The sequence below is a fragment of the Melospiza georgiana genome, chromosome 32, assembly GCF_028018845.1.
Source record: "Melospiza georgiana isolate bMelGeo1 chromosome 32, bMelGeo1.pri, whole genome shotgun sequence".
Lineage (NCBI taxonomy): Eukaryota > Metazoa > Chordata > Aves > Passeriformes > Passerellidae > Melospiza > Melospiza georgiana.
Window position 1 is genome coordinate 486,334 of NC_080461.1, and position 140,543 is coordinate 626,876.

At 58.1% G+C, this 140,543-nt stretch overlaps 4 protein-coding genes across 4 annotated transcripts; 2 read left to right on the forward strand and 2 right to left on the reverse strand.

Moving 5' to 3' along the window:
- Nucleotides 1-10,740: 10,740 nt before the first annotated feature.
- Nucleotides 10,741-36,763, reverse strand: MAP2K7 (mitogen-activated protein kinase kinase 7). The gene is made up of 11 exons (XM_058042610.1): nucleotides 36,640-36,763; nucleotides 25,030-25,165; nucleotides 23,375-23,441; nucleotides 21,871-21,984; nucleotides 21,059-21,178; nucleotides 20,385-20,492; nucleotides 18,108-18,287; nucleotides 15,343-15,423; nucleotides 14,390-14,532; nucleotides 12,952-12,997; nucleotides 10,741-11,045 (listed from the first exon to the last, which is right to left on the reverse strand). Exons 1-11 carry the CDS (start codon nucleotides 36,761-36,763, stop codon nucleotides 10,911-10,913), a joined length of 1,254 nt encoding a protein of 417 aa, XP_057898593.1. The 3' UTR covers nucleotides 10,741-10,910.
- Nucleotides 36,764-38,034: 1,271 nt separating this feature from the next.
- SAMD1 (sterile alpha motif domain containing 1) lies at nucleotides 38,035-45,067 on the reverse strand. The gene is made up of 6 exons (XM_058042583.1): nucleotides 44,698-45,067; nucleotides 44,534-44,628; nucleotides 42,669-42,951; nucleotides 41,712-41,805; nucleotides 40,181-40,292; nucleotides 38,035-39,188 (listed from the first exon to the last, which is right to left on the reverse strand). The coding sequence occupies exons 1-6, from the start codon at nucleotides 45,062-45,064 to the stop codon at nucleotides 39,024-39,026; spliced, it is 1,116 nt and encodes a 371-aa protein (XP_057898566.1). The 5' UTR covers nucleotides 45,065-45,067; the 3' UTR covers nucleotides 38,035-39,023.
- A 1,320-nt stretch (nucleotides 45,068-46,387) lies between these two features.
- On the forward strand, nucleotides 46,388-50,409 carry LOC131094983 (uncharacterized). Its single transcript, XM_058042584.1, has 7 exons — nucleotides 46,388-46,936; nucleotides 46,977-47,200; nucleotides 47,241-47,322; nucleotides 47,362-47,482; nucleotides 47,585-47,774; nucleotides 49,927-50,053; nucleotides 50,369-50,409. The coding sequence occupies exons 1-7, from the start codon at nucleotides 46,627-46,629 to the stop codon at nucleotides 50,407-50,409; spliced, it is 1,095 nt and encodes a 364-aa protein (XP_057898567.1). The 5' UTR covers nucleotides 46,388-46,626.
- A 3,411-nt stretch (nucleotides 50,410-53,820) lies between these two features.
- Nucleotides 53,821-113,440, forward strand: ADGRL1 (adhesion G protein-coupled receptor L1). The gene is made up of 26 exons (XM_058042585.1): nucleotides 53,821-53,836; nucleotides 56,258-56,427; nucleotides 62,685-62,898; nucleotides 65,233-65,342; nucleotides 71,849-71,863; nucleotides 78,559-79,356; nucleotides 81,111-81,258; nucleotides 81,311-81,549; nucleotides 82,078-82,181; nucleotides 83,801-83,986; nucleotides 87,462-87,500; nucleotides 88,860-89,043; nucleotides 91,254-91,376; nucleotides 93,344-93,549; nucleotides 94,837-95,007; nucleotides 95,785-95,994; nucleotides 97,724-97,944; nucleotides 99,455-99,521; nucleotides 100,366-100,457; nucleotides 102,283-102,451; nucleotides 104,544-104,672; nucleotides 108,827-108,923; nucleotides 110,435-110,554; nucleotides 111,176-111,193; nucleotides 112,873-113,111; nucleotides 113,162-113,440. Exons 2-26 carry the CDS (start codon nucleotides 56,307-56,309, stop codon nucleotides 113,438-113,440), a joined length of 4,299 nt encoding a protein of 1,432 aa, XP_057898568.1. The 5' UTR covers nucleotides 53,821-53,836; nucleotides 56,258-56,306.
- The last annotated feature ends 27,103 nt before the right edge of the window (nucleotides 113,441-140,543 follow it).

Here is a 140,543-nt window from a genome sequence, read left to right on the forward strand (position 1 = left end):
ATCCCACCCCCATTATTCCACCACAGTCCCACTGTTATCCCATTATCCCATTATCCTCGTTGTCCCATTGCTATCCCGTTATCCCTTTATCCCCGTTATCCCACTGCCATCCTGATGGCATCCCGCTGTTATCCCATCCCTGCTATCCCATCCCTGTTATCCCCATTATCCCACTCCTGTTATCCCACCCCTGTCATGCCACCACGGTCCCGCTGTTATCCCATTCCTGTTATCCCATTATCCTCGTTATCCCATTGCTACCCCATTGTCCCATTATCTCATCCCTGCCCCGTTATCCCATCCCCATTATTCCTTCCCCATTATCCTGTTATCCCCGTTATCCCACTGCGGTCCCGCTGTTATCCCATCCCCATTATCCTGTTATCCCACTGCTATCCCATTATCCCATCGCTGCCCTGTTTTCCCATCGCTATCCTGCCATTATCCCGTTATCCCACACCCGTTTTCCCACTGCTATCCTGTTATTCCATCGCTGTCCCGTTATCCCATCCTCGTTATTCCATTGCTATCCTGTTATCCCATTATCCCATCCCTGTCCCGTTATCCCATCCCCGTTATCCCATCCCTGTTATCCTGTTATCCCCGTTATCCCACCCCCATTATTCCACCACAGTCCTGCTGTTATCCCATTATCCCATTATTCCATCCCCGTTATCCCCATTATCCCACCCCCATTATCCCACCACAGTCCCGCTGGTATCCCATCCCCATTATCCCGTTATCCCATTGCTCTCACATTATCCCATCGCTGTTCCGTTATCCCATCGCTATCCTGCCATTATCCCGTTATCCCACACCCGTTTTCCCACTGCTATCCTGTTATTTCATCGCTGTCCCGTTATCCCATCCTCGTTATTCCATTGCTATCCTGTTATCCCATTATTCCATCCCTGTCCCGTTATCCCATCCCCATTATCCTGTTATCCCCGTTATCCCACCCCCATTATCCCACCACAGTCCTGCTGTTATCCCATCCCCATTATCCCATCCCTGTTATCCTGTTATCCCCGTTATCCCACCCCCATTATTCCACCACAGTCCCACTGTTATCCCATTATCCCATTATCCTCGTTGTCCCATTGCTATCCCGTTATCCCTTTATCCCCGTTATCCCACTGCCATCCTGATGGCATCCCGCTGTTATCCCATCCCTGCTATCCCATCCCTGTTATCCCCATTATCCCACTCCTGTTATCCCACCCCTGTCATGCCACCACGGTCCCGCTGTTATCCCATTCCTGTTATCCCATTATCCTCGTTATCCCATTGCTACCCCATTGTCCCATTATCTCATCCCTGCCCCGTTATCCCATCCCCATTATTCCTTCCCCATTATCCTGTTATCCCCGTTATCCCACTGCGGTCCCGCTGTTATCCCATCCCCATTATCCTGTTATCCCACTGCTATCCCATTATCCCATCGCTGCCCTGTTTTCCCATCGCTATCCTGCCATTATCCCGTTATCCCACACCCGTTTTCCCACTGCTATCCTGTTATTCCATCGCTGTCCCGTTATCCCATCCTCGTTATTCCATTGCTATCCTGTTATCCCATTATCCCATCCCTGTCCCGTTATCCCATCCCCGTTATCCCATCCCTGTTATCCTGTTATCCCCGTTATCCCACCCCCATTATTCCACCACAGTCCTGCTGTTATCCCATTATCCCATTATTCCATCCCCGTTATCCCCATTATCCCACCCCCATTATCCCACCACAGTCCCGCTGGTATCCCATCCCCATTATCCCGTTATCCCATTGCTCTCACATTATCCCATCGCTGTTCCGTTATCCCATCGCTATCCTGCCATTATCCCGTTATCCCACACCCGTTTTCCCACTGCTATCCTGTTATTTCATCGCTGTCCCGTTATCCCATCCTCGTTATTCCATTGCTATCCTGTTATCCCATTATTCCATCCCTGTCCCGTTATCCCATCCCCATTATCCTGTTATCCCCGTTATCCCACCCCCATTATCCCACCACAGTCCTGCTGTTATCCCATCCCCATTATCCCGTCCCTGTTACCCTGTTATCCCCGTTATCCCACCCCCATTATTCCACCACAGTCCCACTGTTATCCCATCCCCATTATCCCGTTATCCCATTGCTCTCCCATTATCCCATCGCTGTTCCATTATCCCATCCCTGTCCCATTATCCCATCCCCATTATTCCATCCTCGTTTACCTACTATCCCCGTTATCCTACCCCCATTATCCCACCACAGTCCCACTGTTATCCCATTATCCCATTATCCTCGTTGTCCCATTGCTATCCCATTATCCCGTTATCCCTTTATCCCCGTTATCCCACTGCCATCCTGATGGCATCCCGCTGTTATCCCATCCCTGCTATCCCATCCCTGTTATCCCCATTATCCCATTCCTGTTATCCCACGCCTGTCATGCCACCACGGTCCCGCTGTTATCCCATTCCCGTTATCCCATTATCCTCGTTATCCCATTGCTACCCCATTGTTCCATTATCTCATCCCTGCCCCGTTATCCCATCCCCATTATCCCATCCCCATTATCCTGTTATCCCCGTTATCCCACCCCCATTATCCCACCACAGTCCTGCTGTTATCCCATCCCCATTATCCCGTTATCCCACTGCTATCCCATTATCCCATCGCTGCCCTGTTTTCCCATCGCTATCCTGCCATTATCCCGTTATCCCACACCCGTTTTCCCACTGCTATCCTGTTATTCCATCGCTGTCCCGTTATCCCATCCTCGTTATTCCATTGCTATCCTGTTATCCCATTATCCCATCACTGTCCCGTTATCCCATCCCCGTTATCCCATCCCTGTTATCCTGTTATCCCCGTTATCCCACCCCCATTATTCCACCACAGTCCTGCTGTTATCCCATCCCCATTATCCCATCCCCGTTATCCCCATTATCCCCATTATCCCATCCCCCGTTATCCCCATTATCCCACCCCCATTATCCCACCACAGTCCCACTCTTATCCCATTCCCATTATCCTGTTATCCCACTGCTATTCCCTTATCCCATTATCCCATCCCTGTCCCGTTATCCCACTGCGGTCCCGCTGTTATCCCATCCCCATTATCCCGTTATCCCACTGCTCTCCCATTATCCCATCGCTGTCCTGTTTTCCCATCGCTGTCCTGTTTTCCCATCGCTATCCTGCCATTATCCCATTATCGCACACCCGTTTTTCCACTGTTATCCTGTTATTCCATCGCTGTCCCGTTATCCCATCCTCGTTATTCCATTGCTATCCTGTTATCCCATTATCCCATCACTGTCCCGTTATCCCATCCCCGTTATCCCATCCCTGTTATCCTGTTATCCCCGTTATCCCACCCCCATTATCCCACTCTCATTATCCCGTTATCCCACTGCTATCACGTTATCCCAGTCCCATTATCCCATCACTGTCCTGTTATCCCATCCCCATTATCCCGTTATCCCCGTTATCCCACACCATTATCTCATTTTCGTTATCCCGTATCCCACTGCTATCCCATTATCCCAGTCCCATTATCCCGTTATTCTATCGCTATCCTGTTATCCCACTCCTGCTATCCCACCCCCGCTATCCCACCCCTGTTATCCCACTCCAGTTATCCCAATTCTATCCCGTTATCCCCCTGCTATCCTGTTATCCCACTCCTGTTATCCCGTTATCTCACTGCTATTCCATTATCCCGTTGTCCCATCACTGTCCCGTTATGCCGTCTCCGTTATCCCAACCCTATTATCCCATTGCTGTCCCGTTATCCCATTCCCGTTATCCCATTCCCGTTATTCCAGTCCTGTTATACCGTTATTCCATTATCCTGTTATCCCATCCCTGTTATCCCGTTATCCCACTCCCGTTATCCCACTCCCATTATCCCACTCCCGTTATCCCACTGCTATCCCATGATCCCGTTATCCCGTTATCCCCATCCAGCGGCGCCGCTGCTGGGCCGGTACCGTGGGCAGCCCGGGCGGGGTCCCGGTCCCGGTGCTGGTGCCGGTGCCGGTGTCGGTGCCGCGGTGGCGGCAGAGGCTCAGGCGGCAGTGCAGGAACTGCAGCGGCTCCGGGAACCGCGCCGGGAGCACGAACGAGCCCCGGAGGCGCCGCCGCGCCCGCCCCGCGCCGCAGCCGCCCCGCAGCACCACGAGCGGCCGCGGCACCGGGGCCGGACCCCGCGGCGGGACCGGCGACGAGCGCGGGGACACGAAACAGCGGCGGAGCGAGAAACCGAGCCCGGGGGGAGCGCGGGACAGCGACACCTGCGGGGACACCGACACGGACAGAGGGGTCACAGAGGGGACAGCGACACCTGCGGGGACACCGACACGGACAGAGGGGTCACAGAGGGGACAGCGACACCTGCGGGGACACCGACACGGACAGAGGGGTCACAGAGGGGACAGCGACACCTGCGGGGACACCGACAGGGGGTCATGGGGACAGCGACACCGGGACAGCGACACCTGCGGGGACACCGACACCGACAGAGGGTCATGGGGACAGCGACACCGGGACAGGGACACCTGCGGGGACACCGACACCGACAGAGGGTCATGGGGACAGCGACACCGGGACAGGGACACCTGCGGGGACAGGGGACAGGGGGGTCACGGGGGGACAGCGACACCGGGACTGGGACAAAGGGGTGGTCACGGTGGGGGGGTGACACCTGGACAGGGACAGGGACGGAGGGACAGAGCGGGGGTCACAGGGGGGACACGGCGGGGGACACACGGGGGTGATGGGGATCGGGACACCCCCGTTCCCCCCTCACCTGCACAGACACGCCCCCGTGTCCCCGTGTTCCACTCTCGTGTCCCCTCACCTGTCCCTGTCCCTCACCTGCAGGAACACACGTCCCCTCACCTGTTCCCCGTGTCCCCTGTCCCTCTGTCCCCTCCCCTGTGTCCTTTCTGTCCCCCGTGTCCCCTCACCTGCGGGAACACAGTCCCCTTCGTGTCTCACCTGTCCCCGTGTCCCCTCACCAGCAGGAACAGGCGTCCCCTGTCCCTGTCCCCGTGTCCCCTCTGTGTCCCCTCACCTGCAGGAACACGGTCCCCCCGGTGTCCCCATTGTCCCCCATTGTCCCCCATGTCCCCATTGTCCCCATGTCCCTCACCTGCAGGAACACGGTCCCCACCGTGTCCCCATTGTCCCCATGTCCCCTCACCTGCAGGAACACGGTCCCCCCCGGTGTCCCCATTGTCCCCATGTCCCTCACCTGCAGGAACACGGTCCCCACGGTGTCCCCATTGTCCCCATGTCCCCTCACCTGCAGGAACACGGTCCCCCCGGTGTCCCCATTGTCCCCATGTCCCTCACCTGCAGGAACACGGTCCCCCCGGTGTCCCCATTGTCCCCCATGTCCCCGTTGTCCCCATGTCCCTCACCTGCAGGAACACGCGTCCCCCCGCGGGCACCGCTCTCGGTCCCGGGGCCGCTCCGAACTCGGGGGAGGCGGCGACGTCCAGGCGGAGCCGGGGGGGCCGGGGGGGGCACCGGGGCTGGGGGGCGGAGTCAGCGCGGGCCCCGCCCCCAGCGAGGCCAGTGCCATCCCAGTGCCATCCCAGTGCCGTCAACCAGTGACATCCCAGTGCCATCCCAGTGACCCCCAGTGCCACCAATGACATCCCAGTGACATCAGTGCCACCGACCAGTGGCATCCCATGACCCCCAGTGCCACCAGTGCCACCAGTGCCACCAACCAGTGACCCCCAGTAACCCCCATAGACCCCCAGTGCTCCCAGTTCCCTCCCAGTGCTGCTCCTCGACTCCTCCCAGTGCTCCCACCTTCAACCCAGTAACCCCCAGTGCTCCCCTGTGACCCTCCCAGTGCTCCCAGTCCCCCCCAGTTCCCCCCAGTGCCCTCCCAGTCCCCCCCAGTTCCCCCCAGTGCCCTCCCAGTCACCCCCAGTTCCAGTTTCCCCCCAGTGCTCCCCTGTGACCCTCCCAGTGTTCCCAGTCACCCCCAGTTCCTCCCAGTGCTCCCAGTCACCCCCAGTTCCCCCCAGTGCTCCCAGTGCCCCCCAGTTCCTCCCAGTGCTCCCAGTCACCCCCAGATCCTCCCAGTGCCCTCCCAGTCACCCCCCAGTTCCTCCCAGTGCCCTCCCAGTCACCCTCAGTTCCAGTTTCCCCCTCAGTGCTCCCCTGTGACCCTCCCAGTGTTCCCAGTCACCCCCAGTTCCCCCCAGTGCTCCCAGTGCCCCCCAGTTCCTCCCAGTGCTCCCAGTCACCCCCAGATCCTCCCAGTGCCCTCCCAGTCACCCCCCAGTTCCTCCCAGTGCCCTCCCAGTCACCCCCCAGTTCCTCCCAGTGCCCTCCCAGTCACCCTCAGTTCCAGTTTCCCCCTCAGTGCTCCCCTGTGACCCTCCCAGTGCTCCCAGTCACCCCCAGTTCCCTCCAGTGCTCCCAGTGCCCTCCCAGTTCCCCCCAGTTCTCCCCCAGTTTCCCCAGTTCCCCCAGTTCCCCCCAGTTTCCACAGTTCCCCCCAGTGCTCCCAGTTCCCCCCAGTTCCCCCCAGTTCCCCCAGTGCCGCACTCACCCCGGGCCGGTTCCCGCTGCAGCGCGGCCTGGGGGGTCCCGGGGGGGCCATTGGGGGTCCCGCGGTGGGGGCGGGGTCTCCCCACGGCCAGCCCGGGGGGGGCCCTGGGGGCGGGGACAGCTCTGGGGGTCCCCTCGAGGCCACCCGAGATCCTCCCCTGACACCCAGGACCCCCCCGTGCCCTGGGTACCCCAAAGTCCCCCTGGGACCCCCAATGTCCCCCCAGGACCCTCCTGTCCCCCCCAGTGTCCCCCAGTGTCCCCCTCAGTGTCCCCTCCGGGTCCCCCAATGTCCCCCCCGGGACTCCCAATGTCCCCCCCCGGACCCTCCTGTCCCCCCCAGTGTCTCCCCAGGACCCTCCTGTCCCCCACAATGTCCCCTCTTGTCCCTCCCTGTCCCTCCCATGTCCCCTCTGTCCCCCCCTGTCCCCATCATGCCCCCATGTCCCCTCCCTGTCCCCTCTGTCCCCCCCACCTGCGGGCCCCCCCTCGGGCAGGAGGAAGATGAGGATGAGGACGGGGAGGGCGCGGGGGGCGCCCGGTGGCGCTGCCATCCCGTCCCCGCTGTCCCCAGGGTGCCCCCGCTGTCCCCAAGGTGTCCCCAAGGTGTCCCCGCTGTCCCGCCCACGCCGGGGGGATGTCCCCGCTGTCCCCGCGTCCCCTCCCCCCCCCGTCGCCCTGGTGACACCCTTGGGCCGCGGCGACGTCGCGGGGGTGGCACCCGAGTGCCCCCGCGTGTCCCTGAGGTGCCACCGGTGTCCCCGACGTGTCACCAGTGCCACCGAGGTGCCACCAGTGTCCCCACCCCGATGTCCCCAGTGCCCTCCCCGGCCCCTCCCCGGTGTCACCTGGACCCTCCAGCTGTCCCCGCTGTCCCCCCGTGTCCCCAACCCCGAGGTCTCTGCCACCCTCCTGTGCCCGTGTCCCTGCCGTGTCACTGGTGTCCCCTGTGCCATCCCTTCCTGTGTCCCCAATGTCACTCGTGTCCCTCCCCTGTCCCCAACCCTGATGTCCCCAAGGTCCACCTGTGCCACCTCCATCCGTGTCCCTGTCCCCTCTGTCCCCATCCCAATGTCACCCCGTCCCCAACACCCCACCTCTCGTGTCCCCAATGTCCCCTCTCTCGTGCCCCCAATGTCCCCTCTCTCATGTCCCCAATGTCCCCTCTCTCATGTCCCCAATGTCTCATCTCCTGTGTCCCCAATGTCCCATCTCCTGTTCCCAACGTCCCCACCCTCCACTTTCCCATTCCAGCCCTCAGTGTCCCCATGTCCATCTCAGTGTCCCCATCCCCTTTGCCAATGTCCCCCTGTGCTTCCCCATGTCCCCCCTCCCCATCCCAGTGTCCCCAATGTCCCCATCCCAGTGTCCCCATCCCAATGTCCCCATCCCAGTGTCCCCGTGTCCCCATCCCAATGTCCCCATGTCCCCATCCCAGTGTCCCCATCCCAATGTCCCCGTGTCCCCATCCCAGCGTTCCCAATGTCCAGTGTCCCCGTCTCCCAATGCCCCCCCATATTTCCCCATGTCCCCTCTCCCACGTCCATCCCAATGTCCCCATGTCCCCATCCCAGTGTCCCCAATGTCCCCCCTCCCCACCCCAGTGTCCCCATCTCCCAATGTCCCCCCATATTTCCCCATGTCCTCACTGTCCCATGTCCATCCCAATGTCACTGTGTCCCCATCCCAGTGTCCCCAATGTCTGCCAGTGTCCCTCCTCCCCATCCCAATGTCCCCAAGTGTCCCCAAGGTCCCCCCTCCCCATCGCAATGTCCCCATCTCCCAATGTCCCTCGTATTTCCCCATGTCCCCACTGTCCCATGTCCATCCTAGTGTCCCCAATGTCCCCCAGTGTCCCCAATGTCCCCGTCTCCCAATGTCCCCAGTGTCCTCAATGTCCCATGTCCATCCCAATGTCCCCAGTGTCCCCAATGTCCCAATTTCCCCGTGTCCCCCCTCCCCATCCCAGCGTCCCCAGTGTCCCCAATGTCATCTCCCAATGTCTCCCCGTATTTCCCCGTGTCCCCACTGTCTCATGTCCATCCCAGTGTCCCCAATGTCCCCCAGTGTCCCCATCCCAGTGTCCCCAATGTCCCCCAGTGTCCCCAGAGCCTGACGCCGACGCGGCCCCTCGGGTTCCACATGCGCATTTATAATAATAATAATTAATAATAATAATTAATAATAATAATTAATAATAATAATTAATGAGGGTGAGGGGGGGCGGCGCCGCCCGCGCCCCCAATGCACTAAAACTGCACCTGCTGGCCTTGGGGACAGCGAGGACACGGCGGGGACACGGCCCAGCCCTGATTGTCACCGTGCCACCACCACGGCCCCGCCACCGGGGCCACCCCGGGCCGTGTCCCCAGGGTCACATCCCTGGGCTGTGTCCCCAGGGTCACATCCTTGGTGTCACATCTCCGGTGTCACATCATGGTGTCACAGTCCTGGGCCGTGTCCCCAGTGTCACATCGCGGTGTCACATCCTTGGTGTCACATCCTGGTGTCACATTGTGGTGTCCCCAATGTCACACCCTTGGTGTCACATCGCGGTGTCACATCCCCAGACCGTGTCCCTGGTGTCACATCCTTGGTGTCACATCCTGGTGTCACATCGTGGTGTCACATCCCGGGACTGGGCCCTGTGATGTCATGTCAGTGACATGTCCGTGTTCCCAGGTCACCACTCCGTGTCCTTCAGTGCCGTGTCCCCATTGTCACAGCCCGGGGACATCTCTGTCCCGTGCCATCCCCCTGTCACAGCCTGGGGATGTCTCTGTCCTGCGTCACTTCCCGGTGCCAACCTGGTGCCACCTCTGTCCCTGTGTCACTTCCTGATGCCATCCCTGTGCCACATCCTGGTGCCATCTCTGTCTTGTGTCCTGTGCCACATCCTGGTGCCATCTCTGTCCTGTGTCATTTCCCGGTGCCATCCTGGTGCCACTCCTGTGTCCCCGTGTCACTTCCTGGTGCCACCTCCGTCCTGTGCCATCCTGGTGCCATTCCTGTGTCCATTCCCAGTGCCACTTCTGTCCTGTGCCATCCCGATGCCATCTCTGTTCTGTGTCCCCGTGTCACGTTCCAGTGCCATGCCCATGTCACGTGCTGGTGCCATCCCTGTGTCATGTTCCAGTGCCATCCTCGTGTCACATCCCGGTGCCATCTCTGTGCCATCCTTCCGTGTCCCCTCGCTGTCCCTCGCTGTCACATCCCCGTGCTGGCTCTCCACGCTGTCCCCTGTGCCACGTTCCTGCGCCATCTCCGTGTCCCCGAGTGCCATCTCCGTGCCACGTCCCCACATGCTGGTGCCACCTCCGTGTCCCCTCAATGTCCCCTTGGGGCCGAGTGTCACATCCCCAGGCCCCGGCGTCACACCCGTGTCACATCCCCTGGCCGTGTCCGTGTCCCTGGGCCACCTCCCAGAGTGTCACCTCCAAGTGCCACCTCTGAGTGCCACATCCCAGAGTGTCACCTCTGAGTGTCACCTCTGAGTGCCACCTCCCAGGGTCACCTCCCAGATGTCACTTCTGAGTGCCACCTCCAAGTGTCACATCCCAGAGTGTCACCTCTGAGTGTCACCTCTGAGTTCCACATCCCAGTGTCACCTTCCAGAGTGTCACCTCCGAGTGCCACCTCCCAGTGTCACCTCCGAGTGTCACATCCCAGAGTGTCACACCATCGGTGCCACCTCCCCGTCCTGTCCCCAGCCCTGTCCCCACACGGGACCCTGTGGGAAACTGAGGCACGGCCAGGGGGACACAGAGGGGACAGGGCTGTCCCCTGGCCTCGGGGAGGTGGGGACAGTGGGAGGGGAGAGCTGGCAAGGCAGGGACACGCTGGGGACACGCTGGGGACACTCCAGGACAGGCCAGGGCTGTGGTGGCCATGGAAGTGTCACTGTCACGCTGAGGGTCACAGGGGGGTGACACATGGGGGTGACACAGGCGTCACCACCCCCAGTGGGTGTCACAGGTGTCCCTGTCCCAAGGCTGTCCCTGGTGTGTCACAGGGAATGTCCCAGCTGTCCTCGGTGTCCCAGGGCTGTCCCTGTCCCCAGAGGTGGCCCAGCTATCCCAGGGCTGTCCCAGGGGATGTCCCAAGGGTGCCCCCGGTGTCCCCTGCTGGGTGTGGTGGCACCGGGCAGTGTCCCAGGGGATGTTCCGGTGTCCCAGGGCTGTCCCAGGGCTGTCCCCGGTGTCCCTGGTGCTCCCTGCCAGGCGTGGCGGCACCAGGCAGTGTCCCAGGGCTGTCCCTGTCCTCGGAGGTGTCCCGGCTGTCCCCGGTGTCCCAGGGGATGTCCCGGTGTCCCCGGTGTCCCCTGCCGGGCGTGGCGGCGCCGGGCGGGCGCTACCTGGTGAAGAAGGGCAGGTGGTGGCCCAGGCCACCCCCCGGGCGCGGGGACTCTGTCCGGGCCATCACGTCCTTGAACCAGGTGGCCACGTCCACCTCGAGCGTCTCGTAGCGCTTGATGAAGGTGTGCTCCTGTGGGGACAGCAGGGACATGGGGACATCGGGGACACCGGGGACATGGGGACACCAGGGACAGCAGGGACATGGGGACACCGGGGACAGCAGGGACAGCGGGGACATGGGGGACAGCGGGGACATGGGGACACCGGGGACAGCGGGGACATGGGGGACAGCAGGGACAGCGGGGACATGGGGGACAGCGGGGACATGGGGACACCGGGGACAGCGGGGACATGGGGGACAGCAGGGACAGCGGGGACATGGGGGACAGCAGGGACAGCGGGGACATGGGGGACAGCAGGGACACCAGGGACATGGGGACACCGGGGACACCAGGGACAGCAGGGACATGGGGACACCGGGGACACCAGGGACAGCAGGGACATGGGGACATGGGGGACAGCAGGGGACATTGGGAACATTAGGGACATGGGGGACAGCAGGGGACACAGGGATGTCAGGGATAGCAGAGGACATCAGGACACTGGGGACATTGGGGACAGCAGGACCGTGGGGGACATAGGGACAGCAGGGATGACATCAGGAGACATCAGGGACATGGGGGACAGCAGGGATGTGGGGACATTGGGGACAGCAGGGGACATTGGGGACATGGGGACATCAGGAGACAGTGGGGACAGCAGGGACATTTGGGACATGGGGACATTGGGGACAGCAGAGATATAGGGACATAGGGCATAGCAGAGGACATCAGGGACAGTGGGGACACAGGGGACAGCAGGGGACACTGGGGACACCAGGGGACATTGGGAACATTAGGGACATGGGGACATTGGGGACAGCAGGGATGACATCAGGAGACATCAGGGACACGGGGGACAGCAGGGATGTGGGGACATCAGGGATAGCAGGGACAGTGGGGGACATTGGGGACAGCAGGATGTGGGGACATTGGGGACAGCAGGGACATGAGGACACTGAGGATATGAGCACAAGGGGACCACGCTGGACATGGAGGACAAAGCTTGGGGACACGGGGACAGAGCACCGAGGGTGAGGGCTTGGGGACAGAGTGGGGACAGGGACACGGATGTGGCCTTGGGGACACGGGGACACAGGCACAGGGGACAGACACAGGGACACAGCTGCAGACACACAGGGGAGGTGACAGGGACTTGGGGACCCCCAGGGACGGTGACATCGTGCAAATGCCCCACAGGTGACACACAGGGCCCTTGGGGACACAGGGGACGGGGGACAGGTGCGATAAGGGACAGGTATGATAAGGGACAGGTGTGACAGGGGACAGGGGAAGAGACAGATGTGATGGGACAGGTGACAGGTGTGGCAGGTGAGGCACTGACAATGCCAGGTAACAGCTGTGACAGGTGTGACACTGACAGGTGGGACAGGTGACAGTGACAGACTGCAGGTGTGACAGTGACAACCGACAGGTAACAGGTGCGACAGTGACAGGTGTGACAGGTGATGGTGAGAGTGACAGATGACAAGTGTGACAGTAACAAGCAAAGAGGCAACAAGTGTGACAATGACAGGTGTGACAATGCCAGGTGACAGTGACAGGTGCCAGGTGTGACAATGACAAGTGACAGTGACAGGTGTGACAATGACAGTGACAGGTGACAATGACAGGTGTGACAATGACAGGTACCAGGTGTGACAATGACAATGACAGGTGACAGGTGTGACAATGACAGTGCCAGGTGACAATGACAGGTGTGACAATGACAGGTGTGACAGTGCCAGGTGCGACAGTGCCAGGTGACAATGACAGGTGCGACAATGACAGGTGTGACAGTGCCAGGTGACAATGACAGGTGTGACAGTGCCAGGTGACAATGACAGGTGTGACAGTGACGGGTGACAGGTGTGACAATGACAGGTGTGACAATGACAGGTGTGACAGTGCCAGGTGACAATGACAGGTGCCACTCACCAGTAACTTGTTGTACTTTGGTCTCTTCCTGTGGTCCTTGGTGAGGCTGGGGGAGGGGACGGGGGGTGAGCGCCTTTGGGGACCCTTGGGACACGTCCCCATGTCCCCCCATGTCCCCCTGTCCCCAGTGTCCCCCACCTGTCCCAGACGAAGGCCTGGAGCCCCCCAGAGGAGTGGGGGTGGCACCCTGGGGACTCCTGGGGCTCTGTCCCTCCCATGTTCCCCGTGTCCCCATGTCCAACCCACGTCCCCATGTCCCCCATGTGTCCCCATGTCCCGCCATGTCCCCGTGTCCCCAACAGTCACGGACAAACACCTGGAAGTCCCCAGAGCATCTTGGGGACCCTCCTTGTCCCCAGTGTGTCCCCATGTCTCTATGTGTCCCCTGTGTGTCCCCTTGTCCCCCATGTCCTCTGTGTGTCCCCACATGTCCCCATGGTATCCCCCATATCCCCATGTCCCTCATGTCTCCAGGTCACCTGTGTCCCTCATGTCCCTTGTGTCCCCACATCCCACGTCCCCATGTCCCTCTGTGCCCCCCATGTCTCTGCATCCCCCCCATGTCCTCTGTGTGTCCCCCCCCGTCCCCCATGTCGCCATGTCGCTGTCCCCAGTGTGTCCCCTTGTCCCATGTCCCCCCCATGTCCTCTGTGTGTCCCCTGTGTGTCCCCATGTCCCTCATGTCCCCCATGCCCCATGTCCCCTGTGTGTCCCCCGTCCCCCATGTCGCCACGTCCCTGTGTCCCCTGTGTGTCCCCTTGTCCCGTGTCCCCTGTGTGTCCCCTTGTCCCCCATGTCCCCACGTCCCCCCCATGTCCTCCGTGTCCCCATGTTCCCTGTGTCCTCCTGTGTCCCCCACTTCCACATGTCCTGTGTGCCGTGTGTGTCCCCATGTTCCCTGTGTGTCCCCACGTGTCCCCCATGACCCCAGTGTGTCCCCATGTCCCTGTGTGTCCCCATGTCCCCACATCCCCCCCATGTCCTCTGTGTCCCCTGTGTGTCCCCCTCATGTCCCCAGTGTCCCTCATGTCTCAATGTCCCCCATGTCCTCTGTGTGTTCCCATGTCCCCACTGTCCCACATGTCACCCATGTCCCCCATGTCCCCATGTCCTCCCTGTCCCCTGTATCCCCATGGTATCCCCCATGTCCTCATGTCCCTGTGTGTCCCCATGTCCTGTGTCCCCACCCTGTCCCCCTATGCCCCCCACGTCTCTGTGTCCCCCCATGTCCGCCTGTTCCCCATGACCCTGTATGTCCCCCATGTCCTGTGTCCCCCCCATGTCCCCATGTCCCTGTGTGTCCCCTGTGTCCTGTGTCTCCCCCATGTCCCTGTATGTCCCCCATGTCCCGTGTCCCCACCACATCCCTGTGTATCCCCACGTCCCTGTGTGTCCCCATGTCCACCCCTGTCCCCCCCGCTGTCCCTGCTGTCCCCACCAGTCTCGGACGAAGGCCTGGAAGTCCCCGGAGAATCCCATGGCCGGGGGCAGCAGGGGGGGATCCTCCTGCAGCACCTTGGTCAGCACCTCGAAATCCGTCTTGCAGTTCTGGTACGGGAACTGCCCCGTGGCCAGCTCCACCTGGGGACAGGTGGGACAGGTGTGACACAGGTGTGACACAGGTGTAACACAGGTGTGACACACACAGGGACAGCAGTGCTGGTACGGGAACTGCCCCGTGGCCAGCTCCACCTGCGGGGGGACAGGTGTGACACAGGTGTGACACAGGTGTGACGCAGTGCTGGTACGGGAACTGCCCCGTGGCCAGCTCCACTTGGGGACAGGTGTGACAGGTGTCACACACACACACACATACACACACACACACACACACACACACACACACACACACACACGTGTGACAGCTGTGCCAAGGACAGGTGCCAGGTGTGACACACACACAGGTGTCACAGGTATGACAGGTGTGCCAGGGACAGGTGCCAGGTGTGACACACACCCAGGTGTCACAGGTATGACAGGTGTGCCAGGAACAGGTGACACATGTGGCACTGCAGGACTGAGGTGGCACTGTGGGGACACACTGGGGACCCAGAGGTGGTCGGGGCCAGCCTGGGGACACTGAGGGGGTCAGGGACACTTTGGGGACAGCTGGGTGATGTTTAGGGACTCTGGGTGGCATTTGGGGACACTTTAGGGACCCTGGGTGACACTAGGGACACTCTAGGGGCCCTGAGTGACATTGGGGGATGCTGGGGACACTCCGGGTGATGTCTGGGGCGCTTTAGGGACCCTGTGTGACACTGGGGACACCCCAGTGAAACTCTGGTGACCCTTTGGGGCCAGCACTCACCAGGGAGATGCCGAGGGACGCTGGGTGACCCTGTGTGACCCTGGGGACACTGTGGGGACACGGTGGGGACAGTGACTCACCAGGGAGATGCCGAGGCTCCAGACGTCGGCGCGGATGTCGTAGTCGGGCTTGGTGGGGTCGGGGGGGTCGATGCGCTCGGGCTGGGGGAGGGGCAGCGTTGGGGGCACGAGGGGAGGGGCAGGGCCCCAGAACCCCAAAACCCCAAACATGGGAGCCCCCAAAGACCCAAAACTGGGAACCCCAAAACCCCAAACATGGGAGCCCCCAAAGACCCAAAACTGGGAACCCCAAAACCCCAAACATGGGAGCCTCCAAAGACCCAAAACTGGGAACCCCAAAACCCCAAACATGGGAATCCCCAAAGACCCAAAACCCCAAACTCAAACATGGGAACTCCCAAAGATCCAAAACTGGGAACCCAAAACCCCAAACATGGGAGCCCCCAAAGACCCAAAACTGGGAACCCCAAAACCCCAAACATGGGAATCCCCAAAGACCCAAAACTGGGAACCCCAAAACCCCAAACATGGGAATCCCCAAAGACCCAAAACCCCAAACCCAAACATGGGAACTCCCAAAGATCCAAAACTGGGAACCCCAAAACCCCAAACATGGGAATCCCCAAAGACCCAAAACCCCAACCCCAAACATGGGAACTCCCAAAGACCCAAAACTGGGAACCCCAAAACCCCAAACATGGGAATCCCCAAAGACCCAAAACTGGGAACCCCAAAACCCCAAACATGGGAATCCCCAAAGACCCAAAACTGGGAACCCCAAAACCCCAAACATGGGAATCCCCAAAGACCCAAAACCCCAAACCCAAACATGGGAACTCCCAAAGATCCAAAACTGGGAACCCCAAAACCCCAAACATGGGAGCCCCCAAAGACCCAAAACCCCAGACCCAAACATGGGAACTCCCAAAGATCCAAAACTGGGAACCCCTGAAACCTCAAACCCCAAACTTGGGAACCCCCAAACCTGGAAACCTGCAAACCCCAAACCTGAGGAACCCCAAAAACACCCAGAACCCCAAACCTGGGAACCCCTGAGACCCCAAACCCCAAACCTGGGAACCCCAAACACCCAGAACCCCAAACCCCAAATCTGGGAACCCCCAAACCTGAGGAAGCCCCAAACCCCCAGAACCCCAAACCTGGGAACCTCTGAGACCCCAAACCCCAAACCTGGGAACCCCCAAACACCCAGTGCCCCAAACCTGGGAACCCCAAACCCAAGAACACAGAACCTCAATCCTGGGAACCCCCAAACACCCAGAACCCCAAACCCCAAATCTGGGAACTCCCAAACCCGGGGAAGCCCCAAACCCCCAGAACCCCAAACCTGGGAACCTGCAACCTCCCAACCTGGGGAACCCCTAAACACTGAGAACCCCAAACCTGGGAACTCCCAAAGACCCAAACCTGGCAACACCAAAACCCCAAACACGGGAACCCCCAAGCACCCAGAACCCCAGACCTGGGGGGATCCCCAAATCCCAAACCCAAGGGGATCCCCAACACCCCCAAACCCGAGGGGATCCCCAACACCCCCAAACCTGAGCCGGGGTGCAGCCCCCACAATCCTGGGGACCCAACACCCCCTGATCCCCCCCAGAGGCCACTCTGGGGATGGGGCACGTCCTCAGTGTCCCCAATGTCCCCAACATTCCCCCAATGTCCCCAATGTTCCCAATGTCCCCAACATTCCCCCAATGTCCCCAGTGTCCCCAACATTCCCCCAATGTCCCCAGTGTCCCCAATGTCCCCAACATTCCCCCAATGTCCCCAGTGCTCCTAATGTCCCCTCAGTGTCCCCAGTGCTGCCCCACAATGTCCCCATGTCTCCCACATCCCCAATGTCTCCGTTGTCTCCAGTGTCCCCATGCCCCCTATCTGCCCCACGTGCCCAATGTCCCAAAGGATGTCCCAGGGGATGTCCCCAATGTCCCCGTGTCCCCTCACCGCCATGTAGGCCGCACATCTCGCACTCTGAGGGCTGTCCCCTATGTCCCAGGGGATGTCCCCAATGTCCCAGAGGATGTCCCCAATGTCCCAGGGGATGTCCCCATGTCCCCTCACTGCCATGTAGGCCTCACAGCCCACACTCTGGGCCATGTCCCCATGTCCCAGGGGATGTCCCCAGTGTCCCTAACCTTGTCCCCGTGTCCAGTCACCACCATGTAGGCCGCACAGCCCGCGCTCCAGGGGCTGTCCCTACGTCCCCGAGGACGTAGTGTCCCCAAGGATGTCCCCAGTGTCCCCGAGGATGTCCCCAGTGCCCCCTCACAGCCATGTAGGCCGCGCAGCCCGCGCTCTGGGGGCTGTCCCCGTGTCCCCAATGTCCCAAAGGATGTCCCAGGGTTGTCCCCGTGTCCGCAATGTCCCCTCACCGCCATGTAGGCCGCGCAGCCCGTGCTCTGGGGGCTGTCCCCGTGTCCCCAATGTCCCCTCACCGCCATGTAGGCCGCACAGCCCGCGCTCCAGGGGCTGTCCCTATGTCCCCAGTGTCCCCGAGGATGTCCCCAGTGTCCCCTCACAGCCATGTAGGCCGCGCAGCCCGCGCTCTGGGGGCTGTCCCCGTGTCCCCAATGTCCCAAAGGATGTCTCAGGGTTGTCCCCATGTCCCCTCACCGCCATGTAGGCTGCGCAGCCCGCGCTCTGAGGGATGTCCCCAATGTCCCTAACCCTGTCCCCATGTCCCCAATGTCCCCTCACCGCCATGTAGGCCGCGCAGCCCGCGCTTTGGGGGATGTCCCTATGTCCCCAATGTCCCAAAGGATGTCCCAGGGGCTGTCCCCATGTCCCCAATGTCCCCTCACCGCCATGTAGGCCGCACAGCCCGCGCTCCGGGTCTTGGCCTTGGAGTCCACCAGGCGGCCACTGATGCCGAAGTCGCAGAGTTTGATCTGGCCCCGCTCGTCCAGCAGGATGTTGGAGGGTTTGACATCCCTGTGGATCACACCATGCTTCTCCTTCAGGTACAGCAGCGCCTTCACGATCTGCAGGAACAGTGTCACCTCTGTGTCACCTCTGTGTCACCCTGTGTCACCCTGTGTCACCTCTGTGCCACCGTCACCCTGCCCGTCCCCAATGTCCCCTGTGGATCACGCCGTGCTTCTCCTTCAGGTACAGCAGCGCCTTCACCATCTGCAGGGACAGTGTCACCTCTGTGTCACCTCTGTGTCACCCTGTGTCACCTCTGTGCCACCGTCACCCTGCCCAGAACACCCTGACTGTCCCCAATGTCCCCCGTGGATCACCCCGTGCTTCTCCTTCAGGTACAGCAGCGCCTTCACCATCTGTGGGACAGGGATTGTCCCCAGTGTCACCTCTGTGTCATCTCTATGCCACCTCTGTGCCAGCGTCGCTCTGCTGTCACTGTCACCTCTGTGCCACCATCACACTGCTCACTGTCACTGTCACCCTGCCCACTGGGGATGAGGGTGCTGAATCCTGGGGACGCCCTGCCTGCCCCCAATGTCCCCAGTGTCCCTCACCATCACCACCATCTTGCCCAGCATGCCAGGACCCCTCTGCCTGTCCCCAGTGTCCCCAACGTCCCAACTGTCCCCAGTGCCACTCACTGTCACTGTCACCCTCCCCAGAACCCCAGAGCCACCCTGTGTGTCCTCCATGTCCCCAGTGCTCCCAGTATCCCCAAGGCTCCACATGTCCCCAGTGTCCTTGGTTTCCCAATGTCCCCAGTGTCCCCATTGTCCCAAATCTCACCAATGTCCCCAATGCTCCAGGTGTCCCCAGTGTCCCCCTGTCCCCAGTGTCTCTAATCCCCCCCGATGACCCCAATGTCCCCAGTGTCCCTGCTGTCACTCACTGCCACTGTCATCTTGCCCAGAACCCCAGAGCCACCCTGTGTGTCCCCCCTGTCCTCAGTGTCCCCAATCTCCCCAGATGTCCCTGCTGTACCCCACTGTCCCCCTCAATGTCCCCAGTGTCACTCACTGCCACCGTCATCTTGCCCAGAGCCACCCTGCATGTTCCCAGTGTCCCCACATCCCCAGTGTCACTCACTGCCACCGTCATCTTGCCCAGAGCCACCCTGCATGTTCCCAGTGTCCCCATGTCCCCTCAATGTCCCCAGTGTCACTTACTGCTGCTGTCATCTTGCCCGGAGCCACCCTGCATGTTCCCAGTGTCCCCATGTCCCCAGTGTCACTCACTGCCACTGTCATCTTTTTAGAGCCACCCTGCATGTTCCCAGTGTCCCCACGTCCCCTCTGTCCCCCTCAATGTCCCCAGTGTCACTCACTGCCACTGTCATCTTGCCCAGAGCCACCCTGCATGTTCCCAGTGTCCCCACGTCCCCTCTGTCCCCCTCAATGTCCCCAGCGTCACTCACTGCCGCTGTCATCTTGCCCGGAGCCACCCTGCATGTTCCCAGTGTCCCCATGTCCCCTCAATGTCCCCAGTGTCACTTACTGCCGCTGTCATCTTGCCCGGAGCCACCCTGCATGTTCCCAGTGTCCCCATGTCCCCAGTGTCACTCACTGCCACCGTCATCTTGCCCAGAGCCACCCTGCATGTTCCCAGTGTCCCTGCTGTCCCCCTCTGTCCCCCTCAATGTCCCCAGTGTCACTCACTGCCACCGTCATCTTGCCCAGAGCCACCCTGCATGTTCCCAGTGTCCCTGCTGTCCCCTTCTGTCCCCCTCAATGTCCCCAGTGTCACTCACTGCCACTGTCACCTTGCCCAGAGCCACCCTGCATGTTCCCAGTGTCCCCACGTCCCCAGTGTCCCCAGTGTCACTCACTGCCACCGTCATCTTGCCCAGAGCCACCCTGCATGTTCCCAGTGTCCCCATGTCCCCTCAATGTCCCCAGTGTCACTTACTGCTGCTGTCATCTTGCCCGGAGCCACCCTGCATGTTCCCAGAGTCCCCACGTCCCCTCTGTCCCCCAGTGTCACTCACTGCCACTGTCATCTTGCCCAGAGCCACCCTGCATGTTCCCAGTGTCCCCATGTCCCCTCAATGTCCCCAGTGTCACTCACTGCCACCGTCATCTTGCCCGGAGCCACCCCGCATGTTCCCAGTGTCCCCACATCCCCTCTGTCCCCTCAATGTCCCCAGTGTCACTCACTGCCACCGTCATCTTGCCCAGGATGCGCTCGGGGATGGGGCCCTGGATTCTCTTCTTGAGTTTCTCGGCGCAGGTGCCCATGAGCTCCATGGCGATGAACACGTCGGTCTGGGGGAGCGGAAACGGGAATGGGGGGGACTGGGAGGGCACTGGGGGGGACTGGGGGGGACTGGGAGCACTGGGAGGGCACTGGGAGTGAACTGGGGGCACCGGGAGGGACTGGGGGGCACTGGGTGTGCTGGGAGCACTGGGAGGCACTGGGTGCACTGGGAGGGCACTGGGGGGGCACTGGGAGTGAACTGGGGGCACCGGGAGGGCACTGGGGGGGACTGGGAGCAGTGGGAGGGCACTGGGAGTGAACTGGGGGCACTGGGTGTGCTGGGAGCATTGAGTGTACTGGGAGGGACTGGGCGTACTGGGGGGCACTCCAGACCCCCCCAGCCCTCCAGGTGCCCCCAGGTGATCACGGTGGTGATGAAGGTGCCGAAGCACTGCACGATGTAGGGGACGCACGGGATGCAGGGGTACCCACGGGCCCCAGGTGTGCCCAGGTGTGCCCAGGTGTGTTCACGTTGGTGATGAAGGTGCCGAAGCACTGCACGATGTAGGGGACGCACGGGATGCAGGGGTACCCACGGGCCCCAGGTGTGCCCAGGTGCCCCAGGTGTGCTCACGTTGGTGATGAAGGTGCCGAAGCACTGCACGATGTAGGGGCAGTCGTGGCTCTTGAGCACCACGTCCAGGTCCATCAGGATGCGCTTGTTCTCCTCACGGTTCCCCGAGCGCCGCATTTGCTGCAGGGGGGACGGGGGGACAGGGGTCACCAGGGGCCACAGGTGTCCCCCAGGTGTCCCCACAGTGTCCCTAGGTGTCCCAGGTGTGTCCCCAGCTGTCCCCCAAGTGTCCCCAGGTGTCCCAGTTGTGTCCCAAGTCTCCCCCAGGTGTGTCCCAGGTGTCCCCCACATATTCCAGGTGTCCCAGATGTCCCCAGGTGTCCCTCAGCTGTCCCAGGTGTCCCCGCAGTGTCCCCAGGTGTGTCCCAGATGTGTCCCAGATCTCCCCCAGCTGTCCCCAGGTGTCCCCCAGCTGTCCCCAGGCGTCCCCAGGTGTTCCCTAGGTGTCCCCAGGTATGTCCCCAGGTGTCCCTGCGGTGTCCCAGAGGGGTCCCAGGTGTCACGGGGGGTCACAGGTATCACTGAGGGGGGTCCCAGGTGTCCCCCAGGCATCCCCATAGTGTCCCAGGTATCCCCAGGTCTCCCAGGTGTCCCCCACAGTGTCCTGAGGTGTCCCAGGTGTCCTCCAGGTGTCCTCGCAGTGTCCCAGGCGCGTCTCAGGTGTCCCCATGCTGTCCCAGGTGTGTCCCCAGGTGTCCCTGCAGTGTCCCAGGTGTCCCCCAGGTATCCCAGGTGTCCCCCAGGTGTCCCCCAGGTGTCCCTGCAGTGTCCCAGGTGTTCCCCAGGTGTCCCCCAGGTGTCCCCATGCACACCTTGACGGCGATGACGTGCCCAGTCTTGCGGAATCGCATCTTCCACACCTGCCCGCAGGTGCCGCTGCCGATCTCGCCCAGGTTCTCCAGGTCATTGATCTCAGCCTGGTACCGCTGGGGGGGGGCAGGGGGGGTTAGGGGGCACCTGGGACAGCCCCAACCTCACCTGGGGCCCACGGACAGGTGAACCCCCCTCAAACCTCACCTGGGGCCCACGGACAGGTGAACCCCCCTCAAACCTCACCTGGGGCCCACGGACAGGTGAACCCCCCTCAAACCTCACCTGGGGCCCACGGACAGGTAACTCCTCCAATGGACAGGAAACCCCCCTCAATCCTCACCTGTGCCCCCCAGAGCCAGGTAACCCCTCCCACAGCCAGGTAACCCCTCCCACAGCCAGGTAACCCCTCCCACAGCCAGGTAACCCCTCCATCCTCACCTGTGCCCCCCAAAGTCAGGGAACCTCCTCCCATCTTTATCTGGGCCCCTAGAGCCAGGTAACCCTGCCAGTCCTCAGCTGTGCCCCCTCACGGCCAGGTAACCCTTCCACAGCCAGGTCACCCCTTGCATGGACAGGTAAACCCCCTGCACCCTCACCTGGGGCCCCACAGCCACGCAGCCCCTCCCACCAGCCAGGTAATCCCCCGTCAAACCTCACCTGGGCTCCCATGGCCAGGTAACCCCCCTGACCCTCACCTGGGCCCCCATGGCCAGGTAACCCCCCCTGACCCTCACCTGGGGCCCACGGACAGGTAACCCCCCCTGACCCTCACCTGGGCTCCCATGGCCAGGTAACCCCCCCTGACCCTCACCTGGGCCCCCATGGCCAGGTAACCCCCCTGACCCTCACCTGGGCTCCCATGGCCAGGTAACCCCCCTTGACCCTCACCTGGGCCCCCATGGACAGGTAGCCCTTCCCCCATGGCCAGGTAAACCCCCCCATCCTCACCTGTGTCGCCCAGAGCCAGAGCCAGGTAACCCCTCCCATGGCCAGGTAACCCCTCCCATGGCCAGGTAACCCCCCTCAATCCACACCTGCGTCCCCCAGAGCAAGGTAACCACTCCCACCCTCACCTGTGCGCCCCATGGCCAGGGAACCCCCCAAAGTCAGGTAACGGCCCCTCGCCATCCTCACCTGGGCCCCTCACCACGCCCACCTGTCCCCCCCATACTCACCTGTCCCCCCCTCAGCCTCACCTGTCCCCCCACATCCAGGTACCCCCTGACTCACCTGTCCCCAATGGACAGGTAACCCCCTCACTCTCACCTGTCCCCCAATAGTCAGGTACCCCCTGACTCACCTGTCCCCCCCATGCTCACCTGTTCCCCCCTCACTCTCACCCGTCCCCCCACATCCAGGTACCCCCTGACTCACCTGTCCCCCCTCACTCTCACCTGTTCCCCCCTCATTCTCACCTGGCCCCCACATCCAGGTACCCCCATGCTCACCTGTCCCCCCATGCTCACCTGTCCCCCCATGCTCACCTGTCCCCCCCATGCTCACCTGTCCCCCCACGGTCAGGTACCCCGTCTGTTTCATGATCTCCTGCAGCTTCTGGTCGATCTCAATGCTATGGAGGCAACGGGAGAGTTCAGCCAATCAGCTCAGGGCACAGGGAGAGCCCGGCCAATCAGCTGAGGGTAACGGGAGAGCTCAGCCAATCACCACAGGGCACTTGGAAAGCCTAGCCAATCAGGTCAGGGCATGGGGAGAGCCTGGCCAATCAGCACACACGGAATCACAGCTCTGGCCAATCGCAGGACAGGAAACCCCGCCTGCCAAGCCAATCAGCACCCAGTGGGCTCTCACACTCCTGGCCAATGGGCACACAGCTCTCCTGCCCACCAGGCCAATCAGCAACTGGGATCCTCTGAACCACCAACCAATCAGCAACTGCAAACCCTGCTCCAGCCAATCACTGCTCAAAATCACTCTGAAGCTCTGGCCAATGAGAACATGCCACTCCCCAGGCTCTGGCCAATCAGGGCCTACACGCCCTCAGAGCAGCAGCCAATCAGCACCACAGGCTCCTGAACGTCCAACCAATCACTACGCGAATCCTCCTGCCCAGCCAATCAGAACACACGGCCCCTTGGATCTCTGGCCAATCAGAGCGCAGGATCTCCCTGGAATGTCTGGCCAATCACCACCTGCAGACTCCTGCCCACCCAGCAAATCAGCACAAGCCTCCTGCTCGGCCAATCAGCTCACGTTATCACCCTAGAATTCTATCCAATAAGAGCATGGAAAACTCCCTGATCTCTGGCCAATCATGGCACAGGATCTCTCAGAATCTCTGGCCAATCAGAGCACAGGATCCCCCAAAGCCTCTGGGCAATGAGGACACGTGACAAACTCCTTGCCAATCAGAGTACATGATCCTCTGTCGGCCAATCAGAGCACAGGATCTCTCCAGAACTCTGGCCAATCAGAGCACAGGATCTCCACAGACCTCTAGCCAATCAGGATGCGTGACCCTCCTCTGGCAAATGTGAGCCTGCTGGCCAATCAGGGCACAGGATTCCCCTGGACTTCTGTTCAATCAAGCTTTGGTTCTGCTGGACTACTGGCCAATCAGAACAGGGGACCTCCACTAACCTCTGACCAATCACAACACAGGACCTCCCTACACCTCTGGCCAATCAGAGCACAGGACCTCTCCCAATCTCTGACCAATCAGAGCATAGGATCTCCTAGTGCCTCTGGCCAATCAGCACTCAGGCTCTCCCCAATGGGCCAATCAGCACCCAGGCTCTGGCCAGTCAGCACCCAGGCTCTGGCCAATCAGCCAATCAGCTTCCAGGCACTTCTCCATTGCCCAATCAGCTTCCAGGCTCTCCCAAATCAGCCAATCAGCTTCCAGGCTCTCCCCCACTGGCCAATCAGGATCCAGATTCTCCCCAACCAGCCAATCAGCTTCCAGGCTCTCCCCAATCACCACCCAGGCTCTCCCCCATTGGCCAATCAGCACCCAAGGGGCGAATCAGAATCCAGGCTCTCCCCAAGCTCCCCAATCAGCCAATCAGCACCCAAGGTCTCCCAAATCAGCCAATCAGCTTCCAGTCTCTCCCCCATCAGCTTCCAGGCTCTCCTCAACCAGCCAATCAGCTCCCAGGCTGTCCCCGTCAGCCAATGAGGGCCCGGGGGCGTGTCCTCACCTCTCGAGGCTGCGTGGCACCAGGAACGGGGGCGGGGGCAGCCCCAGCATCTGCCGGGGCCGGGGGGGGGGCGCGGGCTGGGGGCTCTCGGGGGGACCCCCCCGGCCCCCCTCGCTCACCAGGGGCAGCTGCAGGGCTGGGGGGGAGAGCAGAGAGTCAGGGACCCCAAAATGGGGGGAGAAACCCAAAAATGGGGGGAGAAACCTGAAAATGGGGGGAGAAACCAAAAATGGGGGGAGAAACCCAAAATGTGGAGAGAACCCCAAAATGGGGAGAGAACCCAAAAATGGGGGGAGAAACCCAGAAACGGGGAGAGAATCCTAAAAATGGGGGGAGAAACCAAAAATGGGGGGAGAAACCCAAAAACGGGGAGAGAAACCTGAAAATGGGGGGAGAAACCTAAAACAGGGGGGAAAACCCAAACCCCAAAACGGGGAGAGAACCCAAAAATGGGGAGAGAACCCAAAACTGGGGGGAGAAACCCAAAACAGGGGGAAGAAACCCCAAAACGGGGAGAGAATCCTAAAAATAGGGAGAGAAACCAAAAATGGGGGGAGAAACCCAAAAATGGGGGGAGAAACCCAAAACAGGAGGAAGAAACCCCAAAACGGGGAGAGAATCCTAAAAATGGGGAGAGAAACCAAAAATGGGGGGAGAAACCCAAAAATGGGGGGAGAAACCCAAAACAGGGGGGAAAACCCAAACCCCAAAACGGGGAGAGAACCCAAAAATGGGGGGAGAAACCCAAAATGGGGAGAGAACCCCAAAAATCAGGGGAGAAACCCCAGAAATGAGGAGAGAATCCTAAAAATGGGGAGAGAAACCAAAAATGGGGGGAGAAACCCCAAAAAATGGGGGGAGAATCCCAAAAATAGGGAAAGAAACCCAAAAAACAGGGAGGGAACAACAGAAATGGGGGGAGAAACCCAAAAATGGTGAAACCTCAGAAACGGGGAGAGAAGCCCCAAAAATGGGAAGACAATCCTAAAATATGGACAGAGAACCCCAAAAACGGGGAGGGAACACCAGAAATGGGGGGAGAACCCAAAAATGGGCAGGGGATGCAAAAAAATGGGGAAAGAACCCCAAAAATGTGGAGAAGTCCAGAAATGGGGGGAGAACCCAAAAAATGGGGAGAGAAACCTGAAAATGGGGAGAGACAGAACCCCAAAACGGGGCACAGAACCCCAAAAATTGAGAGTCAAAAAAAAAAGGGGGAAAAACTTCAAAAATGGGGAGAGAGAGCCCCAAAACAGAGAATCCAAACAAAGGGGAAATATTATCAAAAATGGAGAGGGAACACCATAAATGGAGAAACCAAAAGAGGGAAGAGAATCCAAACATGGACAAAAACCTCAAAAATGGAAAACTCAAAAAAGGAACAGACACCTAAAAAACCTCCAAACAGAACCCCAAAAACGGAGAACCCTAAAAATGGGGAGAGAACTCCAAAGATGGGGAGACACAGAACCCCAAAATTCAGAGAGAAAACTCTAAAAATGCAGGGGAGGACCCAATAATAGGGAGAAAAATCCAAACGTGGGGAGAGAACCCCAAAAATGGGGAGAGAACTCCATAAATATGGGGAGACACAGCAGGGACCCCAAAATCCATGTGAGTGGAAAGAGAATGTGCTCAGGAACCCCAAAACTGGAATGGGGCAGACAAAAAAAAAATCAGGAACCCCAAAACTTGGAAGAAAAAACATCAGGACCCCAAAATAGGGGGAGAAAATTGTCAAACCCCAAAAACTGGAGAGGGGGAAAGGTCGGAACCCCAAAAACTGGGGGGGCACAGAGAGCCCCAAATTTTCCCCTTTTTCTCCTCTTTTTGCAGTTTCCTGCCCCATTTCCCAAGCTCTTGCCCCATTTTCCCCTCCCAGCCCCATTTTCCCACAATCCCCCCCAATTTTTCCTCATTTCCCCCATTCCTGCCCCATTTTCCTTCATTTTTTCCTTTCATTTTTTTCCCATTTTCCCCAATTTTCCCCATTCTTGCCTCATTTTTCCCATTCCCATCCCATCTCCCTCTTCCCACCATTTCCCCGTTCCCAGCTCCCCCTCCTGCCCCATTTCTCCCAATTCCCATTTTTCCCCATTTCCCCTCAATTTCCTCCCCATTTTCCTCCATTCCCCCATTTTTACCCATTCTCATCTTTTTTCTCTCCATTTTCCTCCATTTCCACCAAATTTTCCCCAAAGTTTTCCCCAATTTTCTCACCCATTCTTCTCAATATTTCCCCATTTCCCCTCACTTCTCCCAATTTTCCTTTTCCCCATTTTACCCCATTTCCCCCAATTTTCCCCCCATTTTCCCCTCCTTTCCCCATTCTCCCCCATTTCCCCATTTTTTTTCCCAATTTCCTCCCTACTTTTTCCAAATTCCCCCGTCTTTCCCCATTTCCTTCTGATTTCCCCACATTTTCCCCCAGTTTTTACCATTTTCCCCCTATTTCCCCATATTTCCCCCCAGTTTTTCCCAATTTCCTCCCCATTTCCCACATTTCCCCCATTTCTGTCTTTTCCCCATTCCCACATTTTCCCCCAATTTTCCTCCATTTTTTTCCAGAATTTTTCCATATTTTCCCCCTTGTTTTTCTTCCCATTTTTTCATATTTTTTCCGCATTTTCTCCCATTTCCCCCAATTTTCCACCCACTTTCTCCCATTTCTCTGACTTTTCTGCAATTTTTGCCTCATGTCCCCATTTTACCCCATTGCCCCCATTGTTCCCCATTTTCCCCAATTTTTGCAAATTTTTCTGATTTCCCCCATTTTTCCCCCCATTCCTCCCTCATTTTTCCTGATTTTCCCCATTTTCCCCCCAATTTTCCCATCTTCCCCCCATTTTTTCCATTTCCCCCAGAGTTTTTCATTTTTTCCCCATTTTCTCCCCCATTTTTTGCAATTTCCCCCTGATTCCCCCTGGTTTTCTCCCAATTTCCCCCCAGTTTTTCCAAATTTTCCCCCATTTTCTCTCAAATTCTTCCCATTTTCCCATTTCCTCCCCAATTTTCGCCCATTCCCCCCCCCCCATTTTTCCTGGTTTTCCCATTTCCCCCCCAATTTCCTCCCAGTTTTTCCCAATTTCCCCCCAATTTCTCCCCCATTTTCCCAATTTCCCCCAATTTTCCTGTTTCCCCCCCAGTTTTTCCAAATTTTTCCCCATTTGCTCCCCAATTTTTCCCGTCCCCCCCCGATTTCCCCCAATTTTCCCATTTCCCCCCCATTTTCCCATTTTCCACCCATTTTCCCATTTCTCCTCAATTTTCTCAATCTCCTCCCCAATTTTCCCCCATTTCCCCCCCATTTTCTCCCGGTTTTCCCCCCATTTTTCCCATTTCTCCCCCAATTTCCCCCAATTTTTCCCAATTTCCTCCCAGTTTTTCCCAATTTCCCCCCCATTTTCCCAATTTCCCCCAATTTCCCTGTTTCCCCCCCAACTTTCCCCCAGTTTTTCCAAATTTTTCCCCATTTGCTCCCCAATTTTTCCCATTTCCTCCCCATTTTCTCCTCAATTTTCTCCATTTCCTCCCCAATTTTCCCCCATTTCCACCCCCCCAATTTTTCCTTATTTTCCCATTTCCCCCCCACTTGATCCCATTTTTCCCAATTTCCCCCCAATTCCCTCTGCCTTTCCCCCCATTCCCCCCCATTCTTCCCCCAAATTTCCTTCCCATTTCCCCCCAATTTTTCCCCATTTTTCCAAATTTTTCTCCATTTTCTCCCCATTTTTTCCCATTTTCCCCCATTTCCACGCAATTTTCCCGTTTTCTCTCCATTTTCCCCAATCCCCTCACCCCAGTTTTCTTGTTCCCCCCCAATTCCCCCACATTTTTCCCATTTCCCCCCACCTCCCCCTGGTTTTCCCCCCTTGTTTCCCCCAAATTCCCCCTGATTTTCCACCCCTTTTTCCCATTTCCCCCCGTTTTACCCCACTTTTCTCCCAATTTCTCCCCATTTTCCCCCATTTCCTTCCAATTTCCCCCATTTTCCTCCCAGGTTTTCCAGTTTTTTCCCCCACTTCTCCCTGGTTTCCCCCCCATTTTCCCCATTTCCCCCCCAATTCCCAATGGTTTTCCCCTAATTTCCCCCCATTTCCCCATTTTTTTCCCCCATTTTTCCTGGTTTTCCCCATTTCCCCCAATTTCCCCCCATTTTCCCTTTTTCTCCCCCCCCCGCCCCAATTTTCCATCATTTCCCTCCAAGTTTTTCTACATTTTTCTCAGTTTCTCCCCAATTTTTCCCATTTCCACCCCCATTTTTCCCATTTCCCCCATTCCCTGGTTTTTCCCCCATTTTCCCCCCAATTTTCCCATTCCCCCCCCCTCAATTTTCCATATTTCTCCCCATTTTCCCCGTTCCCCCCCATTTCCGCAATGGTCCGTTCCGGCCGCATGCTGCAGGGGCCGGGGGGGTCACTCCATGCCACAGCCGGGGGGGGGAGGGGACACAGGGGGACATTCCGGGCGGGGAGGGGTTAAATGGGGGGAGAGGTCAAGATGCTGCAAGGGGGAAACTGAGGCACAAGGGGGGGTGAAATGGGGAGGGGTCCCCATTTTGGGAAGGGGTAAAGCTGCCACAAAGGGGAAACTGAGGCACGGGGGGAGGGGTTAAAAGGGGAGGGGTTAAATGGGGGGAGGGGCCAAGATGCATCAAAGGGGAAACTGAGGCAGAGGGGGAGGGGCTGGGTGGGGGAGGGGCCAAGATGCTGCAAAAGGGAAACTGAGGCACGGGAGGGAAGGGGTTAAATGGGGAGGGGTTAAAAGGGGGGAGGGGCCAAGATGCTGCAAAGGGGAAACTGAGGCACGGGGGGAGGGGTTAAAAGGGGAGGGGTTCAATGGGGGAGGGGCCAATATGCTCCAAAAGGGAAACTGAGGCACAGGGGGAGGGGTTAAAAGGGGAGGGGCCAAGATGCTGCAAAGGGGAAACTGAGGCACGGGGGGAGGGGTTAAAAGGGGAGGGGTTCAAAGGGGGAGGGGCCAATATGCTCCAAAAGGGAAACTGAGGCACGGGGGGAGGGGTTAAAAGGGGGAGGGGCCAAGATGCTGCAAAGGGAAACTGAGGCACGGGGGGAGGGGTTAAAAGGGGAGGGGTTAAAAGGGGGAGGGGCCAAGATGCTGCAAAGGGAAACTGAGGCACGGGGGGAGGGGTTAAAAGGGGAGGGGTTCAATGGGGGAGGGGCCAATATGCTCCAAAAGGGAAACTGAGGCACAGGGGGAGGGGTTAAAAGGGGAGGGGCCAAGATGCTCCAAAGGGGAAACTGAGGCACGGGGGGAGGGGTTAAAAGGGGGGAGGGGTTAAAAGGGGGAGGGGCCAAGATGCTGCAAAGGGAAACTGAGGCACGGGGGGAGGGGTTAAAAGGGGAGGGGTTAAATGGGGGGAGGGGCCAAGATGCTCCAAAGGGAAACTGAGGCACGGGGGAGGGCCTGGGTGGGGGAGGGGCGGTACCTGCTCGCTGGGACGGAGCGGGGGCGGGGCTAAGGGTGATGACGATGACTGGAGATGGGGGAGGGGCAGCGGGGGGAAAATAATAAAGAAATAATCAAAAAATAATAATAAAGTAATTAAAAAAAAAAAGAAATCAAAAACAAAACAGAAGAAAAAAAGAGAAAAAATTAAAAAGGGAGGGATTGGGGTGGGGGAATTAAACTGGGGCAGGAATGAATGAAATTGGGGGAAATAAATAAAATTTGGGGCAAAAATTAATTTAAATTGGGGGAAATGAATAAAATTTGGGGCAAAATTAATTTAAATTGGGGGAAAATAAAGTTAAATTGGAGAGGGAAATTAATTTAAATTGAAAAGCAAGGAATTCATTTAAATTGGGGAAATAAATTTGGAGCAGAAATTAATTTAAATTGGGGGAAATAAATAAAATTTGGGGCAAAAATTAATTTAAATTGGGGGAAATAAAGTTAAATTGGAGGGGAAAATTAATTTTAATTGGGGGAATAAATTTAAATTGGGTGGTAAAAAATGGATTTAAATTGGGGGAAATAAATAAAATTTGGGGCAAAATTAATTTAAATTGGTGGAAATAAATAAAATTTGGGGCAAAAATTAATTTAAATTGGGGGAAAATAAAGTTAAATTGGACGAGGAAATTAATTTTAATTGGGGGAATTAATTTAAATTGAAAGGCAGGAATTCATTGAAATTGGGGAAATAAATTTGGAGCAGAAATGAAGTTAAATTGGGGGAAATTAATTTAAATTGGGTGGTAATAATAGATTTAAATTGAGGGAAATAAATAAAATTTGGGGCAAAAATTAATTTAAATTGGGGGAAAATGAAGTTAGATTGGAGGGGAAATGAATTTTAATTGGAGGAATTAATTTAAATTGAAAAGCAGGAATTCATTGAAATTGGGGAAATAAATTGGGGCAGAAATGAATTTAAATTGGGGAAAATGAAGATAAATTGGATGGGAAAATAAATTTAAATTGAGGGAATTCATTTCAATTGGGCAGAATAAATTATTTTAAATTAGGGGGAATAAATTTGGGGCAGAAACGGATTTAAGTTGGGGAGATAATTTAAATTTGGGGGCAAAAATGAATTTAAATTGGGAGAATGAAGTTAAATTGGGGAGGAGAAATGAATTTAAAATAGAAATAAAATTGAGAGGGAGGAATTAATTTAAATTAGGGGAAATAAATTGGGGGCAGAAATTAATTTAAATTGGGGAAATAAATAAAATTTGGGGCAAAATTGAATTTAAATTGGGGGAAAATAAAGTTAAATTGGAGGGGGAAATTAATATTAATTGGGGGGAATTAATTTAAATTGAAAAGCAGGAATTCATTTAAATTGGGGAAATAAATTTGGAGCAGAAATGAAGTTAAATTGGGGGAAATTAATTTAAATTGGGTGGCAATAATGGATTTAAATTGGGGGAAAAAAATAAAATTTGGGGCAAGAACGAATTTAAATTGGGGGGGAAAATGAAGTTAAATTGTGGGGGAAAATTAATTTAAATTGGGGAAATCATTTAAATTGGGGAGCAAAAATGAATTTAAATTAGGGGAAATAAATTGGGGCAGAAATGAATTTAAATTGGGGAAATTAATTTAAATAAATGAATTAAAATTGGGGGGAATAAACTTAAAATGGGGCAGAAATAAAGTTAAAATGGGGAGAAGAAATTAATTTAAATTGGGGGAAATAAATAAAATTTGGGGTAAAAATTAATTTAAATTGGGAGAAAATAAAGTTAAATTGGAGAGGGAAATGAATTTTAATTGGGGGAAATTAATTTAAATTGGGGAAATCATTTAAATTGGGGAGAAAAAATGAATTTTAATTAGGGGAAATAAATTGGGGCAGAAATGAATTTAAATGGGGGACATGAAGTTAAGTTGGAGAGCAAAAATTAATTTAAAATGGGGAAAATGAACTTAAATTAAGGGGCAGAAATTAAATTAAATTGGGGGCAGAAATGAAGATAAATTGGAGGAATTAATTTATATTAGAGAGCAGAAATTCATTTAAATCGGGGGAAATAAATTGGGGGCAGGAATTCATTGAAATGGGAGGAAATTCAGTTAAATTGGAGGAGAAAAATAATTGAAATTAGGGGAATTAATTTAAATTGGGGAAATTAATTTAAATTGGAGAGAAGAAAATGCAAATTGGGGATATAAATTGGGGCAGAAATGAATTTAAATTGAGGGAAATGAAGTTAAATTGGATGGGAAAATAAATTTAAATTGGGGGAATTAAGTTAAATTGTAGAGCAGAAATTAATTTAAATTGGAGAAAATAAATTAATTTAAATTGGGGGAATAAATTGGGGGCAGAAATGGATTTCAATTGGGGAAATTAATTTAAATAAATGAATTAAAATTGGGGGGAATAAACTTTAAATGGGGCAGAAATAAAGTTAAATTGGGGGGAAGAAATTAATTTAAATTGGGGGAAATAAAATTTGGGGCAAAAACTAATTTAAATTGGGGGAAAATAAAGTTAAATTGGAGAGGGAAATTAATTTTAATTGGGGGAAATTAATTTAAATTGGGAGAAAAAAACTTAAATTGAAACTTAAGCAAACATTAATTTAAATTGGGGGGAAATTAAATTAAATGGGGGCAGAACAATTTGAATTGAGGGCAGAAATAGAAATGGATTTAAATTGGAATAAAATTAATTTAAATAAATTTTAAAATGGATTTAAATTGGGAAAATTTATTAAATTGGGAGAATTCATTAAATTGGGGGGATGAGCTTTAATTGAAATGAAATTAAATTGGGGGGGAATTCATTAAATTGGGGGATGAGCTTTAATTGAAATGAAATTAAATTGGAAAAATTTATTAAATTGGGAGAATTCATTAAATTGGGGGATGAGCTTTAACTGAAATTAAATTAAATTGGGGGGAATTTATTAAATTGGGGGAATTCATTAAATTGGGGGGAATTTATTAAATTGGGGGAATTCATTAAATTGGGGGATGAGCTTTAACTGAAATTAAATTAAATTGGGGGAAAATGAAATTGAGCTGAAGTTGGAGGAACAGGAATGAAAATGAACTTCAATTGGGGAAGACAGAAATATAAATGAAATTTAAATGGAATTAAAATGAAATTTAAATGAAATTTAAATGGAATTAAAATGAAATTTAAATGAAATTTAAATGAAATTTAAATGGAATTAAATTGGGAAGGCGACAGAGATGAAACTGCGGGGGCAGGAGCGAAACTGAGAGGGAAAATCAATTTGGGGGTGAGGAAATGGATTCAAATTGGGGAAAATCAAATTAAACTGGGGAAAATAATCAAATTAAATTTGGGTAAAAACCAAATTAAATTGGGGAAAATAATCAAATGAAATTGGGGAGTTCAGGGGCAGAATTTGGGGAGACAAATTTAAATTTTGGGATCAAAATGAGCTGAAATTTGGAAAGGGGGAGGGGAAAGGGAATGGGGGGGGGCTGCTGCCCCCAGCCTGGGAAATACCAAAAAATTCTCAAAAATTCCCCAAAAAATCCCAAAAATTCCCCAAAAAATTCCCAAAAATTCCCCAAAATCTGCAGGGAATGGTCCTGGGAGGTCCAGGGATCCTCGAGGTGACAACGGGGGGAAACCCCAAAAATCCCATTCCAAACATCCCCCACAGAGAACCCCCAAAAAACCCCCAAAAAACCCCCAAAATCCTTCCCAACCCCCTAAACCAGCCAGGACTGCCCCAAAATGTCCCGAAACTGGTCCCAAACTGCCCCCAAATACCCCAAAACTGCCCCAAACATCCCAAAAATATCCCTAAACTGCCCCAAAATGTCCCAAATAGCCCAAAACTGCCCCCAAATATCCCTAAATTGCCTCCAAATACACCAAAACTGCCCCAAAATGGCCCCAAACTGCCCCAAAATGGCCCCAAAATGCCCCAAAATGCCCCAAGTGCCCCTAAGGTGGCTCAAAATGCCCCTAAATTGCCCCAAACATCCCAAAATGTCCCAAAACTGCCTTAAATTGCCCCAGAATGGCCCCAAAGATCCCCAAACATCCCAAAACAGCCCTGAAATGGCCCAAAACTGCCCCAAAATGTCCCTAAACTGTCCTTGAAGTGCCCCAAATGTCCCCAAACTGCCCCAAAATGCCACAAATACCCCAAAACTGCCCAAAAATATCCCTAAATTGCCCCCAAATACACCAAAACTGCCCCAAAATGTCCCAGATACCCCAAAACTGTCCCAAAATGTCCCTAAACTGTCCCTCAAGTGCCCCAAACATCCCCAAATGTCCCTAAACTGCCCCAAAATGTCCCTAAAGTGCCCCAAACATCTCAAAGTGGCCCCAAAATGACCCCAAACTGCCCCAAGATGTCCTTAAACTGCACCCAAATACCCCCAAACTGGCCCAAAACTGCCCCAAAATGTCCCTGAACCGTCCTAAAACAGCCCCAAACGGCCCCAAATACCCCAAACCTGCCCCAAAATGTCCCAAACGTCCCAAACTTTCCCTGACCTGCCCTAAAATGGTCCCAAACTGCCCCAAAATGAGCCCAAAACTGCCCCAAATGCCCCTAAGGTGGCCCAAAATGTCCCTAAATTGCCCCAAACATCCCAAAATGTCCCAAAACTGCCTTAAATTGCCCCAAAATGTCCCTAAAGTGCCCCAAACATCCCAAAACAGCCCTGAAATGGCCCAAATACCCCAAAACTGCCCCAAAATGTCCCTAAAGTGCCCTAAAAGGACCCCAAACATCCCAAAATGGCCCCAAAATGTCCCTAAACAGCCCCAGAACTGCCCCAAATCCCCCGAAACTGCCCCCAAATGTCCCTAAAGGGCCCTAAACTGTCCCTGAAGTGGCCCCAGAGATCCCAAAATGTCCCTGAAATGGCCCAAAATGTCCCAAATACCCCAAAACTGCCCCATAATGTCCCTAAACTGCCCCAAAATGTCCCAAAACTGCCCCAAAATGGCCCTAAAGTGCCCCCAAATACCCCAAAACTGCCCTAAAATGGCCCCAAAACTGCCCCAAAATCCCCCAAAACTGCCCCAAAATATCCCCAAACCTGCCCCAAACACCCCAAATCTACCCCAAAACCCCAGAACTACCCCCAAAATGCTCTTAAACTGCCCCAAACACCCCAAAGCTGCCCCTGAGGAGCCAGAACTGCCCCAAAATGTCCCAGACCTGCCCCAAACACCCCAAATTTGCCCCCAAACCTCCAAAGTTGCCCCAAACACCCCAAATCTACCCCAAAACCCCAGAACTACCCCAAAATGCTCCCAAACACCCCAAAATTGTCCCTGGGGAGCCAGAACTGCCCCAAAATGTCCCAAACCTGCCCCAAACACCTCAAATCTACCCCAAAATCCCCAAACTACCCCAAAATGCTCCTAAACTGCCTCAAACACCCCAAAACTGCCCCAAAACGTCCCCAAACCTGCCCCAAACACTCCAAACCTGCCCCAAACAGCCCAAATTTACCCCAAGCACCCCAAATTTACCCCAAGCACCCCAAAATGTCCCAAACCTGCCTCAACCACCCCAAAACTGCCCCAGTACCCCAGAACTACCCCAAAATGTCCCAAACTGCCCCAAACATCCCAAATTCGCCCCAAAGCTGCCCCGGATACCCCAAAAATGTCCCAAACTTGCCCCAAACATCCCAAATTTGTCCCAAACCTGCCCGGACACCCCAAAAATGTCCCAAACTTGCCCCAAACATCCCAAATTTGTCCCAAACCTGCCCGGACACCCCAAAAATGTCCCAAACTGCCCCAAACATCCCAAATTTGTCCCAAACCTGTCCCGGACACCCCAAAAATGTCCCAAACTGCCCCAAACATCCCAAATTTGTCCCAAACACCCCACACCTGCCCCAGACTCCCCAGAATGTCCCAGACTTGCCCCAAACACCCCAAATCTACCCCAAAACCCCAGAACTGTCCCAAAATGCTCCCAAACCACCCCCAAATGCCCCGAACTCCCCAAATTTACCCCAAGCACCCCAAAGCTGCCCCGGCCCCCCCATCCCCGCTCCCCTCCCCCCCCCCCCCAGCCCCGCTCTCCCCTCACGGCCCCGCTCCCCCTCCCCCCCCCAGCGCGGCCTCCGCCCCGCCCCCCCCGCGCCGCTCCCGCCGCCCCCCCCGGCCCCGCTCACTGGGGCGGGCGCGGGCGGGGCCGATGTCGAGGTTGAGGTCGATTCTCCGCCGCGCCTCGCGGTTCTCCTGCTTCAGCTTCGCCTCCAGCCGCGACAGCTTCTGCTCCAGCGAGGACGCCGCCATCTTCCCCCCCCCGCGTGGCGCATGCGCGGGGCCGCGGGGGGGCGGGGCTTGGAGCCACCGCCGTACGGAGGGAGGGAGCAGAGGGCGCCGCCATCTTCCCGCTGGGATGGGTAATGCGCATGCGCAAAGCGCCGTGTTGTGAATTCTGGGTCACACCGGTTGCCGTAGGGAGAAAACGCGGGGTGGGCGCCTCCATATTCGCCCCTGTGAGCGTTATTGCGCATGCGTGGAGTGACGGGAGGTCGTTATGTGCCTCAGCAGCTGCTGTAGATGAGGGAGAGCTGAAGGGAGGACAAGGAGGGGTTTGGGTTCCTTTGGCCGCTGTGGAAACGCGGGATGAGGGGCTGGAGCGAGGGCACGGCGGCTTTTTCGCCACTCTGGCCGCCGTACGGAAATAGGGAACACGGATGCCGCCTTCACCGGGGAACTACTATCGCGCATGCGCACAGCAGATGAAGTTTGGGCCTCTCCCGCCGCCGTAGAGAGGCGGCATACGGACTTTGTTTGGCTCCTTTGGAGGGGCGCAATCCCATATAAACGTTTATGGGGCCTCCCGGGCATGTGGGAGGAGCTGGGGCCTGTTTGGGGGTCCTGTGGGTCGGAAGAGCCGTGGGGAGCCCGAGGATGTTTCAGAGCGGCCCGAAGCACATTGGGAGCATTGGGCCATTTGTGGCTTTGGCGGCGTCTGAGGCAGTTTAAGCTGGTTGTGCAGCAGTTACTGCTCCTTAGCGAAGCCTGAGGCTGTTCTGGGGCTGTTTGAGGGCATTTTAGGGGAGCTGAGGCCGCTCGGGGCAGCTTAGGGGAGCTGAAGGTTTTCTGGGAATGTTAGAGGGCATTTTAGGGTATCTGGACCTGTTCTGGGGCTGTTTGGGGCAGTTTAGGGGAGCGGAGGCCGTATTTGCGGCTTGTTTATGGAGCGCGGCTTTTGGGCCCTGCCGGCCGCCGTAGGGGACGGGTTATCTCCAGCTGCTGGAGAGCGCATGCGCAGATGAGGGCGCTATGGAGTACAGGTGCGGTCCCAGAGCGCCCCCTGGCGGGCGGGAGGACCCGCGCATGCGCAGTACCCTCCCCTCACTGGGGGTTCCCGAGACCCCCAACTGCCCCCCCCCCCTTCCCCTTTTGGGGGGGCTCAAAGGCGGGAGCACCCTCCGAAATAGGGGTACCCCCCCCAAAAGCCCCAAACCCCGAGATTTTGTGTTGATTTTATTTCATTTTTCCGTTTTTATTTAAAAAATCCAAAACGAGCCAGGCCCGAGGAAGGGGGGGGGGCACAGACTGCGGGGGGGTTTGGGGGGGCTCCCCCCCCTCGTGGCCAAGGGCTGGGGGGACCGCACCCCAATTTGGGGGGGGGAGCTGGGGAAGGTTAAAACATCTCCGGGCAGAGCCCCCCAACCCCCTCCCCCCGCGGTAAAAACCCCCCCGAGAAATGGGGGATCCCCTAAAAAGGGGGCTCCCTCAAGGAGGGCTGAGCCCGCCCCCAGAGGGACCCCCAAAAACAGGGGTGACCCCACAAGGAGCGGGGTGTCCCCACCCCCACTGTGCCCCAGAGAGAGGGGACCCCCAAAAGAGAGGGGTGACCCCCCCCCCCCCAAAAGAGAGGAGATCCCCAAAAGAGAGAGGTGACCCCCCCTAAAAGAGGGGTGACCCCTTCAGAGTGTGGGATCCCCCCTAAAGAGGGGAACCTCCCCAAAAGAGAAGGGAGGACCCCTCTAAAGAGAAGTGACCCCCCCAAAAGAGGGGTCCCCAAGGAGAAGCCCCCCAAAAGAGGGGGTGGACCCCCCCAAAGGAGAAATGGCCCCCTAAAGAGAAGCTCCCCCGATCACAGGTGAGCCCTCCCAAAGAAGGGTGCCCCCCAAAAGAGAGACCCCACCGAGAGGGGTGGGACCCCCCGAAACAGAGATGAGACTCCCTCAGAGCGAGGTGGGACCCCTCAAATGAGAGCAGGACCCCCCCGATTAGAGGTGGGACCCTAAAGAGAGGCAAGGCCACCCTAAATAGGAATGGGACCCTCCCAAAGAGCGGTGGGACCCCCCAGAAAGGTGTGGGAGCCCCCAAAGAGAGGTGGGCACCCCAAAGACAAGTGGGGCTCCCCAAAAACGGGGTGAGACCCCCCCGAGGCTCACCCACTCCCCAAAGTCTCAGTGTGCAGCAGCGGGGGAGGGAGGAGCCCTCCCGGATCCCGGGCTGTCCCCGCGGGTCTGGGGGTGTCCTCCCGGTTTGGGGGTGTCCCTGGGGGTCCCCCCGTGTCCCCGGGGGTCTCTCAGGCCGGGAAGGGCTCCGGGGGGGGCTCCTCGTCCTGGAAGTGGCTGCGCTGCAGCAGCTTCACGTGGTACTCATAGATCTTGAGCGCGGGGCCCAGGCGGATGGAGAGGCCCGTGAGCACATCAGCCCTCTGCATCAGCAGCAGCGACTTGCCATCGATCTCCTGGGGACATTGGGGACAGTGAGGGACATGGGGACATTGGGGACATTGGGGACAGTCACAGGGATAGGGCACACCCAGGGACACAGAGCCCCATGAGCACATCAGCCCTCTGCATCAGCAGCAGCGACTTGCCATCGATCTCCTGGGGACATTGGGGACAGTGAGGGACATGGGGACATTGGGGACATTGGGGACAGTGAGGGACATTGGGGACATTGGGTACAGTCACAGGGACAGGGCACACCCAGGGACACAGAGCCCTGTGAGCACATCAGCCCTCTGCATCAGCAGCAGCGACTTGCCATCGATCTCCTGGGGACATGGGGACACTGGGGACAGTCACAGGGACAGGGAACAGCCAGGGGGACAGGGACAGCCATGGGGACAGGGACGGCCATGGGGACGGCCATGGGGACAGCCAGAGGGACAGAGACGGCCATGGGGACAGAAGCTGGAGCAGCCCCAGGCAATGGAGGAGGGTGGGGTGAGGATCTGTGGGGGAAATGGGGTTTGGGGACACCTGCAGGGACACGGGGACACCCGGGGGACAGGGGGGACATCTCAGGGAGAAGGGGGACACAGGGACAGTGGGGACACCCAGGGTTGACCCTGGGGGACAGCGATGGACAGGGACCTATGGGGAGGGGTGGGGACCAATGGGGAAATACAGGGGACACCTTGGGGACACTCCCAGGGACAGAGGGGACACCCCTAGGGACAGCCCCAGGGACAGAGGGGACACCAGGGGACAGCCCCAGGGACAGAGGGGACACACTGGGGACACCTTGGGGACAGTCCCAGGGACAGAGGGGTCACCCAGGGGACACCCCTAGGGACAGTCCCAGAGACAGAGGGGACACCGCAAGGGCAGCAGGAGGGGGCAGAGTGGTCCCAGAGGGAGGAGACCATTCTTGGGGACGCTGTGGTGATGAGGGAGCCCTGGGGACACTGAGGGGACACTGTGGGGACAGAGGGGACAGGGGTGGCCCCACCTGCTCCTGGAAGGCCCCGGCCTGCTCGGGGAACCCGGCCTCGGTGAAATACTCGACCACGTCCCGCACCGACCACTCCACCGGGTCCACGGCCTTGTCCTTGCGCCCGGGCCTGGGGACAGGGACAGCGTCAGGGACAGTGGGGACAGTGTGGGGACAGACAGACATGGACACAGGGACAGCGTCAGGGACAGTGGGGACAGTGTGGGGACACAGGGACAGCGTCAGGGACAGTGGGGACAGTGTGGGGACACAGGGACAGTGTCAGGGACAGTGTCAGGGACAGTGGGGACAGTGTGGGGACACATGGACACAGGGACAGTGTCAGGGACAGTGGGGACAGTGTGGGGACACAGGGACAGTGTCAGGGACAGTGGGGACAGTGTGGGGACACATGGACACAGGGACAGCGTGGGGACACACAGACATGGTCAATAGGACAGGGTCAGGGGACAGTGGGGACACAGACATGGACACAGAGACAGCGTCATGGGGACAGCGTGGGGACACACAGACATGGACATGGGGACAGGGACAGCATCAGAGGACAGTGGGGACAGTGTGGGGACACATGGACACAGGGACAGCGTGGAGACACACAGACATGGTCACTGGGACAGTGTCACGGGGACAGTGTGGGGACACACAGACATGGTCACTGGGACATGGGGACAGTGTCACGGGGACAGTGTGGGGACACCCAGATACAGTCACTGGGACACAGGGACAGCGGGACACCATGGGGACACACAGACACAGTCACTGGGATGGGGACACCATGGGGACATGGTCACTGGGACATGGGGACAGTGTCACAAAGATAACGTGGGGACACACAGACACAGTCACTGGGATGGGGACACCATGGGGACATGGTCACTGGGACACTGGCAGGGACAAGGGGACACCAGGACACTGGGGCAGGGGACACTGTGGGGACAGGGTCACAGCAACAGGGGGGCAACACAGGGACATGGTGACAGGGACAGGGGACATCCAGGGGGACATGGGGACAGCAGGACACTGGGTAGGACACAAGGGACACTGGGTGGCACACAGGTGACACCGAGGGACACAAGGGACACTGGGTGGCACACAGTGACACCGAGGGACACAAGGGACACTGGGTGGCACACAGGTGACACAGAGGGACACAAGGGACACTGGGTGGCACACAGTGACACCGAGGGACACAAGGGACACTGGGTGGCACACAGGTGACACAGAGGGACACAAGGGACACTGGGTGGCACACAGTGGCCCCGAGGGACACAAGGGACACTGGGTGGCACACGGGTGTCCCAGAGGGACACAAGGGACACTGGGTGGCACACAGTGACACCGAGGGACACAAGGGACACTGGGTGGCACACAGGTGACACAGAGGGACACAAGGGACACTGGGTGGCACACAGTGGCCCCGAGGGACACAAGGGACACTGGGTGGCACACAGTGACACCGAGGGACACAAGGGACAGTGGGTGGCACACAGTGGCCCCAAGGGACAAGGGCAGCCCGTCCCTGACTCACGTGCAGCTGAATGGAGCTCCCTCAGCAGCCTGGGGGCCCGGCCGGCCTGGGGACAGCGGCACCGAGGGCTCGGCCCCTGCCAGCGCTGGGGACACTGCGGGGACACCAACAGGGACACCCACGGTCACCAGGGACAGCCAGAGGGACCCCAGTGACCCCCAGGACCGAGTGACCCCAGCACTCCCTGACCCCACAGCCCAGAGTGACCCCACACCTGAACTGCCCCCAGCACCCCCCAACCGACACAGCCGTACCCCCAAACTGCCCCCAACCTGCCCTCAGCACCCCCAAAACTGCCCCCATTGCCCCCAAACTGCCCCCATCGCCCCCAAACCTGCCCTCAGCACCCCCAAAACTGCCCCCCAACACTCCCAAAACTTACATACCCCTATCCCCAAACTGCCCCATTGCCCCCAAACATGCCCTCAGCACCCCCAAACTTAAACCCCCCCTACCCTCAAACTGCCCCTAAACCTGCCCTCAGTACCCCCAAAACTGCCCTCATCCCCCCAAACTGCCCCTATCACCCTCAAACTGCCCCCATTGCCCCTAAACCTGCCCTCAGTACCCCCAAAACTTACACACCCCTACCCCCAAACTTACACACACCTACCCCCAAACTGCCCCATCACCCCCAAAACTGCGCCCAGCACCCCCAAAACTGCCCCTATCACCCCCAAACTGCCCCCATTGCCCCAAACTTACACACCCCTACCCCCAAACTGCCCCCATCGCCCCCAAAACTGCCCCCCAGCACCCCCAAAATTAAACTACCATTGCCCCCAAACTGCCCCATCACCCCCAAAACTGCGCCCATCACCCCCAAAACTGCCCCTATCACCCCCAAACCGCCATTGCCCCAAACTTAAACACCCCTACCCCCAGCACCCCCAAGCCCCGTGCCCTCCAAAGGCCCCCAGCACCCCCAACCCCGTGCCCCCCAAAGCCCCCCAGCACCTGCTCTGTCGGGCTGCCCGAAGGCCCCCTCCTTTTTCAGGGGGGCCATGTGCTGGCAGCCGCCCTCCCCCGGGGCACAGGCCTTGGCCTGGGGGGGGCGCTCGGGGGGCGGCTGCCCCGGGGGGCGCAGGGGGGGCCCCCCCCGGCCCTCCCCGTTCAGCTGCCGGGGCGGCCCCGCGTCCTCCGAGGCCTCCGAGCCCGTCCCGTCCTCGTCGTCTTCGTCCTCATCCTCCTCCTCTTCCTCCTCCTCCCGCGCCGAGGCCTCGCTGCTGCTGCAGGGGGGCTGGGGGTCCCCAAAACCGTGAGCATCACCCCAAAGGGAACCCCAGGAGCTGAGAACCGCCCCCCGAAAATCTACAGCCCCCCAAAAAATGTACGGCCCTGACACCAAAATCCACAGCCCCCACCACAACAGGGGCTCCAAAGCTGTTCCTGACTCCCCCACAGTGTGACGCTGTACCCCCAAAAATTCAGAATACCCTCAGTCCTGAAAGTCAGCCTCCCAATCCAGGACACCCCCAAAAATGAACCCCCAAGTCCTGCAGGTTTCCCCTCACTCAAACCCAGGATCCATCAATTCCACACCCCACCCCCAGAACTGTCACCCCAGCATTGTCATTGCCCCCCTGGGGTTCCCCCAACATCCCAGTCCCCATCCTCATCCAGTCCTGGCTCTTGGTGACCCCAAAACCCCCTTAGGTCCCCACTGTTACCTCAGGTCCCCTAAATCCCCCCTGTCCCTGTCCCCCAAGTCCTCTTGGGGGACCCCAACATCCCCTTGAGATCTCTGCTGTCCCCTCAGGCCCCCAATCCCCTCAGAGGTCCCCTAAAGGGACCTGTGTCCCCTCCCCACCAGGTCCCCTCCACCTTGTGTCCCCCCTCTGTCCCCACCAACCCTCCAGGGGTCCCCAGTGCCTCCTCACCACCCCTGCCCCTCAGGGTCACCCCCCCAGAGCACCCCAGTCCCCTCCATGCCCTCAGGGTCCCCTCAGCCCTCCCGGCTCCCCCTCACGACCCCTTCCCCAGTGTCCCCTCAGGGCCCCACTCACAGAGCCCCCCGTTCCCTCCTCACGACCCCCGGGCCCCACATGTCCCCCACCTTTTCTGCTCTCCCCTCACGATCCTCACACCCTCAGGATCCCCTCAGGCCTCCCGCGTGCTCCTTCACGACCCCCGGGCCCCCTGCTCCTCTGAGCCCCCCGAGCCCCCCGGCCCTTCCCGCGTTCCCCCTCACGGCCCTCGCACCCCTCAGGGTCCCCCCAGACCATCCCCCGTCCCCGGACCCTCCTCTTCCCCTCATCGCTCCCCCCCCTTCCCGCGCTCCCCCTCACGACCCCCGGGCCCCTCCCCAGTGTCCCCTCAGGGCCCCCCGCTCCCTTCGGCCCCTCACGGGCAGCAACTCCCGGTGCCCCCTCACGACCCCCGCACCCCTCAGTCCCTCAGCGCTCCCCTCCCTCCGATGCCCCCTCAGCCCCCCGGTGCCCCCTCACGACCCCGGCACCCCTCAGTCCTTCATCACTCCCCTCCCTCCGATGCCCCCTCAGGGTCCCCTCAGCCCCCGGTGCCCCCTCACGTCTCCCGCACCCCCATTCCCCTCAGCCCCTCATCGCTCCCCCCTTCCCGCGCTCCTCCTCCCGACTCCCGCTTCCCTCCCCGCCAGTGCCCCCTCACGACCCCCGCCCCGCCAGCCCCTCATGACTCCCTTCGATGCCCTCTCGGGGTCCCCTCAGCCCCCGGTGCCCCCTCACGACCCCCATTCCTGCCAGCCCCTCACGGCTCCCCCCCGCTTCCCGCGTTCACCCTCACAATGCGCGGGTCCCCGCTCCCGTCAGCCTCCCGCCGCTCCCCTCACGCCCCCTCCTCACCTTCCGCGCCCTCCCCGCGGCCGCTCTCCCGCGCTCCCCGCGGGCCGTGGCGATGGCGCCCAGCCGGGTGCGCTCGGGCCGGGCCCCGCCGCCCCCTCCGCCGCCGCCGCCCGCCCCGGGGGCCGCCCCGGCCGCCCCCCCGCCGCCGCCGGGCGCGGCCGAGCCCTGGAGGCGGCCGCGGGTGAGGCGGCCGTCGCCGCCGAGCAGCCGCGCGGTGTCGCGGAGGCTGACGGGCGGCGGGCGGCGGGCGGGCGGCGGCGGGCGGCGCGGCGGCTGCACGCGGGCGGCGTTGCGGTACGAGATGCTGCCCTTGTAGGAGACGCGGAGCACGGCGCGCTGCTGGATCAGCTTCTCCAGCTCGGCACGGGTGCGCTCGGGCTCGGGGCCGTGCCGCCGCCGCACCATGCGGCAGATGCGCTCCAGGTCCGGCCGCGCCTTGCGCGAACGCAGCGAGTCGATGGTGTCCAGGATCCACTCCTGGTACCGCGGGGCCTGCTCGGGGCCCGGCGGCGGCGGCGGCGGCACCGCCATGGCCCCCCCCGCGGCACCGCCGGCCCCCCCCTTCCCGCGCCCCTTCCTCCTCCTCCTCCTCCTCCTCCTCCTCCGCCCCCGCCCCGCCCGCGCGCGCCCGCTCGGAGGAGGAGCCGCGGCCGCCGCGCGCGCGCGCCTCGGGGTGGAGCCGCCCCGCGCGGCCGCGCCCCCGGAAAGCCACGCCCACAACGGCACTCAAACCACGCCCAACAGAGCTAAGCCACGCCTACCTCAGGGGAAACAGCGCCCATTTCCAGAGCCCCGCCCCCTCTGGCATTAAGCCACGCCCATCAGTTTAAGACACGCCCAGGTAGAAAAGACCACGCCCCTTCCGGAGAGGCCACGCCTATAGCCGGGGCCACGCCCACCGCTGGGACCCCCCCGGGCCCCGAAAATGGGGACCCCCAATTGCAAGGACCCCGGAACCCATGGAGCTCCCCCCGAACCAATGGGGTCACCCCAAATCCATGAGGTCATCGCGATCCCATGGGGTCACCCCAAACCCACGGAGCCCCCTCAAACCCATGGAGTCACCCCAAACCCACGGAGCCCCCTCAAACCCATGGGGTCACCCCAAACTCATGGAGCCCCCTCAAACCCATGGGGTCACCCCGATCCCATGGGGTCCCCCCCCAAACCCATGGGGTCCCCCCCCAAACCCATGGGGTCACCCCAAACCCACAAAGTCACCCCAAACCCACGAGGTCACCCCAAACCCACAAGTCAGCCCAATTCCAGGGCCCCCCAAAGTCATGAACACCCCAAACCAATGGGGTCACCCCAAACCCACAAGGTCACCCCAAACCCATGGGGTCCCCTCCCAAACCCATTGGGGTCACCCCCAAACCCATGGTGGCCCCCAAACCCATGTGTCACCGCAATTCCAGGCCCCCCAACGTCATGGACACCCCAAAACCATGGGGTCACCCCCAAACTCATGACGTCACTCCAAACTCATGGAGCCCCCCGAAATCCATTGGGGTCACCCCCAAACCCACAAAGTCACCCCAAACCCACGAGGTCACCCCAAAACCATGGAGCCCCCCCAAACCCACAGGGTCACCCTAAACCCACAGAACCCCCCCCAACTCATGGACACCCCAAAGCCATGGGGTCACCCCAAAACCATGGGGTCCCCCACATACCCATGGGGTCACCCCAAACCTGTGGAGCCCCCCCCAAACCCACGGGTCACCCCAATTCCAGGGCCCCCCAAAGTCAAGGACCCCCCAAACCCATGGAGCCGCCCCAAGCCTATGGGAACCCCCACTTTGGGAGCACCCCAAAATTCCCAAACCCTTCGGATTTTCCCCCAAACTTTATTGATTTGTCCCAAACTCGTTTACAACGAAGCCTTGGGGGGTTGGGGCCCCCTCAGGGGATTTTGGGGACCCCCTCCCGGTTTTGGGGACCCCCATTTGGGGACAAAGGGGGGGGGGGCTTCCATCTGGGGGGGTTAAAACAGGGGAGTCACTGCCCTGGGACACCCCAAAACCCCAAAAGGAGGGGTCACAGCCCTGGGGACCCCAAACACCACCCAGGGACACCCCAAAACCCCAAAAATGGGGGGTCACAGCTCTGCGAACCCCAAAACCCCTAAAACAGGGGGTGACAGCCCTGGGAGAACCCCAAAAGTGGGGCCACGACCAGGGACACCCCAAAACCCCAAACACGGGGGTCCCGAACCCCCTCGGGTTCAGGTGCACTTCAGGTATCTCCAGGTTTGGGGGTTCAGGCTTTATGGGGTGTTTGATAGGATTTTGGGGTGCAGCTGTGCATTTTGGGGTGCAGCTGCGCATTTTGGGGTCCAGGTGCACATTTTGGGGTCCAGCTGTGCAGTTTTGGGGTCCAGCTGTGCATTTTGGGGTCCAGGTGCACATTTTGGGGTTCAGGTGTGCATTTCAGGGTCCAGCTGTGCAGTTTTGGGGTCCAGGTGCACATTTGGGGTCCAGCTGCGTATTTTGGGGTCCAGGTGCGCATTTTGGGGTCCAGCTGTGCAGTTTTGGGGTTCAGGTGCGCAGTTTTGGGGTCCAGCTGTGCATTTTGGGGTCCAGCTGTGCAGTTTTGGGGTCCAGCTGTGCATTTTGGGGTGCAGCTGTGCAGTTTTGGTGTCCAGGCGCACATTTCGGGGTCCAGGTGTGCATTTTGGGGTCCAGCTGTGCATTTTGGGGTCCAGCTGTGCAGTTTTGGGGTCCAGGTGTGCATTTTGGGGTTCAGGTGTGCATTTCAGGGTCCAGCTGTGCAGTTTTGGGGTCCAGGTGCACATTTGGGGTCCAGCTGCGTATTTTGGGGTCCAGGTGCGCATTTCAGGGTCCAGCTGTGCAGTTTTGGGGTCCAGGTGCACATTTGGGGTCCAGCTGCGTATTTTGGGGTCCAGGTGCGCATTTTGGGGTCCAGCTGTGCAGTTTTGGGGTTCAGGTGCGCAGTTTTGGGGTCCAGCTGTGCATTTTGGGGTCCAGCTGTGCAGTTTTGGGGTCCAGCTGTGCATTTTGGGGTCCAGGTGCACATTTCAGGGTCCAGCTGTGCATTTTGGGGTCCAGCTGTGCAGTTTGGGGTCCAGGTGCGCATTTTGGGGTCCAGCTGTGCATTTTGGGGTGCAGCTGTGCAGTTTTGGGGTCCAGCTGTGCAGTTTTGGGGTCCAGCTGTGCAGTTTGGTGCTCTGGGGTCAGGTCCTGGCAGGTCCTTGAAGCTCAGCACGATCTGGGGGGGGGCAGAAAAATCCTCAAAATCTCCCAAAACCTCCCCAAATCCCCCCTGGGAACCCCCCAAAAAAAACCCAGAGACCCCAAAACCCCTCAGGGACCGCAAAATCTTCATAGACCCCAAAAACCCCTCAGGGACCCCCAAAATTCCCCAAGGAACCCCCAGGACCCCTGGGGACACCCCTGGGGGGGCAGGGGACACCTCAGGGACCCCCAAGGGGACAAGGGGACACATTGGGTACACCCAGCCCAGGTGGGGGGAGGTGACACACTGGGGGGACAGGGATGGCCCTGGGGACCACCCTGGGGACAATGGGGACACCTGGGGACAATGGGGACAATGGGGACACCTGGGGGCAATGGGGACAATGGGGACACCTGGGGGCAGTGGGGACAATGGGGACAATGGGGACACCTGGTGGCAGTGGGGACAATGGGGACACTTGGGGGCAATGGGGACACCTGGGGACAGGGACTCCTGTGTGACACCTGGGGACACCTGGGGACATCAATGTCCCCAGACCCGATGCCACCAGTGTCCCCTCCCAGCCCTGCATTCCCAGTCCCCTCCTCTGTCACCTCCCCGTGCTGCGGTTGTCCCCCCATGTCCCCCCGTGTGTCCCTGATGTCTCCCCTGTGTGTCCCTGATGTCACCCCCGTGTCCCCAATGTCCCCTCCTGTGTCTTTGATGTCCCCATGTGTCCCCCTGTTTCACCTTCTGCCTGTCCAGCACCCTCATGGCAAAGTGTCCCCTCTGTCCCTTCTGTCCCTGTGTCCCCCTGTCCCCACTGTCCCCTCTGTCCCTGTCCCATTGTCCCCTGTCCCCCTGTCTCCTGTGTCCCCTCCTGTCCCTGTGTCCTCTCTGTCCCTTCTGTCCCTGTCCCTCTGTCCCTGCGTCCCCCTGTCCCTATGTCCCCATGTCCCCCATCCCTGTCCCCATGTCCCTGTCCCCGTGTCCTCCGTGTCCCCTCCTGTCCCCATGTCCCCCCGTCCTTGTGTCCCCTGTCCTTGTGTCCCCTGTGTCCCTCCGTCCCTGTCCCTCTGTCCCCCTGTCCCTGTGTCCCTCCATCCCCTGTCCCCAGCTGAGTGACCCCGTGCCCCGAGCTGGTCCCGCTTTGGGGACCCCAAAACCACCGGGGGGACCCCAAAACCACCGGGAGGGACAAGGACAGCACCGGACAGGTGTCCTTGGGGACATCGAGGGGACAGGGGGACGTGGGAGTGTCCCCAAGGGACATGGGACACCTCAGAGGAACAGGGGACACCCCGAAGGGGGCAAGGGACACCCCAAAAGGCGACAAGGGACACCTTAAAGGGGGCAAGGGACACCTTAAAGGGGACAGGGGACACCCCAAATGGACAGGGGACACCCCGAAGGGGGCAAGGGACACCCCAAAAGGCGACAAGGGACACCTTAAAGGGGACAGGGGACACCCCAAAAGGGACAGGGGATCCCCCAAATGGACAGGGGACACCTCGAAGTGACAGGGGACACCCCAAAGGAACAGGGACACCTGAAAGGGGACAGGGGACACCCCAAAAGGGGACAGGGGACACCCCAAAAGGGACAGGGGACATCCCAAAGTGACAGGGGACACCCCAAAGGAACAGGGACACCTGAAAGGGGACAGGGGACACCCCAAAAGGGGGCAGGGGATATCCCAGAGAGACAGAGGATACTCCAAAGGGGACAGGGACACCGCAAAGGGACAGGGGACACCGCAAGTGGACACGCACCCGCTCCAGGGGACGTGGGACACCCCAAAACACAGAGACCCCCCAGGGCAGACTGGGGACCCCCCAGAGGGACCCCGAGGAACGGGAGGGGACAGGGGGGACCCCGAAAGGGCCCGAGGCCACCCCACATCCCCCGGCCGCCCCTCACCGTGTCCGGAGCTGCCGCCGGCCGCTGTCCCCGGGGCTCCCAGCCGGACCAGTGGGACCAGCGAGCCCGGATCGGGGAAACTGAGGCAGGAGCAACCCCCTCCCCCTCAGGGACCCCAAAAGGGACTCGGGGGGACAAGGAGGGACCTTGGAGGTGTCCCTGTGCCCCCCCCCCCCAATCAGGGCGCACTCCTGGGGGTCTCTCCCTGGTTTTGGGGCGCCCCCGGGCCGGGCTGGTCCCGCGGGGGCTCCCCCCGGGCCTGGCCCCCCCCGTAGCGGAGGAGGCGCCCCAAAAGCAGCGCCCAGAGCAGGGCCTGCACCCACAGCTGGAACGGGGGGTCCCAGCCCCAGCCGGGCCCCCCGGGGCACATCGCTGTCCCCGAGTGTCCCCCCCGGTGTCCCGGTACCGCCCGTGCCCCCCGGCTTTGTCCCCGAACCCCCGGGAACGGGGAAGGGCAGAGCCTGGCCCGGCCACGCCCCCCGCCCCCCCCCCATCCATCCCGGGGGCACCGGGAGCGCCCCCCCTTCCCTCCCCTGGGACCACGCCCTGCCGGGCCACGCCTCTTTCCTCAAACCACGCCCTCATCACCATGACAACAGCTCGTTGGCACCGCCCCTCTATTCAGTCGCGCCCCCATCACCATGGCAACTGACCACGCCCCCCTCCCGGGGGCGTGCCCGATCCCATGGCAACCCCGCGCGCCCTCTGTCGCTATAGCAACGCCAGCGCCGCGCCCTTACCGAGGCCACGCCCACTAACGGGACACGCCCCTTATTTCATATTAAACAACCATGCCACGCCCCCTCCTAAGGCTACGCCCCCAACCAGTGCCATGGCAACGCCCGCTCCCTTCCCAGGACCCGCCCACTGGGGAGGGGGTGATACCCTCGGGGGGGAATAAGGGGACCCCCAGACCCTGCCCAGCCCCCCCCGCTGCCCAGCGCCCCCCGGTTCGCCCAGCGGGGCGCGGGACCCCCGGTGCCGGTGCCTCCGGAGCCCCCGGGCCCGCTCCCGCCGCTCACCGCTCTCTCCGCCTCCCGGTGCCCCTTGGTCTCTGCCGCTCTGTCCCCCGCTGGCCCCGGTCCCCCTCCCGCTCTGTTTTCCTGCCGACCCCCGATCCCGCTCCCGCCGCTCACCGCTCTCAGGCTCCCCCGGGGCCCAAGCCCCGGTGCCCCGGTACCCCGCTCACCCTCTCCAGCCCCGTTGCCTGCACTCCGCTACCCCGATGTCCCGATATCCGGGAGTTCTGCTCTCCGGCTTTCCCCGGTACCCGCTCTCCCGATATCCCGCTGTCTATCCCGGTGCCTATCCCGGTGCCTATCCCGGTATCTATCCCGGGGCCTGTCCCGATATTCCGGAGTGCATGGCGCTGTGTATCCCGGTCTCTATCCCGATATCCCGCTGTCCATCGCGGTCTCTATCGCGACATCCCGGTACTCCCTCACCTTTCTCCCGCTCCCTCCGTCTTCCCCCTCACGGTCCCGGCGCTCCCGCGGGCCGCGCCCACTTCCCGCTCCCGCCGCTCATTGGCGCCGCCCGGCCCTCGCTTCCCATTGGCCAGCGCGCCCCCGAGACCCACCCACCGGCGTCCCATTGGCCAGCGCGCCCCCGAGTCCCACTCCTTCTGCTCCCCATTGGTCGGCGCTGCCGTCAGTCCGGAGATCGCCCCGGCCCTGCCCCGTTCATTAAACTCGAGCCCGCCGAGAGGCGGGGCCTCGGGCAGGGGGCGGGGCCTAGCGGGATTGACATGTCATGGGCGAGGTTTGTTTGGAGGGGCGGGACATCCGTGATTGACAGGGGATGGGCGGGGCTTGTTCAGAGGGGCGGGAAAGCTGTGATTGACAGGAGAAGGGCGGGGCTGGGCAGGCTAAGGGCGTGGCTTTCACTCAGCCTCGTGCCCTGCACGAGGGCTCCTTTATTAACCTCTTAATTAAGCTAATGAGGCCCTCAATAAGCACTACTCAGTCCTCCGTGTCAATTAATGCACCTTCTTTCCTATCCCTGCACAATTAACAAGCTCCAGTTCAATTACCCCAGCTCATTAGCATATGCTAATATATGGCTGATGACAGCGATTAGCAGGGCTCGTGCTGCTCTTAATTATTCATTAGCTGGGATGGGCCTGCCTGTTAATTAACTTAAAGAGCCTCACGTCATAACCCACAGCTCATTAACCTTCCTCATTAATGCTCCCCCTTATTAAGACTCCTCCCTAAAGCTCACCCCACTGACACCTCCTTCATTAACACCCCTTATTAGCACCCTCCCTCATTAACTCCCCAATCATTGAAGCTCTGGCTCACTCCTGCCCCGCCTATCTTCATTAACGCCCCTAATTAGCAGCGCTGCTCATTAACACTCATCCCTTATCAAGCCCACTTACCACATTAGCTTGCCTTGCCCTCATTAACACCCCTCATTAACGCTCCTCATTGCTGCCCCTCACTACTACCCCTCATTAATGCTCCTAATTAATACCCCTCATTATCGTCTCTCATTAATACTCCTCATTAACGCTCCTTATTAATGCTCCTCATTACCACCCCTCATTAATGCCCTCTCATTAACACCCCTCATTATCATCCCTCATATGTACCCCTCATTACCGCCCCGCATTAACGCCTCTCATTAATGCCCCTCACCTAATACCCCTCATTTCTGCCCCTCATTAACACCCATCAGTAACACTCCTCATTACCGCCCCTCATTAACACCCCTCATTACCACCCACTCATTAACGCCCCTTATTAACACCCCTATTAATGCCCCTCATTAATGCCCCTCATTAACTCTCCGTTCATTAACACTCCTCATTACCGCCCCCTCATTAACACCCATTCATTAACACCTCTCAGTAACACCCCCGCATTAACGCCCCTCATTAACGCCCATTCATTAATGCCCCTCATTAACGCCCCTCGGTGCTGCAATCCCTGCAGTGGCCACGGGGGGCGGGAGTGGTGTAGGGGATGGGGGAGGGGTCCCCACAGTCCCGGCCATGACCCTGGGGGGAAGGGGTGGGGCAGGGAGGGGGAGGGGCGGTGACCACGAGGGGACAGTGGCAGTCCCCAGGTGGGGGAGGGGTCACTGCAGTCCTGGAGGCGACCGGGAGGGGGCGGTGCTGGGGTGGGGCATAGATGGGGGAGGGGTGGGGGATGGGGAGGGGTCCCTGCAGTTCCGGCCGTGACCAGGAGGGGGCAGTGATGGATGGGTGGGGGATGGGGAGGGGTCCCCGCAGTCCAGGCCATGACCCTGGGGGCAGGGGGCGGGGTGAGGGGGAGGGGCAGTCACCACGAGGGGACAGGGGCGGTCCCAGGGTGGGGGAGGGGTCGCTGCAGTCCCGGCCGTGACCAGGAGGGGGCAGTGATGGATTGGGTGGGGGATGGGGAGGGGTCCCCGCAGTCCTGGCGGTGACCAGGAGGGGGCAGCGATGAACGGATTCCGGGATGGGGAGGGGTCGCTGCAGTTCCGGTGATGACCAGGGGAGGGCGGTGTTGGGGTGGGGGTGGGTGGGGGTTGAGGAAGGGTCCCTGCAGTTCCGGCGGTGATTGGGAGGGGGTGGTGGTGGGGGGGGCCATAGATGGGGCATGGGTGATGGATGGCGTGGGGGATGGGGAGGGGTCGCTGCAGTTCCAGGGCTGGCCATGGGCGGCGCTGTCAGGGTGGGGGATGGGGAAGGGTTGGTGCAGTTCCAGCGATGACCTGGAGGGGGTGGTGTGGGGGTGGGGCATAGATGGGGGGATGGCTGGGGGATGGGGAGGGTCCCTACAGTCCTGGAGGTGACCAGGAGGGGGCAGGGCTTGGGTGAGATGGGGGATGGGGAGGGGTCTCTGCAGTTCCGGCAGTGACCAGGAGGGGCTCTCGGACTGGGAGGGGTCTCTGAAGTTCCGGCAGTGACCGGGAGGGGCGCTCGGATTGGGAGGGGTCTCTGCAGTTCCGGCGGTGACCGGGAGGGGCGCTCGGATTGGGAGGGGTCTCTGCAGTTCCGGCGGCTGCCGCAGGGGGCAGTGCTGGGTGGGGGAGGGATCTCTGCAGTTCCGGCGGCGGCCGCGGGCGGCGCTGCCGGGCCGGGAGGGGCGGGCGGGGGTCCCGCAGTTCCGGCGGCCGCCGTAGGGGGGAGCCCGCGGGCGCGGGGTGGTGCGGGGGGGGTCGCGCCGCGATCGCCGCATGGAGCTGAACCCGCAGGTACGGGGGGGGTCCGGGGGCGCCGTTTGGGTCTGGGGGAGCGGCCCCCGGGGCGGGGGGGGGATGGGGGGGCCGGGGGGAGCCGCCCCCGCAGGTGCGGAGGGGCCGGGGGGGCGCTGGGAAATGGGGAGGGGATGAGAAAGGAGTGTCGGTAAAATGGGGGGTTGGAATGGGGGGGATTGAATGGGGGGGGGTCGCGTGAATCTGGGGTGGGTCCCGCGAAAATGAGGGGGGGGGGTCTTGGGAACTGGGGGGTCCCGAGGCGCGGGGGAGGGGCCGTGAAAAGAGGGGGGCTGGGAAAACGGGGGGAGGGTGAGCGCTGTCCCGGGGGGCCGGGGGTGACATTTGGGGGGGGGGGAGCAGGGCGGGGGCCGCGGATAAAGGGGGGGGTGGGGAACAGGGCGGGGGCCGGGAATTGAGGGGGGTGGGCGCTGAAAAGGGGGGTGCGGCCCCTCCCGACCCCCCCTCATCTGGGACCCTCCTGGGGGGACGCGGTTCGTTCCCCCCCCCCCGGGGAACTGAGGCGGGGGGGGAGGGGGGTGGGGACCCCCCAAGTATTTTGGGGGAGGGGCTGGGGGGGGTCCGCCCCCGCCTCAGTTTCCCCAAGGGGGGGTGGAATTGGGGGGGGGGGGGTTGGGTGGGGGGGGGGGCCGATGTCGCGCGCGGAGCATTCTGGGATGGCGCTGCGCCCCCCCCCCCCCCCCATCATTCTGGGTGGGGGGGGTGTGATGGGGGGATTCTCCCACAATGCACGTCGGCGCCGTCGCCCCTGGCAACCCGGGACTGAGCTTCCCACAATGCACCGCGGCCGCATCGGCCCCTGCGCGGGGTGAGGGGGGGCCGGGGGGGTCCCGGGGGGGGGGTGTGCGGGGGCGGATGATGGATAATCGATAATCGATAATCGGCTCTGACCCCCCCCAGGGGGCCACGGATTGGGGCCGGGGGGAGGCTCTGATCCCGGCGGGATTTGGGGGGAGCAGATGGTCCGGGGAGGGGAGGGGGGACAGAACGTCAGGGCCCCCCCGGATCTGGGGGGAGCTGGACCTCCCTGGATGGGGGTGAGGGGCAGGCGCCCGGCTGGGGGGGGGGGGGTTGGTGCTGGGGGGGGGGGGGGGCGGAATTTGGGGGGGGCTCGGATCCCCTCAATTCGGGGGGGCACAGATGGGGGGGCGGACAGCGCGGTGCCCCCTCCCCCCCATTAACTCACCCCCTCATTAATTCACCCCCTCATTAATTCACCCCCTCATTAGTTCACGTCCACATTAATTCCCCCCCATTTATTCAGCCCCTCATTAATTCATCCCCTCAATAATTTCACCCCACTCATTAATTCACCCTCCAATTTATTTAACCCCCTCATTAATTTACCCCACAATTAATTTAACCCCCCCTCATTAATTGAACCGCCCCCCATTAGTTCCGGCCCCCTCATTAATTCACCCCCTCATAAATGACCCCCCCATTAATTTAACCCCTTATTATTCCCCCCCATTATTTCCCCACTCAATAATTACCCTCACATTAATTTAACCCCTCATTAATTTCACCCCCTCATTAATTCACCTGCCAATTTATTTAACCCCCTCATTAATTTACCCCACAGTTAATTTAACCCCCCTCATTAATTGAACTGCCCCCATTCGTTCATCTCCCCTCATTAATCCACCCCCGCATAAATGACCCCCCAATAATTTAACCCCTTATTAATTCACCCCATTGCTTATACCCCTCAATAATTACCCCTAAAATAATTTAACCCCTCATAAGTTACCCCAATAATTGATTGTCCCCCATTAATTCACCCCCTCATTAATTCACCCCCTCAATAATTTCACCGTCTCATTAATTCACCCCCCAATTTATTTAAGCCCCCGCAATAATTCCCCCCCCATTAATTTAACCCCTTATTAATTCACCCCATTTCTTACTCCCCTCAATAATTACCCCCACATTATTTTAACCCCCTCATTAATTTCCCCCCTCATTAATTACCCCCACATTAATTTAACCCCTTGTTAATTCACCCCCATTATTTTCCCACTCAGTAATTATCCTCACATTAATTTAACCCATCATTATTTCCCCCCTCATAATTTCCCCATTAATCAATTCCCCCCTCATTAATTCTCCCCCATTAATTGATCCCCCCCATTAATTCCCCCCATTAATAACTCCCCCTCCATTAATTCCCCCCATGAATCAATTCCCCACCCATGAATTAACTCCCTCCTCATTAATTACCCCCATTGATCCCCAGGGTCCTCCACCATTAATTCCCCCCATTAATAATTCCCCCTCATTAATTCCCCCATTAATTAACTCCCCCCTCATTAATTACCCCCATTAATCCCCCTGCCTTCCCCCCCCATTAATGAATTCCCCCCTCATTAATTCCCCCCTCTCCCGTTTTTCTCTCCCCAGCTCGGATCCCCCCGCTGAGGTTGGGGGGTCCCCGCGCCCCTCCCCCACCATGGCGCGCCCCTCCCCCACCCCCGGCCCGGTTCCATTCCCACTCCCGGTTCCGCTCCCGGTTCTGGTCCCGGTTCTGGTGCCGGTGCTGCTGCTGGGGCTGCTGCCCTCGGGCTGCCACGGTGAGGGGGGGGGACAGGGGAGGGGGCGGGGGGGGGGACACGGGAGGGGGGTGGGCGACACCCCAGGGACGTGAGGGGTGTGTAAGGGGCGTGTAAGGGGCGTGTAAGGGCAGTGAAATGCGTGTGCAATGCCCCAGGGATGTGAGGGGTGTGTGAGGGGTGTGTAAGGGGCGTGTAAGGGGCGTGTAAGGGCAGTGAAATGCGTGTGCAATGCCCCAGGGGTGTCGGGGTGTACAACACCCCCGGGTGCCCAGCTGTGTGTAAAGGGCTGCACAATACCCCAGGTGGGTACGGGGTGTGTAAGGGATTGTGTAAGGGATGGTGTAAGCGGTGTGTAAGGGGTGTGTAAGGTGTGTACAACACCCCAGAAGTGCCCAGGGGTGTGTAAGGGTTGTGCAAGGGCTCTACAATACCCCAGATGTGTAAAGAGTGTGTAAGGGCTGTGTAAGGGCTGTGCAAGGGCTGTACCATATCCCAGGTGTGTAAGGGGTGTGTAAGGGCTCTACACAATACCCCAGCTATGTAAGGGCTGTAGAACACCCCAGGTGTACAAGGGATGTGTAAGTGGGGTGTAAGGCGGGTGTAATGGGTGTACAACATCCCAGGGGTGTAATGGGTGTGTGAGGGGTGTAACAAGACCCCAGGGGTGTAAGGGCTGTGTGAGGGGTGTGTAAGGGCTGTACTACTCCACAGGTGTGTAAGGGCTGTGAAATGGGTGTACAATGCCCCAGGGGTGTTAAGGGGTGTGTAAGTGTTGTATAAGGGCTATACACAACACCCCAGATGTGTAAGGGGTGTGTAAGTGCTGTGTAAGGGCTGTACAGCACCCCAGGTGTACAAGGGTTGTGTAAGGACTGTATAAGGGGTGTGTAAGGGCTGTGTAAGGGCTGTACAGCACCCCAGGGGTGTGAGGGGTGTGTAAGGGGTGTGTAAGTGTTGTATAAGGGCTGTACACAACACCCCTGGTGTGTAAATGCTGTGAAAGGGCTGTACAATCCCCTAGGTGTACAAGGGGTGTGTAAGGGGTGTGTAAAGTGTGTACAGCACCCTAGGGGTGTGTAAGTGCTGTTAAAGGGCTGTACAACACCCCAGGTGTATATGGGGTGTGTAAAGGATTGTGTAAGGGATGTGTAAGGGGTGTGGGAGGTGTGTAAAACACCCCAGGGGTGCAAGGAGCATGTAAGGGCTGTACGACAGCCCAGGTGTGTAAGGGCTCTGAAATGGGTGTGCAATGCCCCAGGGGTGTAAGGAGTGTGTAAGGGATTGTGTAAAGGCTGTGCAAGGGCTGTGAAATGGGTGTACAACACCTCAGGGGTGCCCAGGCATGTGTAAAGGGTGTATAAGGGATGTGCAAGGGCTGTGAAATGGGGGTATAATACCCCTGGGGTGTGTAAGGGATGTGTAACACCCAGGCGTGTAAAGAGTGTGTAACACCCAGGTGTGTAGGGAGTGTGTAAGGAGTGTATAAAGGGTGTTAAGGGGAGTGTAAGTGCTGTGTAAGGGCTGTGTAATGGGTGTGCAACACCCCAGGGGTGCCCAGGGGGGTGTGAGGGGTGTGTAAGGGCTGTACAACACCCCAGGTGTGTAAGGGGTGTGAAAGGGCTGTGAAAGGGGAGCGTAAGGGCTGTGTAATGGGTGTACAATGCTCCAAGGGTGTAAGGCGTGTGTAAAGGGTGTGTAAGGTGTGTACAACACTCCAGGGATGCCCAGGGGTGTGTGAGAGCTTTACAACACTCTGCCCCCTGTGCAAGGGGTGTGTAAGTGTTGTATAAAGGCTGTATACAATACCTCAGGGGTGTAAGTGCTGTGAAAGGGCTGTACAACACCCCAGGTGTGTAAGGACTGTGTGAGGGTTGTGTAAGGGGTGTTTAATGGGTGTGCAATACCCCAGGGGTGTAAGGGGTGTGTAAGGCCTGTGTAAGGGCTGTGAAATGGGTGTACAATGCCCCAGGGGTATAAAGGGTGTGTAAGGGATTGTGTAAGGGGTGTGTAAGGTGTGTATAAGGTGTGTACAACACTCCAGGGGTGCACAGGGGTGTGAAAAGGCTGTACAATACCCCAGGGCTGTGTAAGAGGTGTGTAAGGTGTGTGTAAGCGCTGTCTAAGGGCTGCACAATAACCCAGGAGTGCAAGGGGTGTGTAAGGGCTGTGTTAGGGGTGTGTAAGGGCTGTACAACACTCTAGATGTGTAAGGGCTGTGACATAGGTATACAATACCCCAGGTGTACGAGAGGTGTGTAAGGTGTGTGTAATGGGTGTACAATACCCCAGGTGTGCCCCGGGGTGTGTAAAGGGTGTGTAAGTGCTGTGTAAGAGCTGTACAACACCCCAGGTTTGTAAGGGTTGTGTAAGGGGTGTGCAACACTCTGCCCCCTGTGTAAGGGTTTTTGTAAGGTGTGTACAACACTCCAGGGATGCCCAGGGGTGTGAAAAGGCTGTACAATACCCCAGGTGTGTAAGGAGTTTGTAAGGGGCGTGTAAGGGCTGTGTAAGGTGTGTACAACACTCCAGGGATGCCCAGGGGAGTGAAAGGGCTGTACAATACCCCAGGTGTGTAAGGAGTTTGTAAGGGGCGTGTAAGGGCTGTACAATCCCCCTGGTCTGTAAGGGGTGTGTAAGGGATTGTGTAAGGGATGTGTAAGTTGTGTACAACACTCCAGGGATGCCCAGGGGTGTGTAAGGGGTGTGTAAAGGCTGTACAATACCCGAGGTGTACAAGAGCTGTGTAAGGGGTGTGTAAGTGCTGTGACAGGGCTGCACAACACCCCAGGGGTGTAAGGAGTTTGTAAGGGGTGTGTAAGGGCTGTACAATACCTCTGGTCTGTAAGGGGTGTGTAAGGGATGTGTAAGGTGTGTACAACACTCTAGGGGTGTGTAAGAGCAGTACAGCAGCCCAGGGGTGTAAGGGGTGTGTAACGGCTGTGAAATGCGCGTACAACACCCCAGGTGTGTGAGTGGTGAGAGGAGTTTGCGAGAGGCGTGCAAGGGCTGTGTAAGGGCTGTGTAAGGGCTGCACAACACCCCAGGGGTGTAAGAGGCGTGTAGAGTGTGTGAAAGGGCTCTATGACACTCCAGATGTACAAGGTTTGTGTAACGCTTGTGCAAGCCTGGTGCAGAACCCCAGGTGTGCAAGGGTTGTGTAACAGGTGTGTAAGGGACGTGTAAGGGATGTGCAAGAGACGTGCAAGGGCTGTGTGATGGGTGTGCAAGGATTGTGTCTCTACAACACCCCAGTGGTGCCCAGGGGTGTGCAAGGTGTGCAAGGGCAGTACAACACACCAGGTGTGTAAGGAGTGTGTAAAGGCTGTGCAAGGGATTGTGTAAGAGCTGTGTAAGGCCTGTGCAACACCCCGAGTGTGTAAGGGGTGTGTCCAAACACTGCGGGGTGCTAGGGGTGTGCAATGGGGAATGTAAAAGGTGTGCAAGGAACGTGTGAGGTCTGCACACCGACCCAGGGGCGTATCTGTAAAGCACCTCAGGGATGCACAGGGGCGTGCAAGGAGCGTGTAAGGGCTGTGCAAGGCCTGCGTCACAGCCCAGAGGTGCCTGGGGGCGCAAGGGTTGTGAAATGTTTGGGCAAAGGGTGTGCAGGGATTGTGTAAGGGCTGTGTAAGTGTTGTGTGAGGGTTGTGTAAGGGCTGTGCAAGAGTTGTGTCTGTACAACACCACAGAGGGGCTCAGTGGTGTGCAAGGGGTGTGTAACGCTTGTGGAAGGGCTGAGCAGCATGACAGAGGTGGCCAGGATTGCGCAAGGGGTATGCAAGGAGTGTGTAAGGGGTGTGTGAGGAGTGTGTAAAGGGTGCATAAGGGTTGCGCAGTGACTGTGTGAGAGGTGTGTCAGGAGTGTGTAAAGGGTATGTAAGGCATGCGTAAGGAGTGTGTAAGAGGTGTGTAAGGAGTGTGCAAGGTGTGTGTAAGGAGTGTGCAGTGAGTGTGTGAGTGGTGTGTAAGAGGTGTGTAAGGAGTGTACAACACCCCAGGTGTGTAAGGGGAGTGTAAGGAGTGTGCAGTGACTGTGTAAGGGCTGTGCAATGGGTGTGTAAAGGATGTGTAAGGGGTGTGCAGTGAGTGTGTAAGAGGTGTGCAAGAAGTGTCAAGGGTTGTGTAAAGGGTATGTAAGGGGTGTGCAAGAAGTGTGTAAGGGCTGTGTAAAGGGTGTGTAAGGAGTGTACAACAGTCCAGATGTGTAAGGGAGGTGTAAAGAGTGTGGTGAGTGTGTAAGGGGTGTGCAAAGAGTGTGTAAATGGTGTTTAAAGGGTGTGCAAGGGCTGTGTAAGGGGTGCGTAAAGGTTCTGTAAGGGGTGTGTAAGAAGTGCGCGGTGGCTTTGTAAGGGATGTGTAAAGGGCGTGGAAGGGTTGTGTCAGGGCTGTGTAAAGGCTGTGCAAGGGGCGTGCAATGAGCGTGCAAGGCTGGCACAACAGCCCTGAGCTGGGCCTGGCTCTTGGGGTGCCCCAGGATCCGGGGATGGGAAATCCGGGATTGGGGGGTCCGGGGTCGGGGGCAGCCGGGTTTGGGGGGTCCCGGCAGTGTGGGATGGGGGGGTCCCAGACGTCCGAGATTGGGGTATCCGGGCGTTGGATTTGGGGTCCCGGGTTCCCAGCATGGGCGGAGCTCAGGTGTGCCAGATTTGGGGGATCCCAGGTGTTTGGGATTTGGGGATCCCAGGTGTTGGGATTTGGGGTCCCAGGTGTTTGGGATTTGTGGTCCCAGGTGTTTGGGATTTGGGGATCCCAGGTGTTGGGATTTGGGGATCCCAGGTGTTTGGATTGGGGGGATCCAGGTGTTGAGGCTTGGGGGGGCCTCTGCATTTTGGGGGACTCGAACATCCATCCGAGGTGTCAGGTACCATGGATTTGGGGTCCCAGGTGTTTGGGTTTTGGGGATCCCAGGTGTTGGGATTGGGGGGGTCCCAGGTGTTTGGGATTGGGGGGTCCCAGGTGTTTGTGATTGGGGGATCCCAGGTGTTTGGGACTGGGGATCCTGGTGTGGAGGCCTGGGGGGTGTCCGAATTTTTTGGGGACCCAAACATCCATCCAAGGTCTCAGGTACCACGGATTTGGGGTCCCAGGTGTTTGGGATTTGGGGATCCCAGGTGTTGGGATTTGGGGTCCGAGGTGTTTGGGATTTGGGGATCCCAGGTGTTGGGATTGGGGGGATCCCAGGTGTTTGGATTGGGGGGATCCCAGATGTTTGGGATTTGGGGATCCCAGGTGTTTGGGATTTGGGGATCCCAGGTGTTGGGTTTGGGGGGATCCCAGGTGTTTGGATTGGGAGGATCCAGGTGTTGAGGCTTGGGGGGGCCTCTGGATTTTGGGGGTGTCAGGTACCATGGATTTGGGGTCCCGGGTGTTTGGGATCTGGGCTCTCAGGTTCCCAGGGTTGGGGGAACTCAGGTGTGTCAGATTTGGGGTCCCAGGTGTTTGGGACTGGGGGATCCCAGGTGTTTGGGATTGTTCCCGATGTCAGGGAATGCGGACCCAGAATTTTGGGGAACTCCAAGCATCCATTGGGGTCCCCGGTTTCGGGGATTTGGGGTCCCCCAGTGTCCAGGTATGGGGGGACCTGGGTGTTCAGGATTGGGAATTCCCAGTGCCAGGGGGTGGGATCCCAGGTGTTTGGGATCGGGGGGACCCTGGAGTTTGGGGTCCCAGGTGTCAGGGACTGGGGGAACCCAGGGGAGTCAGGGATCCAGGTGTTTGGGATTGGGGATCCCAGGTGTTTGGGATTGGGGATCCCAGGTGTTTGGGTCTCAGGTGTTTGGGGTTGGAGTTTCCAGGTATTTGGGATTTGGGAGCTGGGGGCTGCAGGGCTAGGGGTGCCCAGGGCCCCTGATTTGGGGTTTGGGGTCCAGGTGGTCCCTGCACCCCAAGGGCTGAGCGGGGCACAGAGGTGGGAATGAGGGACCCCATTTGGGGTTCCCTGGCCCTAATTTGGGTTCACGGAACCCATCTGGGGTTCCCTGACCCCATTTGGTGTTCCAGGGCTGATCCAGGGGGTGCCGCCATTTGGGCTGGCACAGCAGGATTGGATGTTTGGGGTACCCCGGGTGTTTTGGGGTTACCCGGAGTGTTTTGGGGATCCCTGACCCTGTTTGGGGTTCCAGGGCTGATCCGGGGGGCGCTGCCGTTCGGGCTGGTGCGCCGGGAACTGGCGTGCGAGGGGTACCTGCTGGAGGTGTGGGGTTTTGGGGTACCCCGGGGGTTTTGGGGTTCCCTGACACCATTTTGGGGTTCCCTGACCCATTTTGGGGTTCCAGGGCTGATCCGGGGGGCGCTGCCGTTCGGGCTGGCGCGCCGGGAGCTGGCGTGCGAGGGGTACCCGCTGGAGCTGCGCTGCCCCGGCAGCGACGTCGTCCTGGTGGCCGACGCCAACTACGGCCGGACCGACGACAAAATCTGCGACGCCGACCCCGGGCAGATGGCGAACGTGCAGTGCTACCTGCCCCAGGCACAGCCCATCATGGCCCAGAGGTGACTCTGGGGGACCGGGGACACTGGGGACACTGGGGGCACTGGGGATGGTGGGGACACTGGGGACACTGGGGACACTGGGGACATGGGGACATCAGGGACCCAGGGCAGATGGCGAAAGTGCAGGGCTACCCGCCCCAGGCGCAGCCCATCATGGCCCAGAGGTGACACAGGGACACTGGGGGAATTGGGGACATTGGGGGGACATGGGGACACTGGGGACAGAGGGGGTATTGGACACATTGCAGGTATTGGGGGCGTTGGGGGTATTGGGGACATTGGGGCCGTTGGGGACATTGGGAGAATTGGGGACACTGGAGGGCATTGGGGACACTGGGGACACTGGGGGCATTGGGGGGACATGGGGACATCAGGGACCCCAGGCAGATGGCGAATGTGCAATGTCACCTGCCCCAGGCCCAGGCCATCATGGCCCAGAGGTGACACTGGGGGACCGGGGACACTGGAGGTATTGGGGGCATTGAGGACACTGGGGACACTGGGGACAGTGGGGACATTGGGGACATTGAGGGCACTGGAGACATTGGGGGTATTGGTGACACTGGGGATACTGGGGACGTTGGGGACATTGGGGACACTGGGGACATTGGGACATTTGGGACATTGAGGGCATTGGAGACATTGGGGGCATTCGTGGCACGCAGGGCAATGTGGTCACTGGGGACATTTGGGGACATTGGAGGAATTTGGGATACCGGGGATATTGGGGGGATTGGTGACATTGGGGACACTGGGGACATCGGGGACACTGGGGACATTGGGAAGGTGCAGGAGGTTGGGGACATGGGGACAGGCAGGTGACAGGAACACAGCAATGGGCTTGGGGACATGGGGACAGAGGGACAAGAGGGGACACAGGGACAGGGATGTGCAGGGGAATGGGGACACTGTGGGGACACAGGGACAGGGGTGGGACATGGGGACATTGCGGGGACACGGGGACAGGGTGGGACATGGGGACATTGTGCGGACACAGGGACCTGGCCCTGGCCCTGCACATGATGGCACAGAGGGGACATGGGGGTGACACGGGGGGACACGGGGATGTGCAGGGGACATGGGGACATGTGGAAGGCTGGGGACACTCTGGGGACACAGGGACAGGCACACAGGAGGGTGGGACATGGGGGAGCAGGAACATGCTGGGGACATGGCCCTGTGGTGCCGTGGGGACACCTGGGGACAGTTGGAGGCGTGGAGGTGGCACGGGGGGGGGCACAGGGACACTGAGGGACATGTGGGGCGGGTGGCCCTGGGGACAACACGGGGGTGGCACAGCTTGAGGATGTCCCTGTGTCCCCACGGCATCCCCCCCACCCCAGGGACGTTGGTGGTGGCACCTGAGTCCTGTGTCCCCAAGTGTCAGGGCCACACCTGTGCCCTGCCCCATGTTCCCACTATCCCCACTGTCCCTGTGTCCCTCATGTCCCTAGTCCCATGTCCTGTGTGTCTCCACTGTCCTGCTGTCCCTGTCCCCATGTCCCCGCTTGACATCCTCTGTGTCCCCATGTCCCCTCACTGTCCCCATGTCCCCTCAGGTCCCCTGTTCCCCTGTGTCCCTGCTGTCCCCCTGTGTCCCCCAATGTCTCTGTGTCCCTTTGTGTCCTGTGTCCTGCCCGTGTCTCCTCATGTTCTGTGTCCCCCTGTGTCCCCGTGTCCCTATGTCCCCCTGTGTCCCCCCATGCTGTCCCCTGCTGTTCTCTCATGTCCCCCTGTGACCCCCCACTGTCCTCCAGTGTCCCATGTCCCTGATGTGTCCCCTGTGTCTGTGACATGTCCCCGTGTCCCTGACATGTCCCTGACATGACCCCCCTGTCCCTGACATGTCCCCCCTGTCCCTGCCGTGTCCCCCCTGTCCCTGACATGTCCCCTGTCCCTGTCCGTGCTGTGTCCCCATGTCCCCTGTCCCTGATGTGTCCCCATGTCCCCTCGTGTCCCTGCCCTGGCCCTGCCGTGTCCCCCCATGTTCCCATGTCCCTGCCCTGTCTCTGCTCTGTCCCTGATGTGTCCCAATGTTCCGCCCCGTGTCCCTGACGTGTCCCTGTGTCCCCCTGTGTCCCCATGTCCCCTGTCCCTCACATGTCCCCACGTCCCTGTCCGTGACGTGTCCCCGTGTACTCCCTGTCCCTGCTGTGTCCTCGTGTCCCTGCTATGTCCTCCCATGTCCCCGTGTCCCCTGTCCCTGATGTGTCCCTTTGTGCCCCTGTGTCCCTGCCGTGTCCCTGTGTCCCCTGTCTCTACCATGTCCCCCATGTCGCTGCCGTGTCGCTGCCGTGTCGCTGCCGTGTCCCTGACGTGTCCCCGTGTCCCCAGGTGCAATAACCGCACTCAGTGCGTGGTGGTCGCCGGCTCTGACGCCTTCCCCGACCCCTGCCCGGGCACCTACAAATACCTGGAGGTGCAGTACGACTGCGTGCCCTACAGTGAGTGCTGCCCCACAGATCCTGCCCCATAGCCCTGCCCCATAGATCCCGTCCTGCCCCATAGATCCCATCCTGCCCCATAGATCCCATCCTGCCCCATAGATCCTGACCCACAGCTCCCCAGAGCCACCCCAGGCCCTACAAATACCTGGAGGTGCAGTCCGACTGCGTGCCCTACAGTGAGTGCTGCCCCATGGATCCCATAGATCCCATCCTGCCCCGTAGCTCTGCCCCACAGCTCTGCGCTGTCCTGCCCCACAGCACCCCCAGTCCTGGCACCTGTAAGTACCTGGAAGTGCCACTGGTCCCCCACAGGGATTGCTGCCCCACAGCTCTGCCCCATAGCCCTGGCCCATAACCGTGCCCCAATGGCTCTGCTCCATGGCTCTGCCCCACAGCTCTGCCCCATAACCCTGTTCAGTCCCACAGCTGTGCCCACAGCCCTGCCCTATAGACCCTGCCCCACAGCTCTGCCCCACAGTGCCCCCACAGCCCCACAGCACCCAGAGGTGCACCTGGGGAGTTCTGCCCCACAGCACCCAAGGGGCCTCACAGTGTCCCAGTGTCCCACCCCGCAGCACCCAAGGGACCCCACAGGGACCCCAGAGTGTCCCCATGTCCTGCCCCACAGCACCCATGGGGACCCCACAGGGATCTCACAATGCCCCCATGTCCTACCCCACAGCACCCATGGAGTCCCATGGAGCCCCACAGGGACCCCACAGCCCCCCAGGACCCCCAGTCCCCAACCCTGGGGGCACCTTTGGGGTGTGGGGTGGGACTGGAGGGGTCTCAGGAAGCCCCCAGGTATGTGGGGGGGTTTGTGCCCCCCTGGGTCCCCTCGTGTTGTGTTTGTCCCCCAGGCCGGGCTGTGACCCCCCAGTGCAGGTGCGGTGACCCCCAGCCCCGGCGGGCTCTGTGTGACCCGGGGGTCCCGGGGGGTTTTGGGGTGACCCCGTCTCTCCCCAGGCGCCGTCGCGGGACCCCCAGAACCCCCCTGGCCCCTCCCTCATTTTGCTTTGCAGCCGCCACCGGAGCCGCCGGAGGGAGCGGCCGGACAGGGCCGGACACGGCACCGGGACACGGCACGGGCACGGGGACACGGCATGGGCACGGCAGGGACGCGGCAAAAACACAACAAGAACACACCCAAAACATGGCCAGAACCATGCAAAAAACACAGCAAAAACACAGCAGGAACACGGCATAAACACACCAAAACCACAGCAAAATACATGCAAAAACACAGCAAAAACACGGCACGGACACAGCAGAAACACAACAAAACCATGGCAAAAAACACGGCAAAATCACACCAAAAACACACCAAAAACATGGCAAAAAACACAGCAAAACACGGCACGGACACAGCAAAAACACACCAAAAACACAGCAAAAAACACAGCAAAAACATGGCAAAAACATGCAAAAAATAGTGCAAAACCATGACAGGAACACAGCAAAAACACACCAAAAACACAGCAAAAACATGCAAAAAACACGGCAAAAACACACCCAAAGCATGGCAAAAAACATGCAAAAAACCTGGCAAAAACACAGCAGGAACATGGCAAAACTACAGCAAAACCACAGCAAGGACACAGCAGGGACACGGCAGGGACACGGCAGGGACACAGCCACAATCATGCAAAAAACATGACAAAAACAGGGGAGGAACACAGCAAGGACACGGCAGGGACACGGCAGAAACATGGCCAAAACCATGCAAAAAACATGACAAAAACATGGCAGGAACAGGGCAAAAACCATGACAGGAACAGGGCAAAAACATGGCCTAAATCATGCAAAAAACACGGCAAAAACAAGGCAGGAAAAGGGCAGGAATAAGTGAAAAACACAGCAAAAACATGGCAGGAACACAGCAGGAACACACGAAAAACATAGCAAAGACATACTAAAAACAAGGCCAAAACCATGCAAAAATCACGGTAAAAACATGGGAGGAACACAGCAGGAACAGGTGAAAAACACAGCAAAGACACGCAAAAAACACATGGAAACCATGGCAAAACCATAGCAGCAACAGGGCAGAAACATGGCCAAAAACATACAAAAATCGTGGCAGGAACATGTGAAAAACACAGCAAAAATCACTCAAAAACCACATAAAGACCATGGCAAAAACACAGGAAAAACATGGCAGGAACAGGACAGGAACACGCAAAAACCAATGAAAACAATGGCAAAAACATGGTGAAACCATGCAAAAACCATGGCAGGAACATGCAAAACCATGGCAAAACAACACCAAAACCATGGCCAAAACCATAGCAAAAACCATGGCAAAACCACGCAAAACCCACACCAAAAATGCACCAAAACCATGGTAAAATTACACCGAAATCATGGCAGGAACACGCAAAAACCACGGCAAAACAACACCCAAAACAAGCAAAACCATGCAAAAACCATGGCAAAAATCACACCAAAACTAGACTAAAACCATGCAAAAACCACACCATAACCGTGGCAAAAACATGCAAAAACACACCAAAACCAGACCAAAACCACGGCAAAACGACACCAAAAACATGGCTGAAACCACGGCAAAAACCATGGCATAAACACGCAAAATCCACAGCAAAACCACACCAAAACCACTCAAAATCCACACCAAAAACATGGCCAAAACCACACCTAAACCACCCAAAAACTGCGCTCAAAATGCCCCAAAACCACAGAGGGAGCACGTGCCAGCCCCAGGGCTGCAGGACCCCCGCCCTCACCTGGACAGGGAAACACACCTGGATAAATAAGCACAGCTGGACAGGGAAACACCCGTGGACAAATAAACATACCTGGGCAGGGAAACACATCTGGACAGGTAAATACACTTGGGATAGTTAAACACACCTGGGGTGGGTAAACACACCTGGACAGGTAACCACACATGGCCAGGTGAACACACCTGGACAGGTAAACACACCTGGGCCAGATAAACATGCCTGGATAAATCAACACAGCTGGGCAGGTAAATACACCTGGGGCAGATTATCAGACGTGGGACAGATAAATGCATCTGGATAAATAAACACAGCTGGTCAGGTAAACACATCTGGGTATGTAAATACGCCTGGGGTGGGTAAACACTGCTGGACAGGTAAACACACCTGGGGCAGATTATCACACCTGGGGCAGATAAACACACATGGCCAGGTGAAGACATCTGGACGGGTTTAACACACCTGGGCAGGTAAATGCACCTGGACACACTAAGGACATGGTGAACACCTGAACATGTGATGTGTGTGCTAAATGCACACCTGGCATGGGTAGAACACACCTGGGCACACTCAGGGCACACCCAGCATGGGTTAAACACACCCGGGCATACTCAGGACACACCCAGCTCACACCTGTACATGCCAATGCAGTCACACACCTGTATGTGCCAGTGCACACCTGGTGTGGGTCGAGGGTCCCTGAACACACTGAGGGTGTGCCAAGGACACAATCAACACCTGGACACACCTGTGCACGCTAAGCACACACTGAACACACCTGAGAGCGCTCTGTGCACACCTGAGCATGCTAAGGACGTGCTAAGTGCACACCTTGCACTCTCAAGGCACACCTGGTGTGCAGGACGGTGTGCGTTAAACTCACCTGGGCCAATGGTGAGGGTGGGGACACTCCAGGTGCACACCTGAGCATGTGAAACACACACCTGGCGTGAGAGCAAAGCGAGGGACACACCTGGGCACACCTGGGCACATTAACACACACTAATTACTCATTAAGTACAGGCTAATTACACACCAGGCACACATTGATCACACAGCAGGAGCACTCAGAGCACAGTCAGGGCACACTCACACTCAGTCTCACACACACACACTCACACACACACTCACACACTCACACACACATTCACACACACTCACACACTCACACTCACAGACACGCCCTCACACACACTCACACACACACTCGCACACACACACACTCACACTCAGTGCCTACTCACACTCACACACACATTCACACTCGCACTCACACACTCACACTCACACTCGCACACACTCACACTCACACTCACACACACTCACACACTCACACACTCACACTCAGTGCCCGCTCACACTCACACACACACTCACACAGTCTCACACTCACACACACTCACACTCAGTGCACACTCACACTCACACACACACTCACACTCACACTCACACAGTGCACACTCACACTCACACTCGCACTCACACTCAGTGCACACTCACACACACTCACACACTCAGTGCACACTCACACTCACACACACACACACTCAGCGCACACTCACACACACTCACACTCACACTCACACTCACACACTCACACACACTCACACTCACACTCACACACTCAGTGCACACTCACACTCACACTCACACACACTCACACTCACACACTCACACAGTGCACATTCACACTCACACACTCAGTGCACTCACACTCACACACACTCACACTCAGTGCACACTCACACTCACACACTCAGTGCACACTCACACTCGGTCCCTGCCGCTCGGGGGGCGTGTCCATCCGGGGGTGGGGGAGGGGCGGGGCCGCCTCTTTCCTTTGCAGGAGCTGCTGGAGCCCCGCCCCCCCCGCGCCCCTCCCCCATCGCCGTCTCTCTCTGCAGGGCGGGGGGAGGGGCGGGGGGGGCAGGAGAGCGGGTGAGGGGAGCCCTGCGACCCCTCGTGTGTCCGTCTGTCCATCTGTCCATTTGTCCCTGTGTCTGTCTCCGTGTCCCTCTGTCCCCATGTCTGTCTGTCCATCTGTCTGCCCCCGTGTCTATCCCTGTGTCCATCTCAGCCTGTGTCCATCTCTGCCTGTGTCCATCTGTCTGTCCCTGTGTCCGTCTGCCCATCCATCACCTCTGTCCATCTTCCCCAACCAGGCCGTCCCCATCCCCCCTTTCCGTGTCCGTCCGTCTGTCCCCTCCAAGGCTCCCTCTGTCCCTCCTCCCTTCCCACTGACTTTTCCCCATTTCTGTCCCTCTGTCCATCTGTCCCTCTGTCCAGCTCTTTGCCGTCCCTCTGTCCGTCCTCCTGCCCATCCTGATGTCCATCTGTCCATCCACCTCTCCGTCCGTCAGTCCCTCCTGCCGTGTGTCCATCCCTCCATCCCTCCACGTCCCCCTTGTTCCTCTGTCCATCCCCGTGTCCGTGTGTCCATCCCTGTGTCCGTGTGTCCATTCCCATGTCCATCTGTCCATCTGTCCATGTGTCCATCCCGTGTCCATCTGTCCATCCTGTGTCCGTGTGTCCATCCCCATGTCTATCCCGTGTCCACGTGTCCATCTTGTGTCTGTCCGTCCATCCCATGTCCATTTGTCCGTGTGTCCGTCCTGTGCCCATCTGTCCATCCCATGTCCATCCTTGTGTCCACGTGTCCATCCTGATGTCCATCCTATGTTCATGTGTCTGTCCCATGTCCATCTGTCCATCCCTGTGTCCATCCTTGTGTCTGTGTGTCCATCCTCATATCCACCCCCTTGTCCATCTCATATCCCTCTGTCCATCCCATGTCCATCTGTCCATGGGTCCATCTGTCCATGTGTCCATCCCATGTCCGTCCCGTGTCCATCCTGTGTCCGTGTGTCCATCTGTCTGTGTGTCCATCCCTGTGTCCGCGTGTCCATCCCGTGTCCGTCCCGTGTCCATCCTGTGTCCGTGTGTCCATCTGTCTGTGTGTCCATCCCGTGTCCGTGTGTCCGTCCCGTGTCCATCCTGTGTCCGTGTGTCCATCTGTCTGTGTGTCCGTCCCATGCCCGTGTGTCCGTCCCCTGTCTATCCCGTGTCCATGTGTCCATCTGTCCATCTATCCTTGTGTCCCTGTGTCCATCCCTGTGTCCATCCTCTGTCCATCTGTCCCCGTGTCCGTGTGTCCATCCCGTGTCCCTGTGTCCGTGTGTCCATCTGTCCCCGTGTCCGTGTGTCCATCCCAATGTCCATTGGTCCATCTGTCCATCCCCGTGTCCGTGTGTCCGTCCCGTGTCCGTGTGTCCATCCCAATGTCCATTGGTCCATCTGTCCATCCCCGTGTCTGTGTGTCCGTCCCGTGTCCCTGTGTCCGTGTGTCCATCTGTCCCCGTGTCCGTGTGTCCATCCCAATGTCCATTGGTCCATCTGTCCATCCCCGTGTCCGTGTGTCCGTCCCGTGTCCGTGTGTCCGTGTGTCCATCTGTCCCCGTGTCCGTGTGTCCAACCCTGTGTCCGTGTGTCCATCTGTCCCCGTGTCCGTGTGTCCGTGTGTGGGTCCTGCTCCCCCCGCAGGGTTTGGGGGTTCCCGGGGGGTTTCGGGGTCCCCCCGGGCTGGGGGGGCCGGAGCCGTTTAATCTCTCTTCTCTTTGTCTCCTCTCTCGCCCCCCCCCCCGCCCTCCCCCTCCCCTCCCCCCCCCCCCGCCCGTGTGACCCCGCACCCCTCCCCCCCCCCCCCGCACCCCGCCCCTCCTCCCCCCCGCTCTCTCCCGCCTTTTCTTCCGGTGCTAAAAATAGAAGTGGAACAAAAAGGTAACACGGGCCCCCCCGCTCCGGCCCCCCCGAACACCCCCAAACCCTCCTGACCCCCAAAACCCCATCCCGACCCCCCCAGAGACCGCCAACCCCTCCTGAGCCCTCCCGACCCCCCTCGACCCCCCAAAACCCTCTTGATCCCCCCCAGACCCCCCCAAAACTTCCCGCGCCCCCCAACCCATCCCAAACCCCGCCCCCAACCCCACCCCCCACCCCTGAACCCCCAAACCCCTCCCAGACCCCCCCAGGCCCCCCCTGCCCCTCCTTGTTCCTGCACCCCAAATACCCTCCCGAACCCCTCCCCCCCTCCAGAGTGACCCTAAATCCTCACCCCCCCTGCCCCCGCTGACCCCGCCCCCCAAATCCTGCCCATCCCCCAATCCCCTCCCCCACCCCAAATCCTGACCCCCCCCCACCCTGAAATCCCTCTGCCCCCCCCCAATTCCTCCCGCCCCCCCTCCCCCATCCCCTGAACCCCCAAATCCTCCCCCCCTTTCCCCTCCCCCCTCCCCCCCTTTCCCCCCCCCAGGTCGCCAACACAGGGGGGGGTCATTGCCCCCCCCGTAATTAACTCTCATTAATTTGGGGGCACCCCCAGAACCCCAAATCCCCTCGGGGGTCCCCGGGACCCCCCAAAGTGCCCCGAGCCCCCCCAGGACCCCCAAACCTTGGGGACCCCCCCCCGAGTTTGGGGGGGCCCCACCCCCCATCAGGTCACCCCCCAAAATGGGGGGAGAGGGGCAGCCCTGGGACACCCCCAGTCCCTCTGAACCCCCCCAAATCAAAGAGCTCCCCAAAAATAAACCCCAAAATTCAACCCAAAAATAAATAACTCCAAAAATAATCCTCCAAAATAATCCCGAGGGACAGCTCGGGGGGGCCGGGGCCGTGCTGGGGTCAGCAAAGGTCAGGCGGGGTCAGTTTGGGTCACTCAGGGTCACTCAGGGGTCAGTCAGGGTCAGGCGGGGTCAGTTTGGGTCAGTCAGGGTCACTCAGGGGTCACTCAGGGTCAGTCGGGGTCAGTTTGGGTCACTCAGGGTCACTCAGGGGTCACTCCGGGTCAGTCGGAGTCAGTTTGGGTCAGTTTGGGTCACTCAGGGGTCACTCAGGGGTCAGTCAGGGTCAGTCGGGGTCAGTTTGGGTCAGTTTGGGTCACTCAGGGGTCAGTCAGGGTCAGTCGGGGTCAGTTTGGGTCAGTTTGGGTCACTCAGGGGTCAGTCAGGGTCAGTCAGGGTCAGTTTGAGTCAGTTTGGGTCACTCAGGGGTCAGTCGGGGTCAGTTTGGGTCAGTCAGGGTCACTCAGGGGTCAGTCAGGGTCAGTTTGGGTCAGTCGGGGTCAGTTTGGGTCAGTCAGGGTCACTCAGGGGTCAGTCGGGGTCAATCAGGGTCAGTTTGGGGTCGGGGTGCAGCTGTGGATCAGGGAGGGCGAGTTTGGGTCAGTTTGGGTCTATCTCAAAAACTGTTTGAGATAGTTGGGGTCAGCTGGGGTCACTCAGGGGTCAGTTTGGGGCAGTCAGGGTCAGTTGGGGTCAGCCAAGGTCAGCTGAGGTCACTCAGGGTCCATTTGGGTCAGTTTGGGGTCAGTTTTGGGTTGGTGAGCAGCCGTGGGTCAGTGCGGGTCATTTGGGGTCAGTAAAGGTCAATTGGGGTCACTTGGGGTCAGTTTGGTCACTCAGGGTCACTTGGGGTGAGTTTGGGGCAGTTGAGGTCAGTTTGGGGCAGTTTGGGTCACTCAGGGTCAGTTTGGATCAGTTTGGATCATTTGGGATAATTTGGGTCAGTTGGGGTCACTCAGGGTCAGTTCAGGGTCACTCAGGGGTCACTCAGGGTCAGTTCAGGGTCACTCAGGGGTCACTCAGGGTAAGTTCAGGGTCACTCAGGGGTCACTCAGGGGTCACTCAGGGTCAGTTCAGGGTCACTCAGGCGTCACTCAGGGGTCACTCAGGGTCACTCAGGGGTCACTCAGAGGTCATTCCAGGGTCACTCCGGGGTCACAGCCAGGGCGTCGCCCCCGTGTCCGTCTGTCCGTCCGTGCGGGAAGGAGGGGGGGGCGGGGCGGGGCGGTGTCCGGGGAGGGCGTGGCAGGGGAGGGGCGGGGCCAGCGGGCAGGAGGGGGCGGGGGCGGGGCCGCGGCTTCTTCCCACAGGTGCCGGAGCGGGGGGCGGGGCCTAACGTGTCTCTCTCCTCCTCCTCCTCCCGCAGGGCCCGGCCACGCCCCCCCGGACCGCGGGGCCCCCCCGAGCCTGTGAGTCTCCCCTCCCCCACCCTCCCGGGGACCCCCGAACACCCCAAAAATCCCTGGGGAAAAAGGGGAGGCTGCGGCACGGCCGGGCGGCACACCTGGACACAGCTGGATCCATGTGCACACCTGGATGGGCACAGCTGGACACAGCTGGATCCGTGGGCACACCTGGATGGGCTCACCTGGATTTGTGTGCACACCTGGGCACAGCTGGATCCTGGGTGCACCTGGATGGGCACATCTTGATGGGCACAGCTGAATCCTGGGCACACCTGTGTCCTTGTGCACACCTGGGCTCACCTGGGCCGTGCACACCTGGGCACACCTGGATCCGTGTGCACACCTGGATGGGCTCACCTGGATGGGCTCACCTGGATCCTTGTGCACACCTGGATGGGCTCACCTAGATCCTGTGCACACCTGGATCCTGGGCTCACCTGGATGGGCTCACCTGGGCTCACCTGGATCCTTGTGCACACCTGGATCCTGGGCTCACCTGGATGGGCTCACCTGTATGGGCACACCTGTGAACACCTGTGCCTTGTGCACACCTGGATCCTTGTGCACACCTGGGATGTGCACACCTGGGCACACCTGGATGGGCTCACCTGGATCCTGGGTGCACTTGGATGGGCTCACCTGGGCTGTGCACACCTGGGCACACCTGGATCTGTGTGCACACCTGTGCACACCTGGCATGTGCTCGCCTGGATCCTTGTGCATACCCAGGCTGTGCACACCTGGGCACGCCTCTGAACACCTGTGCCTTGTGCACACCTGGATCCTTGTGCACACCTGGGATGTGCACACCTGGGGCCTGTGTGCTCCCAGTCCTCGTGCACACCTGAGCTGTGCACACCTGGGGCTGTGCACACCTGTGCACACCTGGGGCTGTGCGCTCACAGGTGCCTGTGCACACCTGGATCCATCTGCACGTCCAGGTGTGCCCCCTGCACACGCAGCCCCCGCGGCCCCCGCACACGTGTGTGCGATGGGGCACAGGTGGGGCAGCATACGCACCTGGGTAGGTGTGACAGGGACATGCACCTGGGCAGGTGTATCAATGACACACAGCTGGCCAGGTGTGAGAGGGACACACCTGTGTGAACACAAACACTCAGGAAGATGTGACAGGGACACAGTGACACAGCTGGCCAGGTGTGACAGGGACACACCTGGGCAGATTTAACAATGACACACACCTGGACAGGTGAGACAGTGACACACACCTGTGTGAGCACAAACACTCAGGAAGGTGTGACAGTGACACACACCTGGGCGGGTGTGACAGTGACACACACCTGTGTGAGCACAAACACTCAGGAAGGTGTGACAGTGACACACACCTGGGCGGGTGTGACAGTGACACACACCTGTGTGAGCACAAACACTCAGGAAGGTGTGACAGTGACACACACCTGGGCGGGTGTGACAGTGACACACACCTGTGTGAGCACAAACACTCAGGAAGGTGTGACAGTGACACACACCTGGGCGGGTGTGACAGTGACACATACCTGGGCAGGTGTGACAGTGACACACACCTGGGCAGGTGTAACAATGACACGCACCTGGGCAGGTGTGACAGTGACACGCACATGTGAGCTTGCACAGGTAACGGCCACAGGTGTGAACACAGAGTGACCCAGGTGTGGCAGCTCTTGCACATCTGAGTGTGCAAATGTGCTGCTGCCTGAGGACACCTGAGCACACTTGGGCACATACCTGTGCTCACACCTGAGCACACACCCTCACAACCCACTGTGCAAACACATGGCCAGGTGAACACGTGCCCACATGCGTGTGCAAATGGGCTCACACAGGTGTGTGTGTGGCTGCACAGGTGTGCACAGGTGTGTGCACCCCTAGAACGGAGGGAGGTGTGCTCACACCTGTTCACATGTGCACACGTGAACACACCTGTGCTCATCTGCGCACACCTGTGCACAGACCTGTTCTCACACCTGTGTGCACACCTGTGCTCAGCTTTTCACAGCTTTGTACACCTGGGCTCACACTTGTGCACACACCTGTGTCACACCTGTGCACACCTGTGTGCTTACACTTCTGTGCTCACACCTGTGTCACACCTATGTCACACCTGTGCTCACACTTCTGTGCTCACACCTGTGCTCACATATTTGCACACACCTGTGTCACACCTGTGCTCAGCTTTGCACACCTGTGCTCACATCTGTGCACACCTGTATGCTCACACCTGAGCTCACACCTGTACACACCAGCACACATATTTGCACACCTGTGCACACATATTTGCACACCTGCTCACACCTGTGCTCACCTGTGCCGCCCCGCACACGCGTGTCTGTCCCGGCCCCTCCCCCTCGTGCCGCGCCCCGGGCGGGGGGCGGGGCCAGGCTGAGGGGGCGTGGCCAGGCTGAGGGGGCGGGGCCAGGGTGGCACTGGGGGGGGTCCCAGCCTGGCCCCGTCCCCAGGGGAGCCCCAACCCCCCCCCCGCGCAGAGACCCCCGTGGGGGCGGGGCTTTGGGGGCGGGGTTTGGGTTTTTGGGGGCGGGGTCTCTGCTCCGGGGGTCCCCCCGTGTCCCCTCCCCGTGTCCCCCCCCGTGTCCCCGTTCTCTCCCGCAGCTCTAACCCCCCCGTTTCTCTCCCCCAGCCTCTCTGCAGCGCCAGCGGACACCGGGACCACGCGCGACCCCCGAACCCCCCCAGCCCCCCAAAACCGGGGGGGTCCCCCCAAAACCCCCCCAGCACCGGGGGGACCCCCCCGAGACCCCCCCCGCCAACCCTCCCCGTGTTTCGGTCGCGCTCGATCGTCCCTGGCTGTGGGCCCGGGGAGGGAGGGGAGGAGCCCCCCCATTTAGAGCGCCCCCATTTAGGGCCCCCCCCCGATTTGAGCCCCTCCCGTTTTAGGGCTCCTCCCCCAAGCAGAGCTGCCCCGCCCCCCTCAGGGTGACCCCCCCATTAAAGGGGTCCCGGGTTGGCGGGGGGGGCTCGGCGCCCCCTTGTCGCCATTGCCGGGGACAGTCGGGGTGTCCCCCTCTCCCAATACCCCCCCATTCTGTCCCGTCCCCTCTGTCCCCTCCCCCGATAAGGGACCCCCCCCCCCTCCCCCCCTCCCACTCCCCCCCGTCCCACTCCCTCCCCCGGGTCCCCAAAATCCCCCCGGGGTTGGGGTCCCCCCCCAGCCCCCCCCGTGGGACCCCCCAGTCTCTGATGGAACGCTTCTCTTTTCTCTCCTCTTCTCGCTGTGTCCCCATCCCCGTGTCCCCCCCCGTGTCCCCATCCCCCTCTGTCCCCCCATTGTCACCCCCTCTGTCCCCCATTGTCCCCCGTGTCCCCATGTCTGTCCCCTCCCCGTGTCCCCCGCCCGTGTCCCCATCCCCCTCTATCCCCTCACTGACACCCCCCCATTGCCACCCCTCCATTGTCCCCCCCCCATTGCCACCGCCTCATTGTCCCTCTGTCCCTCATTGCCCCCCGTGTCCCCTGGTCCGTCTGTCCCCTCCCCGTGTCCCCATCCTCCTTCTGTCCCCTCACTGCCACCTCCCTATTGCCACCACCTCCATTGCCAACCCCTCGCTGTCCCTCTGTCCCCCATGGCCCCCAATGTCCTCGTGTCTGTCCCCTCCCGTGTCCCTGTGTGCCTCCACGCCTGTCACCGTGTCCGTCTGTCCCCTGTCCCCTGTGTCCATCCCTGTCCCCGTGTCTGTTCCCTCTTCCATCCATCCATCCATCTGTCCCCCTGTGTCCCGGTCTGTCCCCGTGACCGCCATCCACCCGTGTCCCCCGTCTGTCCGTGTCTGTCGCTCCGTCCCTGTGTCTGTCCCCCGTCCACCCATCTCCGTGTCCGTGTGTCTGTCCCCATCCCCGTCCTCCTGTCCCCCCTCCCTCCCTGTGTCTGTCCCCGTGCCCATTCCCCTGTCCCTCCTCCATCCCTGTGTCCCCGTGTCCATCCATCCTCTGTCCCCTCCCGTGTCCCTCATCCCTCTCCATGGCCCGCTGCCTGTCCCACAAACCACCCGTGTCTCCCCGTCTGTCCCTTCCTGTGTCCCTCCCCGTGTCCCTCTGTCCCTCCTCGTATCTCCCTGTCTGTCCTTCCTCATGGCCCTCTTTCTGTCCCACCCTCCCCCTGTCCCCCTGTCTGTCCCACCCTCTCCGTGTCCCCATGTCCCTCCCTCCCTCCCTCCCTCCCCGTGTCTCCTCGTGTTCCCCGTCCCTCCCCCTGTCCCTCCCCGTGTCCTTTTGTGTCCCCATGTCCCTTCCCACGTCCCCCTGTCCCTCCCCGTTTCCCCCCGTCCGCCTGTCTGTCCGTCCCTCCCCCCCTCCCCGTGTCCCCCTGTGTCCCCATGTCCCTTACCATGTCCCTCCCCGTTTTCCCCCGTGTCCCCCTGTCCATCCCTCCCCGTCCCTCCCCGTGTCCCCCTGTCTGTCCCCTGTCCCCCCGTCCCTCCCCGTGTCCCTCCCGCAGTTTTCGTCTGCCCGGGCGTGCCCCAGCGCGTGGGTCCGGCGCTGTCCACGCACGAGTCGCCGCACCAGGCGGGCGGCTGGTGCCGGGACCCGCTGCAGTCGGGGGACCGGCTCTACGTGCTGCCGTGGGTGCCGTACCGCACGGACACGCTCACCGAGTACGCGTCCTGGGCCGACCTGGTGGGCGCCCGGCCCGCGGCCACGCACCGGCTCCCGCACCGCGCCGACGGCACCGGCTTCGTGGTGTACGACGGCGCCGTGTTCTACAACAAGGAGCGCACCCGCAGCATCGTCAAGTACGACCTGCGCACCCGCATCAAGAGCGGCGAGACCGTGGTGGGCGCCGCCAACTATCACGACACGTCGCCCTATCGCTGGGGCGGCAAGACCGACATCGACCTGGCCGTGGACGAGGAGGGGCTCTGGGTCATCTACGCCACCGAGGGCAACGGCGGGCGCCTGGTGGTGAGCCAGCTGAACCCCTACACGCTGCGCCTGGAGGGCACCTGGGAGACCGGCTACGCCAAGCGGGCGGCCTCGGACGCCTTCATGGCCTGCGGGGTGCTCTACGTGGTGCGCAGCGTTTACCTGGACGACGACACGGAGCACCTGGGCAACGCCCTGGTTTACGCCTTCGACACGCGGCGCGGGCGCGGCTCGGCGCTGGCGCTGCCCTTCCCCAACCCGTACCAGTTCGTGGCCTCGGTGGGCTACAACCCCCGCGACAACCAGCTGTACGTGTGGAACAACCACTTCCTGCTGCGCTACGGCCTCGACTTCGCACCCCTCGACGGCGACGGTCAGCGGGGAGGGGGGATTTGGGGTGGGGGACGCGGGGATTTGGGGTGAGGCCGGGGGGCTGGGGGAGAGGTGCAGAGATGCCTTGGGGAGAGTGCCCGGGGCCGGGAGGAGCCCTGGGGGTCCCGGTTTGCTGTGAGGGGTGGGCATTGGAGGTGCTGGTTTATTTTTGGGGGAGCCCTGGTGGTCCCGGTTTGCTGTAGGGAGAGCCCTGGGTGTCCTGGTTTGATTTGTGAGAGGAGCCCTGGGGGTCCCAATTTATTTTGGGAGAGAGAGAGCCCTGGGGGTCCTGGTTTAATTTGGGGAGAACCCTGGGGGTCCTGATTTATTTTTTGGGGAGCCTTGGGGGTCCCGGTTTAGTTTTGGGGGAGCCCTGGGGGTCCTGGTTTAATTTGGCAGGAACATTGAGGGTCCTGGTTTATTCTGAGGGGAGCCCTGGGATCCTGGTTTATTTTGGGGGTGCAGCCCCAAATATCTGAGGAGAGTCCTGGGAGTCCTGGTTTGATTTGTGGGGGGAGCCCTGGGGGTCCTGGTTTGATTTGGGGGAGCCCTGGGGGTCCTGGTTTAATTTGGCAGGAACATTGAGGGTCCTGGTTTATTCTGAGGGGAGCCCTGGGATCCTGGTTTATTTTGGGGGTGCAGCCCCAAATATCTGAGGAGAGTCCTGGGAGTCCTGGTTTGATTTGTGGGGGGAGCCCTGGGGGTCCTGGTTTGATTTGGGGGAGCCCTGGGGGTCCTGGTTTGATTTGTGGGGGGAGCCCTGGGGGTCCTGGTTTGATTTGGGGGAGCCCTAGGGGTCCTGGTTTGATTTGTGGGGGGAGCCCTGGGGGTCCTGGTTTGATTTGGGAGGGACACTGGAGGTCCCAGTTTATTTTGAGGGGAGCCCTGGGGGTCCCGGTTTGGTTTAGGGGAGCCCCAGGGGTCCCGGTTTATTTTGGGGATGCAGCTCAAAATATCTGAGGAGAGCTCTGGGGGTCCAGGTTTGATTTTGGGGTTCAGTCTCGGGTATTTAGGTCGAGGCCCAGACTTTTAGAGGGAGCCCTGGGGGTCCTGGTTTAATTTAGGGGTGCAGCTCCAAATATCCGAGGAGAGCCCTGGGGGTCCCGGTTTATGTTTGGGGGAGCCCTGGGGGTCTCAGTTCACTTTGGGGGCGCAGCCTCAGACCCCAGAGGGACCCCCAGGTGTTTTGGGGGAGCTCTGGTTTGTTCTGGGGGGCCCTCCTGGTGCTGTGGGGTTCCAGTTTAGTTTTTGGGGTGTCGCCCCCACCCAGCTGGGGGCAGCCCTGGGGGTCGGGGTTCGCATTGGGGGTGTCCCAGTTCGCTTTGGGGGTGTCCCAGTTCCCTTTGGGGGGTCCAGGTGAACTGTGGGATGCAGTCCAGGGCACTGCGGGGGAGCCCCGAGGGGCTGGGTTTAGGTTTTTGGGGTTTTTGAGGTTTTTGGGGTTTTTGGATTTTGGGGGTCCCTGAAGTGCGGGGGGGAGCCCTGGGAGTCCGCGTTCACTCTGGGGGTGCCCCAGTTCATTTTTGGGGGGACACCGCAGCCCTGGGGAGGTCCGGGGTCACTTTGGGGGGACCCCCAACACTCAGGGGCCCCTCCAGGTTGGTTTTGGGGGGTCCCGCTGTGCCCCAATTCCTGGGGGGGTCCGGGTTCACTTTGGGGGGTCCATCAGCCTCTCCCCCCCCATGGGGCCTCCTTGGGGGGTTCGGGGGGGTCCCCCAGACCCTGAACCCCTCCCCCATTTTTTTCCCCCCCCAGGTCCGGTGACCACGGAGCCGCCCAGCGCGGCCCCCCCGCGCCCCACGGCGCCCCCCAGCTCCGCCGCCCCCCCGTTCCCCTCCCCCACCGCCCGCCGGGGCCCCCCCCCTCACCCCCCGGCCCGGGCCCCCCCCGGGGCCTCCCCCGGGCCCCGCCCACAGCGCCGCCACCCCAGGGGGGTCCCCGGGACCCCCCAACAGCGGCCCCGGGGGGGCTCCCCCCGCCCCTCCCCCCTCCCGCCGCCCGCCGGGGGGGCCCGGGGGGGACTCGGGGGCGGGGCCCGGGGCAGGGGCGGGGCCGGGGGGAGCCGGGGGCGGGCCCGGGGGGGGTCCCGGGGCGGGGGGGCGGCTGTGCGAGGCGCGGGAGGTGCGCAGGGTGCAATGGCCCGCGGCACAACAGGGGGCGCTGGTGGAGAGACCCTGCCCCAAGGGGACCCGAGGTGAACTGGGAGAATGGGGGGAGTGGGGGGCACTGGGGGGAGTGGGAGAATGGGGGGGGACTGGGGGGGTTGGGGGGGAATGGGGGGATTGGGGGGCTTTGGCGGGATTGAGGGCAATGGGGGAATGGGGGCTGATTGGGGGGAATTGGGGGAGTGGGGGGGATTGGGGAGGAATAGGGGGAGTGGGGGATTGGGGAGACTGGGGGGATATGGGGGAAATGGGAGGATTGAGGGGGAATGGAGGGAATGGGGGGATTGGGAGGGAATTGGGGGCAACTGGAGGGAACTGAGGGGGTACTGGGGGGATTGGATGGGGTCTCAGGGGTTCTGGGGGGTCCCTGGAGTCCTGGGAGGTGCTGCAGGCTATGGGGGAACTGGGGGCTATAGGGGATTTTTGGGATTTTGAGGGGTTCTGGGTGTCTTGAGGGTGGGGACTCTGTGGGGTGGGGAAAGGGCCCTGGGGGGGATTCAGGAGCTGTGGGGTCCCCCTCACCCTCCTCACCCCCCTGACCCCCCCGTGCCTCCCAGGCATCGCCTCCTTCCAGTGCCTGCTGGGGCTGGGGGTGTGGAACCCCCGTGGGCCCGACCTGAGCAACTGCACCAGCCCCTGGGTCAACCAGGTGGCACAGAAGGTACCAGGGCACCCCAAAACGGGCCCAGACAAAGGGGGAACCCCTGAACAGGGATACCCTAAAATGGGACCCAGCCAAAGGGGGCACCCCTAAACAGGGATTCCCCAAAACGGAAACCTCCAGAAATAGGGACACCCCTAAACAGGAATCTCCTAAAATGAGACCCTCTAGAAAAGTGGACACCCCTAAAAAGGGAACCCTTAAAATGGGACCCAGCCAAAGGAGGCACCCCTGAAGAGAAATCCATCAAAACTGAGACACTCCAGAAATGGGAACCCCCCTAAACAGGATCCACCAAAGTGGGACCTGCCCAAAGAGGACACCCCAAAACAGGAATTCCCCCAAAATGGGACCCCCCAGAAATGGGGACACCCCTAAACAGGGATCCTCTAAAATGGGACCCAGCCAAAGGGGACACCCCTAAAGTGGAATCCCCCAAAACGGGAACATCCAGAAATAGGGACACCCCTAAACAGGAATCCCCTACAACTGAGACCCCCAAAAATGGGGACACCCCCAAACAAGGATACCCTAAAATGGGACCTGGCCAAAGGGGACACCCCTAAACAGGGATCCCCCAAAACGGGACCCAGCCAAAGGGGGCACCCATAAGCCGGAATCCCCTACAACAGGGACCCCCAGAAATGAGGACACCCCTAAACAGGAATCCTCCAAAATGGGACCCTCCAGAAATGGAGACACTCCTAAAAAGGAATCCCCCAAAACAGGACCCTCCCTAAAGGGGGCACCCCCAAACAGAAATCCCCCAAAACGATCCAGCCAAAAGGGGACACCCCTAAACAGGTATCTCAAAAACAGGGACCCCCCAGAAATGAGGACACCCCTAAACAGGAATCCCCCAAAATGGGACCTGCCCAAATGGGAAACCCCCAAACAGGAATCCCACAGAACAGGAACCCCCCAGAAAAGGGGATACCCCCAAACAGGAATCCCCCAAAATGGGACTTGTCCAAAGGAGACACCCCTAAACAGGAATGCCCCAAAATGGGACCCACCCAAAGGGGACACCCCTAAACAGGAATCCCCCAAAACAGGACATGCCCAAAGGGGATACCCCTAAACTGGAATCCCCCAAAATGGGACCTGGCCAAAGGGGAGACCCCTAAACAGAAATCACACAAAATGGAGACTCCCAACAGGGAGAAACAGGGACACTCCTAAGCAGAAATCCCCAAAACCTGGGACCCCCCAGAAACGGCAATCCCCTCTAACAATGTCCCGCAGGGGTTGGGGGGTGCACCCACGGGTCGGGGGGTCCCTGATGGCCCCCGGGGAGTTTGGGGGATCTGGAGTGGGTTGGGGGGGTTACAGAGGGTCTGGGGGTCTCCCTGATATCCCCCTGGAGGGTTTGGGGGTGCAGCCACGGGTCGGGGGGGCTCCCTAATATTCCCCAGGGAGTTACAGACGGTCTGGGGGTCCCCGATAGCCCCCAGGGGGTTACAGAGAGTCTGGGGGGCACACGCGGCTCAGGGGGGGCTCCCCGATAGCCGCCACCGAGTTTGGGGGACCTTGGGGCGGTACAGGGGGTCTGAGGGGCTCCCTGACCCGTGGGTGCCCCCCAAACGCCCCGGGGACCCCCTGACCCTGGGTCGCCGCAGATCAAGAGCGGGGAGAACGCGGCGTCCATCGCGGGGGAGCTGGCGCGGCACACGCGCGGCCCCGTGTTCGCGGGGGACGTCAGCTCGGCCGTGCGGCTGCTGGAGCAGCTCCTGGACATCCTGGATGCGCAGCTGCAGGCACTGAGACCCCTGGAGAGGGAGTCAGCCGGGAAAAATTATAACAAGGTGGGACCCCAAAACTCAAATGTGAGGTTTGGACCAAAGGGGATGGGCAGGGGACAGGCAGGGGACCGTGGGGACACAGCAGTGTCACATCCTGGATGTGTGTGCTGCAGGTGCTGAGACCCCTGGAGAGGGAGTCAGCTGGGAAAAATTATAACAAGGTGTGACCATAATTCCAAATTTGGGGTTCAGACTGCTGGGGGGGCAGGGGAATGGGTAGAGAGTGATGGGGACAGGGCACTGGTGTGTCCTGGATGTGCAGCTGCAGGCGCTGCGCCCGCTCGAGAGGGAGTCAGCCGGGTAAAATTATAACAAGGTGGGACCCCAAAACACAAATTTGGGGTTTGGACCAAAGGGGATGGGTAGGGGACAGGCAGGGGACCGTGGGGACACGGCGATGTCACATCCTGGACACACAGCTGCAGGCGCTGTGCCCACTGGAGAGGGAGTCTGCGAGGAAAAACTACAACAAGGTGTGACCCCAAAATACAAATTTGGGGTACAGCCTAAAAGGGGGCACGGGGGACAGGCAGGGGACACAGCAGTGTCACATCCTGGGTGTGCAGCTGCAGGCGCTGCGCCCGCTCAAGAGGGAGTCAGCAGGCAAAAATTATAACAAGGTGTGACCATAAATCCAAATTTGGGGTTCAGACTGCTGGGGGGGGCAGGGGACAGGCAGGGGACAGGCAGGGGATGAGCACAGAGCGATGGGGACACGGCAGTGTCACATCCTGGACGCGCAGCTGCAGGCGCTGCAACCCCTCAAGAGGGAGTCTGTGGGCAAAGTTATAACAAGGTGTGACCATAATTCCAAATTTGGGGTTCAGAGTGCTGGGGGGGGGGCAGGGGAATGGGTAGAGAGTGATGGGGACAGGGCACTGGTATGTCCTGGATGTGCAGCTGCAGGTGCTGCACCCGCTCGAGAGGGAATCAGTGGGCAAAAGCTACAACAAGGTGCAACCCCAAAGCAAAAGTTTGGGGTTTGGACCAAAGGGGTGTACAGAGGACAGGCAGGAGCGATGGGGATACGGTGATGGCACATCCTGGGTGTGCAGCTGCAGGTGCTGTGACCCCTCGAGAGGGAGTCTGCAGGCAAGAACTACAACAAGGTGTGACCCCAAAACTCACATTTGGGGTTTGGACAACTGAGGGGGCAGGGGACAGGCAGGGGACAGTGGGGACACGGCACTGGTGTGTCCTGGGTGTGCAGCTGCAGGTGCTGCGCCCGCTTGAGAGGGAGTCTGCGGGGAAACACTACAACGTGGTGGGACCTCAAAACTCTGATTTGGGGTTCAGAGTGCTGGGGGGACAGGGGATGGGCAGGGGACTGTGGGGACACAGCGGTGTCACGTCCTGGATGTACACCTGCAGGTGCTGTGCCCGCTTGAGAGGGAGTCTGGGGGAAAAACAACAAAATTCGACCCCAAAACTCGGATTTGAGGTTCAGGCCAATGGGAGGGCAGAGAATGGGTAGGGGACAGGCAGGAGCGATGGGGGCACGGTAGCACAGTCTGGGTGTGCAGCTGTAGGCGCTGCACCCGCTCGAGAGGCAGTCAGTGGGGAAAAACTGCAACAAGGTGTGACCCCAAAACACGAATTTGGGGTTCAGGCCAAAGGGAGGGCAGGGGAATGGGCAGGGGACACGGTGTTGGCATGTCCTGGATGTGCAGCTCAAGGGGAAAAATCTGCAGCAAGGTGGGACCCCAAACCCCGATTTGGGGTTCAGATCGCTGGGGGACTGAGGGGGAACACGTGGAACCCCAAAACCCTGACTTGGGGTTCAGCCCATAAGGGCACTGAGGGGGAACAGGTGGGACTGAGGGGGAGCAAAGAGGACTGAGGTCGAGGGGCTCCGAGCACAGAAAACCTGCAGCAAGGTGCGAGCCCATAGTGGTTTTGGGCTGTTAATTTCAGATTTTGGTAATTTTTAGGGGTTTTGGGTAATGTGTTAATGAGTGTGGTGGGTTTAGTGTTGGTTAATTGCTAGAATTTATTATTTAAATTATTAGTATTTAATTATTAGTATTAACTATTAGTTAATTGTTAGTATTTGTGTTATTATTTAATGTATATTTATTATTCAAGTTATATTTATATTATTATTTAATATGTGTTATATTATACAGAGTATATTAATATACACAACTATTATGTAATATATAATACAAAATATATTATATAAAATAGAAAATATATTATATAAATATACTACAGAATATAATATATAATATATAATATATAATATATAATATATAATATATAATATATAATATATAATATATAATATATAATATATAATATATAATATAATATTACATTATTATATATAACTTTTATAATGCATTGTATGTTGTTGTTGCTATTATTATTATTATTATTATTAACAACAACAGCAACAACAACAACAACAACTGTACTACTAGTTAATTATTAGTATTTATTTTTTGTTGTGAGGAAGTTTTAGGAGAAAGGTAAAGTAGGTTTAAAAATTTCAAAGGGTATAAAGAAAAAATTTTTAATAGTAATTAGAAAAAAGAGAAATAATGATTAGAAAAAAATTTTTCAATATTTAAAAATTTTCTCTTTTTTACTGATAATGTAAAGAAAGAAAATTTAAAGTTTTAGTTAGTTTATTATTTTTAAAAGGTTTTTCTTAGTTTATTTAGAGACAGAAATTTTTGTTTTGGTGATGTTATGGAAATTTTTTTATTTAAAAAAAATGTTTGGGAGCTTTCAGCACCAAATGAAGAAGAGTTACAGAAAGAATGAGGACAACGTGGGACCCCAAAATCCTGAATTTGAGGTCACCCCTGTTGAGGGGTGAGGTGGCCAAGGTGGAACTCGCACCTGTGCCCCAGTTTTGGGGTTCCTCTGCTCCAGAATCTGAACCCTATTTTTGAGGGTTTTGGCCGATTTTTGGGCTTCTGCCCTGAATTTCGGGGTTGTCCTGGCCCAAATGTTGAGGGGCTCCTTTTCTAGAGATCAAACACGTCCTGACCGGAATTTTGGGGTGCTCCTGCCCAGGTTTTTGGGCCACTGTGCCTGGCCCCTTCTGCCCCACATTTGGGAGTCCTGCCCCAAATGTTGGGGGTGTTCTGTCCCACACTTTGGGGTTGTTCCGCCCCAGATTTTGGGGTTGTTCTGCCCCAAATGTTGGGGTTGTTCTGCCCCAGATTTTGGGGTTGTTCTGCCCCAGATTTTGGGGTGGTTCTGCCCCAGATTTGGGGTTGTTCTGCCCAGATTTTGGGGTTGTTCTGCCCCAGATTTTGGGGTGGTTCTGCCCCAGATTTGGGGTTGTTCTGCCCCAGATTTTGAGGTTGTTCTGCCCCAAATTTTTGGGTTGTTTTGCTGCAGATTTTGGGGTTATTTGCCAGATTTTGGGAGGACCCTGTTGTGGATTCTGGGGTGCCCCCTGTGCAGGTTTTGGGGTCCCACCCCCTCACCTGGGTGTCCTCTCCCCCCTTTATTTCCCCTGCAGATGCACAAGCGGGAGCGAACCTGCAAGGATTACATCAAGGTGAGGGGCGTGGCCTGTGGGGGCCACGCACAATGGGAGGGGCTTGTGTGGGTGTGGTCGAGGTGTGATGGGCGGGGCTTGTGGGGCTGTGGGTGGGGCTTATGTGGGTGGCTGTGTCCAGGACAAGGCCATGAAATGGGTGGGGCCTGTGTTGGTGGGTGGGGCTTATTCAGGGGGTGGAGCCTTCATGGGCGTGGCTTAGGGGTGAGTTTAGGTGGGGGCTTTGGGAGATGGGCGTGGTCAGCATGGGTGGGGCTTGGAGAGGGTGGGTGGATCCTGGAAGGACATGGGTGTGGTCTGGCTGGGTGGGTGTGTCTCATGGGAGTGGCCCGATTGGGTGGGTGTGTCCCATGGGTGTGGTCTGCCTGGGGCAGTGTGTCTCATGGGTGTGGTCTATCTGTGGGGGTGTGTCCCATGGCTGTGGTCTGTGTGGGTGTGTCCCATGGGCAGGGTCTGACTGGGTGGGCATGTCCCATGGGTGTGGTCTGATTGTGTGGGTGTGTCACATGGTTGTGGTCTAGGTGGGTGAGTCCCATAGGCGGGGTCTGTCTGTGTGGATGTGTCCCACGGGTGTGGTCTGATTGGGTGGGTGTGTCCCATGGGCATGGTCTGATTGTGTGGGCATGTCCCATGGGTGTTGTCTGTCTGGGTGGGCGTGTCCCATGGGTGTGGTCGGACTGACCGGGTGGGCGCGTCCCTGGGGTTGGACATGACCACACCCAGGACAATGCTGGAGACCTGAGGGATGGGTGTTTAGGAGTGTCCATGTGGGTGTGTCATTTGGGTGTGGCCCCTGGGTGTGTCTCTATGGGCCTATCCCTTAGGTGTGTCCACATGTGTGTCCCAGCCCCACCCATCCCGCAGGCTGTGGGAGTTGGGTGTGACCCTGGGTGTGTCCCTGGGGCATGTGCCTTGGGCATGTCCCAACCCTGCCTCACCTTGTCTGTCCAGAAGGCTGTGGGAGTTGGGTGTGACCCTGGGCGTGTCCCTGGGTGTGGCCCTGGGTATGGCCCTGGGTGTGTCCCTTGGCTGTGTCCCTGGGCGTGTCCCATTCCCAGCCACCCTGCCCATCCCGCAGGCCGTGGAGGAGGCCGTGGTGGGTGGGCGTGTCCCTGGGGTTTCCCTGGGTGTGTCCCTGGGTGTGTCCCCGGGCGTGTCCCTGGGTGTGTCCCAGCCCCACCCACCCCATTCATCCCGCTGGCCATGGTGGAGGCTGTGAGGGGTGGGTGTGTCCCTGGGCGTGTCCCTGGGTGTGTCCCCGGCCATGTCCCTGGGTATGTCCCTGGGCGCATCCTTGGACATGTCCCTGGGCGTGTCCCTGGGTGTGTCCCAGCCCCACCCACCCCATTCATCCCGCAGGCCGTGGTGGAGGCCGTGGACAACCTGCTGCGCCCCGAGGCGCTGGAGTCGTGGCGGGACATGAACGGCTCGGAGCAGGCGCACACGGCCACCATGCTGCTGGACGTGCTCGAGGAGGGCGCCTTCCTGCTCGCCGACAACGTCAAGGAGCCCGCGCGCTTCCTGGCCGCCCGGCAGAACCTGGGTCAGCCGGCGGGTCCCCCAAACCACAAACCACAAACCCCAAACCCCAAACGCCAAACCCCAAACCCCTTCCTGAGATCCCCAAACCCCAAACCCCAAACCCCAAACCCCTTCCTGAAATCTCCAAACCACAAACCCCTTCCTGGCGTCCCCAAACCCCAAACCCCAAAACCCTAAGCCCAAACCCCTTCCTGGGGTCCCCAAACCCCAAACCCTTCCTGGGGTCCCCACGGGCTCCTCCTGCCCACCCTGTCCCCTCCTTGCAGTCCCTGGGGTTCGTAAGAGACCCCAATGTCCCCAGTCCCAATGTTCCCATATCCCAGTGTCCCAATGTCCCAATATCCCAATCTCCCAATGTCCCAATCTCAGTCCAATCCCAATCCCAATCCCAATTCCCAATCCCAAATCCCCAAGTGCAAGTCCAATCCCAAACCCAAATTCTCAAATGCCAAATTCCCATTTCCAAATCCCAAATTCCCAGTCCCAAATGCAAATTCCCAAATTCCCAAATTCCCAATCCCCAATCCCAAATTCCCAATTCCCATCCCCAGTCCCCAATCCCCAATCCCCAATCCTCAAACCCAAATCCCCAATCCCAATCCCCAAATCCCCAATCCCAATCCCCAATCCCAAATCCCCACTCTCCAATCCCCATCCCCAATCCCAATCCCAGTCCCAAATTCCTAATTCCCATTTCCCAGTCCCAAATCCCCAATCCCAAATCCCCAATCCCAATCCCAATCCCAAATCCCCAATCCCCAATTGCAATCCCCAATCCAAATCCCAAATTCCCAATCCCAAATCCCAATCCTGATCCCCATCCCAAATTCCCAATCCCAAATCCCTAATCCCCTATCCCAATCCCAATCCTAATCCCCACTCATCCCTGGGCCATCAGGGCTCTCCCCCAGCTCCTCCCGGGGCCTCCCGGGGTCTCTCCCACCCCCCGTTCCCTCCCTGGATCATCTCCCACCCCCATTCCCAGCCTGGGGACCCCCACCCCAATTCGCTGAGCACTGAGGGTCTCCCGTGGGTGACACACGTGTGTTCCCATGGGCTCTGTGGGATACATGGCATTTCCTGTGTCATTCCCATGGTTTTCCTATGTTATTACTGTGGTTTTCCATGTTTTTCCACGTTTTTCCATGTTTCCTGGCAGTTCTGGAGGTGTCGGTGCTGAGCACTGAGGAGCTGCTCCAGGAGCTCCTATTTTCCACGTTTTTCCATGTTTTCTCCATATTTTCCATGTTCTTTGCATATTTTCCATGGTTTTTCCCTGTTTTCCCCCAGTTCTGGAGATGTCGGTGCTCAACACCGAGGGGCTCCTCCAGGAGCTCGTGTTATCTGTGTTTTTCCATGTATTTTCCATATTTTCCATGGGGTTTTTTTCCATGTTTTTTTCCATGTTTTTTCCATATTTTCCATATTTTCCTTGTTCTTTGCATATTTTCCATGGGCTTTTTCCTGTTTTCCCCAGTACTGGAGGTGTTGGTGCTCAACACCAAGGGACCCCTCCAGGAGCTTGTGTTTTCTGTGTTTTTTCATGGTTTTTTTTCATATTTTCCATGTTCTTTCCATATTTTCCATGGGGTTTTTTTCCATATTTTCCATGGGATTTTTTCCATATTTTCCATGGGGATTTTTTCCATATTTTCCATGGGATTTTCCCTGTATTTTCCATGGGGTTTTCTTTCAGAATATCCATGTTTTTTCCATATTTTCCATGTTTTTCCCTGGTTTTGGCAGTTCTGGAGGTGTTGGTGCTCAACACCGAGGGGGCCCTCCAGGAGCTCATGTTATCTGTGTTTTTCCATGTTTTTTCCACATTTTCCATATTTTTCCTATGTTTTCCATGGTTTTTCCCTGTTTTCCCCCAGTTCTGGAGGTGTTGGTGCTCAACACCAAGGGGCCGCTCCAGGAGTTTGTGTTTTCTGTGTTTTTTCAGATTTTTTCCATATTTTCCATGTTCTTTCCATATTTTCCATGGGTTTTTTCCATATTTTCCATAGCCTTTTTCCATATTTTCTATGGGATTTTCCCCATATTTTCCATGTTTTTTCCCTGTTTTTTCCCCAGTTCTGGAGGTGTCGGTGCTCAGCACCGAGGGGCCGTTCCAGGAGCTCCTGTTATCTGTGTTTTTTCATGTTTTTTTCCATATTTTCCATGTGATTTTCCCCATATTTTCCATGTTTTTCCCTGTTTTTTCCCCAGTGCTGGAGGTGTCAGTGCTCAACACCGAGGGGCCGCTCCAGGAGCTCGTGTTCCCGCAGGAGCTGGGGGGTGACGGCTCCATCCAGCTCTCGGCCAGCACCCTCAAACAGAACAGCAGGAATGGTGAGGGAGGGGCAAATTTGGGGGTCCGGGGGGGTCCTGGGGGGTCCTGAGGGTCTGGGGGGCTTGGTGGGTTTGGGGGGCTTGAGGGGGCTTTAGGGCACCCAGAGCACCCTCAAAGAGAACAGCAGGAATGGTGAGGAGGGGGCAAATCTGGGGGTCCTGAGAGTCTGGGGGGCTTGATGGTTTGGTGGACTTGGTGGATTTTGGGGCACCCCAGAGCACCCCCAAACAGAACAGCAGGAACGGTGGTGGGGGCGGGCAGATCTGGGGGTCTGGGGGGGTCCTGGGGATCCTGGGGGGCTTGAGGGGCTTGGGGGGGTTTGGACACCCAGAGCACCCCCAAAAAACCAGCAGGAATGGTGAGGTGGGGGAAAATTTCGGGGTCCAGGGGGGTCCTGGGGGGTTTGGGGAGTTTGGGGGGTCTGGGGGGTTTGGGGCACCCAGAGCACCCTCAAACAGAACAGCAGGAACGATGAGGAGGGGGGAAGATTTGGGGGTCCAGGGGGGTCATGGGGGTCCAGGAAGCTTGGGGGCTTGGTAGGCTTGGGGGGCTTGGTGGGCTTGGTGGGGTTTGGGGGATTTTGGGGCACCCCAGAGCACCCCCAAACAGAGAAGCAGGAATGGTGAGGGGAGGGCAAATTTGGGGATCCAGGGGGGTCCTGGTGCGTTTGGGGGGAGTTTGGGGGATTTTGGGGCACACCAGAGCACTCTCAAACAGAACAGCAGAACAGTGAGGAGGGACAAATCTGGGGGTCCAGGGGGGTCCTGAGGGTCTGGTAGGCTTGGGGGATTTGGGGGTCTTGGGGGGTTTTAGGGCAGCCAGAGCACCCCCAAACAGAGCAGCAGGAGTAGGGGAGAACATGCTGGGGGGAGATCGTTTGGTCTGGGGAAGTTTGGGGGAATTGGGGGAATTTTGGGGGTCCCGGGGGGGCCGGGGGGGTTTGGGGCACCCAGAGCACCCCCAAACAGAGCAGCAGTAATGGGGGATGGACACACTGGCGGTCTCAGGGGGTTTGGGGGATTTTGGGGTGGTTTGGGGGGGTTTTGGGGGTCCTGGGGGAACGGGGGGCACCCTCAGAGCAGCTGGAATGGTCGGGGGGGGTCTCTGAGCTGCAGCTCCCTCGAGGGCAGTGAAGGGGGGTCTGGGTGGTTTTGAGGTGTCTTTGGGATCTCTTTGGGGTGGTTTGGGGGGTGTTTTTGGGGATGTTTTTTGGGTGTCCCTGGCCCAGTGTCTCCCCACGGGTGGTGAAGGGGGGTCTTGATGTCTTTGGGGTATTTTTAGGGTGTTTTTGTGGTGTTTTTTGGGGTGTCTTTGGGATGTCTTTGGGGTGTTTTGGCGGGTTTTTAGTGTGTTTTTTGGGGGTGTTTTTTGGGGTATTTTTGGGTTTTCTTGGGGTGTCTCTCACCCTCTGTCTCCCCAGGGGTGGTGAAGGAGGGCTCTGGGTGTTTTTGTGGTGTCTTTGGGGTGTCTTTGAGATGTCTTTGGGGTGTTTTTAGGGTGGTTTTGAGGTTGTTTTTCTGGTGATTTTGGGTGTTCTTGGGGTGTCTGTTACACTGTCTCCCCAGGAGTGGGGAAGGGGGCTCTGGATGTTTTTGGGGTGTTTTTGGGGCATCTGTTGGATGTCTTTGGGGTGTTTTTAGGGGTGGGTTTTGGGGTATTTTAGGGTGTTTTTTGGGTGACTCTCACCCTCTGTCTCCCCAGGGGTGGTGAAGGGGGACTCTGGGTGTTTTTTGGGGTGTTTTTGGGGTGTCTTTGAGGTGTCTTTGGGGTGTTTTGGAGGGTGTTTTTAAAGTGTTTTTGAGGGTGTATTTTGGGTGGTTTTGGATGTTTCTCAGGTGTCACTCACCCTCTGTCTCCCCAGGGGTGGTGAAGGGGGGGTCTGAGTATTTTAGGGTGTTTTTTGGGATGTTTTTTGGGGTGTTTTTGGGTGTTTTTGGGGTGTCTCTCACCCTCTGTCTCTCCCCAGGGGTGGTGAAGGTTGTCTTCATCCTGTACAACAACCTGGGGCTGTTCCTGCCCACTGAGAACGCCACCGTGCGCCTGGGGGGGGACGGGGGGCCCCGTGCCCCCCAGCTGGTGGTCAACTCCCAGGTCATCGCCGCCTCCATCAACAAAGAGTCCAGCAGGGTCTTCCTGCGGGACCCTGTGGTCTTCACCCTGCCCCACCTGGAGGTGCGACCCCAAAAACCCACCCAGAACACCAAAAACCCACCCAGATCCCTAAAAACCCATCCTGAACCCCAAAAACCCATCCAGAACACCAAAAACCCATCCAGAACCTCAAAAACCTACACAGAGCCCCAAAACCCCACCCAGAGCCCCAAAAACCCCACCCAAAACACCAAAACCACCATCCAGATCCCCCAAATCCCATCCTGAAACCCAAAACTCCCTGGGACCCTCAAAGCTATACTGGAGGTCTCTCCCTCTCTTTGGGAGCCCCTGTGACTCCCCTTTCCCACTCATTTCCCCCATTTTCCAGCCCAATTCCCCCCGACCCCCCATTTCCCACCCAGACCCCCAGACCAAGAACCACTTTGAGACCAACTTCTGCAATTACTGGGATTGGGCCCCTCTCCCTCTCCTTGGGACCCCCTGGGACCCTCATTTTCCCCCATTCCTCCCATTTTTCTCCATTTCTCTCTGTCCCAGACCAAGAATCACTTTGGGCCCAACTGCTCCTTCTGGAATTACCAAGATTGGGTCCTCCCTCTCTTTGGGACCCCCATTTCTCTGATTTTCCCAGCTCCCTCCATTTTCCCTGATTTCCCCCCATTTCCCAGACCAAGAACCATTGTGCTCCTTCTGGAATTACCAAGACTGGGGCTCCCCTCTCTTTGGGACCCCCATTTCTCCAATTTTCCCCCATTTCCCAGACCAATAACCACTTTGGGGCCAACTTCTCTTTCTGCAATTTCTGGGAGTGGGCCCCTCTCCCTGCCCTTGGGACCCCCTGGGACCCCCATTTTCTCCCCATTTCCCCCCATTCCTCCCATTTTTCTCCATTTCCCTCTGTCCCAGACCAAGAACCACTCTGGAATTACTGGGATTGGGGTTCCCCCCCTCTTTGGGACCCCCTGTGACTGCCTGGGACCCCCATTTTTCCCTCTGATCTCTGGGTTCCCCCATTTCCCAGACCAAGAACCACTTTGGGGCCAACTTCTCTTTCTGGAATTACTGAGATTGGGGCCCCCCTCTCTTTGGGACTCCCATTTCCCCCATATTCCCTGATTTTCCCCCATTTCCCAGACCAAGAACCACTTTGGGGCCAACTGCTCCTTCTGGAACTACCCAGATTGGGAAATCAGGGAAAATCAGGGAAAATCGGGGAAAATTGGGGAAAATCGGGGAAAATCAGGGAAAATCAGGGAAAATCGGGGAAAATCGGGGAAATGGGGCCCCCCTTCTCTTTGGGATCTCCATTTTCCTGATTTCCCCTGATTTTCCCCCATTTCCCAGACCAAGAACCACTTTGGGGCCAACTGCTCCTTCTGGAACTACTCGGAGCGCTCCATGGCCGGGCACTGGTCGAGCCAGGGCTGCCGCCTGCTGCGCTCCAACGGCACGCACAGCTCATGCGCCTGCAGCCACCTGACCAACTTCGCCCTGCTGATGGCACGGAGCCAGACCGTGAGTGCACACCTGGGCACACCTGGGCACACACCTGGGCACACACCTGGGCACACCTGGGAACAGATACACACACACACACACACACCCCCACAGCTCGTGCGCCTGCAGCCACCTGACCAACTTCGCCCTGCTGATGGCACGGAGCCAGAGCATGAGTGCACACCTGGGCACACACCTTGGCACATGAGGGCACACCTCTGGGAACACACCTGGGCACACGTCTGGGAACACACCTGGGCATAGCTGGCCATGGCTAGGTACTCCTGGGACATACCTGGGCACACCTGGGCATACCTGGGTACACCTGGGACACACACCTGGGCACACCCCTGGGCATGGCTGGATACACCTGGGCACACACCCTGGCACACCTGGGCATGACTGGGTACACCTGGGATACACACCTGGGCACACACCTGGGAACACCTGAGCACACCTGGGTACACCCCTGGGCACACACTTGGGAACACACCTGGGCACACACCTGGGCATGTCTGGGCACACCTGTGCACACCTGGGCCATGTGATGCACACCCGCGGTGACACCTTACCAAATTTCGCCCTGCTGATGGCCCAGACACAGCCCATGACACACCTGGGCACACACCTGGGCACACCTGAGACAGCTGCGACACACCTGGGATCACCTGGCTGGGGATCCTGGTGGCTCCTGTCCCCTCCTGGTGGCCCCTCCTGGTGGCCCCTGTCCCTGCCCATGGATCCCATAACCCCAAATCCCCCCAGAATTCCCATGGAATTCCCATTTTCCCGCAGTTCCCAGGGCGGCTGAACGAGGTGCTGCTGTCGGTGATCACCTGGGCAGGTATCCTGGTGGCCCTGCTGTGCCTGGGCCTGTCCATCTCAGCCTTCTGCTGCCTGCGGGGGCTGCCCTCGGAGCGCACCACCATCCACAAGAACCTCTGCATCAGCCTCTTCCTCGCCGAGCTCCTCTTCCTCGTGGGCATCGACAAGACGCAGTACCAGGTGGGGCTGGCACACCTGGGCACACCGTGCCACACCTGGGGGGGCACTATGGCACACCTGGGGGGCACCATGACACACCTGGGGCACCCCGTGCCACACCTGGGGCTCTGTAGGGATAGCCCATGGCACACCTGGGACCCCTGATGGCACACCTGGGGTACCCCTTGGCACACCTGGGGGGGCGCAACGGCACACCTGGGGCATCCTGTGCCACACCTGGGGCACACCCTGGCATACCTAGGGCTCTGGAGGGACACTCCATGGCACACCTGGGCACCGTGTGCCACACCTGGGGGGCCCCGTGGCACACCTGGGGGTGAAATGGCACACCTGGGGCTCTGGAGGGACACCTTGTGGCACACCTGGGGCCCCTCATGGCACACCTGGGGCACCCTGTGCTGCACCTCGGGCTTTGGGGGGACAGCCCATGGCACACCTGGGACCCCTCATGGCACACCTAGGACCCCTGAGGGACACCTTGCGGCACACCTGGGACCCCTCATGGCACATCTGGGACATCCCAGGGCACTTCTGACACCCCCAAGTGACCACCTGTGGCACCATGGGACCCTCACAGCACCCCTGGGACCGCCCATGGCACACCTAGGACATCCCATAGCACACCTGGGACATCCCACATCACACCTGGGGCTGCCCATTGCACACCTGGGACATCCCACATCATACCTGGGGCTGCCCATAGCACACCTGGGACTGCCTATGGCACACCTGGGACATCCCATGGCACACCTGGGACCCCTATGGCACACCTGGGGCTGCGCATAGCACACCTGGGACATCCCACATCATACCTGGGGCTGCCCATAGCACACCTGGGACTGCCTATGGCACACCTGGGACATCCCATAGCACACCTGGGACATCCCACATCACACCTGGGGCTGCCCATAGCACACCTGGGACTGCCTATGGCACACCTGGGACATCCCATGGCACACCTGGGACATCCCATGGCACACCTGGGACCCCTATGGCACACCTGGGGCTGCCCATAGCACACCTGGGACATCCCATGGCACACCTGGGGCTGCCCATAGCACACCTGGGGCTGCCCATAGCACACCTGGGACACCCCAGAACAGCCCTGAGACCCCTGGAATGTCCCACTGCCCCCCTGTGACATCTGGGATCCCCAAGGGAGCACCCATGACACAGTGAGGACATCCCAGGACACCCCGTGGCACATCTGGGACTCCTGAGGGACCACCCAGAGCACCCCTTGGGCTGTCCCTGTCCCCAACCCTGTTCTCATCCTCATCCTTGTCCTTGTCCCTGTCCCCATCCCTGTCTCTATCTCTGTCCCTGTCCCTGTCCCCATCTCCATTCCTGTTGATGTCCCTGTTCCTGTCCTTGTCCTTGTCCGTGTCCCTGTCCCCATCCTTGTCCATGTCCCTGTCCCACCTTTGGGCAGTCCCTGTCCCTGTCCCCATGCTGTCCCCACATGTCCCCATGCTGTGCCCACATGTCCTCACATGTCCCCATCCCTGCAGGTGTCCTGTCCCACCTTTGGGCAGTCCCTGTCCCTGTTTCTGTCCCCATATGTCCCCATCCCGGCAGCTGGCCTGTTCCACCTTTGGGCACTTCCTGTCCCTGTCCCTGTCCCCACATGTCCCCATCCCCGCAGGTGGCCTGTCCCACCTTTGGGCACTCCCTGTCCCCACACGTCCCCACACGTCCCCACACGTCCCCACGTGTCCCCACCGCGCAGGTGGCCTGTCCCATCTTCGCCGTGCTGCTGCACTATTTTTTCCTGGCGTCGTTCTCGTGGCTGTGCCTGGAGGGGGTTCACCTGTACCTGCTGCTGCTCGAGGTGTTCGACAGCGACCCCGCCCGCCGCAAGTACTACTACGCGGGCGGCTACTTCTTCCCCGCCGTCGTGGTGGCCGTGGCGGCCGCCGTGGATCACCGCAGCTACGGCACCGACCAGGCGTGAGCGGCCAGCGGGGCCGGGGTGGAGCTGGGTGGGGCTTGTGGGGTTTGGGTGAGGCTGGGTGGAGCTGGGGTGTGGCTAAGGTGTGGCCAGGGCGGGGCTGGGCAGGGTTGGGGTGTGGCCAGGGTGTTGTCAGGGTGTGACTGACATGGGGCTGGGTTGGGCCAGGACATGGCTGGGGTGTGACCGAGTTGTGGCCAGGGCAGGGCTGGTGCAGGCTCGGAGTGTGACCAGGGTGTGGCCCGGGTGGGGCCAGGACATAGCTTGGGTGTGGCCGAGGCGTGGCCAGGGCTGGGATGTGACTGAGGTGTGGCCAGGGCGGGGCTGGGATGTGACTGGGGTGGGGCCAGGCTGGGGCTGGGTGGGGCAGGGTGTGGCCAGGACATGGCTGGGATGTGACTATGGGATGGCCAGGGTGGGGTTTTGGCAGGGCTGGGTGGAGCTAGAACATGGCTTGGGTGTGGCTGAGGTGTGGCCAGGGCAGGGCTGGGGTGTGGCCAGGGTGGGGCTTGGGCAGGGCTGGGTGGAGCCAGGACATGGCTTGGGTGTGGAGAGGGCGGGGCTGGGTCAGGGCTGAGGTGTGGCCAGGGTGGGACTGGGGTGTGGCTGGGATGTGGTCGGGGTGGGGCTGGGTTGGGGCTGGGATGTGGCCGGGGTGGGGCTGGGTTGGGGCTGGGTGTGGCCAGGACATGGCTGGGGTGTGACCGAGGTGTGGCCAGAGTGGGGCTGGGGTGGGGTCAGGGCGGGGCTGAGGTTTGACCAGGGCAAGGGTGAGGTGGGGCCACACCCTAGTCACACCCCAGCCATGTCCTGGCTCCACCCAGCCCCACCCCAGCCATGTCCTTCCCCACCAACCCTGCTGGGTGGAGGCAGAACATGACCGGGGTGTGGCTCAGGTGTGGCCAGAGCAGGGCTGAGGTGGGGCTGAGTGGGGCCAAGACAAGGTAGGGATGGGACTGGGGTGTGGCCAGGGTATGAGCAGGGTGGAGCTGGGCTGTGGCTGGGGTGTGGTTTGGGTGTGGCTGGGATGTGGCCAGGGTGTGGCTGTGGTGTGGTCAAGGTGGACCTGGGGTATGGCTTGGTTGTGGTCGGGGTGAACATGGGGTGTGGCCAGGGCGTGGTTTGGGCATGGCTGGGGTGTGATCAGGGTGGGGCCAGGATGTGGCTGTGGTGTGGTTTGGGTGTGGCTGGGATGTGGCTTCCCCCATTGGGAGTAACCAGGTGTCAATGGAAGTGCTGGGGGCGTGGCTCGGGCTGGGGGCGGGGCTTCTCCATTGGGAGTGACAGGTATGGATAGATGGGCTGGGGGCGTGGCCTGAGTCAGGGGGCGTGGCTTGAAGCAGGGTGGGGCCACAGATGCTGCTGTGGGACTCACCAGGTGTGGGTGGGGGCTCTGAGGGAGGGGCTTTGTCAGTGGGGTGGGGTTTGATCCATGGGGGTGTGGTCTCACCAGTGGGGGGTGTGTCCTCTCGTGGTGGGCATGTCCCAATGACGCCCCGCCCCCGGCAGGTGCTGGCTGCGGGTGGACAATTATTTCATCTGGAGCTTCATTGGGCCCGTGGCCTTTGTCATCCTCGTAAGGGGGGGCTGGAGCACCAGGGATGGACCTTGGTCATGCTCAAATGTGGGGATGGGGGCTTGGGGAGGGTCTGGGGATTGACCTTCCTCATTCTCATAAGGGGGCCTGAGAGGGCTTGGGGGGCCTCAGAGGTCTGGGGATGGACCTTCCTCATCCTTGTCCTCATCTGTGGGCTGGGGCAACCCCAGGGATGTGAGGATCACACCATGGGTGAGCTGTGGGGTCCCACAATGGGTCTGGGGTTCCCCTGTGGCTCTGGGTGTCGCTGTGGGTCTGGGTTTCCCTGTGTGTCATCTGGGGTCCCACAATGGCTCTGGGGTCCCTCCCATGGCTCTGGGGTGTTGCCATGTCTCAGGGCAGGTCCCACAATGGGTCTGGGGTCCCCCCCACGTCTCTGTGTCCCCACCACGTCTCTGTGTCTCCCATGTCTCTGGGTCTCCCCCATGTGTCTGTGTCCCCCCCATGTCTCTGTGTCCCCCCCCCCCCCCCCCCCATGTCTCTGTGTCCCCGTTTCTCACCTGGGGTCCCCCCCATGTCTCTGTGTCCCCCCCCATGTCTCTGTGTCCTCCCCATGTCTCTGTGCCCCCGTGTCTCTGTGTCCCCCCATATCTGTGTGTCCCCCCCTATCTGTGTGTCCCCCCCATGTCTGTGTGTCCCCCCACTGGCTCTGTGTCCCCCCATGTCTCTGTGTCCCCCCCATATCTGTGTGTCCCCCCCATATCTGTGTGTCCCCCCCCTATCTGTGTGTCCCCCCACTGGCTGTGTGTCCCCCCCATGTCTCTGTGTCCCCCCCATGTCTGTGTGTCCCCTGTGTCCCCGTGTCTCACCCGGGCTCCCACAGGTGACGCTGGTGTTCCTGCTGGTCACCCTGCACAAGATGCTGCGCAGCTCAGCCGCCCTCAAACCCGACTCCAGCCGCCTGGACAGCATCAGGTGGGGACCCCAAACGAGACCCCAAAGGGGGGACCCCAAACAGGACCCCATAGGGAAACCCCAAATGGGACCCCAAAGAAAAACCCCAAATGGGACCCCCAAACTAGGGGAGACCCCAAACAGGGAGGGCTGGACCCTAAACAAGACCCCACAGGGAGAACCCAAAATGGGATCCCTGAATTTGGGAAGGCTCCAAATGGGGGATGATAGACCTCAAATAGGACCCTACAGGGGGAACCCCAAATGGGACTCCGAAGGGAAACCCCTGACAGGACCCAAAGGGAAACACCAAACAGGAGCCCCGAAATGGGGGGGACTCCAAACAGAGAGGGAGAGACCCCAAATGGGACTCCAAAGGGAAACCCCAAATGAGACCCCTGAACTAGGGGGGACTCCAAACAGGAGGAGGATGGACCCCAAACGGGACCCCATAGAGGGAACCACAAAGGGAACCCCACAGGGAGAACCCCAAGTGGGACCCCATAGGGAAACCCCAAACGGGACCCCTGAACAGGGGGGGGACTCCAAATGGGGGGACAATTGACCCCAAATGGGACCCTACAAAGGGAAACCTCAAACAGGACCCCACATGGGGGAACCTCAAGCAGGGCCCCACACAGGGAAACCCCAAGTGGGACCCCAAAGGGAAACCCCAAATGGGACCTCAAAGAGAAACCCCAAATAGGACCCCACAGGGGGAATCCCAAATGGGACCCCAAAGGGAAACCCCAAATAGGACCCCACGGGGGGAACCCCAAATGGGACCCCTGAACTGGGGCGACCTGCAAAGACGGGAGGGACCTCAGTTGGGACCCCCTTTGGGCACCCCCAAATGGGGGTACCCCAAATGACACCCTTGAGTTCCGGGGGGCCCAAATGAGATCCCAAACAGGAGGAACCCAAGTGGGACCCCTGAATGGGGGCATCCCAAACAGGACCCCAAACAGGGCAGGGAGGGACCCCAAAATGGGGCCCAACTCCCCTGGAGCTCCGTGGCTGGGGGTGCTGGTGGTCCCAGTGTCCTCCCAGTCCTTCCCAGTACCCTCCCAGTCCTTCCCAGTGCCCTTCAGTGCCCTGCCACTGCCCTCCAGTCCCTTCCAGTGCCCCCAGTGCCTCCCACTGCCTTCCAGTCCCTCCCAGTACCCTCCCAGTGTCCCCCCAGTGTCTCCCAGTACCCTTCAGTCTCTCCCAGTCCATCCCAGTCCCCTCAGTCAGGGTCTCTGGGGGTCCCACTGCTCCCCAATTCTCTCCCAGTGCTCCTCAGTCCCTTCCAGTCCTTCCCAGTGCCCCCAGTGCCTCTGACTGCCCTCCAACTCCTCCCAGTACCCTCCCCGTACCCTCCCGGTACCCTCCCAGTGCCCTCAGTGTTTCCCAGTACCCTCCAGTCCCTCCCAGTCCCCTCACTCAGGACCTCTAGGTGCCCCAGTGCTCCCCACTCCCCTCCCAGTGCTCCCCAGTCCATCCCAGTTCCCTCACTCAGGATGCCTGGGGTCCCACCTCTCCCCAGTCTCCTCCCAGTGCTCCCCATTTTCCTCCCAGTACTTCCCAGTCCATCCCAGTTCCCTCATTCATGTCTGGGTCCCACCACTCCCCAGTCCCTCCCAGTGCTCCCCAGTCCCTCCCAGTGCTCCCCAGTTCCTTCCAGTCCCTCCCAGTGCTCCCCAGTCCCTCCCAGTTCTCTCCAGTCCCTCCCAGTGCTCCCCAGTCCATCCCAGTGCTCCTCAATCCCCTCCCAGTGCTCCCTAGTCCATCCCAGTGCTCCCCAGTCCTTCCCAGTCCCTCCCAGTCTGTCCCAGTCCCTCCCAGTGACCAGGGTGCCCCGCAGGTCGTGGGCGCTGGGGGCCATCGCGCTGCTGCTGCTGCTGGGGCTCACCTGGGCCTTCGGCCTCCTCTTCGTCACCCGTGAGTCCGTGCTGACGGCGTCGCTGTTCACGGCCTGCAACGCCCTGCAGGGCACCTTCATCTTCCTCTTCCACTGCGCCCTCCAGAAGAAGGTGCGGGGACACTGGGAGGGACTGGGAGGCACTGGGAGGGCCCTGGGAGGGACTGGGATACACAGAGATCATGGGTAAGGGACAGTGGGAGGGGACAGAGGGGACATCAATTGAGTACCTTCATCTTCCTCTTCCAGCAGAAGAAGGTGCGGGGGGAACTGGGGGCACTGAGAGGCACTGGGAGGGAATGGGAGGGAGTGGGAGAAACTGGAAGGGACTGGGAGGCACTGGGATACAGAGATGAGGGGTAAGGGACAGTGGGAGGGAACAGGGGGGACAGTGGTCGAGTACTTTCATCTTCCTCTTCCACCAGAAGCAGGGGGCACTGGGAGGGACTGGGAGAAACTGAGAGGGACCGGGAGAAACTGGGATGGACTGGGAGGCACTGGGAGGGACTGGGATACACAGAGATCAGGGGTAAGGGACAGTGGAAGAGCACAGGGGGGACATCATTCAAGTACCTTCCTCTTCTACTGTGCCCTCCAGAATGTGTGGGGGACACTGGGAGAGACTGGGAGGCACTGGGAGAAACTGGGAGGCTCTGGGAGGGCACTGGGACACGTGGAGATTGTGGGTAAGGGACAGTGGGAGGGGTGCAGGGGGGACAGTGGTTGAGTACCTTCATCTTCCTCTTCTACTGTGCCCTCCAGAAGAATGCGTGGGAGGAACTATGGGCACTGGGAGGGACTGGGAGGCACTGGGAGGCACTGGGATGGACTGAGATACACAGAGATTGTGGGTAAGGGACAGTAGGAGGGCACAGGGGGGACAGTGGTCAAGTACCTTCATTTTCCTCTTCCACTGGGCCCTCCAGAAGAAGGAGGGAGAAACTGGGGGAGACTAGGGAGGAATTGGGAAGGCCTGGTAAAAACTGGGACAGACTGGGAGGCACTGGGAGGCACTGGGAGATAGTGGGACCCCCAGAGATCAGGAATGAAGGGACTGGGAGGACACTGTGTGGGCACCTTCATCTTCCTCTTCCACTGTGCCCTCCAGAAAAAGATTTGGGGGGCACTAGGAAGGACTGGGAGGGACTGGCATCCTCACAGAGCATTGGTGAAGGGCACTGGGATGGACTGGGGGGAAGTGGGAGGGACTGGGATCCTCACAGAGCATTGGTGAAGGGCACTGGGATGGACTGGGGGGAACTGGGACAGTAATGAGGGGCTACTGGGTTGTTACTGGTGGGCACCCAGTTGCACCAGGAGCTCAGGAAGGGTCTGGCACTGGGGGCACTGGGAGGCTACTGGGAGGTTACTGGGGTGAACTGGTGGGTTGTGACCCCCCCCAGGAGCTTCCCAGGTGCATGGGGAGCAGCACTGGGTGTTACAGGGGGGCACTGGTGTGTTACTGGTGTGTTACTGGGTGTTACTGGTGTGTTAGTGGTGTTACTGGGTATTACTGGTGTTACTGGTGTGTTATGGGATATTACTGGTATGTTATGGATGTTACTGGGGTGTTACTGGGTATTACTGGTGTATTACTGGTGTCACTGGTGTGTCACTGGTGCGTTACTGGGTGTTACTGGTGTGTTACTGGTGTGTTACTGGGGGTACTGGTGTGAACTGGTGCGTTACTGGTTGTTACTAGCGTTACTGGTAAGTTAATGGTGTATTATTGGGTATTACTGGTGTATTACTGATGTTACTAGTGTGTTACTGGTTGTGTTACTGGTGTGTTACTGGGTATTACTGGTGTTTCTGGGTACTACTGGTGTGTTACTCTGTTACTGGTGTCACTGGTGCGTTACTGGTGTATTACTGATGTGTTGCTGGGTGTTACTGGGTATTACTGGTGTGTTACTGGTGTATTACTGGTGTGTTACTGGTGTATTACTGGTGTCACTGGTGTGTTACTGATGTGTTCCTGGGTGTTATTGGTGTTACTGGGTATTAGTGGTATGTTAATGGGTGCTACTAGTGTGTTACTGTTGTCACTGGTGTGTCATTGGTGTGTTACTGGTGTCGCTGGGGTCCCTGGTGTGTTACTGGGTATTACTGGTGTTACTGAGTGTTACTGGTGTGTTACTGGCCATTACTGGTGTGTCACTGGTGTGTCACTGGTGTCACCGGTGTCCGTGTGTGCTTCCCAGGTGCACCGGGAGCTCAGCAAGTGCCTGCGGCACTCGGGGTGTTGCCTCAGGGGCCCTCCCGGGACTTCCCTGGGCGCCCTCAAACCCTCGGCCACCCGCGCCCACCCCCGGTACTACAGCGGCACCCAGGTGGGACCCCAAAAACACCTGAAGACACCCCAAACCAGCCCAAAACTACCCCAAAACCTTCCCCTAAACCCCACCCCTGGTACTACAACGGCACCCAGGCGGGACCCCAAAGACACCTCTGAAAACACCTGAAAACCACCTCAAACCAGCCCAAAACTACCCCAAAACCCTCCCCTAAACCCCACTGCCGGTACTAAAGTGGCACCCAGGTGGGGACCCCAAAACCACCTGAAAACAGCCCAAAACTACCCCAAAACAGCCCTAAAACTATCCCTAAACCCTCCCCTAAACCCCACTCGGTACTACAGTGGCACCCAGGTGGGGACCCCAAAACCACCCCAAAACACCCCAAAACCCTCCCTTAAACCCCAGCCCAGGTACTACAGCATCACCCAGGTGGAGACCCCCAAAAACTCGCTTGACCCACACAAGAAAAACCCCCAAACATCCCCCTGATACCACAGCAGCATCCAGGTGGGGACCCCCAAAAGCCTCAAAAATCCCCCCCAATAGGACAGGGGGTCTTTGAGGGATCTCTCACAGAGATAGGGGCCCATAGCTCTGAAAAACCCCAAATCCCACAGACAATCCTATAGACACCCACACAGAGTGGGTGTGGTCATATGGGGAAGGTCTCTGGGGAGGGTTTATGGGATTTCCAATCCCTATTTCTTTCATTTTTCTGCTTTTTTTATTCACATTTCCCACCCTTTCAGTTTTATTCTTTTCCTGTGCTTTTTCTTTGCTTTTCCACCCTTTTTTCTCTTCACATTTCCTGCTTTTTTTTTAATATTTTCTCTTTTGTTTATGACTCTTCTCACCTTTCCCACCCTTCTCTATTTCATTTTCCCGATGTCTTTCCCTCACAATTTCAGCTCTTTTTTATTTTCTTTTTTCCACCCTTTCCCCTCACATTTCCCACCTTTCTTTGTCTCACATTCCCCACACTTTTTCCCTTCATGTTTCCCTCCTGTTTCCCCCTCACATTTTCCACACTTTTTCCACTCACTTTTCCCTCCCTTTTCTCCCCTCACGTTTCCCTCCATTTCCCCCCTCACATTTTCCACACTTTTTCCACTCACTTTTCCCTCCCTTTTCTCCCCTCACGTTTCCCTCCATTTTCCCCCTTATCTTTCCCACTCTTTTTCCCCCTCAGGTTTGCCACCCTTTTCCCTTCACATTTTCCACACTTTCCCCCCCCACATTTCCCACTTGTTTTCCCTCATGTTTCTCACCTTTTCTCCTCACATTTCCCACCCATTTCCCTTCATATTTTCCACCCCTTTCCCCCTCATGTTTCCCTCCATTTTCCCCCTTACTTTTTTCCCTCCCTTTCCCCCTCATGTCTCTTGCCTTTCTCCCCTCACATTTCCCACTGTTTTCCCCTCACCTTTCCTGCCCTTTCCTCCCCTCACATTTCCCACCATTTTTCCCTTATCTTTCCCACCCTTTTCTCCCCTCAGATTTGCCACCTTTTCCCTTCACGTTTCCCACCCTTTGTCCCCTCATGTTTCCCTCCATTTTCCCCCTCACATTTCCCGCCTTTTCCCCCTCACATTTCCCACTGTTTTCCCTCACGTTTCCCACCCTTTTCACCTCACATTTCCTTCTCTTATTTCCTTCATATTTCCCACTCTTTCCCCCTCATATTTCCCACTTTTTTTACAATTAAGTTTCTCCCCTCTTTTCTCCCCTCACGTTTCCCGCTCTTTTCTCCCCTCACATTTCCCACCATTCTTTCCCTTATCTTTCCCACCCTTTTTCCCTCTCAGGTTTCCCACCCTTTTCCCTTCACATTTTCTACCCCTTGTCCCCTCATGTTTCCCTCCATTTTCCCTCTCACTTTTCCTGCCCTTTCCCCCTCATGTTTCCCATCCTTTTCACCTCACGTTTCCTGCTCTTATTCTCTTCACATTTCCTGCCATTTCCCCCTCACATTTCCTGCCCTTTTTCCCTCACATTTCCCACTGTTTTCCCCTCATATTTCCCACCCCTTTCCCCCTCACACTTCCTGCAGTTTCCCCCTCACCTTTCCTGCCCTTTTCTCCCCTCATGTTTCCTAACATTTTTTCTCTTATCTTTCCCACCCCTTTTCCCTTCATGTTTCCCTCCCTTTTCCTCTCACACTTACAGCCCTTTCCCCCTCACATTTCAAGCCCTTTTTCCCCTCACATTTCCCTCTGATTTCTCCACACATTTCCACCATTTTCACCTCACCTTTCCTACTCTTGTTCCCTTCGTATTTCCCGCCCTTTCCCCCTCATGTTTCCCTCCCTTTTCCCCCTTACTTTTCCTGCCCTTTTCCCCTCGTGTTTCCCGCTGTTTCCCCCTCATGTTTCTCACCCTTTTCCCCTCATATTTCCTGTGCTAATTCCCTTCACATTTCCCACCCTTTCCCCCTCACCTTTGCCTCCTTTTTCCCTCCTCATGTTTCCCACCATTTTTTCCCTTATCTTTCCAACCCTTTCCCCCCTTCATGTTTCCCTCCATTTCCCCCCTCATATTTCCCTCCCTTTTCCCCTCACATTTCCTGACCTTTCCCCCTCACATTTTCCATCCTTTTCCCACTCACTTTTCCCACCTTTTTCTCCCCTCATGTTTCCTGCCATTTTTTCTCTTACCTTTCCCACCCTTTTTTCCCCTCAGGTTTGCAACTCTTTCCCCCTCATGTTTTCCACCCTTTCCCCCTCACATTTCCTGCCACTTTTTCCTCTCACATTTCCCCCCGTTTTCCTCTCCCATTTCCCACCCTTTTCCCCCTCACAAATCCTGCCTTTTCCCCCCTCCCATTTCTTGCCCTTTCCCCCTCACATTTCCCACCCTTTTCACCTCACGTTTCCTTCTCTTATTCCCTTCACATTTCCCACCCTTTTCCTCCTCATATTTCCCACTTTTCTGCCTTTAGGTTTTCCACCCCTTTCCCCCTCATGTTTCCCCCCCTTTTCTACCCTCACCTTTCCCACCCTTTTCTCTCCTCACATTTCCCATCATTCTTTCCCACCCTTTTTTCCCCTCAGGTTTGCCACCCTTTTCTCTTCATGTTTTCCACCCCTTGTTCCCTCATGTTTCCCTCCATTTTCCCCCTCACATTTCCTGCCCTTTCCCCCTCATGTTTCCCATCATTTTTTCCCTTATCTTTACCACCATTTTCCTCCCTCAGATTTGCCACCCTTTTCCCTTCATATTTTCCACCCCTTTCCCCCTCATGTTTCCCTCCATTTTTCCCTCTCACTTTTCCTACCCTTTTCCCCCTCATGTTTCCTCCCTTTCCCCCTCACATTTCCCACCCTTTTTCTACCCTTTTCCCCTCAGGCTTTAAACACTTTTCCCACCATTTTTCCCTGCCCCTTTTCTCCTCAAATCCTGGGGCTGCCACGCTTCCCTCATCACTCTTGGGGCCTGTCAATCACTCTGAAGGACTGATCCTGTCTGTCAATCACTCTGAGGGGCTGATCCTGTCTGTCAATCACTTTTATTCCTGCCTGTCAATCACAGAGGCCAGCTGTCAATCACTCTAGTCCTGCTGTCAGTCCCACACACACCCCAGACACCTCAGAGCCCCCCAAATCACCCCCCAAACTCATGCTCAGCCCTACATCAGCACCCAGGTTGGGACCCCCAAACTCCCCAAAAGGCCCCTCATCCCAAAAAAGCCCAAAGCCCCCAAATCCACTCCACACCCAGGATCCTCCCCATGACACCCTCAAATCCCCCATGAGAGCATCCCCCAGATGCAGATGTGCCCCCTCCAGACCCCCCAAATCTCCCTGTGACACCCCAAGATCCCCCCATGTTACCCCAAAACCTCCTGGACCCAAAATCTCCCCCAAAACCTCCCTCAGACCCTGCCAGGCTGTGGGTGCTGCATGTGGGGACACCTCGGGGGTATTCTGGGGTGTCTGGGGGGGTTCTGGGGTGGTTTTGGGGAGTTCTGGGGTGGTTTTGAGGGGTTCTCAGGCAGTTTTGGGGGGTTCTGGGGTGGGTTGGGGGAGTTCTAGGGTGGTTTTTGGGGGTTCTGGGGTGATTTTGGGGGGTTCTGGGTGGGTTTGGGGGTGATTTTGGGGGACTCTGGGGTGGGTTTGGGGTGGTTTTGGGGGAGCTCTTGGGCGGTTTTGGGGATTCTGGGGGTCCCAGCCCCGCTGCGGTGCCCCCAGAGCCGGATCCGGAGGATGTGGAATGACACGGTCCGGAAACAGACGGAGTCCAGTTTTATGGGGGGAGACCTGAACAGCACCCCAACCTTGAACCGAGGTGAGAGACCCCCAAAAACACCTCAGTGCCCCCCCCTGCCCTGAATGGAGGTGAGACCCCACCCCAAAAAATCCCAGAGAGCCCCAGAGACCCCCAAAAACACCTCAGAGCCCCCCTGCCCTGAACGGAGGTGACACCCCTCCCCAAAAAAACCCAGAGACTCCCAAAAACTCAGAGCCCCCCCGCCCTGAACGGAGATGAGACCCCTCCCCAAAGACCCCAGAGACACCAGAGACCATCCTGAGACCCCCAGAGACCACCAGAGACCCCCCCAGAGATCCCCAGAGACCCCAGAGGCCAACCTCCACCCTGAATGGAGGTGAGACCCCTCCCCAAAACTTCCAGAGACCTTCAGAGACCCCCAGAGACCGCAGAGACCTTCCTCCACCATGAATGGAGTGAGACCCTTTCCCAGAGACCCCCAGAGACCCCCAGAAACCCCCAGAGACCCTTCCTCCACCTTGAACAGTGGTGAGACCCCTCCCCAAAAACCCCCCAGAACTCCCAGACACCCCCAGAGAACCCAGAGAGAACAAAGACATTACTCCACCCTGAACGGCAGTGAGACCCCTCCCCAAAAACCCCACAGGACCCCAAAGGTCCCTCTGGGCCCCCTGAGACCCCCTGAGATGCCTCAGATCCACCTCAGACCCCTGAGTCCCCCCCACCCCTCCCCTGGAACCCCAAAGACCCCTCATGCTCCCCAAAGACCCTCATGCTCCCCAAACTCCACTCACAGCACCCATGTGAGGACCCCAAAACACCCCAAGACCCCCCCCCAGAGCTTGGGCACCCCACCCCGGGGTCTAGGGATCCCCCCCCAGGGTATTGGGGCCCCCTCAAATTTCGGGATCACCCACCCCCCAGTATTTGGACTCCCCTTACTTTGGGGGCCCCTCTGTGTTTTGGGGACCCCCAGGGTATCGGGGAACCCCCCGAGTTTTGGGGACCCCCCAGACCCCCTCAGGTGTTTTGGGGCCACACGGGGGGGGGGGATCCAGTCCCTTCCCAAGTTTTGGGGACCCCCAGGGTATCAGGGAACCCACAGGTTTTGGGTACCCCCCCAGGGGTTTTGGGGGCACACGGGGGGCGGCCCAGCCCCTCTCCAGGTTTTGGGGACCCCCAGGGTATCAGCGAACCCCCCGAGTTTTGGGGACCCCCCCAGGGGTTTTGGGGGCACCCGGTGGAGAGTCCAGCCCATCCCCAGGTTTTGGGGAGCCCCCCAGACCCCCTCAGGGGTTTTGGGGACCCCCAGGGTGTCAGGGAACCCCCTGGGTTTTGGGGACCCCCTCAGGGGTTTTGGGGACCCCTCAGGGGTTTTGGGGACACACGGGGGGGGGGGAGGTCCAGCCCCTCCCCAGGTTTTGCGGACCCCCAGGGTATCAGGGAACTCCCCGGGTTTTGGGGACCCCCTCAGGGGTTTTGGGGGCACAAGGGGGGAGCGATCCAGACCCTCCCCAAGTTTTGGGGACCGCCCCAGCCCCCCGTGTGTGACCCCCCCCTCTCCGCAGGGTCGCACCTCCTGCCCAACCCGGTGCTGCCGCCGCGGGGGGGGTCGAGTCCCTACAACACCCTGCTGGCCGAGGGGGGGGGCTTCACCCCCGCCTCGCCCCCCGCCTTCACCGCCCCAGGTGGGTCTGGGGGGGCCCGACCCCCCCAAACTGCCCCCAAACCTTCGGGAGCCCCCCCAAAATCCTTCCATCCTCAGCTCCCCCCCATGTGTGGGTTCAGCAGGAGTTTGGGGTTCCTGGGTGCTCCCACCCCCCTGAACACCCCAATTTCAGCCCCTGGTCCCACAAAATCCCCCCACAGCCCCTGGATCCCCCCAAGACCCCCCCATGGCCCCTGGATCCCCCCAAAATTCCCCTCTAAAATCCCCTCACAGCCCCTGGATGCCCCCAAACGCCCCCCAAAATCCCCCCAAATCCCCCACAGACCCTGCCCCCAATGGGGGTTTTGGGGGGTCCTGGCTGCTGCATCCCCCCCAATTTCAGCCCCTGGGTGGGAATGGGGGGGATTTTCCTGCTCCCCAAACCTGCCCCCCCAACCTTCTGGGCCCCCCAAAACTCCCCCAGAGAGGGACAGAGAGGTCCTGACCCCACACAGCCCCAAATTCGCCCCAAAATGTCCCCAAATGTCCCAGCTGTGGGGTCATGGGGGAACTGGGGGCATTTGGGGGGGTCTGGGGGGGGGGGATTTGGGCGTGTCTGGGGTGGGATGTGACCCCCCCTAAATGCTGCCTCTGTCCCCAGGGAGCTTCCGTGACACCAGTAAGTGCTGCCCCACAACCTCCTCCCCGTGCCCCTCCTTGTGCCCCCCCAGCCCCACATTTGCCCCCTACATGCCCCCCGAACCCCCCCGACCCCCCAGAGCCCCCCAACCCCCCTCCAGACCCACTCAGCGACCCCCCCAACCCCCTTGAATCCCCAGACCCCTCAGTTGATGCCCCAAACCTGCCCCAATCCCCCAGATTCCACCACAGACTCCCCCAAACCCTGCCTGAACTCCCCAGATCCCACCACTGACCCCCCAAACCTGCCCCAGTAGCCCAGACCCCCCAAACCCTGCCCGAAGCACCCAGATCCCCCCAAACCTTTCACAGCACCCCCAACTGTATCTCCCCAGCCTTACAGAATGACCCTCCAGACCCCTCATTGACCATCCAATGACCACACAGACCCTCAACTGACCCTTCAAACACCCTCATCGACCCTCCAAGGCCCCCATGACCCCCCAAAACCCCTCACTGACCTTCCAAGCCCCCCAGTGACCCCCCAGACCCTGCCACTGACCGCCCCCAACCCCCCCACTGACCCCCCCCCATGACCCTCCAATGACCACACAGGTCCCCCAATGACCCCCCAAACCCCCTCATTGACCCTCCAAGACCCTCAATGGCCACCCCCAGACCCTCTGCTGACCCCCCCAATGACCACCCCCAGATCCCCACACTGACCCCCCCAAGCCCCCCAATGACCCCCTCCAGACCCCCCACTGACCCCCCCAATGACCACCTGGACTCCCCAACTGACCTACAAATGACCCCTCCCCAGACCCCCTCACTGACCCCCCCCAAGCCCTCCAGTGATCCCTCAGACACACCCAAGGACCCCCCAATGACCTACCAATGATGCCCCTCGACCCTCCACTGACTCTCCAAGGCCCTCAATGACCCCCCCAAATCCCCTCATTGACCCTCTGAGCCCCCCAATGACCACCCCCAGACCCCCACACTGACTCCCCAAAGCCCCCAATGACTCCCCAGAACCTCAGTGACCCCCAGTGACTGCCCAGACCCCCCCACTGACTCTCCAAGCCCCCCAATGACCCCCCAAAGCCCCCAAGGATCTCCCAGACACAACCAAGGACCCCCCACTGACCCCTCAATGACCCCCCAAGCCCCCCAACTGACCTACCGGTGACCCCCCAGACCCCCTCACTGACCCCTCCAAGCCCCCCAGTGATCCCTCATACCCTCCAAGCCCCCCATTGACGACTCCCAGTCCCCCCTACTGAGCCCCCAAGCACCCCAATGATCCCCCCAAACTCCCTCATGGACCCTCCAAAGCCCCCAATGACCCCCTCCAGACCATCCACTGACCCCCTCCAAGGCCCCCAAAGACCCCCTAAGTCCCTCAATGACCCCCCCAAGCCCCCCAATGACCACCCGGACCCCCCAACTGACCTATGAATGACCCCCCAGACCCCTAACTGACCCCCCAATGACCCCCCCAATGACCCCCCAAACCCCCTCACTGACCCCCCAAGTCCGCCAATCACTCCCCCAAACCCCCTCATTGACCCTCCAAAGCCCCCAATGACACCCCAGACCCCCTCGCTGACCCCCCCAAGCCCCCCAATGACCTGCCAAACCACTCACTGACCCACAATGACCCCCCCCTCCCCTCACTGACACCCCCTCCCCGCACTGACGCCCCCCATCCCGCAGAGCCCCCCCGGGAGCCCCCGGAGCCGCTGCCCCTCAATGGCAACTTCAACAACAGCTACAGCCTGCGGGGGGGCCCCGAGGGGGGGCCCGGGGGGGCGGTGCCGGGCCGGGGGGGGTGCCCAGGGGCCCCCCCAGACGCGGCGGCGCTGGAGAAGATGATCATCTCGGAGCTGGTGCACAACAATCTGCGGGGAGGGGGCTCCGCGCACGGGGCACCCCCCCCGCCCCCGCCGCCCCCCCCCGCCGCCCCCCCCCGCCCCCCGCCGAGCCCCCCCCCGGCGCCCCCGAGCTGGGGCTGCTCTACCAGGAGCTGGCACGGGGGAAGCCGGGCGGGCTGGGGCCCCCCCCCCGACCCCCCCCGCGACCCCCGGCACCCCCCCCCCACCGCGGGACTACCCCGACAGCAGCCCCGAGGGGCCCCCGCCCCCCGCGCCCCCCTACCTGGGGGGGCCCCCCCGCGCGCCCCCCCCCCAACCGCCGGCACAGCCCCGAGACCTTCGGGGGGCCCGAGGGGGGCGCGGGGGGCGCCGAGCCCGACGGGCAGATGCAGCTGGTGACCAGTCTGTGAGACCCCCGGGCGGGGGGGCGCGTGGGACCCTCCCTCACACCGGGGGCCGGGGGCACGCGGGGGGCACGGGGGCACCGCGGGACCCCCCCATTGCCGGGGGGTGCGGCCTCGCATGGGGATGCGGCCGGGGGGGACCTGGGGGGCTGGGCTCGCACGGGGACCCCCCTCAATCGAGGCTCCAGGGGCACATGGGGGTCTGGTCCCAAGCAAAGACCCCTCCTCACATGGGGGTCCAGCCTCACACAGGGGTCTGGCCCAAGCCACGGCCCCCTCGTGTGAGGTCTTGTCCTCATGGGGGGGTGGCCTCGCTCGAGAGTCTGGGGGCACTCAAGGACCCCCACCCCGCACGAGGAGCCGATCCCCAGCAAGGGGCCGGCCTTGCACAACAACATGGCCACCACCAGAGGGGACAGCGCGGTCCCAGGGGCTGTGGTGGCACCAGGGCACGGTGTCACACGAGGAGCTGTGGTCGTGCAAGGCCGTGGTGTCACACGAGGACCTTGCACGAGGATCCATCATCTGGCGCCACACGTGAGGACCTCGCCCAAGGATCCACCTGATGTCACCAAGGATCCAGGTGGCGCCACACATGGGGACCTCACCTGAGGATCCTCCTGGCGCCACATGTGGGGACATCATGCAAGGATCCCTCTGGCGCCACATGGGAGGACCTCAGCCAAGGATCCACCCGGTGTCACCCGAGCACCAGCTGGTGCCACGTGTGAGGACATTGCTCAAGGATTCCCCTGGGGCCACACGTGGGGACCTCGCCTGAGGATCCACCTGATGTCACCAAGGATCCAGGTGGCGCCACACGTGGGGACATTGCCCAAAGATCCATCATCTGGCGCCACATGTGGGGACCTCGCCCGAGCACCCACCTGGCGCCCCACGTAGGGACCGTGCTTGGAGACCGTGCCTGGGGACCTCGCTCAGCCGTGTCCCCCCTCGCGCCAGGACCTCACACCAGGACTTTGCGCCCGGACCTTGCAGGGCCCCCCCTCGTGCCCCTGCCCCGGCCTGGGGGCGTTTGGGGAGGATCCTTCAGCCACATCCTGGGGGCCCCCCCAAAAGCCATCCCAGGGGGGCCCCGATGGCCTCGGCAGCACCGAGCCAGGGGGGAGCACTGAGAGCCCCCCAAGCTGAGGGGTGCCCCCACAGCAGGGACTCCCCCGAAACGGGGACCCCCCCACAAAGAGACACATTTTCCTTGTAATATAGATGTAAATGGACCAGCCCTTTCCCCCCCCGCCCGGGAAACTGAGGCACGGGGGGGCTCCCCAAAACTGCCCCCCCTCTCCGGGGGTCCCCCTAATCCCAGCGGGGCCCCCCCGGAAGCACAACCCCCCCCAGCCGGGGGGGGCCTCGCCACGCTGTACATAGGGATGGGGGGGCCCCCAAAATCAGGGGGGGGGGAATGGGGACCCTTTAACAGTTCTGGGAACCCCACCAAAACTGAGGGGACGCCACAATCTGGGGACACCCTCTGGGGCTTGGGGATCCTTCCTGGGATTTTGGGGACCCCCCACCCCCCCAGGTACTGGGGACCCCCAAGTTCTTGGGGTCCCCAGTGAACCTGGGGACCCCTCAGGACTGAGGGTCTCCCATACTTTGGAGACCCACCAAGAGCTTGGGCACTCCTGCCTGGGGTCCAGGGATCCCCCCCAGGGTATTGGGACCCCCCAAATTTGGGGACCCCCCCCCCCAGTATTTGGAGTCCCCTTACTTTGGGGGTCCCTCTGTGTTTTGGGGACCCCCAGGGTATCAGGGCACTCCCCGGGTTTTGGGGACCCCCCCAGACCCCCTCAGGTGTTTTGGGGACACACGGGGGGGGGGGGTCCAGCCCCTGCCCAAGTTTTGGGGTTCCCCTCCCCCCTCCCTTAGCATGGGGGGACCCCAAAACTTCCTCAGGGACCCCAAATTTGGGGGTGCAGAGGGGAAAACCCCTTCCCCCCCACCCCCAGATCTTGGGGTCCTCCATCCCCCCCCGGGTTAGGGGGGTCCCTCCCCTTCCCCTCCCCCCCCCTAAATTCTGCCAAACCAACTTTGGGTCGAGTGCGTCAAACCAACGAAACCGGAGCCGGAGGGGACGCGGGGCCACCAAGGGCCACCAAGGGCCACCAAGGGCCTCCAAGGCTACTGGGGCCACTGTGGGGTCACCCAGGGCCACTGACGGGACCATCGAGGGGCCACCCAGGGCCACCACAGGGTCACAGTGGCCACCAAGCGGACGGCCAGGGCAATTAAGGGTCACCAAGGGCCACCGGACGGTCACCACAGGGTCACCAGGGCCACCATGGGCATGGCCAGAGGGCCACCACGAGGCCACCACAGGGCCACTGGGCCAGCACAGGAAGAGCCAGGAGGTGGCCGGGGCCACCAAGGGCCAGCACAGGGAGTCAGGGGATGGCCACCACTGCCAGGGCCACCACTGGGATGGACAGGGCCACCACAGGAAGAGCCAGGGGACAGCCACAGCCACCGAGGGGCCACCAGCACCATGGCGGCCACCACAGAGGTGACCAGGGCCACCAAAGGGACCAGAGGAGAGCCAGGGCCATGGAGGGGGTGGCCAGGGTCGCCATGGTGACAGCCGGTGTTGCCATGGTGACAGTTGGGGCCACCATGGGGTTGGTCAGGGCCACCACGGGTCAGGGCCACCGTGGGGACGGTCACGGACAGGAACCAATAAAGGTGACACCAGTTCTTGGAGGCACTGCCTGTGTCTGGGGGGGGACATGGGGACACTGGGAGGAGGGCACAGGGTCACTTAGGGAGGGACAGGGACACCGGGGAAGGGACAGGAACACCAGGGGGTACAGGGACATTGGAGAGGGACACAGGGACATCGCAGGGGGCGGGGCACAGGGACAACAGGGAGGGGACCGGGACACTGAGGGAGGACAGGGACACTTTGGGAGGGACACAGGGACCTTGTGGGAGAGGGCACTGGGACACCGGGGGGGGGGACAGGGACATTAGGGGAGGGACACAGGGACATCGTGGGGGAGACACAGGGACAACACGGGGGAGAGACAGGGACATTGGAGAGGGACAGGGACACCAGGGGGACACAGGGACACCGGTGGGGACAGGGACACCAGGGGGGACAGGGACACTTGGGGAGGGACACGGACAACGGGGTGGCACTGGGGACACTTGGGGAGGAACAGGGGCATTGGAGAGGGACACAGGGACATTGCAAGAGGGGGAGCACAGGGACATCGGACACCTGCGGGGGGGGGCCGGGACACCTGGGGAGGGGTACAAGGACATTGGAGAGGAACAGGGACACCGGGAGCGGGACAGGGACGTTGGAGAGGGACACTTGGGGAGGGACAGGGACACCGGGGGGCACAGGGCCATTGAGGGAGGGACACAGGGACACCACGGGGGCAGGACAAGGACAGTGGGGTGGCACAGGGACACCGGGGGAGGGACAGGGACACGGGAGAGGGACACAGGGACATCGCGGTGGAGGGGGGTGGCACAGGGACACCGGGAGGACACAGGAACACCAGGGCGGTACAGGGACATTGGGGGAGGGACAGGGACTCTTGGGGAGGGACAGGGACATCGGAGGGACACAGGGATATCGCGGGGGGGGGGCACAGGGACACCAGGGGAGGGACAGGGACATTGGGGGAGGGACAGGGACAGCGGTGGGGACAGAGACACCGAGGCGGGGAGCAGGGACATTGAGGGTGGCACTGGGGACACTTGGGGAGGGACAGGGACATTGGAGAGGGACACAGGGATACCAGGGGAGGGACAGGGACAGTGGGGGGGTACAGGGACACTTGGGGAGGGACAGGGACACTGAGGGCGGCACCGGGGACACTGGGGAGGGCACCAGGAACACCGGGGGGCTCTGGAGGTGTCATCCCCCGATCCCCGTCCCCCACTCCCCGTCAACCCAGCCCCACCCCCGATCGCAGTGACACTGGGGACACCCGCGACCCCCGCGCCCTGTACGGGACCCCCGGGCGGGGACACCCCCGGGACCCCCCTCGGGACCCCCGGACCCCAAACTCCGCCCCAACCCCGGGACCCTCTGACTGGGACCCCCGCACTGGGACCACCCAAACCCCCCCGGAACCCCCCGGGACGGCCCGTAACGCGGGACCCCCTGACAGAGACCCCTCCCTACAACAGGGACACCCCCCCACAACCGGGACCCCCTGACAGAGACCCCCCCTCATAACCGGAACCCATCCCCAGACAGAGACCCCCCCCCAAAACCGGGACACCTCCCCACAACCGAGACCCCTCCACAACCGGGACCCCCCCCACAACAGAGACCCCTCCCACAAAACCGGGACACCCCCAGTCCAACCGGGACCCCTCCCCAAACCGGGACCCCTCCCCCCACACACAACCGAGGACACCCCCCCGACAACTGGGACCCCCCCCCAAACCAGGGACTCCTCCCCAAACCGGGACCCCCCCCCAAACCAGGGACTCCTCCCCAAACCGGGACCCTCAATTCCCCCCCCCGTTCCCGGTGCCCCCCAATCACCGCCCCTCCCGCGCCCCCCGCCCCCACCCCGGGAGCGGCCCCGCGCCCCCCCCGCGGGTGAGTGACAGCAATGGGGGGGGGGGCACCGGGACCCCCGGGACTGGGGAGTTTGGGGGGTCCCGGAGCCCAGATTGTCCTTTTGGGGGGGTTTAGGGGGGGGTGGGGAGGAGACCCCGGGGTCTTTTTTTTTTGGGGGGGGGGGGGGGGCTCCCGAACTCCTGGGTCCCTTTTGGGGGGTTTGAGGGGGATTTTGGGGGGTCCCGAACTGCTCAGTCCCTTTCGGGGAAGGGGCTTTGGGGGGGGTCCCGGATCCCTGGGTCCTTCCTGGGGGAGTTTGGGGGGCCGGGGGCCGGGGGGGTCTTGGGGCTCTGGTTTCCCTTTTGGGGAGGGTCCCGAACTCCGGGGTCCCTTTGGGGGGCGTTAGAAGAGAATTTGGGGGGTCTCGGCCCCAGATTTGGGGAGTTTAGGGGGGAATTTGGGGGGCTTAGGGGGGAATTTTGGGGGTTCCAGCCCCAGATTTGGGGGGTTTAGGGGGGAATTTGGGGGTCCCGGCCCCCAGATTTGGGGGTCCCGATTTCGGGGCGCTGACGCTGCCCCCCAGCTTCCCCCGTTCCCCCCGGGGCCGTGGCCGCCGTTTCCTTCGGTGCCTTCGTGGTGGGGGCAGCGCTGGCGGGGGGGCTCTGGTTTGTGCACGGCCGGACAGGTGAGAGACCCCCCCAAAATCATCCCCGTGCCCCCGAAATCATCCCCGCAATGTAATCCCCCTTCCCAAATAACCCCCAACCCCCCCCAACAATCCCCCACGCCAAATAATCCCCCTCCCCAAAATATCCCCCTCCCTAAAATAACCCAATCCCCCCAAATATTCCCCAAATTGTCCCCATCCCAAAATAATCCCCATCCAAAAGAACTCTCCCAAAATAATCCCCCACCCCAAATAATCCTCCACAAAATATCCCCCTCCCTAAAATAACCCAATGCCCCCAAATACCATCCCAAAATAATCCTCACCCCCTCAATATAATCCCCCTCCTCAAAATAACCCCGCCAAACCCCCCAGGACCCCCCAAACTTCCCCCCGCCCCGAATTCCCCTTTAACCGGGACCTCCCCAGATCCTCCGAGACCCTCCCCCCCCCAGTTTGGGGTGAGATCCCCCCTCCCCTCCCCCCCTGATCTCTGCCCCTTCCCCCGCAGCCCCCCGGGCCCCCCCGGGCCCCCCCGGGCCCCCCCCGGCCCCAGCGCTGCCCCCCAGCCCGGGAGGGGCCAGGTCCTGGGAGCACTGGGAGCACTGGGAGCACTGGGAGCACTGGGGGCACTGGGAATGGTACTGGGAGCACTGGGAGCACTGGGAATGGGCACTGGGAGCACTGGGAGCACTGGGAATGGGCACTGGGAGCCCTGGGAACACTGGGAGCACTGGGAGCACTGGGAGCACTGGGAATGGGCACTGGGAGCACTGGGAGCACTGGGAATGGGCACTGGGAGCCCTGGGAACACTGGGAGCGCTGGGAATGGGTACTGGGAATGGTTACTGTGAGCACTGGGGGGGATCTTGGGGGAGCTGGGAGTACCTGGGGGAACTGGGAGGGATGTGGGGATATTGGGGGGTCACTGGGAATAGAGACTGGGAGCGCTGAGGGGACTGGTCATACTGGGGATACTGGGAGTGGCACAGGGGGTACTGGGAGCACTGGAGGGGTCACTGGGAGGGACTGAGGGGGACTGGGACTAATGGAAGGGGGGACTGGGAGCACTGTCCTCACTGTCGCTGTCCCTGTCACTGTCACTGTCACTGTCACTGTGTCACTGTCCCTGTGTCACTCTCACTGTCATTGCCACTGTCACTGTCACTGTGTCACTGTCACTGTGTCACTGTCACTGTCCCTGTCACTGTCACTCTCTCTCCTCAGGACACCCCAGCCAGGGCAGAGCTGCACCCCGGACTCATCGCATTGGAGGGGGAAGACAGGAGCAGCAAACTGGGAAATTCATTAATTAATCATTAATTAACCATTAATTAATCAGAAGTTCTGCCAATGTCTGTAACCAATGAGCGCTGTTAAAATGTCCCGATGGTGCAAAGCTTTGCTGGGGGAGAGAGGGGAGAGAACTTTGGGGAACTCCCCACATTTGGGGGACCCCCCCATCTTTGGGGATCCCCCACCTTTGGGGGAACCCCCGGCCCCTGCTGTGAGCATTGGGGGTCCGGCCTTTGGGGAAGCCCTCAGCTCTGGTGACCCTCCCACCTTTGGGGAACCCCCCACATTTGGGTGACACTCCCACCTTTGGGGAACCCCCCACATTTGGGTGACACCCCCACATTTGGGTGACACCCCCACCTTTGGGGAACCAGCAAACAGCGGCTGCCGAGGGTCCCCGTGCCCGGGAATGGGCAGGTCAGGGGGGTCCCGGTTCAGGATTACGGGGTACGGGGGGTCCCGGTTAAGGATAAGGGGTACAGGGGGTCCCGGTTCAGGTACAGGGCGTCCTGGTTCAGGTACAGGATAAGGGATCAGGATAAGGGGTTCAGGTATAAGGTCCCGGTTCAGGATTAGGGGTACAGGGAGTCCCGGTGGTGGAGAAGGGGTACAGGGGGTCCCGGTTCAGGATGAGGGGGTACAGGGGTCCCGGTTCAGGATTAGGGGTACAGGGGGTCCCGGTGCCGGAGAAGGGAGGGCAGGGGGGCTCCGAGCCCAGAGGGTCGGGAGGGTCCCCGTGCCCGGGAATGGGCAGTTCAGGGGGGTCCCGGTGCCAGGGGTCCCTCTGTGCCCTCGCTGCCCCCCTGGAGCCCCCGGAGCGCCCCCAGACCCAGCGCTGCAGCCTCGGCCCCGCCCCGCTCGTGATTGGCGCCGCCTCATGCACCGCAGCCAATGGCAGCTAGCGCTCTTCGTGACGTCACCAATCGCTGGGCAGATCCCAGAGGCGTTTGGGAGGCGCGAAAGTGACCGAGGGACGCGGTGGGGGCGGGGAATCCCTGGGAATTCCCCCGGGACCCCCTGGGATCGACCCCGGATCACCCGGGGCCCGTCCATCCATCCCGTTCCCGGGGTCCCTCATCCCCGGGTCCCTCATCCCCGGTGTGAAAAACGCCAATCATTTGTTTTTAAAATTTTAAAAGTAATAAAATTGTTATAAAAATAGTAATACAATTAGAGTAATAACAATGTATTAGGACAATATGAGACAATAGGGATAAAGAGTTACGGACGTCCGGGTGCCTTTTTCTGGGCAGCAGGAGCCCGAAAAAGGACACCCGTTTACAAAGGATTAACTCTTAAAAGCAACAGCATACACGTCATGCATGATGCATAAATTCCATTCAAATACAGGATTCTGTCTGGTCATCGTCAACTTTTTCCTCCGAATCCTTACAGTGCCTTTGAGGCAGGAAAAAGTTCGTTTCTTCTGATAAGGGAGGAATAAATTCTTTTTCTCTGAAAGATTCAGCTGTCCTGTGGCTGCTATCTTGCTGTGAGTACTTTCTTTTAAAAAAAGTACCCTCCATAGCAGAGTTTCTATATTAACATTTTTTATAACCTAAAACTATATTTAACACAGTACTTAAGAGAATTAATACAGCATAATTTCTAACACAACATATATAATATTCATTTTAATATTTGCAAAAAGCCAATCATAAAATACATGCATTTTTCACACCGGGGTCTCTCATTCCCAGGGTCCCTCATTCCTGGGGTCTCCTTTCCCAGCATGACACTGTTGAGTCAGGGATGGAAAGAAAGACTCCATTCTTCAGGTGAATCAGAAAGCAAAAGAATAATTCCTTTATTAGCAAGAAGTTGTGAGATTTATAGTCTTTATAGTCTCGCTTTATAGTCTCACTAAGCTGGCATCTGATTGGTGTCAAATTGAAAACATCTCACATTATTGGTGACTATGAATAGCACGCTCTAGAAAACCGTAACTATAAACAATGGTTACAGAAAGAGAGATAATAATTGTTTTCATTCTTTCCTCTAAGATTCCCAGGCTCAGCCTGGGAGAAATTATTTCCGTTCTTTCTTTGACTGAACTGAGAATATCCACACCAGTTGTCCTGGTTTAGGACAAATTAGGGGAAATCTCCAAAAGGGAGCCCCCCCAAAAAAAACCAAACCTCCAACCACCCCTCCCCCAATACCGGGTTCGGGAAGGAATTCCTCAGAGGAGCAAAGTGGAAAACAAAACCTATTTATTAACAAGTAACAAAAGAACACTCCCCAACACAAGAAAAGAAAAGAAACCAGGCAGTGTTGTGGAGGGCGCTGAGCTTCTCTCACAGACTCCGGGGGTCCTGGACGTCTCAGGTCAGGTCTGGAGCCGGTCCAGTATCTTCAGGGGAGGGTAAGAAAGAGGGAACGAAAGAAAAGAAAAAAAAACAGCGCAGAAAAGCAGAAAGCAGCAAAAAATCTATCAGCTAGGGGCAGAGGCAGAAGCAAGCAAGCAAGTAAGCAAGGCAAGCCAAGCAGCCCAAAAGTGAAAGTGCCCCGGTCACGCTCCCTCCTCTCTTCCCCGCCATGCCACGGCAAGGTGGCCGGGGTGGGGGGGGAAGAGAGAAAAGGCACAGCTGCCAGACACAACACACGATATTGGGATAAAGGCTGTCACCCCACGACACCAGTGCACCCTGAATCCCTCACCTGGACACGCACCTGTATCACCCCCACTACCTGTTCTCCCTCAGCTGTCCATCAGACCCTCCCTGCTAGGGGCACCCAGAAAAATGTGTCACGATCCGTCCTCATGAATGGGCTTCGTGATGGTTTGTGGGGGTGATCTCGGGGTGCAAAAAACTGACATGGCACAGGGGATTTGCAGTAACAATCAAGCAAGTGCAACTTTATTGAAATAACCACAGCAGGAATGCGTTGGGGAGGGAACCGGGGAAGAAAAGGAGAAAATGAGGGAAAAGAGGAAGGAAGAAGAATGGGTTATAGCTACCAAACGTGGTACTGCGTTGTCCTTTGGGGTCCAGCCGATGGAGTCTGCCAGGCCACGTCCGGGGAGATCTCGGAGGCAGAGTTCATCTGGACCCCGATTATACTCTTTTTCGTTGGGGGAAGGGGAAATAAATTTCTCAACCGAAACAAAGGTCTTCAGGGGGGAAGAATAGCATTTGAAAGGGGTGTACACAAAGTCCAAGCTAGGCAGCAGGCAAGAGCCATTGTTTTCGTGGTCCATTGCCTGTACCTGCAACATCCATCTTGCTTTGGGCAGCTTTCCTTCCCCCACTGCACAACTCCCCTGAGTTTGGGGGGGTTTCAGTCCCAGTCTCTGGAAAAAGGTGAGAGGGGGCCTTCTCACATAGGGATTTCATGTCTCTGTCTCTTGACGAAGAGGCTTCTTACATCTCTCCTTGTCTGTCACGGTGGTTATGAACGGGCGAGAGGGGTCTTCCTTTGGAGGGGGGACCACCCTAAAGCTTAGGAGAAATCCAGCTAGGCCGAGAGTTGGGGAGGATTCCAGAGCTATTGTGCAAAAGGACACGGTGCCCTGTGAACTCAGTGTAGCATACAGCAAACAACATCTGTGAACAATAGCTTAACACTGAGCTTTCAGCTCTCAGGGTCTTTGGTGTGTGAAACTTTCTCCTACAAAGCCAGAGATTCTAGACAGGGGGGTCGTCTCTTCAGTAGCCCCCAATGACGATCATGAGGCAGATGAGGGAAAATTCGGACAGACTCTCACTACCCCCTGGCCCCTCCCCACCTGCCCAGACAGGGAGGAGCTGGACTCGAGCAACTGGGACACGAGATGGGGTGTCCACTGCTCCCAGTGACCCCTCCCAGTGTTCCCAGCACCTCATCTCCATGCTCCCAGTTGAGTTCCCAGTAGGACCCCTGGTTTCCCTGAGTGCTCCCAGTTCCAGCCAGCACTCCCAGTAGGACTCCTTGGTTTCCCTGAGTGCTCCCAGTTCCAGCCAGCACTCCCAGTAGGACTCCTTGGTTTCCCTGAGTGCTCCCAGTTCCAACCAGTGCTCCCAGCTGACTCTCCATCCACTCCTGGACTCAGTGTTGCTCCCTGCAGCGCCATCCCAGTCTCAGCCCTTGTCTGCCCCACTGCTCCCAGTGCCATCCCCGTGTCACTCCCAGCCTGACCTCAGTGCTCCCAGTTCACTCCCAGTGCTCCCAGTGCTCCCAGCTCACTCCCAGTGCTCCCTGCTCACTCCCAGTGCTTCCAGTTTACTCCCAGTTCACTCCCAGTGCTCCCAGTTCAACCCCTGGTTCCTCATCATCTTTTCAATCTCTCTTCATTCTTGGGCTCATCCCAAACTGACTCCGGCTCTTGCAGATTCTTCGAGGGCAGAGCAAAGGGGAAATTTTGGGGAAGCAACAGAACCCCAGACAGCACCAGAACTCCCAGTGTTTCACCCACTGTTCCAAGGCAACACCTAAATCCGGCTCTTCCCACCTAAACCTGGCTTTTCCCACCTAAACCTGGCTCTTCCGACCTAAACCTGGCTTTTCCCACCTAAACCCAACTTTTCTCACCTAAACCCAGCTCTTCCCACCTAAACCCAGCTCTTCCCACCTAAACCTGGCTTTTCCCACCTAAATCTGGCTCTTCCCACCTAAATCCGGCTCTTCACACCTAAATCCAGCTCTTCCCACTTAAACCAGGCTATTTCACCTAAACTCGACCTTTCCCACCTAAACCTAGCTTTTCCCACCTAAACCCAGCTTTTCCCACCTAAACCTGGCTCTTCCCACCTAAACCCGGCTCTTCCCACCTAAACTCAGCTCTTCCCACTCAAACTCAGCCCTTCCCAGCTAAACCCGGCTCTTTTCACATAAACCTGGCTATTCCCACCTAAACCTGGCATGTCCCACCAAAACCCCTAGGGCTAGGATTTTTAATATCAGTAAGCCCAGACCTCCAGGCACACTGGAGCTGTGAAAGGCATACAAAAAGGAGTGCAAAAGTGGCACAACATGGCAGCTTTCACAGCTTTTTCCTTAGCAAGAACCCTCATACCCGGCTGATTTACCTTCCTAGGCTTACTGTTAGGCTTAGGCCTAGGACTTTGAAAACCAGGAAGCCCTGTGCTCCAGGCACACTGCAGCTGTCAAAGGCATCCCAAGGGGAGCGCAAAAGTGACACAACTTGGCTGCCTCCACTGCTATTTCCATGAGACCATCCCCAAACATAGGCTGATTTTCCTTCCTAGGCTTGAGGTTTGAGTTACGCCTGGGGTTAGTGTTCTTTGAACCAGAAAGCCCTGAGTTCCAAGAACACAGCAGCTGCCAAGGACTACCCAAGAAGAGCGCAAAAGCACCACACCATGCCTGCCTCCACAGCTTTTTCCTTGGGGAAATCCCTAATTCCGGGCTGATTTGCCTTTCTCCTCTTAGGCTTGGGGTTAGGCCTAGGGCTAGGATTTTTAAAATCAGGAAGCCCAGACCTCCAGGCACACTGGAGCTGTGAAAGGCATCCAAAAGGGAGTGCAAAAGTGCCACAACATGGCTGCTTTCACAGCTTTTTCCTTAGGAAGAACCCTCATACCCAGCTGATTTACATTCCTAGGCTTACTGTTAGGCTTAGGCCTAGGACTTTGAAAACCAGGAAGCCCTGTGCTCCAGGCACACTGCAGCTGTCAAAGGCATCCCAAGGGGAGCGCAAAAGTGACACAACTTGGCTGCCTCCACTGCTATTTCCATGAGACCATCCCCAACCATAGGCTGATTTTCCTTCCTAGGCTTAAGGTTTGAGTTACGCCTAGATTTAGTGTTCTTTGAACCAGAAAGCCCTGAGTTCCAAGAACACAGCAGCTGCCAAGGACTACCCAAGAAGAGCGCAAAAGCACCACAACATGCCTGCCTCCACAGCTATTTCCTTGGGGACATCCCTAATTCCGGGCTGATTTGCCTTTCTCCTCTTAGGCTTGGGGTTAGGCCTAGGGCTAGGATTTTTAAAATCAGGAAGCCCAGACCTCCAGGCACACTGGAGCTGTGAAAGGCATCCAAAAAGGAGTGCAAAAGTGCCACAACATGGCAGCTTTCACAGCTTTTTCCTTAGGAAGAACCCTCATACCCGGCTGATTTACCTTCCTAGGCTTACTGTTAGGCTTAGGCCTAGGACTTTGAAAACCAGGAAGCCCTGTGCTCCAGGCACACTGCAGCTGTCAAAGGCATCCCAAGGGGAGCGCAAAAGTGACACAACTTGGCTGCCTCCACTGCTATTTCCATGAGACCATCCCAAACCATAGGCTGATTTTCCTTCCTAGGCTTAAGGTTTGAGTTACGCCTAGGGTTAGTGTCCTTTGAACCAGAAAGCCCTGAGTTCCAAGAACACAGCAGCTGCCAAGGACTACCCAAGAAGAGCGCAAAAGCACCACAACATGCCTGCCTCCACAGCTATTTCCTTGGGGACATCCCTAATTCCGGGCTGATTTGCCTTTCTCCTCTTAGTCTTGGGGTTAGGCCTAGGGCTAGGATTTTTAAAATCAGGAAGCCCAGACCTCCAGGCACACTGGAGCTCTGAAAGGCATCCAAAAAGGAGTGCAAAAGTGCCACAACATGGCAGCTTTCACAGCTTTTTCCTTAGGAAGAACCCTAGGACATGGCTGATTTACCTTCCTAGGCTTACTGTTAGGCTTAGGCCTAGGACTTTGAAAACCAGGAAGCCCTGTGCTCCAGGCACACTGCAGCTGTCAAAGGCATCCCAAGGGGAGCGCAAAAGTGACACAACTTGGCTGCCTCCACTGCTATTTCCATGAGACCATCCCCAACCATAGGCTGATTTTCCTTCCTAGGCTTAAGGTTTGAGTTACGCCTAGGGTTAGTGTCCTTTGAACCAGAAAGCCCTGAGTTCCAAGAACACAGCAGCTGCCAAGGACTACCCAAGAAGAGCGCAAAAGCACCACAACATGCTTGCCTCCACAGCTATTTCCTTGGGGACATCCCTAATTCCGGGCTGATTTGCCTTTCTCCTCTTAGGCTTGGGGTTAGGCCTAGGGCTAGGATTTTTAAAATCAGGAAGCCCAGACCTCCAGGCACACTGGAGCTGTGAAAGGCATCCAAAAAGGAGTGCAAAAGTGCCACAACATGGCAGCTTTCACAGCTTTTTCCTTAGGAAGAACCCTCATACCCGGCTGATTTACCTTCCTAGGCTTACTGTTAGGCTTAGGCCTAGGACTTTGAAAACCAGGAAGCCCTGTGCTCCAGGCACACTGCAGCTGTCAAAGGCATCCCAAGGGGAGCGCAAAAGTGACACAACTTGGCTGCCTCCACTGCTATTTCCATGAGACCATCCCCAAGTATAGGCTGATTTTCCTTCCTAGGCTTAAGGTTTGAGTTACGCCTAGGGTTAGTGTTCTTTGAACCAGAAAGCCCTGAGTTCCAAGAACACAGCAGCTGCCAAGGACTACCCAAGAAGAGCGCAAAAGCACCACAACATGCCTGCCTCCACAGCTATTTCCTTGGGGACATCCCTAATTCCGGGCTGATTTGCCTTTCTCCTCTTAGGCTTGGGGTTAGGCCTAGGGCTAGGATTTTTAAAATCAGGAAGCCCAGACCTCCAGGCACACTGGAGCTGTGAAAGGCATCCAAAAAGGAGTGCAAAAGTGCCACAACATGGCAGCTTTCACAGCTTTTTCCTTAGGAAGAACCCTCATACCCGGCTGATTTACCTTCCTAGGCTTACTGTTAGGCTTAGGCCTAGGACTTTGAAAACCAGGAAGCCCTGTGCTCCAGGCACACTGCAGCTGTCAAAGGCATCCCAAGGGGAGCGCAAAAGTGACACAACTTGGCTGCCTCCACTGCTATTTCCATGAGACCATCCCCAACCATAGGCTGATTTTCCTTCCTAGGCTTAAGGTTTGAGTTACGCCTAGATTTAGTGTTCTTTGAACCAGAAAGCCCTGAGTTCCAAGAACACAGCAGCTGCCAAGGACTACCCAAGAAGAGCGCAAAAGCACCACAACATGCTGGCCTCCACAGCTATTTCCTTGGGGACATCCCTAATTCCGGGCTGATTTGCCTTTCTCCTCTTAGGCTTGGGGTTAGGCCTAGGGCTAGGATTTTTAAAATCAGGAAGCCCAGACCTCCAGGCACACTGGAGCTGTGAAAGGCATCCAAAAAGGAGTGCAAAAGTGCCACAACATGGCAGCTTTCACAGCTTTTTCCTTAGGAAGAACCCTCATACCCGGCTGATTTACCTTCCTAGGCTTACTGTTAGGCTTAGGCCTAGGACTTTGAAAACCAGGAAGCCCTGTGCTCCAGGCACACTGCAGCTGTCAAAGGCATCCCAAGGGGAGCGCAAAAGTGACACAACTTGGCTGCCTCCAATGCTATTTCCATGAGACCATCCCCAACCATAGGCTGATTTTCCTTCCTAGGCTTAAGGTTTGAGTTACGCCTAGGGTTAGTGTCCTTTGAACCAGAAAGCCCTGAGTTCCAAGAACACAGCAGCTGCCAAGGACTACCCAAGAAGAGCACAAAAGCACCACAACATGCTTGCCTCCACAGCTATTTCCTTGGGGACATCCCTAATTCCGGGCTGATTTGCCTTTCTCCTCTTAGGCTTGGGGTTAGGCCTAGGGCTAGGATTTTTAAAATCAGGAAGCCCAGACCTCCAGGCACACTGGAGCTGTGAAAGGCATCCAAAAAATAGTGCAAAAGTGCCACAACATGGCAGTTTACACAGCTTTTTCCTTAGGAAGAACCCTCATACCCGGCTGATTTACCTTCCTAGGCTTACTGTTAGGCTTAGGCCTAGGACTTTGAAAACTAGAAAGCCCTGTGCTCCAGGCACACTGCAGCTGTCAAAGGCATCCCAAGGGGAGCGCAAAAGTGACACAACTTGGCTGCCTCCACTGCTATTTCCATGAGACCATCCCCAACCATAGGCTGATTTTCCTTCCTAGGCTTAAGGTTTGAGTTACGCCTAGATTTAGTGTTCTTTGAACCAGAAAGCCCTGAGTTCCAAGAACACAGCAGCTGCCAAGGACTACCCAAGAAGAGCGCAAAAGCACCACAACATGCCTGCCTCCACAGCTATTTCCTTGGGGACATCCCTAATTCCGGGCTGATTTGCCTTTCTCCTCTTAGGCTTGGGGTTAGGCCTAGGGATAGGATTTTTAAAATCAGGAAGCCCAGACCTCCAGGCACCCTGGAGCTGTGAAAGGCATCCAAAAAGGAATGCAAAAGTGCCACAACATGGCAGCTTTCACAGCTTTTTCCTTAGGAAGAACCCTCATACCCGGCTGATTTACCTTCCTAGGCTTACTGTTAGGCTTAGGCCTAGGACTTTGAAAACCAGGAAGCCCTGTGCTCCAGGCACACTGCAGCTGTCAAAGGCATCCCAAGGGGAGCGCAAAAGTGACACAACTTGGCTGCCTCCACTGCTATTTCCATGAGACCATCCCCAACCATAGGCTGATTTTCCTTCCTAGGCTTAAGGTTTGAGTTACGCCTAGGGTTAGTGTTCTTTGAACCAGAAAGCCCTGAGTTCCAAGAACACAGCAGCTGCCAAGGACTACCCAAGAAGAGCGCAAAAGCACCACAACATGCCTGCCTCCACAGCTATTTCCTTGGGGACATCCCTAATTCCGGGCTGATTTGCCTTTCTCCTCTTAGGCTTGGGGTTAGGCCTAGGGCTAGGATTTTTAAAATCAGGAAGCCCAGACCTCCAGGCACACTGGAGCTGTGAAAGGCATCCAAAAAGGAGTGCAAAAGTGCCACAACATGGCAGCTTTCACAGCTTTTTCCTTAGGAAGAACCCTCATACCCGGCTGATTTACCTTCCTAGGCTTACTGTTAGGCTTAGGCCTAGGACTTTGAAAACCAGGAAGCCCTGTGCTCCAGGCACACTGCAGCTGTCAAAGGCATCCCAAGGGGAGCGCAAAAGTGACACAACTTGGCTGCCTCCACTGCTATTTCCATGAGACCATCCCCAACCATAGGCTGATTTTCCTTCCTAGGCTTAAGGTTTGAGTTACGCCTAGGGTTAGTGTTCTTTGAACCAGAAAGCCCTGAGTTCCAAGAACACAGCAGCTGCCAAGGACTACCCAAGAAGAGCGCAAAAGCACCACAACATGCCTGCCTCCACAGCTTTTTCCTTGGGGACATCCCTAATTCCGGGCTGATTTGCCTTTCTCCTCTTAGGCTTGGGGTTAGGCCTAGGGCTAGGATTTTTAAAATCAGGAAGCCCAGACCTCCAGGCACACTGGAGCTGTGAAAGGCATCCAAAAAGGAGTGCAAAAGTGCCACAACATGGCAGCTTTCACGGCTTTTTCCTTAGCAAGAACCCTCATACCTGGCTGATTTACCTTCCTAGGCTTACTGTTAGGCTTAGGCCTAGGACTTTGAAAACCAGGAAGCCCTGTGCTCCAGGCACACTGCAGCTGTCAAAGGCATCCCAAGGGGAGCGCAAAAGTGACACAACTTGGCTGCCTCCACTGCTATTTCCATGAGACCATCCCCAACCATAGGCTGGTTTTCCTTCCTAGGCTTAAGGTTTGAGTTACGCCTAGATTTAGTGTTCTTTGAACCAGAAAGCCCTGAGTTCCAAGAACACAGCAGCTGCCAAGGACTACCCAAGAAGAGCGCAAAAGCACCACACCATGCCTGCCTCCACAGCTTTTTCCTTGGGGACATCCCTAATTCCGGGCTGATTTGCCTTTCTCCTCTTAGGCTTGGGGTTAGGCCTAGGGCTAGGATTTTAAAATCAGGAAGCCCAAACCTCCAGGCACACTGGAGCTGTGAAAGGCATCCAAAAAGGAGTGCAAAAGTGCCACAACATGGCAGCTTTCACAGCTTTTTCCTTAGCAAGAACCCTCATACCCGGCTGATTTACCTTCCTAGGCTTACTGTTAGGCTTAGGCCTACGACTTTGAAAACCAGGAAGCCCTGTGCTCCAGGCACACTGCAGCTGTCAAAGGCATCCCAAGGGGAGCGCAAAAGTGACACAACTTGGCTGCCTCCACTGCTATTTCCATGAGACCATCCCAAACCATAGGCTGATTTTCCTTCCTAGGCTTAAGGTTTGAGTTACGCCTAGGGTTAGTGTTCTTTGAACCAGAAAGCCCTGAGTTCCAAGAACACAGCAGCTGCCAAGGACTACCCAAGAAGAGCGCAAAAGCACCACAACATGCCTGCCTCCACAGCTTTTTCCTTGGGGACATCCCTAATTCCGGGCTGATTTGCCTTTCTCCTCTTAGGCTTGGGGTTAGGCCTAGGGCTAGGATTTTTAAAATCAGGAAGCCCAGACCTCCAGGCACACTGGAGCTCTGAAAGGCATCCAAAAAGGAGTGCAAAAGTGCCACAACATGGCAGCTTTCCCAGCTTTTTCCTTAGGAAGAACCCTAATACGCGGCTGATTTACCTTCCTAGGGTTAATGTTAGGCTTAGGCCTAGGACTTTGAAAACCAGGAAGCTCTGTGCTCCAGGCACACTGCAGCTGTCAAAGGCATCCCAAGGGGAGCGCAAAAGTGACACAACTTGGCTGCCTCCACTGCTATTTCCATGAGACCATCCCCAACCATAGGCTGATTTTCCTTCCTAGGCTTAAGGTTTGAGTTACGCCTAGGGTTAGTGTTCTTTGAACCAGAAAGCCCTGAGTTCCAAGAACACAGCAGCTGCCAAGGGCTACCCAAGAAGAGCGCAAAAGCACCACAACATGCCTGCCTCCACAGCTTTTTCCTTGGGGACATCCCTAATTCCGGGCTGATTTGCCTTTCTCCTCTTAGGCTTGGGGTTAGGCCTAGGGCTAGGATTTTTAAAATCAGGAAGCCCAGACCTCCAGGCACACTGGAGCTGTGAAAGGCATCCAAAAAGGAGTGCAAAAGTGCCACAACATGGCAGCTTTCACAGCTTTTTCCTTAGGAAGAACCCTCATACCCGGCTGATTTACCTTCCTAGGCTTACTGTTAGGCTTAGGCCTAGGACTTTGAAAACCAGGAAGCCCTGTGCTCCAGGCACACTGCAGCTGTCAAAGGCATCCCAAGGGGAGCGCAAAAGTGACACAACTTGGCTGCCTCCACTGCTATTTCCATGAGACCATCCCCAACCATAGGCTGATTTTCCTTCCTAGGCTTAAGGTTTGAGTTACGCCTAGATTTAGTGTTCTTTGAACCAGAAAGCCCTGAGTTCCAAGAACACAGCAGCTGCCAAGGACTACCCAAGAAGAGCGCAAAAGCACCACAACATGCTGGCCTCCACAGCTATTTCCTTGGGGACATCCCTAATTCCGGGCTGATTTGCCTTTCTCCTCTTAGGCTTGGGGTTAGGCCTAGGGCTAGGATTTTTAAAATCAGGAAGCCCAGACCTCCAGGCACACTGGAGCTGTGAAAGGCATCCAAAAAGGAGTGCAAAAGTGCCACAACATGGCAGCTTTCACAGCTTTTTCCTTAGCAAGAACCCTCATACCCGGCTGATTTACCTTCCTAGGCTTACTGTTAGGCTTAGGCCTAGGACTTTGAAAACCAGGAAGCCCTGTGCTCCAGGCACACTGCAGCTGTCAAAGGCATCCCAAGGGGAGCGCAAAAGTGACACAACTTGGCTGCCTCCAATGCTATTTCCATGAGACCATCCCCAACCATAGGCTGATTTTCCTTCCTAGGCTTAAGGTTTGAGTTACGCCTAGGGTTAGTGTCCTTTGAACCAGAAAGCCCTGAGTTCCAAGAACACAGCAGCTGCCAAGGACTACCCAAGAAGAGCACAAAAGCACCACAACATGCTTGCCTCCACAGCTATTTCCTTGGGGACATCCCTAATTCCGGGCTGATTTGCCTTTCTCCTCTTAGGCTTGGGGTTAGGCCTAGGGCTAGGATTTTTAAAATCAGGAAGCCCAGACCTCCAGGCACACTGGAGCTGTGAAAGGCATCCAAAAAATAGTGCAAAAGTGCCACAACATGGCAGTTTACACAGCTTTTTCCTTAGGAAGAACCCTCATACCCGGCTGATTTACCTTCCTAGGCTTACTGTTAGGCTTAGGCCTAGGACTTTGAAAACTAGAAAGCCCTGTGCTCCAGGCACACTGCAGCTGTCAAAGGCATCCCAAGGGGAGCGCAAAAGTGACACAACTTGGCTGCCTCCACTGCTATTTCCATGAGACCATCCCCAACCATAGGCTGATTTTCCTTCCTAGGCTTAAGGTTTGAGTTACGCCTAGATTTAGTGTTCTTTGAACCAGAAAGCCCTGAGTTCCAAGAACACAGCAGCTGCCAAGGACTACCCAAGAAGAGCGCAAAAGCACCACAACATGCCTGCCTCCACAGCTATTTCCTTGGGGACATCCCTAATTCCGGGCTGATTTGCCTTTCTCCTCTTAGGCTTGGGGTTAGGCCTAGGGATAGGATTTTTAAAATCAGGAAGCCCAGACCTCCAGGCACCCTGGAGCTGTGAAAGGCATCCAAAAAGGAATGCAAAAGTGCCACAACATGGCAGCTTTCACAGCTTTTTCCTTAGGAAGAACCCTCATACCCGGCTGATTTACCTTCCTAGGCTTACTGTTAGGCTTAGGCCTAGGACTTTGAAAACCAGGAAGCCCTGTGCTCCAGGCACACTGCAGCTGTCAAAGGCATCCCAAGGGGAGCGCAAAAGTGACACAACTTGGCTGCCTCCACTGCTATTTCCATGAGACCATCCCCAACCATAGGCTGATTTTCCTTCCTAGGCTTAAGGTTTGAGTTACGCCTAGGGTTAGTGTTCTTTGAACCAGAAAGCCCTGAGTTCCAAGAACACAGCAGCTGCCAAGGACTACCCAAGAAGAGCGCAAAAGCACCACAACATGCCTGCCTCCACAGCTATTTCCTTGGGGACATCCCTAATTCCGGGCTGATTTGCCTTTCTCCTCTTAGGCTTGGGGTTAGGCCTAGGGCTAGGATTTTTAAAATCAGGAAGCCCAGACCTCCAGGCACACTGGAGCTGTGAAAGGCATCCAAAAAGGAGTGCAAAAGTGCCACAACATGGCAGCTTTCACGGCTTTTTCCTTAGCAAGAACCCTCATACCTGGCTGATTTACCTTCCTAGGCTTACTGTTAGGCTTAGGCCTAGGACTTTGAAAACCAGGAAGCCCTGTGCTCCAGGCACACTGCAGCTGTCAAAGGCATCCCAAGGGGAGCGCAAAAGTGACACAACTTGGCTGCCTCCACTGCTATTTCCATGAGACCATCCCCAACCATAGGCTGATTTTCCTTCCTAGGCTTAAGGTTTGAGTTACGCCTAGATTTAGTGTTCTTTGAACCAGAAAGCCCTGAGTTCCAAGAACACAGCAGCTGCCAAGGACTACCCAAGAAGAGCGCAAAAGCACCACACCATGCCTGCCTCCACAGCTTTTTCCTTGGGGACATCCCTAATTCCGGGCTGATTTGCCTTTCTCCTCTTAGGCTTGGGGTTAGGCCTAGGGCTAGGATTTTAAAATCAGGAAGCCCAAACCTCCAGGCACACTGGAGCTGTGAAAGGCATCCAAAAAGGAGTGCAAAAGTGCCACAACATGGCAGCTTTCACAGCTTTTTCCTTAGCAAGAACCCTCATACCCGGCTGATTTACCTTCCTAGGCTTACTGTTAGGCTTAGGCCTACGACTTTGAAAACCAGGAAGCCCTGTGCTCCAGGCACACTGCAGCTGTCAAAGGCATCCCAAGGGGAGCGCAAAAGTGACACAACTTGGCTGCCTCCACTGCTATTTCCATGAGACCATCCCAAACCATAGGCTGATTTTCCTTCCTAGGCTTAAGGTTTGAGTTACGCCTAGGGTTAGTGTTCTTTGAACCAGAAAGCCCTGAGTTCCAAGAACACAGCAGCTGCCAAGGACTACCCAAGAAGAGCGCAAAAGCACCACAACATGCCTGCCTCCACAGCTTTTTCCTTGGGGACATCCCTAATTCCGGGCTGATTTGCCTTTCTCCTCTTAGGCTTGGGGTTAGGCCTAGGGCTAGGATTTTTAAAATCAGGAAGCCCAGACCTCCAGGCACACTGGAGCTCTGAAAGGCATCCAAAAAGGAGTGCAAAAGTGCCACAACATGGCAGCTTTCCCAGCTTTTTCCTTAGGAAGAACCCTAATACGCGGCTGATTTACCTTCCTAGGGTTAATGTTAGGCTTAGGCCTAGGACTTTGAAAACCAGGAAGCTCTGTGCTCCAGGCACACTGCAGCTGTCAAAGGCATCCCAAGGGGAGCGCAAAAGTGACACAACTTGGCTGCCTCCACTGCTATTTCCATGAGACCATCCCCAACCATAGGCTGATTTTCCTTCCTAGGCTTAAGGTTTGAGTTACGCCTAGGGTTAGTGTTCTTTGAACCAGAAAGCCCTGAGTTCCAAGAACACAGCAGCTGCCAAGGGCTACCCAAGAAGAGCGCAAAAGCACCACAACATGCCTGCCTCCACAGCTTTTTCCTTGGGGACATCCCTAATTCCGGGCTGATTTGCCTTTCTCCTCTTAGGCTTGGGGTTAGGCCTAGGGCTAGGATTTTTAAAATCAGGAAGCCCAGACCTCCAGGCACACTGGAGCTGTGAAAGGCATCCAAAAAGGAGTGCAAAAGTGCCACAACATGGCAGCTTTCACAGCTTTTTCCTTAGGAAGAACCCTCATACCCGGCTGATTTACCTTCCTAGGCTTACTGTTAGGCTTAGGCCTAGGACTTTGAAAACCAGGAAGCCCTGTGCTCCAGGCACACTGCAGCTGTCAAAGGCATCCCAAGGGGAGCGCAAAAGTGACACAACTTGGCTGCCTCCACTGCTATTTCCATGAGACCATCCCAAACCATAGGCTGATTTTCCTTCCTAGGCTTAAGGTTTGAGTTACGCCTAGGGTTAGTGTCCTTTGAACCAGAAAGCCCTGAGTTCCAAGAACACAGCAGCTGCCAAGGACTACCCAAGAAGAGCGCAAAAGCACCACAACATGCCTGCCTCCACAGCTATTTCCTTGGGGACATCCCTAATTCCGGGCTGATTTGCCTTTCTCCTCTTAGTCTTGGGGTTAGGCCTAGGGCTAGGATTTTTAAAATCAGGAAGCCCAGACCTCCAGGCACACTGGAGCTCTGAAAGGCATCCAAAAAGGAGTGCAAAAGTGCCACAACATGGCAGCTTTCACAGCTTTTTCCTTAGGAAGAACCCTAGGACATGGCTGATTTACCTTCCTAGGCTTACTGTTAGGCTTAGGCCTAGGACTTTGAAAACCAGGAAGCCCTGTGCTCCAGGCACACTGCAGCTGTCAAAGGCATCCCAAGGGGAGCGCAAAAGTGACACAACTTGGCTGCCTCCACTGCTATTTCCATGAGACCATCCCCAAGTATAGGCTGATTTTCCTTCCTAGGCTTAAGGTTTGAGTTACGCCTAGGGTTAGTGTCCTTTGAACCAGAAAGCCCTGAGTTCCAAGAACACAGCAGCTGCCAAGGACTACCCAAGAAGAGCGCAAAAGCACCACAACATGCTTGCCTCCACAGCTATTTCCTTGGGGACATCCCTAATTCCGGGCTGATTTGCCTTTCTCCTCTTAGGCTTGGGGTTAGGCCTAGGGCTAGGATTTTTAAAATCAGGAAGCCCAGACCTCCAGGCACACTGGAGCTGTGAAAGGCATCCAAAAAGGAGTGCAAAAGTGCCACAACATGGCAGCTTTCACAGCTTTTTCCTTAGCAAGAACCCTCATACCCGGCTGATTTACCTTCCTAGGCTTACTGTTAGGCTTAGGCCTAGGACTTTGAAAACCAGGAAGCCCTGTGCTCCAGGCACACTGCAGCTGTCAAAGGCATCCCAAGGGGAGCGCAAAAGTGACACAACTTGGCTGCCTCCACTGCTATTTCCATGAGACCATCCCCAAGTATAGGCTGATTTTCCTTCCTAGGCTTAAGGTTTGAGTTACGCCTAGGGTTAGTGTTCTTTGAACCAGAAAGCCCTGAGTTCCAAGAACACAGCAGCTGCCAAGGACTACCCAAGAAGAGCGCAAAAGCACCACAACATGCCTGCCTCCACAGCTTTTTCCTTGGGGACATCCCTAATTCCGGGCTGATTTGCCTTTCTCCTCTTAGGCTTGGGGTTAGGCCTAGGGCTAGGATTTTTAAAATCAGGAAGCCCAGACCTCCAGGCACACTGGAGCTCTGAAAGCATCCAAAAAGGAGTGCAAAAGTGCCACAACATGGCAGCTTTCACAGCTTTTTCCTTAGGAAGAACCCTCATACCCGGCTGATTTACCTTCCTAGGCTTACTGTTAGGCTTAGGCCTAGGACTTTGAAAACCAGGAAGCCCTGTGCTCCAGGCACACTGCAGCTGTCAAAGGCATCCCAAGGGGAGCGCAAAAGTGACACAACTTGGCTGCCTCCAATGCTATTTCCATGAGACCATCCCCAACCATAGGCTGATTTTCCTTCCTAGGCTTAAGGTTTGAGTTACGCCTAGGGTTAGTGTCCTTTGAACCAGAAAGCCCTGAGTTCCAAGAACACAGCAGCTGCCAAGGACTACCCAAGAAGAGCACAAAAGCACCACAACATGCTTGCCTCCACAGCTATTTCCTTGGGGACATCCCTAATTCCGGGCTGATTTGCCTTTCTCCTCTTAGGGTTGGGGTTAGGCCTAGGGCTAGGATTTTTAAAATCAGGAAGCCCAGACCTCCAGGCACACTGGAGCTGTGAAAGGCATCCAAAAAATAGTGCAAAAGTGCCACAACATGGCAGTTTACACAGCTTTTTCCTTAGGAAGAACCCTCATACCCGACTGATTTACCTTCCTAGGCTTACTGTTAGGCTTAGGCCTAGGACTTTGAAAACTAGAAAGCCCTGTGCTCCAGGCACACTGCAGCTGTCAAAGGCATCCCAAGGGGAGCGCAAAAGTGACACAACTTGGCTGCCTCCACTGCTATTTCCATGAGACCATCCCCAACCATAGGCTGATTTTCCTTCCTAGGCTTAAGGTTTGAGTTACGCCTAGATTTAGTGTTCTTTGAACCAGAAAGCCCTGAGTTCCAAGAACACAGCAGCTGCCAAGGACTACCCAAGAAGAGCGCAAAAGCACCACAACATGCCTGCCTCCACAGCTATTTCCTTGGGGACATCCCTAATTCCGGGCTGATTTGCCTTTCTCCTCTTAGGCTTGGGGTTAGGCCTAGGGATAGGATTTTTAAAATCAGGAAGCCCAGACCTCCAGGCACCCTGGAGCTGTGAAAGGCATCCAAAAAGGAATGCAAAAGTGCCACAACATGGCAGCTTTCACAGCTTTTTCCTTAGGAAGAACCCTCATACCCGGCTGATTTACCTTCCTAGGCTTACTGTTAGGCTTAGGCCTAGGACTTTGAAAACCAGGAAGCCCTGTGCTCCAGGCACACTGCAGCTGTCAAAGGCATCCCAAGGGGAGCGCAAAAGTGACACAACTTGGCTGCCTCCACTGCTATTTCCATGAGACCATCCCCAACCATAGGCTGATTTTCCTTCCTAGGCTTAAGGTTTGAGTTACGCCTAGGGTTAGTGTTCTTTGAACCAGAAAGCCCTGAGTTCCAAGAACACAGCAGCTGCCAAGGACTACCCAAGAAGAGCGCAAAAGCACCACAACATGCCTGCCTCCACAGCTATTTCCTTGGGGACATCCCTAATTCCGGGCTGATTTGCCTTTCTCCTCTTAGGCTTGGGGTTAGGCCTAGGGCTAGGATTTTTAAAATCAGGAAGCCCAGACCTCCAGGCACACTGGAGCTGTGAAAGGCATCCAAAAAGGAGTGCAAAAGTGCCACAACATGGCAGCTTTCACAGCTTTTTCCTTAGGAAGAACCCTCATACCCGGCTGATTTACCTTCCTAGGCTTACTGTTAGGCTTAGGCCTAGGACTTTGAAAACCAGGAAGCCCTGTGCTCCAGGCACACTGCAGCTGTCAAAGGCATCCCAAGGGGAGCGCAAAAGTGACACAACTTGGCTGCCTCCACTGCTATTTCCATGAGACCATCCCCAACCATAGGCTGATTTTCCTTCCTAGGCTTAAGGTTTGAGTTACGCCTAGGGTTAGTGTTCTTTGAACCAGAAAGCCCTGAGTTCCAAGAACACAGCAGCTGCCAAGGACTACCCAAGAAGAGCGCAAAAGCACCACAACATGCCTGCCTCCACAGCTTTTTCCTTGGGGACATCCCTAATTCCGGGCTGATTTGCCTTTCTCCTCTTAGGCTTGGGGTTAGGCCTAGGGCTAGGATTTTTAAAATCAGGAAGCCCAGACCTCCAGGCACACTGGAGCTGTGAAAGGCATCCAAAAAGGAGTGCAAAAGTGCCACAACATGGCAGCTTTCACGGCTTTTTCCTTAGCAAGAACCCTCATACCTGGCTGATTTACCTTCCTAGGCTTACTGTTAGGCTTAGGCCTAGGACTTTGAAAACCAGGAAGCCCTGTGCTCCAGGCACACTGCAGCTGTCAAAGGCATCCCAAGGGGAGCGCAAAAGTGACACAACTTGGCTGCCTCCACTGCTATTTCCATGAGACCATCCCCAACCATAGGCTGATTTTCCTTCCTAGGCTTAAGGTTTGAGTTACGCCTAGATTTAGTGTTCTTTGAACCAGAAAGCCCTGAGTTCCAAGAACACAGCAGCTGCCAAGGACTACCCAAGAAGAGCGCAAAAGCACCACACCATGCCTGCCTCCACAGCTTTTTCCTTGGGGACATCCCTAATTCCGGGCTGATTTGCCTTTCTCCTCTTAGGCTTGGGGTTAGGCCTAGGGCTAGGATTTTAAAATCAGGAAGCCCAAACCTCCAGGCACACTGGAGCTGTGAAAGGCATCCAAAAAGGAGTGCAAAAGTGCCACAACATGGCAGCTTTCACAGCTTTTTCCTTAGGAAGAACCCTCATACCCGGCTGATTTACCTTCCTAGGCTTACTGTTAGGCTTAGGCCTACGACTTTGAAAACCAGGAAGCCCTGTGCTCCAGGCACACTGCAGCTGTCAAAGGCATCCCAAGGGGAGCGCAAAAGTGACACAACTTGGCTGCCTCCACTGCTATTTCCATGAGACCATCCCCAACCATAGGCTGATTTTCCTTCCTAGGCTTAAGGTTTGAGTTACGCCTAGGGTTAGTGTCCTTTGAACCAGAAAGCCCTGAGTTCCAAGAACACAGCAGCTGCCAAGGACTACCCAAGAAGAGCGCAAAAGCACCACAACATGCCTGCCTCCACAGCTTTTTCCTTGGGGACATCCCTAATTCCGGGCTGATTTGCCTTTCTCCTCTTAGGCTTGGGGTTAGGCCTAGGGCTAGGATTTTTAAAATCAGGAAGCCCAGACCTCCAGGCACACTGGAGCTCTGAAAGGCATCCAAAAAGGAGTGCAAAAGTGCCACAACATGGCAGCTTTCCCAGCTTTTTCCTTAGGAAGAACCCTAATACGCGGCTGATTTACCTTCCTAGGGTTAATGTTAGGCTTAGGCCTACGACTTTGAAAACCAGGAAGCTCTGTGCTCCAGGCACACTGCAGCTGTCAAAGGCATCCCAAGGGGAGCGCAAAAGTGACACAACTTGGCTGCCTCCACTGCTATTTCCATGAGACCATCCCCAACCATAGGCTGATTTTCCTTCCTAGGCTTAAGGTTTGAGTTACGCCTAGGGTTAGTGTTCTTTGAACCAGAAAGCCCTGAGTTCCAAGAACACAGCAGCTGCCAAGGGCTACCCAAGAAGAGCGCAAAAGC

Excerpts from the sequence above, each read along its gene's own strand:
- LOC131094983 (XM_058042584.1), top strand. The coding sequence starts at position 46,627 with ATGGGGGGTCACAGCTCTGCGAACCCCAAAACCCCTAAAACAGGGGGT. Across the intron at positions 47,323-47,361 it reads TGTGCAGTTTTGGGGTCCAG|GTGCGCATTTCAGGGTCCAG; the intron begins GTGCACATTTGG and ends TTTGGGGTCCAG. Across the intron at positions 47,483-47,584 it reads TGTGCAGTTTTGGGGTTCAG|CTGTGCATTTTGGGGTCCAG; the intron begins GTGCGCAGTTTT and ends TTCAGGGTCCAG.
- ADGRL1 (XM_058042585.1), top strand. The coding sequence starts at position 56,307 with ATGGCGCGCCCCTCCCCCACCCCCGGCCCGGTTCCATTCCCACTCCCG. Across the intron at positions 83,987-87,461 it reads CCGGGAAAAATTATAACAAG|ATGCACAAGCGGGAGCGAAC; the intron begins GTGGGACCCCAA and ends TTTCCCCTGCAG. Across the intron at positions 108,924-110,434 it reads CACCCCAACCTTGAACCGAG|GGTCGCACCTCCTGCCCAAC; the intron begins GTGAGAGACCCC and ends CCCTCTCCGCAG.
- SAMD1 (XM_058042583.1), bottom strand. The coding sequence starts at position 45,064 with ATGGCGGTGCCGCCGCCGCCGCCGCCGGGCCCCGAGCAGGCCCCGCGG. Across the intron at positions 44,629-44,697 it reads CACCCGCGGCCGCCTCCAGG|GGGGCGGCGGGGCCCGGCCC; the intron begins GCTCGGCCGCGC and ends GCGGCGGCGGAG. Across the intron at positions 39,189-40,180 it reads CCGGGGCCTTCCAGGAGCAG|GAGATCGATGGCAAGTCGCT; the intron begins GTGGGGCCACCC and ends CAATGTCCCCAG.
- MAP2K7 (XM_058042610.1), bottom strand. The coding sequence starts at position 36,763 with ATGGCGGCGTCCTCGCTGGAGCAGAAGCTGTCGCGGCTGGAGGCGAAG. Across the intron at positions 21,985-23,374 it reads ACCTGACCGTGGGGGGACAG|CGGTACCAGGCTGAGATCAA; the intron begins GTGAGCATGGGG and ends GCCCCCCCCCAG. Across the intron at positions 11,046-12,951 it reads CAAAGTACAACAAGTTACTG|GAGCACACCTTCATCAAGCG; the intron begins GTGAGTGGCACC and ends CTGTCCCCACAG.